This window comes from Pseudophryne corroboree, chromosome 8, assembly GCF_028390025.1.
Source record: "Pseudophryne corroboree isolate aPseCor3 chromosome 8, aPseCor3.hap2, whole genome shotgun sequence".
In the NCBI taxonomy this organism is placed as follows: Eukaryota; Metazoa; Chordata; class Amphibia; order Anura; family Myobatrachidae; genus Pseudophryne; species Pseudophryne corroboree.
In genome coordinates, this window is record NC_086451.1 from 404,441,541 (window position 1) to 404,585,719 (window position 144,179).

Sequence of the window (144,179 nt, forward strand, 5' to 3'; positions counted from 1 at the left end):
AGGAGGAAACTACAGGCTGGCTGTACCCTGTCACCCACTACCTCATTCGCCCACTATCTCCGTGTAACCCTGACCATGTCACCCTCTAACTCCTTGTCACCCTGACCATGTCACCCTCTATGTCCCTGTCACCCTGACCATGATACCCTCTATCACCCTTACCATGTCACCCTCTATCTCCCTGTCACCCTGATCGTGTCACCCTCTATCACCCTGACCATGTCACCCTCTATCTTCCTGTCACCCTGACCATGTCACCTTCTATCTCCATGTCACCCTCTATCACCCTGTCACCCTGACCATGTCACCCTATAGCTCCCTGTCACCCTGACCATGTCACCCTCTACCACCCTGACCATGTCACCCTCATTCTCCCTTTCACACTGACCATGTCACCCTCTATCACCCTGTCACCCTGACCATGTCACCCTCTATCACCCTGTCACCCTGACCAGGATACCCTCTATCTCCCTGTAACTGTGACCATGTCAAAGTGACTATGTCACCCTCTACCTCCCTGTAATTCTTTATCTCCCTGTCACCCTGACCATGTCACCCTCTCTCACCCTGTCACCCTGAACATGTCACCCTCTATCACCCTGTCACCCTGACAATGTCACCCTCTGTCAATCTGACCATGTCACCCTCTATCTCCATGTCACCCTGACCATGTCACACTCTATCACCCTGTCATACTGACCACGCCACCCTCTATCTCCCTATCACCATGACCATGTCATCCTCTACCACCCTGACCATGTCACCCTCCATCTCCCTGTCACACTGACCATGTCACCCTCTATCACCCTGTCACCCTTACCATGTCACCCTCTATCTCCCTGTCACCCTGACCATGTTACCCTCTATCACCTTGTTATCCTGACCATGTCACCCCCATCCCCATATCACCCTGACCAGGAACCCTCTATCTTCCTGTCACCGTGACCCTGTCACCCTCTATCACCCTGTCACCGTGACCATATCATTCTCTATCTCCCTATCTCCCTGAGCACTCATCCATCTCCCTGTCACCATGACCATGTCATCCTCTACCACCCTGACCATGTCACCCTCATTCTCCCTGTCACACTGACCATGTCACCCTCTATCACCCTGTCACCTTGACCATGTCACCCTCTATCACCATGTCACCCTGACCAGGACACCCTCTATCTCCCTGTCACCCTGACCATTTAATTATCGATCTCCCTGTCACCCTGACCATGTCACCCTCTATCACCCTGTCACTCTGATCATGTCAACCTCAATCTCCATGTCACCCTGACCATGTCACCCTCTATCACCCTGTCATCCTGGCCATGTCACCCTCTACCACCCTGACCATGTCACCCTCCATCACCCTGTCACACTGAACATGTCACCCTCTATCACCCAGTCACCCTTATCATGTCACCCTCTATCTCACTGTCACCCTGACCATGTCACCCTCTATCACCCTGTTATCCTGACCATGTCACCCTCTATCCCCCTGTCCCCCTGACCAGGACACCCTCCATCTCCCTGTCACCGTGACCATGTCACCCTCTATCTCCCTGTCACCCTGACCATGTCATTCTCTATCTCCCTGTCACCGTGACCGTGTCATTCTCTATCTCCCTTTCACACTGACCATGTCACCCTCGATCACCCTGTCACCTTGACCATGTCACCCTCTATCACCCTGTCACCCTGACCTTGTCAACATCTAACTCCCTGTCACCCTGACCATGTCACCCTCTATGCCCCTGTCACCCTGACCATGATACCCTCTGTCACCCTTACCATGTCACCCTCTATCTCCCTGTCACCCTGATCGATTCACCCTCTGTCACCCTGACCATGTCACCCTCTATATCCTTGTCACCCCGACCATGTCACCCTCTATCACCCTGATCATGCCACCCTCTATCACCCTGTCACCCTGAACATGTCACCCTCTATCACCCTGACCAAGTCACCCTTTATCTCCCTGTCACCCTGACCATGTCACCCTGACCATGTCACATTCTGTCTCCATGTCACCCTCTATCACCCTGTCACTCTGACCATTTCACCCTATAGCTCCCTGTCACCATGACCATGTCACCCTCTACCACCCTGACCATGTCACCCTCATTCACCCTGTCACCCTGACCATGTCACCCTCTGTCACCCTAACCACCCTCTATCTCCCTGTCACTGTGACCATGTCACTCTCTATCTCCCTGTCACCCTGACCATGTCACCCTCTATCACCCTGTCACTCTGATCATGTCACCCTCTATCACCCTGTCACCCTGACCATGTCACCCTCTATCACCCTGTCACACTGAACATGTCACCCTCTATCCCCCTGTCACCCTGACAATGTCACCCTCTGTCACTCTGACCATGTCACCGTCTATCTCCCTGTCACCCTGATCATGTCACCCTCTATCACCCTGTCAACCTGACCATGTCATCCTCTACCACCCTGACCATGTCACCCTCCATCTCCCTGTCACAATGACCATGTCACCCTCTATCACCCTGTCACCCTTACCATGTCACCCTCTATCTCACTGTCACCCTGACCATGTCACCCTCTATCACCCGGGTATCCTGACCATGTCACCCCCTATCCTCCTGTCACCCTGACCATGTCACCCTCTATCTCCCTGCCACCCTGATCATGTCATTCTCTATCTCCCTGTCACCTTTACCATTTCACCCTCTATCACCCTGTCACCCTGACCATGTCACCTTCTATCTCCCTGTCACCATGACCATGTCACCCTCTATCTCCCTGTCCCACTGACCATGTCACCCTCGATCACCCTGTCACCTTTACCATGTCACCCTCGATCACCCTGTCACCCTGACCATGTCACCCTCTATCCCTCTGTCACCCTGACCAGGACACCCTCTGTCTCCCTGTCACCGTGACCATGTCACCCTCTATCTCCCTGTCATCCTGACCATGTCATTCTCTATCTCCCTGTCACCCTGACCATGTCACCCTCTATCTCCCTGTCACCATGACCATGTCACCCTCTACCACCCTGACCATGTCACCCTCTATCACCCTGTCACCCTGACCATGTCACCCTCTATCTCCCTGTCACCATGACCATGTCACCCTCTATCTCCCTGTCCCACTGACCATGTCACCCTCGATCACCCTGTCACCTTTACCATGTCACCCTCTGTCACCCTGACCATGTCACCCTCTATCCCTCTGTCACCCTGACCAGGACACCCTCTGTCTCCCTGTCACCGTGACCATGTCATTCTCTATCTCCCTGTCACCCTGACCATGTCACCCTCTATCTCCCTGTCACCATGACCATGTCACCCTCTACCACCCTGACCATGTCACCCTCTATCACCCTGTCACCCTGACCAGGACACCCTCTATCTCCCTGTCACTGTGACCATGTCACCCTCTATCACCCTGTCACCCTGACAATGTCACCCTCTGTCACTCTGACCATGTCACCCTTTATCTCCATGTCACCCTGACCATGTCACCCTCTATCACCCTGTCACCCTGACCATGTCACCCTCTATCACCCTGTCACCCTGACAATGTCACCCTCTGTCACTCTGACCATGTCACCCTTTATCTCCATGTCACCCTGACCATGTCACACTCTATCACCCTGTCATCCTGGCCATGTCACCCTCTATCTCCCTGTCACCCTTACCATGTCACCCTCTATCACCCTGTCATCCTGGCCATGTCACCCTCTATCTCCCTGTCACCCTGACCATGTCATCCTCTACCACCCTGACCATGTTACACTCCATCACCCTGTCACACTGACCATGTCACCCTCTATCACCCTGTCACCCTTACCATGTCACCCTCTATCTCCCTGTCACCCTGACCATGTCACCCTCTATCACCCTGTTATCCTGACCATGTCACCCTCTATCCCCCTGTCACCCTGACCAGGACACCCTCTGTCTCCCTGTCACCATGACCATGTCACCCTCCATCTCCCTGTTACAATGACCATGTCACCCTCTATCACCCTGTCACCCTTACCATGTCACCCTCTATCTCACTGTCACCCTGACCATGTCACCCTCTATCACCCGGTTATCCTGACCATGTCACCCCCTATCCTCCTGTCACCCTGACCAGGAACCCTCTATCTCCCTGTCACCGTGACCATGTCACCCTCTATCACCCGGTTATCCTGACCATGTCACCCCCTATCCTCCTGTCACCCTGACCAGGAACCCTCTATCACCCTGTCACCCTGCCCATGTCACGCTCTATCTCCCTGTCACCCTGACCATGTCACCCTCTATCCCCCTGTCACCCTGACCAGGACACCCTCTATCTCCCTGTCACCGTGACAATGTCACCCTCTATCTCCCTGTCACCCTGACCATATCATTCTCTATCTCCCTGTCACCCTGACCATGACACCCTCTATCACCCTGTCACCCTGACCATGTCACGCTCTATCTCCCTGTCACCATGACCATGTCACCCTCTATCTCCCTGTCACCCTGACCATATCATTCTCTATCTCCCTGTCACCCTGACCATGACACCCTCTATCACCCTGTCACCCTGACCATGTCACGCTCTATCTCCCTGTCACCATGACCATGTGATCAGGGTCATTTGGGTAGTTTCTATTGTCATTATGATTTAAAAAGAGTAAACACAGTTGTTTGACAATAAATGGCTTTTCCCAACCACTAACCATGAGTGAAAGAAAAGTTTGTGAGTTATCATTCATATTCTCTGAAAAATGGCCAGAAAATCACAAATCCTGCTACGGTATGTAAACTTATGAACTTATGAGCACAACCGTATATATATATATATATATATATATATATATATACAAGTCTTAAACGGCGGCACTCAGAACAAACTGACACAACACTGCGAGTTGTTGCCAACGTTTCAAAGCAGAAGCTTTTTCGTCAGGGCTTAAACGACGAAAAAGCTTCTGCTTTGAAACGTTGGCAACAACTCGCAGTGTTGTGTCAGTTTGTTCTGAGTGCCGCCGTTTAAGACTTGCATATTTGGGGAGCTGCCTTACTCTCCTAACTACGGAAGGCAACAGAGAAAGTAATCCTGCTTTGCGGAGAGTGCCGGGCCACAAGCGATATATATATATATATATATATATATATATATACTGTATACACAGATAATATGCAGTATAGAAATATACGTATAATATATATATATATATATATATATGTGTGTGTGTATATATATATATGTATATATATATATATGTATATGTGATTGTGTGTATACAGTATATATATATATATATATATATATACACACACACACACACACACACACACACGTACTGTATATTACATTACTGTTGGGAGGCACCACGGCAGAATGCAGAGTGGATAATACCTCAGTCTCCACCCCCCCAAATACTGCGTTTACCCCTGAGATGGAGTTGTCTGAATGTATATTAACCACTTGCCTGGCATGGTCGCATCAGATGCGACCATGCCTGCAAGTACTCTATCTGACCGATAGAGAGTGTTAGCAGCAGCAGGGAAGATAAACTTCCCTCCACTGCTGCTGTCAGAGGGAGCGGAAGGTCCCTCTGCCTCCCTGCACTCTCCCCATGTCTGCCGTGCTGGCGATCACTGATGATCGGTCAGCACGGCAGGATCTGTCCCCTCCAGTGGCTGCAGACAATGGCAGACGTTGGGGAGTGTAAATAAACCCTCCCTAGCTGCCCCCAGACTACTCCTGCATACCTCGAGGCTGTCTCGGCTTCCAAAATGAAAGCCACGATGGTCGCGATGTTCCCAATGTTCCGATGGTCACGATGTTCCTGATCGATGTTTCGATGTTTCGATGTTTGGGAAAATATTTCTAAAACATTTTTTTTTCCTTTCTTTTAACTAAAATCATTTGGAATGGGGTTAAATTCATGTTCTTCACCTAATTCACTCAAAAAAAAACCCGACAATTTCGGAGCGTTTTTTTGAGAAATAAATCGTCAGTTAAGTGGTTAAGAGAAGCTTACATTGTTTCTCTGTCCGCTGATGTATTTGTATCTATTAAGACAATTTTACTTTTGTTTGTCTAGCTGCTCATGTATCTGTGTCTCTATAAGGAGATATATGCATTCAGTTGCTGATATATTTGTGCTTCTATTAAAAAGAGTGTATGATTCTCCATTTTTCTATAACAAACTGTTTTTAAATAACCTTGTAAAGATGTAAGTATAATACTGAAATGATTATTTTTTATGGTATAATACTGAACAAAATAGCATCGCTGTATTTATTTGGACACACATGTATGACAATGGGCTGCATATGCTGAGAGATTGTAACAAGTGCAAGTAATCACTGTATGAGATGTGTTCGGCTCTAATAAGCGGCAATTAGCAGCGTTCAACTATTTAGATGGAGACAGACATCAGATAGACAAAAGTAATATATGAAACGCGTTGAGGTTTGGTCTCCTGATGGTTATCCAGGCGAGTTTCCACTACCCAGCGGCTTATATGAGGTGGCTGGGCATGGTACAGCCTTCGGGGTGAATAATTTGGTACAGGAAGGATATTTATGCTGTTTTAGAGCTTGCCTGTTCAGGCTTTTTTTTAAATAAATCTTTTAATGCACTATGGAGCGCCTCCGCTATTTTTGATTCTGACAGATTTGCTTTGTCAGGAGGATTACGGGAAAATAGAGGAGTGGACGCAGGTCCGAAAATAAGTGCAATACCTTAAGGACTTTGGTGCTTGTTTACTTTGGACTTGGTGAAATGGTGAAATTAACATTCACTGTTATTCTAAGTGTGGACAATTGATGTTATACAAATAAGTGGGTGCAGTGAACACATTTCCAGTGTATATATATATATATATATATATATATATATATAAATCATACATCCATAGACTCCTTAGCAGAATCCACAGACCGCCCCCACATATTCATTGGTAATGAGAATACACAAGTACCCTGCAATACACCAATACACTGCATGACAACAATAACAATCTCCTGTCCCGACAGTCCCACCATGATGGTGACCCTGTGCACTATGCAACATTTTGAAACAAAACAAAAGAAATATACCCACGCTTGGTTTTACACAAATTATACATTGTACTGGATGGCAAAATTATTGCCATAAACTGTATGTATACAAAACAAAAAGACTATCGGTGATAACAATAATATAGTTATATAATATATAATACAGTTGTATGCTCATATTTCTAGCCTCAATACACCATGCAGTGTGAGATTCCTGGTGTGAGTGATCTGCAAGGTTCTGTGCAACTCTACTAATGTCGGGTGTATTTTCTTGCCAGAAATTCACAAAGGAATACAACTAAGACAAACAAGCAGACTGTGTGGATTCATTTAATATATGACACTTGTATATTATGTGTGACTGAGTCTGTATACAGAGCAGACAGACCTTGTATTGGAAAAAGCTATTGCTGCTACATTGTAGCACTTCATATACAGATTAAGAGACTCCGTTGCACAGATCTACAACTGTCATATATCAAAATATTTAGCGTCCTAGTCATATTGTGTTGCGATACATTTTCAACAAAAAAAAAAGAAGGAAAATAGACTCACGATGCTAAAAGATTCTGATGCAACTTTTCATGCCAAGAAGGGCTGTTTGGAGTGTCTGCAGCAAAGATGCATGAGAACTTAGCTGTACTTCCAATTTGGGTGTATTTAGTAAAATCAAATATGGGGATTTTGTTTTTCATTTTATCTGCAATCTTAAATGATTTAATCAAAATATGAACAAAATCCCCCTATGTTAAGGTTTCCTGTTTCCACCCCTTCTGTTTGCTTTATGCAATGAGCCCCAGGTGGCTAGAAATAAAGGCAACAAAAATGATCACAAGTATCGCTCTTAGTTCCTCTTTTTATGAACTACATCTTGCTTACATTGTTGTCTCCCTTCACCTCCTTCCCCAACCTGTATTCAGAGCTTGATGCTTATAGTTCTTTGTTAGGTTCTAAAATGAATGACTCAGTCTGAATCACTTGCCTTGAGAATCCCATGCTCAGACCTCTCTATTCTCAATATAATTGTTTTGTTTGTGATGGCTGTAAATATAGGATAGCAAGATCTGAATTGGTTAAGCCTGTAACAGAGCTTAAAATGATTTTTCCCTATGCTTAACTCACTGAAGATGCTTCTCCCTTCTACTGTCTGATTCTGATTTAAAAACCACTAAATGTGTCAATTAGCAAATTCATCTGATCTAGCAAAAGCCCAGGAATCGTTTATTTAAATTTAGTCAACAAAGATAGTAGGGGTCAAAAATGCTTCTCTATCTGACTTACCTACATACATGGTTTGCCCTATCAGGTAAAGACCTCCCTTTGATCAGCCATCCAATTAACATTGTGCTACAATATTGATTTGTTAGCTATTGGGCAGCCTTCCTGCTGGTTAGCAATAATCCCCCCTCAGTGTGGTGTTCTAATGACTTGTTATTGGACAACTTCCATTCTGGCAGGGACGTGCAGTCAGGGGAGGCAGGGGAGGCAGTGCCTCCCCTGTCATAATGATTAAAATAATGCAAAAAAGATACTAATAAAACAGATTCTACTTTGTGTTATTTTAATCATTTTTAATGTCAAAATGCAGCCATCTCTCTATTATGGGAGGCAGTGAGAACGCTGTCTCCCACTGACAATAATAAAGTGTCTGAAGCGGGGCTGGACAGGGGGCGGGGCCAAGCCGCGGGCTGGAAAAGCCCATTGAAAAATTATTGACAAGCGGCACCAGCACTACTGCCTCATCGACAGGGGGCTGTGCCTTCAGTCCACATGAAGATGTGATTGGACAGTGGCAGGGGGTGGGCTGGAACGGAGTCAGATGCCCCCCCCCCTCCATGGGCCAGATGCAAGTACTCTTTCATGCCCTGGAGCCCGGACATCCCTCCCGCGGAGATCCGCCATACCCAGGCCGCTGACAGACCAGGTTAATCCATTATTACAGGCTCCCGGCAGACTGTCAGCGCACTGATTGTAGTGTGACAGCTGCCGGGTGCCGTCCCGCCTCCCCAGCACAAGCTACTCTGTTCGGCGCACTGTGGTGCGCTGGTGTAACTCTCCTGGCCTGGTCGCAATCGAGGTGCCCACAGCCAGCGCTAATGAGTCCGGCTGACTCATTGTGGTACGCCGCTGCCGGGCCGTCTGTGGGCCTTAACGAACAAGTAAGACGGTGGCCCAGCCTGAAGAGAGGAGTGAGGCCCCTCCTCTCAAAACAACATTGCTGCGACTGTGAGCGGCGCAGAGTGCTGTTGGTGTCACCGCCGGGCAGTACGGTACTGTAAGGTACTATTACTATAAGGTACTGTCTCCTTCACCACCGCAATCCTTCTTTTCTCTGAACTTGTGTAAAAAATTGGGATGCTGTCTGCCGTAATGTGTAATAAGGGGACTGTCTGCAGTAATGTGTAATAAGGGGACTGTCTGCAGTAATGTGTAATAAGGGGACTGTCTGCAGTAATGTGTAATAAGGGAGACGCTGTCTGCCGTAATGTGTAATAAGGGGACGCTGTCTGCCGTAATGTGTAATAAGGGGACGCTGTCTGCCGTAATGTGAAATAAGGGAGACGCTGTCTGCCGTAATGTGTAATAAGGTGACTGTCTGCAGTAATGTGTAATAAGGGGGATGCTGTCTGCCGTAATGAGTAATAAGGGTCACGCTGTCTGCCGTAATGTGTAAAAAGGGGCACGTTATCTGCCGTAATGTGTAAAAAAGAGGATGCTGTCTACCGTAATGTGTAAAAAGGGGCACGTTATCTGCTGTAACGTGTAATAAGGGGACGCTGTCTGCCGTAATGTGAAATAAGGGAGACGCTGTCTGCCGTAATGTGTAATAAGGGGACTGTCTGCAGTAATGTGTAATAAGGGGGACGCTGTCTGCCGTAATGAGTAATAAGGGGCACGCTGTCTGCCGTAATGTGTAAAAAGTAGTGATGTGCACCGAAAAATTTTCGGGTTTTGTGTTTTGGTTTTGGATTTGGTTCCGCTGCCGTGTTTTGGGTTTGAACGCGTTTTGGCAAAACCTCACCAAATTTTTTTTGTCGAATTCGCTTGTGTTTTGGATTCGGGTGTTTTTTTCAAAAAACCCTAAAAAACAGCTTAAATCATAGAATTTGTGGGTCATTTTGATACCAAAGTATTATTAACCTCAATAACCATAATTTCCACTCATTTTCAGTCTATTCTGAACACCTCACACCTCATAATATTATTTTTAGTCCTAAAATTTGCACCGAGGTCGCTGGATGACTAAGCTCAGCGACCCAAGTGGCCGACACAAACACCTGGCCCATCTAGGAGTGGCACTGCAGTGTCACGCAGGATGGCCCTTCCAAAAAACACTCCCCAAACAGCACATGACGCAAAGAAAAAAAGAGGCGCAATGAGGTAGCTGTGTGACTAAGCTCAGCGACCCAAGTGGCCGACACAAACACCTGGCCCATCTAGGAGTAGCACTGCAGTGTCACGCAGGATGGCCCTTCCAAAAAACACTCCCCAAACAGCACATGACGCAAAGAAAAAAAGAGGCGCAATGAGGTAGCTGTGTGACTAAGCTCAGCGACCCAAGTGGCCGACACAAACACCTGGCCCATCTAGGAGTGGCACTGCAGTGTCACGCAGGATGGCCCTTCCAAAAAACACTCTCCAAACAGCACATGACGCAAAGAAAAAAAGAGGCGCAATGAGGTAGCTGTGTGACTAAGCTCAGCGACCCAAGTGGCCGACACAAACACCTGGCCCATCTAGGAGTGGCACTGCAGTGTCACGCAGGATGGCCCTTGCAAAAAATACTCCCCAAACAGCACATGACGCAAAGAAAAATGAAAGAAAAAAGAGGTGCAAGATGGAATTGTCTTTGGGCCCTCCCACCCACCCTTATGTTGTATAAACAGGACATGCACACTTTAACCAACCCATCATTTCAGTGACAGGGTCTGCCACACGACTGTGACTGAAACGACGGGTTGGTTTGGACCCCCACCAAAAAAGAAGCAATTAATCTCTCCTTGCACAAACTGGCTCTACAGAGGCAAGATGTCCACCTCATCACCATCCTCCGATTCATCACCCCTTTCACTGTGTACATCCCCCTCCTCACAGATTATTAATTCGTCCCCACTGGAATCCACCATCTCAGATCCCCGTGTACTTTCTGGAGGCAATTGCTGCTGGTGAATGTCTCCATGGAGTAATTGATTATAATTCATTTTAATGAACATCATTTTTTCCTGCCAGTATACGTACGGACTGTCTGACGTGCCTACTTGGATGCGGTCACTCATATAATCCTCCACCATTCTTTCAATGGTGAGAGAATCATATGCAGTGACAGTAGACGACATGTCCATAATCGTTGGCAGGTCCTTCAGTCCGGACCAGATGTCAGCACTCGCCCCATACTGCACTGCATCACCGCCAGCGGGTGGGCACGGAATTCTGAGCCTTTTCCTCGCACCCCCAGTTGCGGGAGAATGTGAAGGAGGAGCTGTTGACCGATCAAGTTCCACTTGACTAGATACTTTTCTCACCAGCAGGTCTTTGAACCCGTGCAGACTTGTGTCTGCCAGAAAGAGAGATACAACGTAGGTTTTAAATCTAGGATCGAGCACGGTGGCCAAAATGTAGTGCTCTGATTTCAACAGACTGACCACCCGTGAATCCTGGTTAAGCGAATGAAGGGCTCCATCCACAAGTCCCACATGCCTAGCGGAATCGCTCTGTCTGAGCTCCTCCTTCAATGTCTCCAGCTTCTTCTGCAAAAGCCTGATGAGGGGAATGACCTGACTCAGACTGGCAGTGTCTGAACTGACTTCACGTGTGGCAAGTTCAAAAGGTTGCAGAACCTTGCACAACGTTGAAATTATTCTCCACTGCGCTTGAGACAGGTACATTCCACCTCCTTTGCCTATATCGTGGTCAGATGTATAGGCTTGAATGGCCTTTTGCTGCTCCTCCATCCTCTGAAGCATATAGAGGGTTGAATTCCACCTCGTTACCACTTCTTGCTTCAGATGATGGCAGGGCAGGTTCAGGCGTTTTTGGTGTTGCTCCAGTCTTCTGTACGCGGTGCCTGTACGCCGAAAGTGTCCCGCAATTCTTCTGGCCACCGACAGCATCTCTTGCACGCCCCTGTCGTTTTTTAAATAATTCTGCACCACCAAATTCAAGGTATGTGCAAAACATGGGACGTGCTGGAATTTGCCCAGATGTAATGTACGCACAATATTGCTGGCGTTGTCCGATGCCACAAATCCACAGGAGAGTCCAATTGGGGTAAGCCATTCTGCGATGATCTTCCTCAGTTGCCGTAAGAGGTTTTCAGCTGTGTGCGTATTCTGGAAAGCGGTGATACAAAGCGTAGCCTGCCTAGGAAAGAGTTGGCGTTTGCGAGATGCTGCTACTGGTGCCGCCGCTGCTGTTCTTGCGGCGGGAGTCAATACATCTACCCAGTGGGCTGTCACAGTCATATAGTCCTGAGTCTGCCCTGCTCCACTTGTCCACATGTCCGTGGTTAAGTGGACATTGGGTACAACTGCATTTTTTAGGACACTGGTGACTCTTTTTCTGAGGTCTGTGTACATTTTCGGTATCACCTGCCTAGAGAAATGGAACCTAGATGGTATTTGGTACCGGGGACACAGTACCTCAATCAAGTCTATAGTTGGCTCTGAAGTAACGATGGATACCGGAACCACGTTTCTCACCGCCCAGGATGCCAAGGACTCAGTTATCCGCTTTGCAGCAGGATGACTGCTGTGATATTTCACCTTTATGCGTAAATGTTGTCTCAATGTCACTGTATGTCAGTAATTGTTTTACTATAAAGCCTTATTTTTTTAAACTGAAATAAATTCCTTTTTTTATCATTTTCTAAAATGCTATAAATATTATATATCACCATACTGCCCTTTGCCATTGCTCATTGTGTGTTTGACCCAATGTTCATTCTTATACAGACATTTGATAGGTAACATTTGTGGTTAACTGGTTATTGTGTAGAACAGTACTGGAACTAGAAATGTGCATAGACCCCCTTGTGTTTTGGTTTTTATTCTAGATTATCATGTTTTGGTTATGGATTTTTAAATTTTAATTGATAAAAACAGCTAAAATCATCTAACTTGGAACTGTTTTGTTCCTGGAATATTTTAAACAACAGTAACATTAATTTCCAGTCAATTTTGACTAATTTTAGCACCTGAAACTATGAGAGAGGGACTAACTGTACATGCACTCCAAAACATGCTGTTAGGCGCCGTGGTCCGCGATGTCCTCGCGGCCCGGTGCCTAGCAACTAGGGACGCCGAGCGTGCTAGCCGCCGGGTCCCTAGCAACGCTGGGACACCGTGCGCGCTTAGCCGCCAGCTCCCTAGCAATGCAGAGACGCCGGGCGCGCTGAGCCGCCTGGACCCTAGCAACGGGGACGCCACGGGTGGACCGCGCTCCCCGTTGCAGGGTTAATCAAGTCACACACACACACTGGTCTTCTGGGCGTGCAGCAGGGCAGCTGCACGGCATTTAGGGAAATCAGGCTCTGAACATCTGATTGGAGGACGCCTTGCTAAATACCTTGTCAGTGCTTCACACAGACGCCGGTAATAGCTTCCTGCATGCTGCTTAGGTTTGCTGAACGTCTGTTCCAGTCTTGCTGTGTCCGGTCATTCCTGTCCTCAGAGTTCCTGAATCTTGGAGTTGTCATCTCATCCCAAGAAGTCTTCTGGTCCCCAATTGTCCGCAACCGTCGCCAGAGAATTTCGTGTGGTGTTCGTGAGTTGCGGCTCTGCCGTGTGCTGCGGCTCAGCCCACTTTATTTTGTATTCTGTTTCGGAGCATTTGCGGAGGTTTCCGCTTCCACAAGTCCTCTCTGGAACTCGGCGGTGTAGGGTAGGAGAGTGGACAAGTGGGTATTTTGGTTGTCCTTTTCCCTGGTGGTTTTTCCGCACATATTCTAGTTTTAGGTTAGCTCGTAGCCCCTGGCTTTGTTGCTTAGTTAGAGGGCCCTTTGTTATCACCCTGTCTCGGATTTCTCTTTGTCTCCCATTAAGACCTGAGGGGGCATCGGAGTTGGGCAGACGTAATCCGCCCTTCAAACGTGGCTGCCATGGGCTCAAGCAACCATAGTCTCGCAAGAGATTTCTGACAGCACGGACGAGACAACGGAGTTAGGGCGCCAGGGGCTATTTCCGTTCCCGCTCCCTTTCCCAGCATTACGTTCCAGTACTCAGGTCCTTGCTAAAAGATCTCCTCAGAACAGAGTGCTGGAATCATAGCATTATTACCGGCCATACCAAAACTTAAAATTAAACGGGGTTTAATTTTTTCTCATTCTGTTTTTGTGAGGTTTAGGGCCAAATCCCGGTCAGCTCTTAGTCAACCAGATTCAAGAACTTACTCAGATGGTTCAAGATCTTTCTCTTCGGGTGAGATCGCAGGAAGATTTTTAGCGAGCCTCCTCGAAGGTAGTCCCTGAACCAAAGATGCATTCGCCCGACCTTTTTTCCTGGGACAGAAAATGATTTTTTAATTTTAAAGAAGCCTGTAAACTTTATTTTCGTTTAAGACCTACATCCTCTGGTAATGAATCTCAGCGGGTTGGGATTATTATTTCTTTACTCCAGGGGGATCCTCAGACTTGGGCATTTGGTTTAAAAGCTGAGGATCCTGCGTTGATATCTGTAGACGCCTTTTTTACGTCATTGGGGCTCTTGTATGATGACCCAGATAGAGAGGCGTCCGCTGAGAGTCATCTGCGCGCTCTCAAACAAGGTAGAAATCCTGCGGAGGTTTATTGTACCGAGTTTCGCCATTGGTCGAACGACTGTGGCTGGAATGACCCGGCCCTGCGCAGTCAGTTTCGCCTCGGATTATCTGAATTTATTAAAGACAGTCTCCTCCAGTACCCCAGCACCTGAGACTCTCGATAAACTCATGGAGCTTGCTATAAAGATTGATCGTCGTCTCCGAGAGCGGAGGGCTGAAAGAGGAACAACTGTAAGGTCTAGTCCTTGTGTATATACCTTCCCAGAGGACGTCGAGAAGCCCATGCAGATGGGTCTCTCCCGGCTGTCTCCTGAGGAAAAAAACAGAAGACAAAAATCCGGTCTCTGTTTGTACTGTGGGGATAAGGAACATTTTGCTCGTAACTGCCCGAACAAGTCGGGAAACGCTCTGACCAGGTGAATTGTGAGGGGGTTCACTTAGGTCTGCAGCTTATCTCCTCGAACAACTCTCTTTTAGTCCCTGTTAAGGTTTCCTTTGGCAGCCTCAGTTCTTTGGTGTCGGCTTTTGTCGACAGTAGAGCTGCAGGAAACTTTATGGATTTAACTTGGGCTAAGGCCTTAGGCATTCCGCAGTTACCTTTAGATAGATGTATCACCATGCACGGCTTAGATGGTGGTCCGCTTTCCCATGGGGTAATTACTCACCGTACACCTCCAGTAGTACTTACAGTAGGAGCCTTGCATTCCGAAGATATTGAATTCTACCTTACACATTGCACGGCAGTTCCTGTTGTTTTGGGTCACCCTTGGCTTGCCTTTCATAATCCCACCATTGATTGGCGGTCCGGGGAGATTTGCCAATGGGGTACTTTTTGTGCTAAAGAATGTATTTCGTATCCAGTCAGAGTTGCAGCAGTCGTCCCAGAGCTCATTCCTGTGGAATACCAGGAGTTTGCCGATGTCATCTCCAAGGGCAATGCGGACATTCTGCCTCCCCATCGGCCTTATGATTGTGCGATTGAGCTAGTTCCAGGTGCCATTTTGCCTAAGGGGAGATTATATGATTTGTCCGGGCCAGAAACCACGGCCATGAATAATTATATTCAGGAAAGTCTAAAGAAGGGATTTATTAGACCATCAAAATCCCCTTTAAGTGCAGGTTTTTTCTTTGTGGAGAAAAAAGATGGCTCGCTCAGATCATGCATTGATTTTAGGGCCCTGAATAAGATCTCCGTTAAAAACACCTATCCGTTGCCGTTAATTTCTGTGCTTTTTGATCAGTTACGTTCTGCTGTGATTTTTTCTAAAATTTACCTAAGAGGAGCTTACAACCTCATCCGAATTAAATCTGGGGATGAGTGGAAGACGGCTTTCAGCACTCAGTCGGGTCACTACGAATACCTGGTGATGCCGTTCGGCCTGTCTAATGCTCCGGCAGTTTTTCAAGACCTCATTAATGATGTTCTCCGTGACTTCCTAGGGAAATTCGTGGTCGTTTATTTAGACGACATCTTGATTTATTCTGAATCGATGGAACAACATGTTACCCAGGTGCGTCTGGTTCTTCAAAAGTTACGTGAGAATCACTTATATGTCAAGCTGGAGAAGTGTGATTTTCACGTCACAGAAGTATCTTTTTTAGGGTACATTATTTCTCCTCAGGGATTTTCCATGGAACCAAAGAAGTTCCAGGCCATCCTTAATTGGGCGCAACCCACTAATTTAAAAGCAATTCAGCGCTTTTTAGGGTTTGCGAATTATTATAGGAGGTTCATTCATTCTTTTTATGACCTGGTTGCTCCCATAGTAGCTCTGACAAAAAAAGGAGCGGATCCTACCATCTGGTCGCATGAAGCTGAGTTGTCCTTCCAGGCCTTGAAACAAGCCTTTGTCTCAGCTCCAGTTCTCAGACATCCTAATCCGGAATTGCCCTTTATTGTGGAGGTTGATGCCTCAGAGGTTGGAGTGGGGGCTGTCCTTTCTCAAGAAGATCCGGAGTCTCTGGAGTTACATCCTTGTGCCTTTATGTCCAGGAAATTCTCCTCCGCTGAATCCAACTATGACGTTGGTAATCGGGAGTTACTGGCAGTAAAATGGGCTTTCGAGGAGTGGAGGCATTGGCTGGAGGGAGCTAAACATACTATTTCGGTTTTGACTGACCATAAGAACCTGCAATATATTGAATCAGCTAAACGGCTTAATGCTCGGCAGGCACGTTGGGCATTATTTTTTACTCGTTTCAGGTTTATAATCACTTTCAGGCCTGGTTCCAAGAATACGAAAGCTGATGCCCTGTCACGTAGCTTTCTTCCGGTTCACAATAGCAATCCTGTTGTTACCCCCATAGATCCATCTTCGGTCAACCGGGCAGGCCTCACACAGGATTTATTTACCGAGATAAACCAGCTTCAACACCAAGCTCCTAGACTTACTCCTGCTGGTCGTCTTTATGTCCCTGAATTTTTGAGAGCCACTGTTTTAACTGAATTTCATGACAACAAAGTCTCAGGGCATCCGGGAATCACTAAGACATTGGAGTTAGTCTCTCGCTCAGTGTGGTGGCCTAGTCTTTCTAAAGACGTTAAGGAATTTGTCCATTCCTGTCATGTTTGAGCACAGCATAAGGTTCCTCGTTCGTTGCCTATCGGGCAACTCATGCCTTTAACTGTTCCTCTCAGGCCATGGTCTCATATTTCCATGGATTTTGTGGTTGACCTTCCCCTTTCAGCCGGATTCCGAGTCATTTGGGTGGTAGTGTACCGTTTTAGTAAAATGGCTCATTTTATTGCTCTTGCCCGATTGCCTTCTGCTCAAGGGTTGGCAGTTTTGTTCCTCTGCCATGTGTTCAGGCTTCATGGTTTGCCCACTGATATTGTTTCTGACCGGGGTCCACAATTCATCGCACAATTCTGGAAACGTTTTTGTGCCTCATTGAAGATGAAACTGTCTTTAACATCTGGTTACCACCCACAGTCTAACGGGCAAACCGAACAAGTCAACCAGTCATTAAAACAATATTTGCGTTTGTATTCAGCCAAACTCCAGAATGATTGGTCCGAGTTTCTCCCTTTGGCTGAATTTGCTTACAATAACTCTTGTCATTCCTCCACCAAAGAGTCTCCATTCTTTTCAGTTTTTGGTTTTCACCCCAGAGCCAATTCTTTTTTTTATCATTCTCCAGTCTCCTCGCTAACCTTAACCTCCCATCTCAGAGCAATTTGGAAAAAAGTGCACCTTGCTCTCAGAAAAGCGGCCTTCCGAGAGAAGAAATTTTCTGACAGGCTTCGACGTCCCTGCACTTTTAAGGTGGGAGATAAGGTGTGGTTGTCGACTCGTAACATCAGGCTTCAACAATCCTCGGCTAGACTGGGACCCAAATTTATTGGACCATTTCTTATTATTAAGAAGGTCAACCCAGTTGCCTTTCGGCTACGTTTACCAAGATCTCTCAGAATTGGAAATACTTTTCACTGTTCCCTGTTGAAACAATACGTTTCTTCCATTAGATTTCCTCGGAGGATCTCTCAGGGTACATCTCCAATGGATGTGCAGGGACAACAGGAGTTCTTGGTAGAGAAAGTTCTTGATTCTAGATTGTCCCGGGGTCGGCTTTATTTTTTGGTTCATTGGAAAGGCTATGGTCCAGAGGAAAGGTCTTGGGTCCTGGATAAGGATCTTCATGCCCCTAGACTCAAGAGAGCATTTTTTCGGGAATTTCCTCAGAAACCTGGCTTTAGGGGTTCGTTGACCCCTCCTCAAGGGGGGGTACTGTTAGGCGCCGTGGTCCATGATGTCCTCGCGGCCCGGCGCCTAGCTACTAGGGACGCTGAGTGTGCTAGCCGCCGGGTCCCTAGCAACGCTGGGACGCCGTGCACGCTTAGCCGCCGGCTCCCTAGCAACGCAGGGACGCCGAGCGAGCTGAGCCGCCTGGACCCTAGCAACGGGGACGCCACGGGTGGACCGCGCTCCCCGTTGCAGGGTCAATCAAGTCACACACACTGGTCTTCTGGGCGTGCAGCAGGGCAGCTGCACGGCATTTAGGGAAATAAGGCTCTGAACATCTGATTGGAGGACTCCTTTCTAAATACCTTGTCAGTGCTTTACACAGACGCCGGTAATAGCTTCCTGCATGCTGCTTAGGTTTGCTGAACGTCTGTTCCAGTCCTGCTGTGTCCGGTCATTCCTGTCCTCAGAGTTCCTGAATCTTGGAGTCATCTCATCCCAAGAAGTCTTCTGGTCCCCAATTGTCCGCAATCGTCACCAGAGAATTTCGTGTGGTGTTCGTGAGTTGCGGCTCTGCCGTGTGCTGCGGCTCAGCCCGCTTTATTTTGTATTCTGTTTCGGAGCATTTGCGGAGGTTTCCGCTTCCACAAGTCCTCTCCGGAACTCGGCGGTGTAGGGTAGGAGAGTGGACAAGTGGGTATTTTGGTTGTCCTTTTCCCTGGCGGTTTTTCCGCACATATTCTAGTTTTAGGTTAGCTTGTAGCCCCTGGCTTTGTTGCTTAGTTAGAGGGCCCCTTGTTATCACCCTGTCTCGGATTTCTCTTTGTCTCCCATTAAGAACTGAGGGGGCATCGGAGTTGGGCAGACGTAACCCGCCCTTCAAACGCGGCTGCCATGGGCTCAAGCAACCATAGTCTCGCAAGAGATTTCTGACAGCACGGGCGCGACAACGGAGTTAGGGCGCCAGGGGCTATTTCCGTTCCCGCACACTTTGCCAGCATTACGTTCCAGTACTCAGGTCCTTGCTGAAAAATCTCCCCAGACCTGAGTGCTGGAATCATAACACATGCAAGATCCATTTTTGAAATCCAAGATCAGAACTTGGCTGGAAGACTTAATCCAGGACTCATTGTAGCTCTGAACCCCAAAGTTCAGGTTCTTTTTCGGCAAAACCAAACTGCTCATCTCTAAATGTGACCCATAGAAGCCAATCAAACGTAATCAGTCACAATATACATACTGTAAACACCACTTTATCTAAAAGTGCCATTACAAGGCTTGTGATTGTAGCATATACAGTAGATATGTTAAAGGTAGATATCATGGTGACAGCATTCTACTAATGACTACTGTATTTTAGGCTACAGGTAATTTCCTTCTTTATAGCAAATATATAATTTTGTTAAAGTGTACACAGTAGTTTCCTTGGGAACATCAAGCAGAAATTACTTTTAAACACGTACAGTAACTGACGATTTAAAAAAAAAAAAAAACGCTCCAAAATTGTCGGGTTTTTTTTACGAGTGAATTATGTACAGAACATTAATCCTATCCTATCGAAAATCATTTCAGTAAAAAAAAAAATGTTCTCCAAAACATCAAAACATCAATCGGAAACATAGTGACCATCGCAGCTTTCATTGTGAAACCTGGGACAGCCTCCAGGTATACAGGGGTGGTCTGAGGGTGGCTTGGGGGGCTTCATTTACACTTCCCAGTGGCTGCTATTTTCTATTTTCTGAAGCCGCTGGAGGAGGGTTCCAGCCGCGCTGACCGATCAGCAGTGAACAGCAGCAGGGCAATCAGTAGGGAAGAGTGCAGGGAGGTAGAGCGACCTTCCAGTCCCTCTGGCAGCAGCAGCGGAGGGAAGTTCCCCTTCCCTGTCACTGCTAACACTGTTTATCTGACTGGTCGCATCTTGTGCGACCATGTCAGATAAGACACCTGCAGGCATGGTGTTATGATTCCAGTACTCCTGACCGGAGGAGATCTTATGACAATGGCCAGAGTACTGGAAGGGAATGCTGGTTACGGGAGCAGGAAAGACTATTTGCCCCTGGCGCCCTAACTCTATTGTCTCACCCGTGCTATCGGAAATCCCTTTCGAGACTATGGTTTCTTGAGCCCCTGGCAGCCACACTTGAAAGGCGGATTATGTCTGCCCAACTCCGGTGCCCCCCGGTCTTAGTGAGAGACAAAGGGAAATCCGAGGCAGGATGATGACAAGAGGACCTCTGACTAACAACAGGCCAAGGGCAACAAGCTAACTAACCAAACTAGAAGTATGCGCGGAAAAACCGCCAGATAAAAGGACAACCAAAAATCCACTAGTCCATTACTCCTACCCAGCACCGCTGGATACCAGAGTGGATCTGTGGGAGCGGAATACTCCGCAAAAAGCTCCGAAACACAAATAATAAGTAATAAGTAATAAAGCGGCCAAGCCGCAACACACGGCTACGCCGCGACTAACGAACACCACTGGATGTTTAACGGTGTTCAGTCAGGACTCCAGGAACAGATGACGACTTCCGAGTGCAGGACAACTGAGGACAGGAACGACCGGATACAGCAGGACTGGAAACACTCTCAGCAAACAGATACAGCATGCAGGAAGCTATTACCGGCGTCTGTGTGAGGCACTGCAAGAGCATATAAACCGAAGCCCTCCAATCAACTGCTGCCAGTGCTGATTGCATGAATGCCGTGCAGCTGCCTTGCTGCACGGCCAGGAAACAGGTGCCCTTACTAATTTAAATGGACCCAGCAACGGGGAACGCGGTCCACCAGTGGCGTCCCCGTTGCTAGGGTCCGTGCGGCTCCGTGCGCCCGGCGTCTAGCGTTGCCAGGGAGCCGGCGGCTGTACGCGCATGGCGTCCCTGGTTGCTAGGCGCCGGGCTGCACCGACGAGCGGACCCCGGCGCCTAACACATGGTCGCACCTGATGCGACCATGCCATGCAAGTGGTTAAACACATTGGACGGGTGATGCACATTTACAGAAAGCTATAGAACAGTGAAAGCAAAGAAGATATAATACAGTATACAAAAAGGCCAAGTTATCAGAAATATATTCAGCGTAACATGTTTTTGAAAACAAAACAACATCACAATAATCTAATTGTGTTGTATATTTTTTATTTATTAGGTTATTCAGCTTTAAAAGTAATATGTGCTCATACAATTTGGAACAGAAAATGTTGTCGTTATACTATAGTATTAAGAACTTTATTATTCTTGACTAAATACTTCTCCTCCCCTTCCGCTATACATTTGAAGTGGTACAACTGGAGTGAGTACAGGGAAGAGATGGGTCATTCAACATTATACAGTATTCCAGTAGACCTTTCTATCCTACAGTATGTTCTCCTCAATCTGATTCTTGCCATCTTTGTCTAATATCTAATCGTATGGTCAATTTTACATTTCTGTCTGACTCCCTTGTGAAGGGCGTTCATGGGCTTTTGCCTTCTATGTAAACAAAGTACCTGGCTACCCTACTGTTTCCCCTTTTCTTTTTTCTGTATTCCCATTTACTTTTGATAATTTCAATAAAAATGTAATGTTTAAAAAAAAGAACATTATTCTGAAAGTACACTCAGTTATTTGTTTGTGTTGTCCTGGGTATACCCTTTGTGTCACTGGATGAAATATACAGTAAACACTTGTTCAGCGAGGGACAACAAACATCTCATAGGGCCTAGGTCGGGAACCATTGGTCTTTGGTTCTGCCGTTATGCTTATATTATTGTTGTCCACTGTGGTCTTCAATGTAAATTTTTGCAGTATGGTGGTGAGGAAGAGGAAGAGTTCCATCCGAGCCAGACCCTCCCCCAAACATATGCGTTTCCCTAGTAAGACAAAAATATATATATTGGTTGTAAAACAGACTCTGATGAAATAAATGGTGCATACCTTAAATCATTTAAATGTAGAGTTTTAGGATTATTTTATAAAACTGTAAAAAGTCTGTTCTGTACAAATGTCTACACTGTACTCTCTGTATCTCACTTGTATTTATAATGTGGAGTAAAAAGTAAACAATGCATAACAACTGGAGAGCGATATACAATAAGTATAGAATTAGTTTTGCTTTAATAAGCATTAAATCTTTGAAACAGCATCTTTGAGCCCAAGAGCACACAGAGGTAGGGGGTTGTGTACACTATTCAAGCCTTCAAAGGGATAGTCAGCACCCCACACATGATGGTGTGGCCCAGCCCCCTTGTGCAGAACGTACAGAGGTATCATTGTATTAAAAAAGGACGTGGCCAGTCCCCCACATTCTTTGGTACACCCACTAAGTGCCAACACCTGAAATGTCTCCTGGTGGCTCTGCATGAGACATAGGAATGATTGTACTTTATTCCAGCCATTTACAAAGATAGCTTCATAACTGCTGGTAAATATACCTGTGTACCTACCTATAATGCTCATAAATACGCCATTTGTACTGAGGTAACTGTGTTTCTCTTATAGAAATATTTATCATCTGATACCTCTACGCTACATGCACACCCAGGGATGCCTTCAGAATATTACAGTTACAGCTCAGACTGACGTGTGGACCCATTATTAACGATGATCTCAGCCATAAACTGCTTATTCTCAGGCAGACATCTATCTTTAAACAAAAATCAGTTCCCAGATCAGTGGCAAATGCAGGATTTGCATGGGGGGGTTTCCAGAACTGGGTGGAGCCAATCACGGAGGTGGGGATTGAGGTGACCCAGTATATGCTGGGTTCGTAAAACTAGTGTGTGTGTGTGTATATATATATGTGTATATACACGGTATACATATATATATATATATATATATATATATACACACACACACACACACACACACACACACACACACATATATACAAAGGTTTTTCGGCAGCACTCCCAATCTTAAACAACGAATGTCCGGTGCCCTCCTAAACCCATGTGGCTACGGGTAAAATATGTCATCCCGTTGGCGGCACTCCGGTAATACAAATACACAACAGCAGGTCTGCAGCAACAACGTTTCGAAGTTTAATCACTTCGTCCTCAGGTTCACCTGATGACAAAGTGATTAAACTTCGAAACGTTGTTGCTGCAGACCTGCTGTTGTGTATTTGTATTACCGGAGTGCCGCCGACAGGACGACATATATATATATATATATATATATATATATATACCGTGTATATACACACACATATATATATATATATATATATATATATGTATACACATATACATAGCATATTAAACATGTATATATATATATATATATATATATATATATATATACATACAGTACACAAATATATACATCTGTGTGTGTGTGTGTGTGTGTGTTTATATGTACAGTATGTATGTATATACATGTGTATCTATGAATGCACATGGATATACTGTATATGTACTATAATTAAAATAAAGTAAACTTTTATTAAGCACTTGCAAGTGCCACCAGGAAGACATCAGGCTGCAGAGGACGCTAGACAGCCATTAATAATACTCATGCTCCCATTAAAAAAAAAAAAAAAGTGGAGGGGTTTCTGGGTGCTCGGAAACCCCCCTGGGTGCGCCATTGCAGATCAGATCAGATCATTGATGCAGGCTGATTAAGAGCCAGATTAAGGATTCAGGGAGCTTCAGTCTAGCCCACCCCTACTTCCTATTCTCTCTCTGTACCTAACCCCAGCTTTGTTCCACACTCTAGCACCTCCTCTTGCTTCTTTTGGCTGCCCCTCTTACAATACTAATGAAGGTACTAAGAAGTTCCCCAGCTGTATCGGTGCCCCCTTCCCAAACTGTGCCTCTTCCCCCTTTCCCATATTTCCTGCTGCCCTCTTAACATATCTCAAACATGGTGAGCAATGCATTTTGCTCTATTTTTCTTATTAATACCCCTTTCACATCGCAAAAATAACCCGGTATATTGCCGAGTTTGAGCCGTGTCAACCCGGTTTGAGGTGCAGTGTGAAAGCGCCATTATGAATTTACCGTGTCAAACAACCCGGTATTTCAACCCGTGTAAAAAGAAGGATCCTACACGGTTCAGAAACGGTTCATTTGGCAGTGTGAAGCCTCAGACCCGCTATATTCAACCCGGTAATCTTAAAAAGGAGATGATAGGTTGTCTCCCTGCATGATGTCACGTGTCTGAACCCGGAAATAAACAGGCAGCACGCTTTAAACATTGTGTTTTTATTATACTTCTACATTCACGGGTACAGTGCTTGGAAAATATGGCAAACTGGAGTGAGGATGAGGTTAGGGAGCTGTTGCGGATAAGAGGGGAGTCGGAAATCACCCACCAAATGACAGGGACTGTTAAGGATGCAATCACATACAAAAACATAACGAAGATGCTTGCAGCCTCTGGATTCCACCGTACCTCACAGCAGGTAATCAATAAGCTAAAGGCCCTTAAAAGGAATTTCCATAAGGTCCACGACCACAACAGAAACAGAAGTGGTGCTGCCCGTATGGAGTGGCAATATTATGAGCAGTGTGCCACCATATTTGGCCACACACCACTTGCAACACCGGTTAGCTTATCCTCCAGCATAGCAGCAGCAGAAACAAGACAGGCCTCTGCTGCTTCCACCAGCGTACAGGACCCAGACACCCGAGCACAGGACCCAGACACCCGATCACCACCACCACCATCTCCACTACTCGTACTGGATGATACGCAACCGATGGCAACCACTATGCCTGACCCAGTTGTACAGGAGCCCAGCAGAACTGAAACCACTGATGCGCCAGAAGACACAGCGGCTGGGCCAAGTCAAATGGCCATAATTGCACAAACGCAGCCTTTGCGTGGAAACAGTAAGTACAACAATCCTAAAGCATAATAACTAACATGAACAATTAACGTCAACTAAACACAAACTAACAACTCTAAACATTAACGTCATTAAATCATAGAAAAAAATGCATACAATTTAAAATGATAAATGTTGCAGAGTATATGCAGTGTGTAGGTGGAAGGAGGCCACAAAACACGTTTGCAAACACTGCTATTTTATATAAGCTCTTTGCAAATTCCAATAACATATTATTTGATTTGTGTCTGCAGTATATACTGTTCCGCCAAGGAGGCGCCGTCCAAATAAAACGGAGCAAGCTGCAAGAATTATGACCACTGTCCTGGTTGAAAAATTACAGGAGATGGACGCTGCTATGGCTGATCGAGAAGATGCACGTCTCGAGCGATTTCTGCAGGCAGAGCAAGAGATGAACAATACATTTATGACGCAGCTGATGTCTATGCAGGAAACCTATAATAGGGATGCAAGAGAACGTCAGAGAGAAATGCAGGAATTTCAAATGTCCATATTTGACCGAATGTTTCAATGCATTGAAGGGCTGCACACAGTGCCACCAAACTACCCTCAACCATATACCCAATACCCTGCACCCCCCTACTATAATCATACCACACCTCAACCAACGCCACACCATACCCATGCTCGCCATAACCAACCCCAACAAACCCCACCTCCAACAACTCCAACTCACTATACCCATCCTCGACATACACAACCTCAACACACCCAATCACCTTCTGAAACGGAGACAACAACAGAGTCTCCTGTTTATCGTAATTTAACTTAAATATTATTGTTTTTAAAAAAAGGTTGGTTTTAAATTCATAGGAGTGTTTTTACTGCACTATTACTTGTTTGACTTGTTACTGTAACGATTGCACTACTTTATTTTCCAAAGTTTTATACAAATTAAAATTCTACGGTCTCTGACCTTTTGTTAATCTTTGGACTTGTCCTATTTTGACTTACAAACAAACAAAATGCTTGATACATCCATTTCAAATTGGATATTGATGTTGTACATTTGTATCGACACAGTAGCAGAATGTCAACTAAACAGGTTTTTTTTTTGGAACAACAACAATATATACAATATACAAACTGAGAAAAATTAACGGAGTAATGAGGGAAGGTTGGCCATTATAGCAGACCTCATCTGTTCTGCACTACCAGAATGGTCGCCCAAATAGGCCTCACAATCAAGGGCAGGGTACGCAGCAGTGGCCTGCACTGTCCACTCTGGTAGGAATTCCTCCCTCTGAAACTCACATAAGTTATGCAGAATACAACATGCTGCAACAATGTTAGGCATGATATTAATGTCTACATCATTGCGCTTCATAAGACAGCGCCAACGTCCTTTTAATCGTCCAAAGGCATTTTCAACCACCATTCTTGCCGAGCTCAGGGTGTGTGTATATGTAATTTGATTGGGGCTCAGCTGGACATGTTGGGTGAACCCCTTCATGAGCCATCGTCGTAACGGGTAGGCTGCATCACCAATTATGTGTACCGGTATCTCCACTCCGTCCACAAATTTGGATTTCTAGTAGGAATAGAGATGTAAAAAAATGTACGTTAGCAATAAGAAATTGGAATACAAATATGAGCAGACTCCTCCATGATGGGCAGGCTGGCGGGCACATAGGAAGCATGTTTGAAGGTAACGCCAATTGGTCCCAATGAAAATTAATTGCAGTCATCTATTACCTGCTTGATTCATGAACATTTTGTCATTTTAACACATCTTTTCTTGGTCATGTTTTCAAAAGTATTAAAATGTTTAAACAAATAATCACCTCTCTTGGAAAAAGGTAGCCCCCTTGCTTGTCCTCTGCTACCCGGTACAGATCAGAGTTTGCAAGAACTCGAGCGTCATGTGACCGCCCCGGCCAGCCGATGAATACGTCAGTGAAACTATATAAAAATATATAAAAAAATATATTAAGTTGTAAATTAATTATAAACAATTAGCATTAAGAAAACACAATGATAAGAACATTACCAATACTTACCAATACTTATGATCCACCACAGCTTGCAAAACAATGGAATGCCATCCCTTTCTGTTGTAGTAGTCGGCATGATTATCATGAGGTGCGATTATAGGGATGTGGGTACCATCAATTGCACCTGCACACTGCGGATATCCAGACTCCACAAATCCCACAATTGTTTCATCCAAACGCTGGCCTTGCGGAAGAGATATAAATCGGTGGTATAGGTTGTCCACCAATGCTTTGGTCACTTCATGTACAATGGTGCACACGGTAGATATCCCCACACCAAACAGGCAAGCAATTGTGCGATATTCACCGGGAGTGGCATACCACCACAATGCTATAGCTAGCCTCCTGCTTGGCTCTATTGGTGACCTGAAGTTTGTGGTCTGTCTAGAGAGTGCTGGGGACATTAAATCCAAAAGATAGTGGAATGTGTGACGTGACATCCTGAAGTGACACTTCCACTGAACATCCTGAAAGTTCAGTACACTTTGCATAAAAACTTGCCCATGCTGCCGTTCTCTAGACCACAATTTTCGTTGAGTACTGTGGTTAAGGTTGAGTATGGTGGTCACAGAAGCAGATATAAACGATCTCCTCCTGCGCAGGTATTGCCGACGACGAATGGTGGTGTCTCTCAAATACTGCAGCCTCCTCCTCCTCATAACATAGCTGCTGAACAAGCTACAGAATGTGAGAAGCTCAAATATCCTCTCACAGGCTGAATCCAAGAGTAGTACAGCTGAGACTATCACAAACTCTATAGAGACATGTGCTGTGTCGGCCATGATTGCTGCACTACTGAGCACTCCCCAGCCCCTCCTTGTAATACCTTTGCAACCTCATCAATAGGAGACAGAAAAGTCCATTTATAATGACATCACAAATGTTTTCACAGGGCGAACCGGGTTCAGTGTGAAAGGCACCAACCCGGGAATAACCCGGTAATAACACGGCTCCAAACTGCGATGTGAAAGGGGTATAGCGTGTTCAGACCCGGGTCGCAAGCGTGTTCAAAAGCCGGTTCAATACCGGGTTAGCGATGTGAAAGCGGTATAATTGTGACATGATATATTATATATATAATATTATATTTTGTTTATTTGTTATAATATAAATATATATATATATATATATATATATACACACACAGCCATAAAATACTCACATTTTTACTAGTTAGCTCAAATAATATAAAGTACAAGATGTTTGTACCTGCAGAAAATGGCATGAATGCATCATTCTTCTTAAAGCCACCATTCTCATCAAGAAAGTGTCCAGGATCAAACTTGTTTGGGTTCTTAAACTGTTTGGGGTCTTTCAGGACAGAGGTCAGGACTGGAAACACCATTGTTCCCTAAAAGTATTATTTTTCTTATTAGATTAAAAAAAAATACAGAAACCATGAACATAATATAGAGGTTTAGATTTGCATGAAATACAGAAACCATGAATATACTACAAAGATGTTGTAGCCATTTTAGAACATCAGTTAAAAGGAGTATTCCTCCTACCCATGAAGGATCCAAGTGAAGCAGCCATTTTAGGCACACTACATAGGATTGCACAGAACAGGCAATGCCCGCTATTGATGACACAATGGAGGAGGTAAAAATACTATGGGTAGATTTATCAATTTGTTTTCATTACAAAAATAATGTGGAAATGGTTGTTTTGCACACAATTTTCATGTTATTTTAGTATCACTTAAATGTATCAAAGCACTTTTGGAGTTTTCATAAAAATCTTTTCCAGGCCCTTCAAATGACATATTTTTAGTTAGCAGATTGCATTTCCCATGCTTTTAATGGGAAAGGCAATCTGGTTAAATTTGAGTTTAAATAGACCACAGGCTGATCACAAAGTAAGAAAATAGGTGCAGAATAGACAATAAATAGAAATAAATATCAATTCCCAGTGACTACTGATCCGTGAGCTCCTTTTGTGACCTGTTCAGCTGATCTGTGCAGTCAACTGAGGTGCACTAAAAGTGGCTGTCAGGCACTTTCAGTTGACTTCACAGTGCACAGACCAGCTGACCGGATCATAGAGGGAGATCACTGATCACTGGTCCCTGGGTGCAGGTAAGCTTATTTATATTTATTTCTATTCAACACCTATTTTATTTGTGCATGTACCGAGTGTTCTATCAGACACACTGGCAGTATGCACCGTCTGCATACTTGGCACTGCCTATGGGACATGTGCAAGTACAGGCTTTCACTTTGGCACAATCATGATGCGGAGACATAGGATTGGGAAGAAGAGGGAAGGTCATGTAGGGAATCCATGATGCAAAAGTAAGGAGAGTCATGCAAAGCAGTTAGTTTTTTGTACATAGAGGTCCATGGTAAAATTGATCAAAAACACAGATCCTATTTAATTATCCAACCATTCTTCACATTGTCTCTGGCAAAACTACCTTTGGAATATGATATCCCCTGAATGTTGTGTCCTTACTGGTTCCATGAGCCAGTCCCGCAGGGACAATATCAGCAAATCTCTGGATCTCATGTATAACAGCATCTGTGTACGGCATCTTAATCCTGTCCTCCATTGTTGGGCAGCGATCACTGCCTATTACATTGTCTATTTCCTTATGTAACTTCTCTGAAATATATAATATCACATTTATGGAACATTGAAAAGACTTTCATTTACGATTAATATTTGTCTATTTTTAATTTTTGTTATAATGCATCAGGAACAAAACACATATTAATTAAATTGCAAATATTCCAAACTGTCAGTAGCATATAGAGATCTGCAATTACCATTTTGGATTTCAATGACATTGTCAAACAAAATATTGGGTAAACCACATGATCTGATGGACCTTGAACATGGATTGTTGTCACTCGCAGCATCGATGCAAGCATGAGCTACACTGGTGAATTGTTCAAGGGTGACAGTTGTTAACGTCTGCACAGAGTGGACCAGCAGACCCGAATGTTGCATCCCACTACCTGTGTTCTGGACAAGGCCACAACCAAGATCCTAATAGAGTGTATGGACATAGTTGGCCCTGTATTTGCAAAAATAGTTCAGTGCTCTCTGCAGACTGGAATTTTTCCTGAACCCTTAAAGGTAGCAATTGTTAGACCTCATCTTAAAAAATCCTAAATTAGATCCCAACTGCAGGATCAACTACAGACTGGTATCAAACCTTACTTTTCTAGGAAAGGTTGTTGAGAAAGTGATCGACAATCAACTAGAAACCTACAAGAGAACCCATGAAATTTATGATCCATACCAGTCAGAATTCAGGAGAAGAAATAGCACTGAAACACCCCTGGTGTGTGCATTAAATAATCTTCTGATGGCAAGAGACAGAGGTGACAGTTTCATATTAATCTTTCTGGATCTCTCTGAAGCCTTTGCTACCATCTTCCATTTGATTCTGATTAAGCGTCTGAAAAATTGCTGTGGACTGAATGGTACAGTCCTTAAACAGTAGTAAGATCGGTGATTAAGATCTGCGCTTATAGGTATAGAGGCAGCCTGTATGGTACAAAGAGCCTTCACCAAGACCCCAATAGGACAATAGATACAAGAAAAATGACCACACCTGGCGCCACCATACACTAATAACAATAAGAATGGCTTACTTAGATATCAACCGATTGGATTTGATAAACACTGTTCTAGTGGAAATTTGTCAGTGGAATACAAGAGTCCACCCTTCTCAAAGAAATAACAAATCTGTAAAACCAATAAGAAAAAACATAGTGCAACCAGTTTTTTCGGTGAAGTGAAGAATATATTTTTATTGGTTCAACTCACATATGTATGAGTCAGTCATGCATATCATCCACCAGATGGCTATGCTTCTGAGGAAGGTCTGAGGACTGAAAGTGCGCTCAAGCACAAGGCTCAAACCATCTGGATCCCGCACAAGTGACCAACCGCAGCTGGTTCTGTTCTGTGGAGAGGTGTTCCAGTATCCCATTTGGGTGATATGCTTTTAATCCTTATGTTTAATGTAAGTTTGTTTTTGTCAGAATAAATTTTTATATGGTGAAGCAGTATTGCACTATATTTTTCTCCCTCTGAGTTCCTAGTCTCTCAGGACATATGAAGGGATTGAGGATCCACACCATCTGGTGGATGATATGCATGACTGACTCATACATATGTGAGCTGAACCAATAAAAATATCTTCTTCACTTCACCGAAAAAACTGGTTGCACTATGTTTTTTCTTATTGGTTTTACAGATTTGTTATTTCTTTGAGAAGGGTGGACTCTTGTATTCCACTGACAAATTTCCACTAGAAAAGTGTTTATCAAATCCAATCGGTTGATATCTAAGTAAGCCATTCTTATTGTTATTGGTGTATGGTGGCGCCAGGTGTGGTCATTTTTCTTGTATCTATGGTACAGTCCTTAGCTGGTTCAAATAATTTCTCACCGGCAGGTCACAGAGAGTTTCATCTGGAGTCCACTCATCATCACCACTGCCACTGCCATGTCATGTTTCACAAGGTTCTATATGATCCCCCATGCTATTTGTAGCATATATGCTACCACTGAGTGAGATAATCAGACGCCATGGCCTGGTCTACAAATGCTATGCAGATGATACCCAACAGTACTTGTCCTTTGCTCCGGGTACTGAGAGCCCAATAGTAACCATAAATGGTTGTCTAGCTGAGCTCCCGGAGTGGATTTGACTGAGTCCAGTTGGCTGTGACTGAATCCAGATAAAACAGAGGTCATTATGATAGGACCGTAACATCAAAGGACAATCATGCAGCATAGCTAACTAACTGGACTTACGCTCAAGGATTCAGAATTACAAACCACTAATCATGTGTGGAATCTTGGTGTTGTCCTGCATGGTGGCTTGACACTTAAACATCAGATATCAGCCACAATGAAATCCTCACTCTTTCACCTGAGGAACATAGCCAGAATCAAGCAATTGATTCATTCTGAAGATCTGCCAGAAATCATACTAGTGATGAGCGCCGGAAATTTTTCGGGTTTTGTGTTTTGGTTTTGGATTCGGTTCCGCGGCCGTGTTTTGGGTTCGAACGCGTTTTGGCAAAACCTCACCGAATTTTTTTTGTCGGATTCGGGTGTGTTTTGGATTCGGGTGTTTTTTTCAAAAAAACTCTCAAAAACAGCTTAAATCATAGAATTTGGGGGTCATTTTGATCCCAAAGTATTATTAACCTCAATAACCATAATCTCCACTCATTTTCAGTCTATTCTGAACACCTCACACCTCACAATATTTTTTTTGTCCTAAAATTTGCACCGAGGTCGCTGGATGGCTAAGCTAAGCGACCCAAGTTGCCGACACAAACACCTGGCCCATCTAGGAGTGGCACTGCAGTGTCACGCAGGCTGGCCCTTCAAAAAACTACTCCCCAAACAGCACATGACGCAAAGAAAAAAAGAGGCACAATGAGGTAGCTGTGTGAGTAAGCTAAGCGACCCTAGTGGCCGACACAAACACCTGGCCCATCTAGGAGTGGCACTGCAGTGTCACGCAGGCTGGCCCTTCAAAAAACTACTCCCCAAACAGCACATGACGCAAAGAAAAAACGAGGCGCAATGAGGTAGCTGTGTGACTAAGATAAGCGACCCAAGTGGCCGACACAAACACCTGGCCCATCTAGGAGTGGCACTGCAGTGTCACGCAGGCTGGCCCTTCAAAAAACTACTCCCCAAACAGCACATGACGCAAAGAAAAAAAGAGGCGCAATGAGGTAGCTGTGTGACTAAGATAAGCGACCCAAGTGGCCGACACAAACACCTGGCCCATCTAGGAGTGACACTGCAGTGTCACGCAGGCTGGCCCTTCAAAAAACTACTCCCCAAACAGCACATGACGCAAAGAAAAAAAGAGGCGCAATGAGGTAGCTGTGTGACTAAGATAAGCGACCCAAGTGGCCGACACAAACACCTGGCCCATCTAGGAGTGGCACTGCAGTGTCACGCAGGCTGGCCCTTCAAAAAACTACTCCCCAAACAGCACATGACGCAAAGAAAAAAAGAGGCGCAATGAGGTAGCTGTGTGACTAAGATAAGCGACCCAAGTGGCCGACACAAACACCTGGCCCATCTAGGAGTGGCACTGCAGTGTCACGCAGGCTGGCCCTTCAAAAAACTACTCCCCAAACAGCACATGACGCAAAGAAAAAAAGAGGCGCAATGAGGTAGCTGTGTGACTAAGATAAGCGACCCAAGTGGCCGACACAAACACCTGGCCCATCTAGGAGTGGCACTGCAGTGTCACGCAGGCTGGCCCTTCAAAAAACTACTCCCCAAACAGCACATGACGCAAAGAAAAAAAGAGGCGCAATGAGGTAGCTGTGTGAGTAAGCTAAGCGACCCTAGTGGCCGACACAAACACCTGGCCCATCTAGGAGTGGCACTGCAGTGTCACGCAGGCTGGCCCTTCAAAAAACTACTCCCCAAACAGCACATGACGTAAAGAAAAAAAGAGGCGCAATGAGGTAGCTGTGTGACTAAGATAAGCGACCCAAGTGGCCGACACAAACACCTGGCCCATCTAGGAGTGGCACTGCAGTGTCACGCAGGCTGGCCCTTCAAAAAACTACTCCCCAAACAGCACATGACGCAAAGAAAAAAAGAGGCGCAATGAGGTAGCTGTGGGACTAAGATAAGCGACCCAAGTGGCCGACACAAACACATGGCCCATCTAGGAGTGGCACTGCAGTGTCACCCAGGCTGGCCCTTCAAAAAACTACTCCCCAAACAGCACATGACGCAAAGAAAAAAAGAGGTGCAATGAGGTAGCTGTGTGAGTAAGCTAAGCGACCCTAGTGGCCGACACAAACACCTGGCCCATCTAGGAGTGGCACTGCAGTGTCACGCAGGATGGCCCTTCAAAAAACTACTCCCCAAACAGCACATGATGCAAATAAAAAAAGAGGTGCAAGATGGAATTGTCCTTGGGCCCTCCCACCCACCCTTATGTTGTATAAACAGGACATGCACACTTTAACCAACCCATCTTTTCAGTGACAGGGTCTGCCACACGACTGTGACTGAAATGACGGGTTGGTTTGGACCCCCACCAAAAAAGAAGCAATTAATCTCTCCTTGCACAAACTGGCTCTACAGAGGCAAGATGTCCACCTCATCATCATCCTCCGATATATCACCTTGTACATCCCCCTCCTCACAGATTATCAATTTGTCCCCACTGGAATCCACCATCTCAGCTCCCTGTGTACTTTGTGGAGGCAATTGCTGCTGGTCAATGTCTCCACGGAGGAATTGATTATAATTCATTTTAATGAACATCATCTTCTCCACATTTTCTGGATGTAACCTTGTACGCCGATTGCTGACAAGGTGAGCGGCGGCACTAAACACTCTTTCGGAGTACACACTTGTGGGAGGGCAACTTAGGTAGAATAAAGCCAGTTTGTGCAAGGGCCTCCAAATTGCCTCTTTTTCCTGCCAGTATAAGTACGGACTGTCTGACGTGCCTACTTGGATGCGGTCACTCATATAATCCTCCACCATTCTTTCAATGGGGAGAGAATCATATGCAGTGACAGTAGACGACATGTCCGTAATCGTTGTCAGGTCCTTCAGTCTGGACCAGATGTCAGCATCAGCAGTTGCTCCAGACTGCCCTGCATCACCGCCAGCGGGTGGGCTCGGAATTCTGAGCCTTTTCCTCGCACCCCCAGTTGCGGGAGAATGTGAAGGAGGAGATGTTGACAGGTCGCGTTCCGCTTGACTTGACAATTTTCTCACCAGCAGTTCTTTGAACCCCAGCAGACTTGTGTCTGCCGGAAAGAGAGATCCAAGGTAGGTTTTAAATCTAGGATCGAGCACGGTGGCCAAAATGTAGTGCTCTGATTTCAACAGATTGACCACCTGTGAATCCTTGTTAAGCAAATTAAGGGCTCCATCCACAAGTCCCACATGCCTAGCGGAATCGCTCTGTCTTAGCTCCTCCTTCAATGTCTCCAGCTTCTTCTGCAAAAGCCTGATGAGGGGAATGACCTTACTCAGGCTGGCAGTGTCTGAACTGACTTCACGTGTGGCAAATTCAAAGGCAGCAGAACCTTGCACAACGTTGAAATCATTCTCCACTGCGCTTGAGACAGGTACATTCCACCTCCTATATCGTGCTCAATTGTATAGGCTTGAATGGCCTTTTGCTGCTCCTCCAACCTCTGAAGCATATAGAGGGTTGAATTCCACCTCGTTACCACTTCTTGCTTCAGATGATGGCAGGGCAGGTTCAGGCGTTTTTGGTGGTGCTCCAGTGGTCTTCTGTACGTGGTGCCTGTACGCCGAAAGTGTCCCGCAATTCTTCTGGCCACCGACAGCATCTCTTGCATGCCCCTGTCGTTTTTTAAATAATTCTGCACCACCAAATTCAAGGTATGAGCAAAACATGGGACGTGCTGGAATTTGCCCAGATTTAATGCACACACAATATTGCTGGCGTTGTCCGATGCCACAAATCCACAGGAGAGTCCAATTGGGGTAAGCCATTCCGCGATGATCTTCCTCAGTTGCCGTAAGAGGTTTTCAGCTGTGTGCGTATTCTGGAAAGCGGTGATACAAAGCGTAGCCTGCCTAGGAAAGAGTTGGCGTTTGCGAGATGCTGCTACTGGTGCCGCCGCTGCTGTTCTTGCGGCGGGAGTCCATACATCTACCCAGTGGGCTGTCACAGTCATATAGTCCTGAGCCTGCCCTGCTCCACTTGTCCACATGTCCGTGGTTAAGTGGACATTGGGTACAACTACATTTTTTAGGACACTGGTGAGTCTTTTTCTGAGGTCTGTGTACATTTTCGGTATCGCCTGCCTAGAGAAATGGAATCTAGATGGTATTTGGTACCGGGGACACAGTACCTCCAACAAGTCTCTAGTTGGCTCTGCAGTAATGATGGATACCGGAACCACGTTTCTCACCGCCCAGGATGCCAAGGCCTCAGTTATCCGCTTTGCAGCAGGATGACTGCTGTGATATTTCATCTTCCTCGCAAAGGACTGTTGGACAGTCAATTGCTTGGTGGAAGTAGTAAAAGTGGTCTTACGGCTTCCCCTCTGGGATGACCATCGACTCCCAGCAGCAACAACAGCAGCGCCAGCAGCAGTAGGCGTTACACGCAAGGATGCATCGGAGGAATCCCAGGCAGGAGAGGACTCGTCAGAATTGCCAGTGACATGGCCTGCAGGACTATTGGCATTCCTGGGGAAGGAGGAAATTGACACTGAGGGAGTTGGTGGGGTGGTTTGCGTGAGCTTGGTTACAAGAGGAAGGGATTTACTGGTCAGTGGACTGCTTCCGCTGTCGCCCAAAGTTTTTGAACTTGTCACTGACTTATGATGAATGCGCTGCAGGTGACGTATAAGGGAGGATGTTCCGAGGTGGTTAACGTCCTTACCCCTACTTATTACAGCTTGACAAAGGCAACACACGGTTTGACAAATGTTGTCCGCATTTCTGTTGAAATACTTCCACACCGAAGAGCTGATTTTTTTGGTATTTTCACAAGGCATGTCAATGGCCATATTCCTCCCACAGACAACAGGTGTCTCCCCGGGTGCCTGACTTAAACAAACCACCTCACCATCAGAATCCTCCTTGTCAATTTCCTCCCCAGCGCCAGCAACACCCATATCCTCCTCATCCTGGTGTACTTCAACACAGACATCTTCAATCTGACTATCAGGAACTGGACTGCGGGTGCTCCTTCCAGCACTTGCAGGGGGCGTGCAAATGGTGGAAGGCGCATGCTCTTCACGTCCAGTGTTGGGAAGGTCAGGCATCGCAACCGACACAATTGGACTCTCCTTGTGGATTTGGGATTTCGAAGAACGCACAGTTCTTTGCTGTGCTTTTGCCAGCTTGAGTCTTTTCATTTTTCTAGCGAGAGGCTGAGTGCTTCCATCCTCATGTGAAGCTGAACCACTAGCCATGAACATAGGCCAGGGCCTCAGCCGTTCCTTGCCACTCCGTGTGGTAAATGGCATATTGGCAAGTTTACGCTTCTCCTCCGACAATTTTATTTTAGATTTTTGAGTCCTTTTTTTACTGATATTTGGTGTTTTGGATTTTACATGCTCTGTACTATGACATTGGGCATCGGCCTTGGCAGACGACGTTGATGGCATTTCATCGTCTCGGCCATGACTAGTGGCAGCAGCTTCAGCACGAGGTGGAAGTGGATCTTGATCTTTCCCTATTTTTGGAACCTCAACATTTTTGTTCTCCATATTTTAAAAGGCACAACTAAAAGGCACCTCAGGTAAACAATGGAGATGGATGGATACTAGTATACTTATGGATGTCGAGCGACTGCCGACACAGAGGTAGCTACAGCCGTGGACTACCGTACTGCGTCTGCTGCTAATATAGACTGGATGATAATGAGATAAAATTAAAATATATATATATCACTACTGCAGCCGGACAGGTATATATTATATAATGACGGACCTGCTTGACACTGTCAGCTCAGCACTGCAGACTCCTAAAGTAAGCTACTAGTATCAAGAAGATAGAAAAAAAAAACCACGGGTAGGTGGTATACAATTATGGATGGACGAGCGACTGCCGACACAGAGGTAGCTACAGCCGTGGACTACCGTACTGCGTATGCTGCTAATATAGACTGGATGATAATGAGATACAAAATAAATATATATATATATATATATATATATATATCACTACTGCAGCCGGACAGGTATATATTATATAATGACTGACCTGCTGGACACTGTCAGCTCAGCACTGCAGACTCCTAAAGTAAGCTACTAGTGTCAAGAAGATAGAAGAAGAAAAAAAACACGGGTAGGTGGTATACAATTACGGATGGACGAGCGACTGCCGACACAGAGGTAGCTACAGCCGTGGACTACCGTACTGCGTCTGCTGCTAATATAGACTGGATGATAATGAGACTTAAAATATATATATATCACTACTGCAGCCGGACAGGTATATATTATATAATGACGGACCTGCTGGACACTGTCAGCTCAGCACTGCAGACTCCTAAAGTAAGCTACTAGTATCAAGAAGATAGAAAAAAAAAACCCCACGGGTAGGTGGTATACAATTATGGATGGACGAGCGACTGCCGACACAGAGGTAGCTACAGCCGTGGACTACCGTACTGCGTCTGCTGCTAATATAGACTGGATGATAATGAGATATAAAATATATATATATCACTACTGCAGCCGGACAGGTATATATTATATAATGACGGACCTGCTGGACACTGTCAGCTCAGCACTACAGACTCCTAAAGTAAGCTACTAGTGTCAAGAAGATAGAAGAAAAAAAAAACCACGGATAGGTGGTATACAATTATGGATGGATGAGCGACTGCCGACACAGAGGTAGCTACAGCCGTGGACTACCGTACTGCGTCTGCTGCTAATATAGACTGGATGATAATGAGATAAAATTAAAATATATATATATCACTACTGCAGCCGGACAGGTATATATTATATAATGACGGACCTGCTGGACACTGTCAGCTGAGCATTGCAGACTCCTAAAGTAAGCTACTAGTATCAAGAAGATAGAAAAAAAAAAACACGGGTAGGTGGTATACAATTATGGATGGACGAGCGACTGCCGACACAGAGGTAGCTACAGCCGTGGACTACCGTACTGCGTCTGCTGCTAATATAGACTGGATGATAATGAGATAAAATTAAAATATATATATATCACTACTGCAGCCGGACAGGTATATATTATATAATGACGGACCTGCTGGACACTGTCAGCTCAGCACTGCAGACTCCTAAAGTAAGCTACTAGTTTCAAGAAGATAGAAAAAAAAAACACGGGTAGGTGGTATACAATTATGGATGGACGAGCGACTGCCGACACAGAGGTAGCTACAGCTGTGGACTACCGTACTGCGTCTTCTGCTAATATAGACTGGATGATAATGAGACTTAAAATATATATATATCACTACTGCAGCCGGACAGGTATATATTATATAATGACGGACCTGCTGAACACTGTCAGCTCAGCACTGCAGACTCCTAAAGTAAGCTACTAGTATCAAGAAGATAGAAAAAAAAAACACGGGTAGGTGGTATACAATTATGGATGGACGAGCGACTGCCGACACAGAGGTAGCTACAGCCGTGGACTACCGTACTGCGTCTGCTGCTAATATAGACTGGATGATAATGAGATATAAAATATATATATATCACTACTGCAGCCGGACAGGTATATATTATATAGTGACGGACCTGCTGGACACTGTCAGCTCAGCACTACAGACTCCTAAAGTAAGCTACTAGTGTCAAGAAGATAGAAGAAAAAAAAACCACGGATAGGTGGTATACAATTATGGATGGATGAGCGACTGCCGACACAGAGGTAGCTACAGCCGTGGACTACCGTACTGCGTCTGCTGGTAATATAGACTGGATGATAATGAGATAAAATTAAAATATATATATATCACTACTGCAGCCGGACAGGTATATATTATATAATGACGGACCTGCTGGACACTGTCAGCTCAGCACTGCAGACTCCTAAAGTAAGCTACTAGTATCAAGAAGATAGAAAAAAAAAAACCACGGGTAGGTGGTATACAATTATGGATGGACGAGCGACTGCCGACACAGAGGTAGCTACAGCCGTGGACTACCGTACTGCGTCTGCTGCTAATATAGACTGGATGATAATGAGATAAAATTAAAATATATATATATCACTACTGCAGCCGGACAGGTATATATTATATAATGACGGACCTGCTGGACACTGTCAGCTCAGCACTGCAGACTCCTAAAGTAAGCTACTAGTATCAAGAAGATAGAAAAAAAAAACCACGGGTAGGTGGTATACAATTATGGATGGACGAGCGACTGCCGACACAGAGGTAGCTACAGCCGTGTACTACCGTACTGCGTCTGCTGCTAATATAGACTGGATGATAATGAGATATAAAATATATATATATCACTACTGCAGCCGGACAGGTATATATTATATAATGATGGACCTGCTGGACACTGTCAGCTCAGCACTGCAGACTCCTAAAGTAAGCTACTAGTATCAAGAAGATAGAAAAAAAAAAAACACGGGTAGGTGGTATACAATTATGGATGGACGAGCGACTGCCGACACAGAGGTAGCTACAGCCGTGGACTACCGTACTGCGTCTGCTGCTAATATAGACTGGATGATAATGAGATATAAAATATATATATATCACTACTGCAGCCGGACAGGTATATATTACATAATGACGGACCTGCTGGACACTGTCAGCAGAATGCGTTTATAAAAACACCACACGACGAGTGTTCAACTTTTTCAGGCAGACAATCACAATATACTGGTGGTCAGCAGACAATCACAATATACTGGTGGTCAGTGGTCACTGGTCAGTCACACTGGCAGTGGCACTCTGGCAGCAAAAGTGTGCACTGTACTTAAAATATGTACTCCTGCTATAACTGCTCCCCAGTCTCCCCCACAATTAAGCTGTGTGAGCAGTGAGCACTCAGCACAGTCAGATAATGATATACAGTATTACATATGATGCAGCACACTGGGCTGAGCACAGATATGGTATGTGACTGTGTCACACTGTGTATCGTTTTTTTTCAGGCAGAGAACGGATTAATTAAACTGGTGGTCACTGGTCACACTATCAGCAGCAAGTAGAACTCCTCCTAATAATATGCTCCCCAAAATTAGTAAATCAAGTGTCTCTCTCTAGTACTCTAGTCTAAACGGAGAGGATGCCAGCCACGTCCTCTCCCTATCAATCTCAATGCACGTGTGAAAATGGCGGCGACGCGCGGCTCCTTATATAGAATCCGAGTCTCGCGATAGAATCCGAGCCTCGCGAGAATCTGACAGCGGGATGATGACGTTCGGGCGCGCTCGGGTTAACCGAGCAAGGCGGGAGGATCCGAGCCTGCTCGGCCCCGTGTAAAAAAAGCTGAAGTTCGGGGGGGTTTGGTTTCCGAGAAACCGATCCCGCTCATCACTAAATCATACATGCATTTTGTATCATCTCTATCAGACCACTGCAATGCCCTCTACCTTGGTCTCACAGCAAAAGAATTGCAGCGCTTATAGCTGGTACAAAACGCAGCTGCGAGGCTGTTAAATAAATAAATAAAAATTAATTATATGTTTCAGACTCTGCTTCTCTGCTTCATCCTAAGAGACTGACAAAGGCAAAGCTTAGGATGTCCTGAAGAGTAAGGCCCAGTACAGGTATTTCTTTATACAGTAGCAAGAAAGTTTATAATAGTGTATTGCCACGAAGGTTAATGTAATTGGTTATTTTTAAATTTTTGTAGCATACCAGACATTTCTATAGAATTTTCCACTATGAGTGGTATCCAATTAGCTGTGGTGAATAACCACAATTACTGGATTCGCCCAGGGCTATCCTTTTAGCCCCATACCTCAGCATGTATTGGGGATTATGTTTTGTATGTCGCAGAATTCCAGATAAGCAGCCTCAGGAGACATGTTTCTGGCCGATAACACTTGGGATCAGGAACTTATCGGCCAATAATTGGTGATTTACCGCACAGTAAAAACTGTCTGTAATTGGATAACCTAGTAGTATTAGCAGGCTTAAGAGACAATTTTTACCATGAGGTAAATCACAGCATGTAATAGGATACCACACTATGGGGGTCATTCCAAGTTGATCGCTCGCTAGCTACTTTTAGCAGCCATGCAAGTGCATAGTCGCCGCCCACGGGGGAGTGTATTTTTGCTTTGCAAGTGTGCAAATGCGTGTGCAGCCGAGTGGGACGAAAAGGATTTGTGCAGTTTCAGAGTAGCTCTGGACTTACTCAGCCCTTGCGATCAATTCAGTCTTTTTGGTGCCGGAATTGACGTCAGACACCCGCCCTGCAAACGCCTGGACACGCCTGCATTTTCCCAAACACTCCCACAAAATGGTCAGTTTGACACCCATAAATGCCCTCTTTCTGTCAATCACCTTGCGTTCGGCTGTGCGAATGTATCCTTTGCTAAATCCTTCGCCCAGCACCGATACTCTTTGTATCCATATGATGCGCCTGCGCATTGCGGAGCATACGCATGCACAGTCTTGCCATTTTTTTACCTGATCGCTGCGCTGCAAAAATCGGCAATGAGCGATCAACTCGGAATGACCCCCTATGAAACAATGTTACCTTGTATCTCAGGGAATTTGAGCAGAATCAGGAATCCATATCTTAGTGTCAAACTTGTAGTTTCAGTCCCAGCAAAAAACAGGTCAATTACTGTCGCCTTTAAGTTTTCATCATGAAATTCGGTGTTTGGGTTCTTTTTTTCCTAGTAGATATTTTAAGGATTTTGTTAGTAGTTAAACAAAGCATAAAGGGTTTCTACTGTATTCTTTCCACAAGCAGTGATTTATCATACTTTATCTATTTTTATTGCAAGCAATATCCCCAAATTCACCTCTTCCATCCTTATGAGGAAACAGTCTATGTAGTCTCGTGGGCAGTCCATATCCAGTGTGTTTTGGTGAGACCTCACTATGTCCTTTATAAAGTCCTCCAGATTTTTGAAAGTTAGGAAAAGTTTCTGGTGAGGGCCTGGGACATGTTTCAGCAAGGTTGGGAATATACTAAGAAGCTGAAATAAAAAGTAAAATTGAGAAAATAAAATGAATATTTGTCTGAAGTCTCATCTTGATAAAGTCTATAACCAAGGTTCCTGAAAGCTCAATAGTTTGCTAATTCCTAATTAATTAATTATTTACCCAAAATCATAGTTAATTAGTGCTCCCAGACAGAATTGGATATAAGGAGTTTATTTTATGAAAATAATAGATATTTTATTATAATGATACTTATACAGTCGAACCTGGTTAAGTGATATCTCAAAGGACGCCATGTTTAGTCTCACTTGAAGAGGAATTTCACTTATCTGTTTTCTCACTTATCCAGGTTCAAGTGTTTGTCACACTTACAGATGCTCTCACTTATGCAGGTTCAAACAGTACTTGTTTCACTGATCGGAAGTAGAGCCTTGTCAAAACCTGTACTTATCCCAGTTACAGCGGTTCAAAAGGTGGTCTTCTCATTCATAGCGGTTAATAAACTGGACTAATCTCACTTAAAGAAGTCCTAACAGCAATTGTCTCAATTATAGAGGTGATTATTTCTAATAATTGAAAAAATTTGTCTCAGGTTTGACAGTCTCACTAACAGAAGTTCTTTAGTGCAAAAATACCAAGACTTCACAATTAAGACCTCACAATTAGTCCCAGTAATAAAGATTTACCACTTATCCAGATTTTACTGTAATACATTCAGGACCTGATGCTGCATTAAAAAAAAGGGGAAATAATGCCAAAATAGCACATATTTATGCCCATAAGATTTTTCAGATGCACTTCTAGATGGCCATTCTGTCGGAAGGTCTACACCATAGTGCATCATGTCAGCAAACAGTATCATCTGTGTACAGGGCCGGTGCAAGGTTTCTCTGCACCCTAGGCAAAACTTCTGCCTACTGCCCATTCCCCCTACCCGCCCTTCAGGTGAAAGACATGCTGCTGCTCTCCTCCACCCCCATTCTCTTGCATGGCTTCTCTCTTCTCCCCATCTCCCCATTCTGTGTGGGTGCCTGCAGCTCTCACTCCCCCCCCCCCACTCTGTTAAATGTCTGCTGCTCTATCTCCTCCACATCTGTGCTGCTGCTCATTCCCCCCCCCCCAGACTGTGTGCATGTCTGCTGCCCCCCCTCCCCAGACTGCTGATCTGCTGCTCTCACCCTCTTTCCTTATCAAATGCAGAGAGTGCACTGTGCAGCCACCTTACCTGCGGGATGCGATGCAGAGTTGGGACTGAGTAGTCTGTGAAAGAGCCTGCAATGAAGAGCAGCACCACATGTCACCCCCAGCCAGGACTCTAGGAGCTGTCAAAGAAACTTCTTGTGCCAGGTGGAGGTGGAGCTGGAGGCTGCAATACGGGAGCTTGCCAGTTGCGACTACTGTAAGATACGAGTGTCCGGCGGGATTGCAGCAACTGTGAGGTAGGACCATGCTACCTTTTTCAGGCAGCTGTAGCAGGCCGCCCCCTCAGGATCCGGCGCCCCTAGGCAGCTGCCTAAAGCTGTCTAGTGGAAGCTCCGGCCCTGTCACTGTAGATATGCTGACCATTAGTATCCAACCCCCCAAGATGTGCCAGTAGAATATGTGCCAGGTTAATGTCATAGATCACACTTTTCCACTAATTTATTTTATTAGAAATAAGCCCTAATGGCTACTGTATTTTAATACGATGGAAATTAACATGATTTTGCAATGGCAATAACTCTGCCATATGTGATTCGTAAGGCATAACTTTACTTTATTCGGGGGTTTTACTCTTATGTTAAGAGTGAAAACAAATGTATTATACTTTTTAATTGTAAGCTTGCTTGTCTTACCTTTATTTCTCTATATATAGCACCAACTCATACATCTCTTCACTCATCTCAAGATATCTTCCTAACTGACCTCTTCGCACTGCACAAGATTTGCTTCTCTCATCCACACATATTACTTGTTCCCACTCAAAATTACAGGACTTTCTCTTACGCCCTAGAGGATGCTGGGGTCCACATTAGTACCATGAGGTATAGACGGGTCCACCAGGAGCCATTGGCACTTTAAGAGTTTCAGAGTGTGGGCTGGCTCCTCCCTCTATGCCTCTCCTACCAGACTCAGTTTAGAAAATGTGCCCCGAGGAGCCGGTCACAGCTAGGGGAGCTCTACAGAGCTTTTCTAGTAAAGTTTATTCTTAGAGTTTATTTTTTTTACAGGAGGCTGTTGGCAACAGCCTGCCTGCAGCTAGGGTCTAAGGGGGGAAGCAGTGTCCGCCCTGCGGGGTCTGTGCCACTGTCTCTGCTCAGTCCGCTGACTGGACACTGAGCTCCAGAGGGGTCAGATCATTCTCCGCCACAGGGGACCGCTCGCCCCAGCAGCATGCCGCCAACCCCTTACAGAGCTGAAGAGTGGTGAGACACCGACCCCCCTAGCAAGCGGGGGGCCGGTGTGAAGATGGCGGCAACTTGGAGGGAGCGCAGTATTAACTTCGCTCCTGGGAGGCTCAGAGGCACATGGTGCGGCGCTGTGAGGGGCGCCCTGGGCCAGCGCTTACCCCCACACTGGTTTAGAAGTCTGTTGGGGTCCGCAGATCTAAGCTAGCACATTTTACCTCAGGCCAGTATAATCTTTGAAGAGCGGGAAGACAGCGCAATTAAGGAGGCGGAGCTTCTCCTCAGAGCAGACCCAGCAGCGTTCCAGCGCCATTTTCCTGCCTGCACAGTGCTGAGAGGAAGAACAGGCTCCTCCACAGCAACTCCAGCTATTTGTACACGGTACCAGAGGGTAGTAGAAGAGAAGGGAGGCTGTAAAATGACTGTGTATCCTATTAAGGTGCACAGTCAGTGCTGACAAGGGTAATCCTTTTGCTAAAAGCGCTGTGTGTGGGTTGGCTCCAATCTCTGTGTCTCTCTTGCCATTCTTGGGAGGGGGGAATCTGTCTGCCCCCGTGTGTGTGTGTGTGTGTGTGTGTGTGTGTGTGTGTGTGTGTGTGTGTGTGGAGTGTTTGGTGGTCTCCTTTAGCTATGTCCAGGGACACTGTGTCTATTGCTGCAGAGGATTTATCCTCCCAGGATGAGCCCATTCCATGTAATCAGGATAGCACTGGTTTAGCACAGATACCTGCAAGGAAACCAGAGTGGTTTCCTTCTATCAAATCTTGGATTTCTCAGATTTCTGACAGGATTGCAAGTAATGAATCTGCAACCCAGAGTATGTCTGGTTTCTGGTACCTCAGGATGCCCAGCTATGTACCCCCACAAACATGCGCTTGTGCATGTCACACAAGATGACACGGATACCGATTCTGACACCACAGATGGTGATGGGGATGTGTTGCGGGGGTCCGCATCTCTTGCAAAGGGGGTGCAATTGTTGATAGAGGCTATCAGGGATGTGTTGAATGTTAATGATAGCAGGTTGAGGAGGCTTTTTTCACTGAAAATAAGAAAGCCTCGCTAACCTTCCCTGCGTCAAAGGAATTGAATGCTATATTTGAAAAGACAAAAAATTCCCGGTCCCTAAAAGGGTGCTGGTGGTGTTTCCTTTCCCTGAGGAAGATAGGATAAAAAGGGAAAACCCGCCGATTGTTGACGCATCTGTGTCCAGACTCTCAGAGAAGGTGGTTTTGCCTGTTCCGGGATCTACCGCCTTAAAGGAGCTGGCTGATAGAAAAATTGATAACACGCTTAAATAAATGTACACTGCTTCACAGGCCATATTACGTCCCACTATTGCTACTGCATGGATTGCAAAGGCTATAGCAAAGTGGTCAGCTACCTTACTTGAGGATTTGGATACAATGAAAAGGTATGACGTTGCTTTATATTTACGCAACATACATGATTCAGCAGGTACTATGCTAGAATCCATGAAAGACCTGGGTTCCATGGCTGTGGGAATATCTTCCATGTCTGTTTCAGATCGTCAGGGACTGTGGCTGTGCCAGTGGTCGGCCGACGCGGAAATCCAGGAAAAGTGTGGAGTCCCTACCCTATACAGGTCAGGCTCTCTTTGGGGAAGCTCTAGATGTATGGATATCCATGGCTACAGCGGGTAAGTCTCTGTTTATTCCCTCAGCAGAACCTGCTCCGAAGAAGTCCTTCTTTTCACCTGCAACGCAGTCCTTTCAGCCTAACAGGCCTAGAAAGCCCAGAGGGTCCAATACCTTCTTTAGGGGAAATCGAGTTAAGTCCAAGAAACCTGCAGCTGCAGGTTCCCAGGAACAAAAGCCTGCTACAAGTAAGCCAAAGTCCTCCACGTGACGGTGGACCATGCGGCCTGGAGATGGGGCCAGTGGGAGCCAGACTCAGACACTTCAGTCACGTCTGGGTATCGTCCGGCCTGGATCCCTGTGTGATAGATATTGTATCCCAGGGATACAGGTTGGAATTTCAAAGTCTCCATCACCACTTTTTCAAATCAGGCTTGCTGACTCAGCAGCACTGTGCTACAAGATGATGTCCAAAAACTGGTGGAGGCACAGGTCATTGTACCTGTATTACCTCACATGCAGAACAAAGGATATAATTTGAACCTTTTCATGGTACCAAAAACCGGATGGTTTGGTCAGGCCCATTCTGAACCTCAAATCATTGAACCCCTTTCTAAAGGAGTTCACGTTCAAGATGGAGTCTCTCAGGGCAGTGATATCAGGTCTGGAAGAGGGGGAATTCCTGGTATCCCTGGATTTCAAGTATGCGTACCTCCACATTCCGATATGGCTTCCGCATCAGGCTTATCTCCATTTTGCATTGCTGGACTCTTATTTCCAGTTCCAGGCCCTGCCATTTGGCCTTTCCACAGCACCAAGGGTGTTTACCAAGGTGATGACAGAAATTATGATTCTCCTCCGCAAACATGGTGTGAACATCATTTCTTATCTGGACGATCTGCTGATAAAGGCATCCTCCAAGGAAAAGCTGCTGCAATCCATTGTCCTCACAACACACCTCCTCAGGAGTCATGGTTGGATTCTGAACCTTCCAAAGTCACATTTGGAACCAACCCAGGGGTTGTCCTTTCTGGGAATGATCCTGGACACAGAAGTGCAAAGGGTGTTTCTTCCGCAGGAAAAGGCATTGGTGATACAAACTATGGTCCGGGATGTCCTGAAGCCAGCCTGGGTGACGGTTCATCAATGCATTCGCCTATTGGGAAAAATGGTGGCCTCTTATAAGGCTCTCCAGTACGGGAGGTTCCACGTTCGGACCTTCCCACTGGATGTTCTGGACAAGTGGTCGGGATCTCATCTCCACATGCATCAGAGAATTTGTTTGTCGCCAAAGGCAAGGATTTCACTCCTCTGGTGGCTCCAATTGCCTCACCTTCTGGAAGGCCGCAAGTTCGGGATTCAGGACTGGGTTCTTCTAACCATGGATGGGGAGCAGTCACTCAAGGAGTAACCTTCCAAGGATGGTGGTCATGCCTGGAAGCCGGCCTGCCCATCTACATCCTGGAACTAAGATCAGTCTACAACAGGCTTCTTCAAGTTGCCCCTCTTCTAAAAAATTGGGCCATTCAAGTGCAGTCGGACAATGTAACAACAGTGGCTTACATAAACCGACAAGGTGGAGTGAAGAGCAGAGTGGCAATGTCATAGGTGACAAGAATACTCCTCTGGACAGAAAAGCATGCATTGGCACTGTCAGCCATCTTCATTCTGGGAGTGGACAACTGGGAAGCAGACTTCCTCAGCAGATCTCGATCCAGGGGAGTGGGGTATCCATCCGGAGGTGTTCACGAAAATAATAGACCTCTGGGGTTTGCCCCAAATAGACATGATGGCATCTCATCTCAACAAGAAGCCACAGTGTTATTGTTCCAGGTTGAGGGACCCACAGGTAGTGGCAGTGGACGCCCTGGTGTCTCCGTGGGTGTTCCGGTCAGTTTATGTGTTTCCACCACTACCACTCATCCCAAGAATCCTAAAACTCATAAGTAGAACAAGGGTTCAAGTGTTCCTCATTGCCCCAGACTGGCCAAGAAGGGCTTGGTATGCGGACCTTCTGAATCTACTGCAAGAAGAGGCCTCTTCTTCTTCGGGAGGACCTGCTGCAGCAGCGGCCGTTCGCCTATCAAGACTTACCGTGGCTACGTTTGACGACATGGAAGTTGAGAGCATGATACTTGCTCGGAACGGTATTCCGAAGGTTATTCCTACCGTCATACTGGCTAGGAAAGGGGTAATGTCTAAACATTACCATCATATTTGGAAGAAAAATGTCTCTTGGTGTGAATTCAAAAAGTTTCCTACAGTGGAGTTTCAACTGGGATGTTTCCTCCTATTCCTGCAAGCAGGAGTGGATATGGGCTTGAGGTTGGGTTCTGTAAAGGTCCAGATTTTGGCCCTACCCACTTTCTTTCTGAAACAATTGGCTTCCCTCCCTGAGGTTCAGACCTTTTTGAAGGTTCTGCATATCCAACCTCCCTTTACATAGTAACATAGTAATTGAGGTTGAAAAGAGGCAATTTGCCCATCATGTTCAACCATTATTAAGTTGTGATGAATCTACATACCCGCTGAGTAATGTTTAATGACTAGTTAACTACTATTACCCCCAGATTAACCATTTTGATATTTTAAATATTATAACCTTGGATATCATTTTCATTCAGAAATGTATCCATTCCTTTTTTAAATCCATTTACAGAGTCCGCCATTACCACCTTCCCTGGCAGGGAATGCCACATCCTTATTGCCCTAACAGTGAAGAACCCTTTCCTCCATCGCGTTCGGAACTTTCTCTCCTCCAGCGCAGCGAGTGCCCACGTGTCCTAAACTGTGTTCTTTTAATAAATAATTCCTCTGATAACTCTTTGTAATGCCCCTTTACATATTTGAAGATATTAATAATATCCCCTCTTAGACGCCTCTATTCTAGTGTATACATATTCAACCTATTAAGCCTTTCCTCATAATCCAGTCCCTCTAGGCCTTTAATCAATTTAGTAGCTCGTATTTGAACCCTTTCGAGTTCACTGATATCTTTTTTATACAGTGGTGCCCAAAACTGAACACAATATTCCAGGTGCGGACGTACCAATGCTTTATACAGCGACAGGATTACATCCGAGTCCCTTGGCTCAATTCCCTGTTTTATGCACGCTAGCACCTTACTTGCCTTCTTTACTGCGCTTTGACATTGTGTATGGTTGTTAAGCCTATTATCAATGAGTACCCCCAAATCCTTTTCCCAATCTGTTTTACCTAGTCACTCCCCATTTAGTATGTAGGCTGCAAGTTTGTTTTTAGTCCCGAAATGCATAACCTTGCATTTGTCTGTATTGAACCTCACTTTCCATTTAGACGCCCAGAGTTCAAGTTTAAGATAGATCATTCTGTAAGGTCTCCACATCCAATTCCAAGTTGATTACCTTACACAATTTTGTATCATCTGCAAAGATTGACACTGTGCTTTCCAGGCCTATTTCTACTGTAGGTCATTGATAAATATGTTGAACAGTAGTGGACTGAGTACGGAGCCTTGTGGTATACCGCTGACTACTGTGGACCAGGTTAAGTACTTCCCATTGACCACTACTCACTGTACCCTGCTATTCAACCAGTTGCTTATCCATGTGCAAATAGTTTTTCCTAGGCCAAGCTCCTTTAATTTGATGATCAGTCTCCTGTGAGCTACTGTATCGAAGGCTATTGCAAAATATAAGAGACTACATCCACTGCTTTTCCCTGATCAAGATTATTGCTCACTTCCTCATAGAAGCTAATTAAGTTAGTCTGACATGACCTGTCCCTCACAAACCCATGCTGGTTCTTGCTAATAATCCTAGTGGTCTGTAGATTCTCCTGTATGCTGTCCCTTAGAATTCCTTCCAATATTTTCCCCATTATAGACGTCAAACTTTTTAAATAATAGCACTACCTCAGCTATGCGCCAATCCTTCGGTACCATGCCTAATCTAATTGAACTATTGAAAATCAAGTATAGGGGTTGTGCTAGTTGTGAACTAAGCTCCATAAGAACCCTTGGGTGAAGTCCATCGGGACCAGGTGATTTATTAACCTTAATTTTGCTTAGTCTCTCTCGGATTACTTCTTCACTTAAACAAGTTTCTAACCATGGATCTTTACTGTCACAATTGTTATGCTTTACTCCCACCAACAGTTCTTCTCTGGTGAATACTGATGAAAAAAAATTGTTCAGTATTTCCACTTTTATTTCGTCATCATTTATCAATTCTCCAAATTCATCTTTTGATGGACCTATATTCTCCTTTTTTAGCCTTTTAACGTTTATGTATTTAAAAAAAAAATTAGGATTGGTTTTACTCACTATAGCAATTTGCTTTTCATTTTAGATTTTAGCTGCTCTTATTGCTTTTTTGCTTTTCTTATTACATTCCTTGTATTACTTGAAGAACTCTTCCTTTCCATTAGATTTAAATGTTTTGAAAGCCCACTTTTTTATCCATTTCTGCCTTAACCTTCTTGTTAAGCCACATCGGCTTGAGTTTAATACTCCTGCGTTTACTGCCCATGGGATTAAATTTATGAATATTGCTATCCAGCAACCCCTTTAAAACATCCTTCCGAGGTATTCTTGTTATTAAACAAAATCTCCCACTCTATGTCGTTAAGTGCAGATCTCAGCATACTGAAATTAGCCTTCCAAAAGTTAAAAGTTTTGGTGGAACCCCTGTAGCTATGTTTCCTGAAACTGATGTTGAATGTGATCATATAGTGGTCTATTATGATTCCAGCACTCCTGACCGGAGGAGATTTTATGACAAGGACCAGAGCGCTGGAATGGAATGCAGGTAACGGGAGCAGGAAAGACTAGTTGCCCCTGGCGCCCTAACTCTATTGTCTCACCCGTGCTATCGGAAATCCCCTGTGAGACTATGGTTTCTTGAGCCCCTGGCAGCCACGTTTGAAGGGCGGATTATGTCTGCCCAACTCCGGTGCCCCCCGGTCTTAGTGAGAGACAAAGGGAAATCCGAGGCAGGATGATAACAAGAGGACCTCTGACTGAAAGGACAACAAGCTAACTAACAAAACCTGAAGTATGTGCGGAAACCCGCCAGGGAAAAGGACAACCAAAATCCACTTGTCCAATACTCCTACCCAGCACCGCCGGATACCAAAGTGGACCTGTGGAAGCGGAACCCTCCGCGAAATGCTCCAAAACACAAATAATAAATAATAAAGCGGACAAGCCGCAACACACGGCAAAGCCGCGACTCACGAACACCACTGGATGTTATATGGTGATTAGTCAGGACTCCAGGAATAAGATGACAACTTCCGAGTTCAGGACTTCCGAATACTGGAATGACCGGATACAGCAAGACTGGAACAGACTCTCAGCAAACAGAGACAGCATGCAGGAAGCTATTACCGGCGTCTGTGAGAAGCCCTGGGAGTGTATTTAACAAGGAGTCCTCCAATCAGCTGCCAAAAGGCTGATTAGAATAAATGCCATGCAGCTGCCTTGCTGCACGGCCAGAGAGCAGGTGAATACATTAACTCCTTAAGCCTAGCAACGGGGAACGCGGTCCGCCAGTGGCGTCCCCGTTGCTAGGGTCCGTGCGGCTCAGCGCGCCCGGCGTCCAGCGTTGCCAGGGAGCCGGCGGCTGTCCGCGTACGGCGTCCCTGGTTGCTAGGCGCCGGGCCGCACCGACAAGCGGACCCGGGCGCCTAACAGTACCCCCCCTTGAGGAGGGGTCAAGGAACCCCTAAAGCCAGGCTTCCAAGGAAATTCCCGAAAAATGCCCTCTTGAGCCTTGGGGCATGAAGATCCTTATCCAGGACCCAGGACCTTTCCTCTGGACCATAACCTCTCCAGTGAACCAGAAAATAAAGCCGGCCCCTGGACAACTTGGAATCGAGAACCTTCTCCACCAGGAACTCCTGTTGTCCCTGTACATTCACTGGAGATCTTCCCTGAGAGATCTTCCGAGGAAATTTATTGGAAGAAATGTATGGCTTCAACAGGGAGCAATGAAACGTATTACCAATCCGAAGAGATTTTGGTAAACGTACCCGGAAAGCAACTGGGTTAACTTTTTTAATGATATGAAATGGTCCAATAAATTTGGGTCCCAACCTAGCTGAAGATTGTCGAAGTCTAATGTTACGAGTCGACAACCATACCCTATCTCCCACCTTAAAATTGCAAGGACGTCGGAGCCGGTCAGACAAATTTTTCTCTCGAAAGGCCGCTTTTCTGAGAGCAATGTGCACTTTTTCCAAATGGCTCTGAGATGGGAGGTTAAGGTCAGCGAGGAAACTGAGGAATGTTGAAAAAAAAGAATTAGCTCTGGGGTGAAAACCAAAAACTGAAAAGAATGGAGACACGTTGGTGGAGGAATGACAAGAATTATTGTAAGCAAACTCCGCCAATGGAAGAAACTCGGACCAATCATTCTGGAGTTTGGCTGAGTACAAACGCAAATACTGTTTCAATGATTGGTTAACTCGCTCGGTTTGCCCGTTGGACTGTGGGTGGTAACCAGATGTTAATGACAATCTCATCTTTAATGAAGCACAAAAACACTTCCAGAATTGTGCAATGAATTGTGGACCCCGATCAGAAACAATATCAGTGGGCAACCCATGAAGTCTGAAAACATGGCGGAGAAACAACACTGCCAATCCTTGGGCAGATGGCAGTCGGGGAAGGGCAATGAAATGAGCCATCTTGCTAAAACGGTCTACTACCACCCAAATGACTCTGCATCCAGCTGAAAGGGGAAGGTCCACCACAAAATCCATGGAGATATGAGACCATGGCCTGAGAGGGACATTCAAGGTCATAAGTTGCCCAATAGGCAAGGAACGGGGAACCTTATGATGTGCACAAACCTGACATGAAGAAACAAACTCCTTAACGTCTTTAGAAAGACCAGGCCACCACACCGAGCGGGAGACTAACTCCAATGTCTTAGAGATCCCTGGATGCCCGGAAACTTTGTTATCATGGAACTCAGTCAAAACAGTAGCTCTCAAGAACTCAGGGACGTAAAGACGAAAAGCAGGAGTATTTCCAGGAGCTTGGTGTTGAAGCTGTTTTAACTGGGTAAATAAATCTTGTGTGAGGCCTGCCCAAATGACTGAAGATGGAAGTATGGGAGTAACAGGACTGTTATCATGAACCGGAAGAAAACTGCGTGACAGAGCATCTGCCTTGGTATTCTTGGAACCTGGCCTGAAAGTTATAATAAATTTGAAATGAGTAAAGAACAAAGCCCAACGAGCCTGCCAGGCATTCAGCCGCTTAGCTGATTCGATGTATTGCAGATTCTTATGGTCAGTCAATACTGAAATGGTATGTGTTGCTCTCTCCAGCCAATGCCTCCACTCCTCGAAAGCCCATTTTATTGCCAGTAATTCCCGGTTACCAACGTCATAGTTGGATTCAGCGGAAGAGAATTTCCTGGACATAAAGGCACAAGGATGTAGTTCCTGAGACTCTGGATCCTTTTGAGATAGTATAGCCCCTACTCCAACCTCCGAGGCATCAACCTCCACAACGAAGGGCAATCCAGGATTGGGATGTCTGAGGACAGGAGCCGAGACAAAAGCTTGTTTCAAGGCCCGAAAGGACAACTCCGCTTCACGCGACCAGTTGGTAGGATCCGCTCCTTTCTTTGTCAGGGCCACAATGGGAGCAACCAGGTCGGAAAAAGAATGAATGAACCTCCTGTAATAATTCGCAAACCCTAAAAAGCGCTGAATTGCTTTTAAATTGGTGGGTTGCGCCCAACTAAGGATGGCCTGGAGCTTCTTTGGTTCCATGAAAAATCCCAGAGGGGAAATAATGTATCCTAAAAAAGATACCTCCGTGACATGAAACTCGCATTTCTCCAGTTTGGCATATAGATGATTCTCACGTAACTTTTGAAGAACATGACGCACCTGGGTAACGTTGTTCAATAGAGTTAGAATAAATCAGGATGTCGTCTAAGTAAACGACCACGAATTTCACTAGGAAGTCACGGAGCACATCGTTAATGAGGTCCTGGAAAACTGCTGGAGCGTTAGACAAGCCGAACGGCATCACTAGGTACTCGTAGTGACCCGACTGAGTACTGAAGGCTGTCTTCCACTCATCTCCGGACCTGATTCGGATGAGGTTATACGCTCCTCTTAGATCAAATTTGGAGAAAATCACAGCCGAACGCAGCTGATCAAAGAGGACAGAAATCAGCGGCAGAGGATAAGTATTTTTAAGTGAGATTTTATTTAGGGCTCTATAGTCAATGCAAGGTCTGAGCGAGCCATCCTTTTTCTCCACAAAGAAGAAGCCTGCACTTAAAGGAGATTTAGATGGCCTGATAAATCCTTTCCCTAGGCTCTCTTTAACATAGTCATTCATGGCCGCAGTTTCTGGCCCGGATAAAGCATATAACCTTCCCTTTGGCAATGCGGCACCAGGAATTAGCTCAATGGCGCAATCATAAGGCCGATGGGGAGGCAGAATGTTTGCATTGCCCTTGGAGAACACATCAGCAAACTCCTGGTACTCCACGGGAATGAGTTCAGGAATGGCAGCAGCTATTCTGACTGGAAACTAAATACATTCCTTATCACAGAAGGAACCCCATTGAGAAATCTCCCCTGACCGCCAATCAATGGTGGGATTGTGAAAGGCCAGCCAAGGGTGACCCAGAACCACTGGAACTGCTGGGCAATGGGTAAGGAAGAACTCGATTTTTTCAGAATGAAGAGCTCCTACCGTAAGTAGTACAGGGGGTGTACAGAGAGAAATAACCCCATTGGACAGTGGATTCCCATCTAAGCCATGCATGGTGACACACCTACCCAAAGATAACTGAGGAATGCCTAAGGCCTTAGCCCAAGTTAAATCCATAAAGTTTCCTGCGGCTCCACTGTCGACAAAAGCCGACACAGAGGAACTGAGGCTGCAAAAGGAAACCTTAGCTGGGACTAAAAGGGAGTTATTCGAGGAGATAAGCTGCAGACCTAGGTGAACCCCCTCACAATTCACCTGGTCAAGGCGTTTCCCGACTTATTCGGACAATTACGAGCAAAATGTCCCTTACCCCCACAGTACAAACAAAGACCAGAGTTTTGCCTTCTGGCTCTCTCTTCAGGAGACAACTGGGAGAGACCCATCTGCATGGGCTCCTCTATGTCCTCAGGGATGGAATATACACACGGAGATGACCTGACCGATGCTCCTTTTTCAGCCTTCCGCTCTCTAAGACGACGATCAATCTTAATAGAAAGCTCCATGAGTTTATCGAGAGTCTCAGGAGCGGGATACTGGAGGAGACTGTCTTTAATAGATTCTGATAAGCCGAGGCGAAACTGACTGCGCAGGGCTGGGTCATTCCAGCCACAGTCGTTCGACCACCGGCGAAACTCTGTACAATAAACCTCTGCAGGATTCCTACCCTGTCTGAGAGCGCGCAATTGACCTTCAGCGGATGCCTCTCTATCAGGGTCATCATATAACAGTCCTAAAGACCCAAAAAAAGCGTCTACTGACAACAACACCGGATCATCTGCTTTTAAACCAAATGCCCAAGTCTGGGGATCCCCCTGGAGCAAAGAAATAATAATCCCGACCCGCTGAGATTCAGTACCCGAGGAGATCGGTCTTAAACGAAAATAAAGTTTACAGGATTCTTTAAAAATAAAAAACTCTTTTCTATCACCAGAAAAACGGTCAGGCAAATGCATTTTTGGTTCAGGAACTACCCTCGGGGAAGTTCGTAAAAGATCTTCCTGCGACTTCACCCGAAGGGAAAGATCCTGAACCATCTGAGTAAGTTCTTGAATCTGACTGACTAAGAGCTGACCAGGATTTGGTCCTAACCCTGTTGGATTCATGAGGCCGACAATTTCTTACAAAAACTGAATAAGAAAAAATTAAACTCCGTTTAATTTTAAGTTTTGGTATGGCCGGTAATAATGTTATGATTCCAGCACTCCTGACCGGAGGAGATTTTATGACAAGGACCAGAGCGCTGGAATGGAATGCAGGTAACGGGAGCAGGAAAGATTAGTTGCCCCTGGCGCCCTAACTCTATTGTCTTACCCGTGCTATCGGAAATCCCCTGCGAGACTATGGTTTCTTGAGCCCCTGGCAGCCACGTTTGAAGGGCGGATTATGTCTGCCCAACTCCGGTGCCCCCCGGTCTTAGTGAGAGACAAAGGGAAATCCGAGGCAGGATGATAACAAGAGGACCTCTGACTGACAATAGGCCAGGGGCAACAAGCTAACTAACAAAACCTGAAGTATGTGCGGAAACCCGCCAGGGAAAAGGACAACAAAAATCCACTTGTCCAGTACTCCTACCCAGCACCGCCGGATACCAGAGTGGACCTGTGGAAGCGGAACCCTCCGCGAAATGCTCCAAAACACAAATAATAAATAATAAAGTGGACAAGCCGCAACACACGGCAAAGCCGCGACTCACGAACACCACTGGATGTTATATGGTGATTAGTCAGGACTCCAGGAATAAGATGACAACTTCCGAGTTCAGGACTTCCGAATACTGGAATGACCGGATACAGCAAGACTGGAACAGACTCTCAGCAAACAGAGACAGCATGCAGGAAGCTATTACCGGCGTCTGTGAGAAGCCCTGGGAGTGTATTTAACAAGGAGTCCTCCAATCAGCTGCCAAAAGGCTGATTAGAATAAATGCCGTGCAGCTGCCTTGCTGCACGGCCAGAGAGCAGGTGAATACATTAACTCCTTAAGCCTAGCAACGGTGAACGCGGTCCGCCAGTGGCGTCCCCGTTGCTAGGGTCCGTGCGGCTCAGCGCGCACGGCATCCAGCGTTGCCAGGGAGCCGGTGGCTGTCCGCGTACGGCGTCCTTGGTTGCTAGGCGCCGGGCCGCACCGACGAGCGGACCCCGGCGCCTAACAGGTCACTGTTACCCAAGGTCTCCCCAACTTTAGTGTTTGATAAAATATCCACATTATTAGTAATTACTAGATCCAAGGTAGCTTTACCCCTAGTTGGGTCCTTGACTAAATGAAATAAGTGGTGATCCTTTAACATATTTATGTAGATTATCTCAAATCCGGCAATTTACTGGATCCCAAACAGCATGGATTCACTGGGGGGAGATCATGTCAAACAAATCTTATTGACTTTTTTGATTGTGTGACTAAAGTGATGGCTAAAGGTGGAGCCATGGATATAGCTTATCTAGACTTTAGTAAGGCTTTTGACACAGTTCCACATCGCAGACTGCTAAATAAACTTGAAAGTTTGGGATTGGATATTAGGATTATTGAATGGATAAGATCTTGGTTGAAGGATAGAAAACAGAGAGTTGTGGTAAATGGAGTGCATTCACAGGAGGGAAATGTTACCAGTGGAGTACCCCAGGGATCTGTACTTGGACCAGTGCTTTTTAATATCTTTATTGGTGACATTGCAAATGGCATTAAAGGGAAAGTATGCCTTTTTGCAGATGACACAAAGGTATGCAACAGGGTAGACACACCAGGTGGGGTAAAACAAATGATTGAGGATCTAGGTAGACTAGAGGAATGGTCAAGAGTCTGGCAATTACAGTTTAATGCCAAAAAATGCAAAATCATGCACTTGGGTCTCAAAAATCCTAAAGCTAAATACAGTATTAATGGCACTATACTGGAAACTACTGAGGAGGAAAGGGATCTAGGAGTCACTATTTCAGATGACTTAAAAGCAGGTAAGCAATGTAACAAGGCAATGAGGAAGGCTAGTCAGATGCTTGGCTGCATAGGGAGAGGAATCAGCAGCAGAAAGAAAGAAGTAATAATGCCACTGTATAGGTCATTGGTACGGCCTCATCTAGAATACTGTATTCAGTTCTGGAGGCCATATCTTCAAAAGGATATTAATACATTAGAAACTGTACAAAGGAGGGCAACTAAAATGGTGCATGGCCTACATCACAAAACATACCCAGAAAGACTAAGAAATCTCAATATGTATAGTTTGGAGCAGAGAAGGGAAAGGGGGGACATGATAGAAACTTTCAAATATATGAAGGGTTTTAACAAAGTCCAGGAGGGAAACATTCTCCAAATGAAGAGAAGCAATAGGACACGAGGACATGCACTGAGACTGGAGGGGGGGAGGTTCAGGGGAAATTTGCGGAAAAATTATTTCACAGAAAGGGTAGTGGACAAGTGGAATAGCCTGCCATCAGAGGTGGTAGAGGCTAAGACAGTAGAGCAATTTAAACATGCATGGGATAGACATAAGGTTATCCTTACAAAGAAATAAGGATCAAATAAGGTTAGTGATAAAAAATAATATAAAAAAATAAAATAAGGGGCAGACTAGATGGGCCAAGTGGTTCTTATCTGCCGACAAATTCTATGTTTCTATGTTTCTATGTTTCTAACATATTGCCCCTGATTTTAGCACATGAATCGTTACTCCAGTTTATATCCGGGTAATTAAAATCCCCAATCAAAAGGGTGTCCCCCAATCCCACAGCCGTTTGGATTTGTTGCAAGAGTTGTTCTTCCTCATGTATGCTAATATCCGGCTGTTTGTAGCACATGCCTATGACTAGATTTTTTTGCATCAATTCCCCCACTTGAGATTTCTACCCATAGTGACTGCACATTATCACCAGTCTCCTCATAGATAACCTTCTTTAGGTATGGCTTAAGTGATGGTTTAACATAAAGACATACACCTCCTCCTCTTTTGTTAGCCCTGTCACTCCTAGAAAGAGAATACCCCTCCAAGTTAGCAACCCAGTCGTGAGTCGTCCCACCATGTTTCCGTAATACCTATGTCATACTCAGCCTTTGATGCTAACAAGTCCAATTCCCCCATTTTACCTGCTAGACTTCTTGCGTTTGCAAGCATACATTTTAGTTTAGCAGTTCCTTTATATGTTTGTTTTTTTAAAGATATCCTATCCTTTGCTAGTGCATCCCTTGAGTTACTGATACAGACAATCCTTCTCGCTCCCACTCCAACCCCACCGTACTTAGTATTGCCCACCTTACTTTTCTCTTTGTTCAACCCAATATTCCCATCTAAATTTACCGCCCTGACATAAGTATTTTCCCTTATGCCCCATACATCATTTTCTATAGGCTGTAAAGATGACACATAATTGTTATTAGTTAATGCTTTGGCAATACCTTTCTTAATACCCTTATTAGAACCCATGTAAATGCCCTTACTGGCTGAACTTTCCCTCCCACCTTCTCCACCCACGTTTATCTCACTACCATCATCCCTACTATTCTCACTGCATGACCCATAGTCTCTAGCTAACCCCCCCCCCCCCCCCCCGGCTCCTAGTTTAAAAGCTCCGCCAACCTACTAACCATCCATTTCCCCCAGCACCGCAGCCCCTTCCTCATTCAGGTGCAATCCATCATGAGAACAAAGATGGTGCCTTACTGAGAAGTCTGCCCAGTGTTCCAAGAACACAAACCCGTCTTTCCTTCAACAGTCCCTAAGCCACACATTTACCTTCCTAATCTCCCTCTGTCTCCCTGGGCTAGCTCGTGGCACTGGTAATATTTCAGAGAATATTACCTTAGATGTCCTTTTTTTAAGTTTCTGGCCTAAGTCCCTATACTCTTTCTTAAGGACATCCCACCTACCATCAACTTTGTCATTGGTGCCAAGGTGCACCAATTCCGCTGGGTCTTTCCCATCCCCTCCCAATAATCTATCTACCCAGTCCGCGATGTGCTGTACCCGAGCACCCGGGAGACAACAGACCATACAGCGATCACGATCCCGGTAGCAGATTGCCCTATCTGCCTTCCTGATGATAGAGTCCCTTACCACCACCATCTGCCTGGGCACCTCTCTAGCTTTCATCCCATCTGAGCCAGAGGGACCACTCCTCCAGTTGCTAGAGGGAGCAGTCTCCTCCGACTCCATCATTTCGTCGCTATTATCCACCGAATCATCGTCCAATCGGGCAAATTTGTTTGGCTTTGATAGATCCGAGATGTCGTGCCTCCCCCTCTTTTTTCCTTCTAACAGTGACCCAACTGCCTACCTGATTATCCTCGTCTAACAGTGACCCATGCTGCAACTCCTCCACCGTTCTATCTAAACTGCGCTCGAGATTGTGAATGTCCCTCAGTCACGTAACGGTTTGCTCTAGATCAGGGCAACCATTCGCTCACATCTTGTGATTTGTATTCACCCTGGGTCGGCTGCTCCAGGTGCGCATACATCTTGCACGAAATAGAGTGAGACTCTCAATCATAGCCCCTCCCATCTGTTTAAAAAACTAACTCCCTATTACTTTCCGAAAGAACAATAAGAAAATAAAAACTAACTAGCCAATACAATCAATGTACAATAAGTAGAAAGAAAAAAAACCAACACAAAAAAACTCCCTTTTACCTTCTGAAAGAACAACAAGAAAAAAAAAAACCTAATTAGCCAATACAATCAATACACAATAAGTAGGTAATCAATACTTATCTGAGAGGAAACACTGCGACACCTATACTCCTCCTTACAGTTGCTCCAGTCTTCTGCACCTCCTTCTCACTCGGCTTCCGGCTACTGCTTCATCCGCAGACCTCACATATGCAGGCTGTGGCTTCAGTAGCACACACTCACTCCCAGTAGCAGCAGCCCACACACACTTTCAATCCCCTTTGTACTGCCTACGGCACCTTGGGACCTTAACGTGGTTTTGCAGTTCCTCCAGTCGGATTGGTTTGAGCCTCTACAGGAGGTTGAGGTCAAATTTCCAAAATCTGTTAAGGCCCACACTACACGTAAGGTGGGGTCTTCCTGGGCGGCTGCCCAGGGTGTCTCGGCAGTGCAACTTTGCCAATCTGCAACTTGGTCTGGGTCGAACACGTTTGCAAAGTTTTACAAGTTCAATACTTTGGCCTCTGATGATCTGAAGTACAGTCAATCAGTTCTGCAGGAGCCTCCGCGCTCTCCCTCCCATTCAAGGATCTTTGGTACATCCCCATGGTACTAATGTGGACCCCAGGATCCTCTAGGATGTAAGAGAAAATATGATTTTGGTTACCTACCGGTAAATCTTTTTCTCATAGTCCGTAGAGGATGCTGGGAACCCGCCCAGCACTTAGTTTTCCTGCAAATGTTATTTGGTTCAGTACCACTTCCTTTCAGTTGTGTACTGCATTGTTACTTGGTAAGTAATGTTTCAGCAGTTGCTGAATGTTCAATCTACGTTGGCTTGGCGTGCCTTGTATGTGTGAGCTGGTACGAATCTCACCACTATCTGTGTATAATCCTTCTCTCGAAGATGTCCGTCACCTCCAGCACAGTTTCCAGACTGAGTCTGGTAGAAGGGGCATAGAGGGAGGAGCCAGCCCACACTCGCAAACTCTTAAAGTTTCAATGGCTCCTGGTGGACCGGTCTATACCCCATTGTACTAATGTGGACCCCAGCATCCTCTATGGACTACGAGAAAAGGATTTACTGGTAGGTAACCAAAATCCTATTTTATCCAGGCTTCACCCACTCTGTGGAATCCCCTCCCACAATAAGACTCACCTCTAGTATCCAAACCTTAAAAATTCCCTGAAAACTCACCTCTTCAGACAAGCCTATCAAATTCCAGACCTACCCACATAAACCTTCAATGCTTTACTATCTAATTACATCCTCTCTGTACAGTACACATAACCTCACATATTTTGTCTTTCTTTACTCTCACAATCTCCTGACTCTTTTCCAAAATTTCTGGGTGATCATATCATACAAACCATTAAGAACCTAGCAATCTGGTGGACTATTATGTAATAGGTAGCCTCTATCCTTGTGTATCAATGCCTATTTCCCTCTAAATTGTAAGCTTGCGAGCAGGGCCTTCCTACCTCTGTGTCTGTCTATTTGTACCCAGTTTTGTTCTATTACTACTGTTCTAATTGTAAAGTGCAATGGAATATGCTGCACTATATACTGTAAGAAACTGTTAATAAATAAATAAATAAATAAATAAATCTAGAAGGGGGGTAGACAGCACACCCTAACAACTTAAAGTGATGCACTACCATGCTGAGACTTGTACTGCTACACACTTACAAATGGAAAATGCAGGTGCACACTCTAAACATTACTAAACAGAATAATTGTAATAAATTCTGCAGTTTCGCATTGATTAAAACAGGTTCTTTGCATAGTTCTGGCCAAAAGTATGGGCCTACGCACCATGTACAGGTGACCTCATCAGGAAGGTCCCTAACATTCCTAAGGTTCAAGTGACCTCATCTATTTATGTCTGTCATTACTCAGTCTTGTTTTATTAGTGTTTGTTCTCAGTTGTAAAGTGCAACAGAATATGATGCTGCTATATACAAAACTGTTATTAAAACATTTTTTACTTACTCCCAACTAGGTCATAAGCACAAGAAAAGTTTTTTTTAACATTATTTTTGATGGAGAGTAGGCTTCATTATAATTAAAATTTCTCTTTTACACCACACTGTAGGTAAAATATTTCTTCTCATGTATGGTTGAAAGTAGCAAAAATACATATTAAAATATGCCCACAATATCATATAATGTAATATAGAAAATCTAAGATGTACAGAAGGCATTATCAGCTTCAGGTGGTGAATCTGCAATCAGCCAACCACAAATGCCTTCTAGCTCTGATTACTGGCATCATGTGTATTTGTACTAGACCTCAGGTTATGCTCATGATATGTCTATGAACAGGTGGTTCTCCTCTGTCACAATTACACAAACACGCCCTTACTGTATATGGTCTGGGTTTGAGCCCCCCCCCCCCCCCCTTCATGTTCCGCTAATCAAACCATAAAGGGGCACAAGTGGCAGATCTGGATATGGATGTGTGAATATTTATATGGGCATGGACATTACAAATTTAGACAAACTGCGTAAATTACAGTCAGTGTCCTACCCCTAACTGTTATACATTTTATACACTATTTTTTACTACATTATTTGTTGTGAGATAATACTACAGTGATTAAAATTAATATCTGGTGCATTTTCTGTATTATTTACACATTGGCAGTGATTAAGTTTGTGAAACAAAATGTACATTCTATGGAAATAATATTTGGGGATTAGTTGGTAATGTGGCTCCAAAAAATGGATGTCAACATTTTTGTAAATTACTAATCTCTCTTGACTATCATAATGATGACATTTATTTTTTTGAATACAATAGCCTCCAAAGTTACAACAGTGTTTGCTCTCTTTGTACTAGAGTTCAAAATGTATTTCTGTTAATTTTAGGTCATGGTGGAACGCAATTAGTCAGGTCATGCAACTTTGCCTCCATAGTGGTAACCAATAGTTTCACTTTCCAATTCTCTGGATTATGGCACCCGGATTTAGATTGACTACAAATAATACCTTTTGGAAGGAATTCATGAAGTCAGTACAGAAGGCAATGTAATTTATACAGATGAAGCAGTTAGAAATAAATTATTTATTGTGTATATGTTTTGATTGATTATAAATTTGACAGATGTAGATTTATGCTAAAATACTCAAGTTACATATCTCGCAACTGTGACGATTTTCACGTGGCAGTCCCATTTTTGGGACTGTCGTGATGTCCCACCCACAGGCCGTAGTGTTCTGCAGTGGCGGGGGGATGGGGTGGGAGGGGGCGGTGGCAGTTGGAAGGCTCCTGTCATCGCTGCCCTCCTTATCAGAGCAGCAGTCTAGTCAGTGAAGACAGGGAGAGGGGACATGCAGCAGCTCACAGAGCACTTAGTTATGCCCTCCTTAGTGGCGACAAATGGGGGAGTGACTCGTGACCACGGCACTGTTGCAAGGCCATGCCCCCTTTTATTTAGGTCACCCCCTTTTTCAGACACGCGTGCAGGAGTCTCGCTTCTAAATCCTCAAATGTTGGGAGGTATGAAAATATAAAATGTACAATGTTCATGTTCAGCACATTTCCAATAGTTTCTCAATTGTTTCTTAATACTTACCTGAACCGAGGTAGTGTTTAATAGAAGGGCAACGTCTATAATGTATGACAGGAGGGTTATGAATTTCTTGTCCTCATAGTCAAATCTCTCACCAAATACAACGGAGCAAATAACATTGGATACAGCCTGTATCAGTATATATTCAGGGTCAAATGGAGTGCCTGTTGTATGGTAAAGAAGAAAAGTCTTTACTTTTACTATACTAATTAAGAGTAACACTATAAATAGCGTAATGATACAAATTCTTATACTAATATCTTCCACATAGCCTAGTGGTATATTTAGACAACCATCAATTATTAGCTAAGCCCAATGGTTGACCATTAATTGCTTAGTATACTGTACATTATATAAATGTATTGCTTCGGCACTGTGTGTCAATCTTCTTTTACTTATATTCAAACAAAGATTATGCAAAACTAAAAAGAGAAAAAACTTTCAAAAGTGTATTATCTTAAACTTACAGTATATTGAGAGAAAAAAAACTCTGTGTAAAACAAAAATGACTAAAAAACTGAGAAGACCTTTCTTTCTCAACATAAACTGTACAGTATTGTTCTTTAAATGGTGCTTTTCTGGCTGTTTAGGGGTGTATATCTTTAAGGGAGTATTTAGGTTTTGATTTGTTCAGCCTCTTTTAGGTTTGGAAGTACCACCCACCCAAAACCATTGCTATTACATGTTTGTTTGTCATATTCAATATTACAAATAAACTTAGTCATAGCTAACAGGCGGGAAGAAGCAGTGGCGCACGCAGGGGGGTTTCCAAGTACCTGGAAACACATGATGAGCTGAATCTTCTATTTTTGAGACGGAGACACAGCTTCCTCCATCTCAGTTAAAAGCCGTGATCATGACCGCGGAGCTGCTGCACTGATGCAGCATCACAGAGCTAAGTAGAGATTTGCCTGTAGAATGTCCGGAGGGGTGGAGGGGGGAGCTGTTGGCTGTGCATGCTCAGCCACAACAGCTCCCTCCATTCTCACTCTGCTGCCCATCTGCTCCCAGCGCCCGATGGAACCCTATGTACGTATGTATGTATTTGTAATTATGTACGTACGTACGTACGTACGTACGCTTGTGTGTATCAGCTAGTGTATGTATGTATGTATGAATGTGTGTATATATCTATGTATGAATATATGTGTGTGTATGTGTATGTGTATATATATATATATATATATATATATGTGTGTGTGTGTAATGGTTCCCTGGGCGGAGACTGACCCCCCCCACCTTCTATGCAGTAGAAACCCGGCAGCACTCTGCGCCCTTCGTGAGTAGATTACTGTATTAAAGTACAAAAGGCATAGTGTACCGACGTTTCATCGCTGCACAGGGCATTTTTTTCAAGGTGCTATGCTGTAGGCTTGAAAAAAATGCCCTGCTCAGTATTAAAACATCAGTACAATATGCCTTTTGTACTTTTATACATGAATTTACTCACAAAGACCGCTGAGTGCCTCCTGGTGTCTACTGCACGGAATGTGTGTGTGTATATGTGTATATATACAGTATACTCACACCCAAGCACCCACCCTACCATGGAAACACCCCTTACTAAATCCTGCATTTGCCCCTGGGAAGGCGCTACTAGCCAGCGGTCACGTGTGGCATAGGTGGTCATTGTGGGGCACTTAACCATTTGAAGACTGTGATCATGTCCTTCCCCTATGGGAGGACAATGGGCGATTCTCTGCAGGCAGTGCTGGCACTAACTGCTCAGCAAAGCCTGCAAAGCAGGGAGGTGCCAGACTAGGGAGGCGCTCGCCCCGATTTGCTGTTATCCACTCACTGTTGCTGCCGGCTGCCACTGCGCCTGTCAAATCATGTGACAGGTAGCTGTGCTGGCAGTGTGAAGAGCCCTGCTACCTCCTCCCTCTGCCGATCAGAGCTCCCAGATGCAGCACTCCTCCTTCTCCCCACTCACCTGTTTGGCTGACAGCCAAGGCAATATATATCCAGTAGTGCCTGCTGGGGAGCATAGAGAACTACATATCACTCCAGCGTCTCCGTAGCACTGATCACAGGAGGTCTGTCTGGGGAAGGGGTTGTTTTCTGGGGGCAGGACTACAGTGACATGACAGGCAGGCTGGGAGGTGTGCTGTACACAGTACATAGGAAGTGGAAGCTGTGTGTTCCATTTCTACTTCCCCTCATCCTTGCTACATAGTGAGAGCATGCTGGACTCCTTCATCCAGAGACCAGCCTGCTGCCTGTCAGAGGGACAAGCCTACCTGCCTGACAGATACCTGCCACCCAAGTAAGTGGAGTGGCCAGTTTAATCCCTGTGTATCACAGAGCTATTTATATATATTCAGTTCACTCACTATGTCTTCCTTGGGGTCTGTAATGCTTTTTGGGCCCGCAGCTGCCCCTTCACTCAGTCATCTCTAAGGACCATGACTCCACCTTGTGAAGAACGGCTGCAGGTGCCCCCCATCCTCCCAAAAGTAGTGGGTGTGACCTACACTCCCTGCAGCGTCTCCAGCCCATAGCAACCGCCCCCCCCCCCCCCCCACACCACCAAGGCTGAGCTGCAGTAATTTGGCTGCAGAGAGCCATGGGACTGATTCTTGATCTCATCCTCTGCTCCCTGGTAGTACCCTGGAGACTCTGACTCCACAGCTGCTGGTGGTTCACATGAAGAGGCTTTCCACAGAGGAGCTGTGGTGCCCCCTATGCAGGTTGACGAGGGGGTGTACGGGGTGATCCTCATGGGAGTCCTATGCTGCACTATGGAGGTGCAGTATGTAACTGAAGACTCTCTCTGTTCTTACTTCCTGCTGCCCCTCTCTGTCCCTACTGTATGTCCCTGCTGCCCCTCTTTGTCCCTATATCCCTGCTGCCTCTGTCCCTATGCCCCTGCTGCCTCTCTCTCCCCTACTGTATATTGCTGCTGCCTCTCTCACTGTCCCTGCTGCCACACTCTCTGTCCCTACATCCCTGCTGCCTCTCTTTCTACCTATGTCCTTGCTGCCTCTCTCTGTCCCTATATCATTGCTGGCGTTCTCTGTCACTTTGTCCCTGTTGGCTCTCTCTGTCCCTGCATCCCTGATGCCCCTCTCTCGGTCCCTATCTCTTTGCTAGCACTATCTCTCTTTCCCTGCTGCCTCTCTCTGTCCCTACATCCCTGCTGCCTTTCTTTGCCCCTGCTGCCTCTCTCTGTCCATATTACCCTGCTGGCTTTCTGTTATATAGTGCCAGGGCATTGAATGTAGATGTCAGGGGGAGGTGGTGCAAGGCTTTTTCTTGGCATGCTCCTGTATGCATGTGCCTGTGCCAACCACCTCATTTCACACTGCCCCCCCCCCATAATGTGTATGAAGCATTGCTGTGGGCACTACATGTATAAATGGTACTATTGTGGGCATTATGTGTAAGGGGCACTACTACTGTGGGAATTATGTGTATAAGGGGTACTACTGTGTAGCTTAATGTGAATGGGGGTACTACTGTTTATCTTAATGTGAACAAAGGACATTACAGGTTGAGTATCCCTTATCCAAAATGCTTGGGACCAGAGGTATTTTGGATATCAGATTTTTCCGTATTTTGGAATAATTAGATACCATAATGAGATATTATGGTGATGGGACCTAAATCTAAGCACAGAATGCATTTATGTTACATATACACCTTATACACACAGCCTGAAAGTAATTTTAGCTAATATTTTTTATAACTTTGTGCATTAAACAAAGTGTGTCTACATTCACACAATTCATTTATGTTTCATATACACCTTATATACACAGCCTGAAGGTCATTTAATACAATATTATTAATAACTTTGTGTACACAAAGTTTGTGTACATTGAGCCATCAAAAATCAAAGATTTCACTATCTCACTCAAAAAATTATTTCGGAATATTCCGTATTCGAAAGATTTCGATATGGGATACTCAACCTGTACTGTGGCGTAATATGAATCAGGGGCACTACGTGCAGTGGAATGTGAATAAGGTTGTGCTATTGTGTGGCGTAATTGAAATGTGGGTACTGTTGTGTCCATTCCTTGTGAGACCACACCATTTTTTTTGTGTGCAGCGCACGCCTTTGCCGCGCACTGTCTCTTTGTGGAGTATGGGAGGGCACATATTTATAGTTTGGAGGGGGGCACCAAACACCCTACCACCAGCCCTGTCTGCGGGTGAACCTGTACTGTGCCATAGTAAAGGGTGGTGAGTACTTCACAGCACAGGTTATGCTTATATAGAGGGGGAGGGGGGCATTTTAGTTGCCTCCATTTTAAGAAACCTAATTGACTTGAACTAGTTTTTGGTAGCACCTTCCTTGCCACCCTCTATGGATTAACATCAGGCCATCCAACTAATAAATCCTGGGTGCTTAAATCCAATGCAGTGGTGCTTGTGTCAATATTTTTAGTGGATAAATTAGCTTAAGTTGTGTTATCAATGTTTCAATTGATATAAATTAATAGATGCCTTAGAGACTATTCCACTATTAACAGACCTGATGAAGAATTTGACTGAACCCCTTTCATTCTCTCAATTTGTGTCTGTATTTCATGTAGTAAAGCTTTGACCCGTGATTCATCATCTATAGTACTCTTTTTTTCCTCCATCACATCAATTGACCTTTTTGGAAATGTTGTGTTGTTTAAGTAAAGAATAGATAGTGCAGTACATAATGTATAGTGTCACGCCATATACTGTGTAGACCCTGTATTTTAATATACAGTAATACTTGATTGATTTATGTTTCCCAGTGTATTGTGTTTCAGCAGCACCAGTGGCGGAACAAGCAAGCGGTGGGCCCAGGTGCAACAAAATGCTTTGGGCCCCCCCCCCCCCCCCCCATCCCATCTAAGTCCACCCCATGGGCAGTGCGCGCCGTAGGCGCGCGCAAAAATACATAGTGGCGTGGCTTCGTGGGGAAGGGGTGTGTCCACAAAATAATACCAATTCATAAAACGGTGCACAGTAGTCTCCATTCTTCAAATTACGCCGCACAGTAGCACCACTACACCAGGTAGAGACCCTTTTACTCCTTACAGCGAACAGATTCCCCTTTTTACACATAACGGCAGACAGCGTGCACTTTTTACACATAACGGCAGACAGCGTGCCCTCGTTACACATAGCGGCAGACAGCATACACTTTTTACACAATGGCAGACAGCGTGCCCTTGTTACACATAGCGGCAGACAGCGTGCCCTCGTTACACATAGCGGCAGACAGCGTGCACTTTTTACACATTACGGCAGACAGCGTCCCCATTTTACACATTACGGCAGACAGCGTCCCCATTTTACACATTACGGCAGACACCATACACTTTTACACATAACGGCAGATAGCGTGCCCTTTTTACACATTACGGCAGGCAGATTCTACCTTTTTACACATAGCGGCAGGCAGATTCCCCATTTTTATACATAGCGGCAGGCAGTCCCCCCTTTTTACACATTGCGGCAGGCAGTCCCAAGAAAGAAAGAAAGAAAGAAAGAAAGAAAGAAAGAAAGAAAGTGTCAAAGTCAGAAAAATGTCTCTATGCACGTTGCCATATTTGCACCGCACACTGGTCCGTGCTGCGCATGCGTACGCTCTCCCGTGAAGGCGCATACCCGCAATAGCGTGCACTCGCAGGCGCGGTATGCGTATTTACGGTAGAGTTTATGTAGTCGTAGCGTGCGACTCATTCGTTACATATTTGCACAATTAAAGTAGTTTGTAGATCATGATCTCTTTGATAGATTCTGAAAGTTTGGTTAAAATAGAAGGTCCCTGGTTAAAGGAATCCCTCTTTGTATTGTACGAAGGGTCTGACAGGAATCATACAGCAGTGTTTGGTACCCATCGGAAGAGTATTTAATTAGTAATATTCCGGTGTTGGTTTGGAGCGTATTAATCGCTCGTGCGAATAGTTATGGACATAAGAAGTTTATGTCCATTTCTATTATTTACACATACTCAGGTATGCGGCGGGAAACCCAGTTTCCCACCCACCTGAGCTGTTGGAAATCGTCACAGCCCACCTGTATGAATCACCCTATGACCTTTTGTTATGATGCAGGGCCGAATTCCTTCGGCCAATGGACAATGGGATTGTAGGACCATGAGATTGCATTGTGTGTGGGGCATAAATAGGCAGGCCGACCACATCCAGCGCTCACTCTCTCATCAACGGTTATCTGCTGATAGCCGGGAGCTGGATATCGAGGCGCAGGCGATCATACCCTTTGTGCGTAAGTTTCTCTCCGTAATCATTGTCTTTCTGTGAGCCAATTTCTCTCATCTCTCTCTCTCTCTCTCTCTCTCTCTCTCTCTGTTCTGTTCTCTCATATCTCCCCTAGACTAGGCTAGTATTGTATTGTATTAGATAGTATTGTATTGTATTGCATTTAGGTCAGTGTAGTATTGTCTTTTTGTATTTATTGTTTAGTTCTGTGGTTAGGAAGTCTTTGTTATATTGTAGTGTATCATTTGTACTGTTATCCCCTTTTTACAAGTATATTAGATATAATACAGTTAATAGGCTTTGGAACCTAAACCAGTATCTGTGTATTTTCTATAGTGTTAAGTGTTCACTTGAGCGTCGGTGACGCTCAAGCAGCTTTGTAGTTAGTCAGGTTACACAAGGTTGCACTTACACCCTGTACTCACATTAAGGTATTCTGTGTATTTCTTTGGTATAAGGTTTAGACATAAAGGTATAGCATTGTGAGCGTCTGCACCGCTGGTGACCTCCTCGTGGTCTCGAGCGTAAGCTACGCCATAGCGAATCATTACTCTAGTCATAGCCAATAACGTATCCTGTGATCACTGGGCCGTGAGCGAACGTGACGCTTGAGCGTCTCGCCTACGGCTGAGCGATCGTTACGCAACTAGCGTACCATTACGGTACTTCTTAAGTAAACAGCGTACAGTGTTCTTAGCTTCATAAAGGGTTGTTTATACGACAAAGGAATTTAGCATTGTCAATTGGGGACTCGTCCTATCCTTCTCATATCTGCACTAGGTAGATCAGCAGACATTATCCCCCAGCAAAGGGTGGGAGGTTGTCTCCCAGTGCTGACGGGATAAGCGTCTGCTTCGCTTAGATAAAGAGTGCTGAAGGAATCCGGGAACCGGAAGTAAGAACAAAACGCTTGTGTCTTTTAAAAAACTGTTTTATTTCTCTTCTGTCTTGCGTATACACGCACGCATACATTTATCTGCATTTCTTTTTCAATTTCGTATATCACTATTCCTGTTTGCCAATTTTTATAGTTGATAGAAAGTGCTAAAAAGAGATTTGCTGTTATTTCATAATAAAGGTAATAGTTAAAGTATAGAACAACACACGATTTGTCTAGGAGACAAGGCAGTCAGTGTGGATTGCGGTAGATGATCAGGGATCATTTACATTGATAAAAGTATATATTGTGTTACGGTGGATCTTTGCATTGCGTACACGTGTCGCTAACAAAGACTAGCGTACGCAATCCAAAAGGCAGACGCACGCAGCGTACATTACGCAACGTAGCGTCCGGTTACGCTCACGTAGCTCAAGTCACGGAAAAGGTGAATTAGCGCAAAGCGATAATTAGCGCAAAGGCGATAAGTAACGCACAGCGGTAGATAACGCGAAGCGGTAAATAACGCAAATCTATTTTTGGAAAAATCTGAAATCTAGTTTAACAGATCCTACTCCTAATTGGTAACACTGTTGGACTGAAGACAATTTCTGCGCAGAAATAGATATAGAAACAAAAGTGTACATGTGTTGAGTGAGTGTGGTTTTGTATACAAAAGTTTATATAACTTTAAGGTGGAACCAAAAGGAAAGTCGGGTACTCGTCAAGGGACACACGTGTAAGTGACATATACGGTGGCTAGGGAGGCATCCCTGGTTAAATAATATTTGAGCATTAGAGTATAGCGGACCATAAGGTAACAAGACCAGGAGGTCATAAGGTAACAAGACCAGGAGGTCGTAAGGTAAAAGGTCCGCTATAAAAGTCCAGTGGCACAACGCCTGGGGTGTTGGTGCAGAACCCATATAGGCCATACAAGCTCATGCTGAAGGAATCGCGGCCGGAAACATCGATTCCATTAGATCTTTCAGTACATAACAAGTAGTGCTTGTGTACTGAACGATTGGACCGCACGTAATTGTGTGCAGTAGTTAGTAATCTGACCTAATACCATTAGAGTAAAGTGGTCACTAACGCTATTTGTACATTCTGACGTGATTTGTGTAATTTTTTATTTTTGGAAGGGAAGTTCGCTGGTCACTCAGGAACTATCTAACAACCCCACCTTTACTGGAAAGAGTAAGTGTCCTGCGGGTAACCCTCATATGTTCCAGTAAACTGAAGGTTCCATAGGGGCCCTGTATCGAGTACGCCAGCACCACGTCGGTGTGATCAGGTCGTATTGGTCGAGGTGGGCGAGTGAGTGGGGTACTCGGTAAACCGCCACCGCCGGCCTACTGTGGAGTAATTCGGTTGTCTGTAAAGGCTTGCTGAAAACCTTGATACAGAAATCCAAGGAGGACTAAGCAACACCTGCAGACTATGGGGGCCAGTTGCTCAGGTAGGGGGCGATCAACCTTGGTTCAGGTTGATTCTGTGAACCGACCAGTTGGGTCGGCACGATATGTGATGTGTGAAAAATACGGAAGTCACACAGAATCTTTATGTGATGAATGGGAGAGAATGACTGTACAAGACAGGGACAAATTCCCAAGAATAGGTAGCTTCAGTCCAGACGTGTTACAAAATTTAAGGAGGAGGATATGTCTCGTAAAATCAGCAAAGAGACGAATTCAGCATCATGATTATTTACAGTTATGGCACCAGGAAGGTGAGATACAGAGAGGTTTGGCTCTGGCTGCAGGATCTGGGGCAGTCAGGAAGCTGATAGCCACAGCTCCTCCTCCACCATACATTGCAGGAGAGAAGTTGATTGCGGAGAGAAACGCACTGGGTTGTAAAACACAAACTCTTAGTAACCCTGTAAATGTTAATGATGTTAACCAAATAACTCATGCAAGTATTAACCCGTGCAAGATGTACCCTGTTTTGAACCTTCCTCAGGAGTGTGATCAAGAAGACGATTCAGCAACAATTTCAGCTCTCTCTCTTGCAGCCACCATAGCAGAGACCACAGTAGGCACCGCGACACCCACGAGATTAGTGAAAGCCCCTAGCGGAGGGATAGGTGAGGTCGTGTCAACGGGTAAGTACGGCACCATGCACTACACTGAAACAATTGTACCACAACAAGCTGTAGAATCTACACAGGAAGAGGCTGTTAGAATTGCTCCTGTAAGGGTAATAGCAGTTCCCAATGGAAAAACAGATGTGTCTGGAGCCACTCCCATAAGGAACATTGCCATGTACACTCCATTTTCCAGAATGGAATTAAGAACAATAGTGTCCGAATTTCCTGACCCCAGAAAGGACTTAGTTGCTAGCCAAAAATACATCAGGGATCTAGGTAACACTGTAGAACCCAACAACAAGGATTGGCAGATACTGCTAAGAGCTTGTTTACCTTCCAATGTTGACGCAACTCAATTTTTAGCTGACTGTGCATTGGATAAAGATGTACCGCTTACAGACGTGTACAACAAGGATAATGTAAAAAGGATAAATTTACAGCTAAAGGAGTATTTCCCAGCCGTTGTTAAATGGAATAAAATATTTTCCATTAAGCAAAAGGAGTCCGAAACGGCAACAGAATATTTTCACCGGGCACTATTAGAAATGGCAAAGTACACTGGTATAGAAGACATTAAGACCAACCCAAACCATCGAGAAGTAGCAGTATCTGTACTGATGGATGGTTTGAAAGAAACATTAAAAGCTAGGGTACAGACCACACAACCATGTTGGCGAGGTCTGTCAGTGTCCACATTGAGAGAGGCTGCTATTGATCACGACAGAAACATCACTAGGCACAGGGAATCACAAAGTGATAAGTTGATGTCCGTAAGTATACAGGCGCTGACCACAAGGCAGCCTGCGTATGTACCACCGAATCCTGTGGGTAAGGCAAGTGTAATAACATGTTTTTCTTGTAACAGACCGGGACACTTTGCACGAGAATGTAGAACAAAGAATGTACAAAGATCTTTTCAACCCCCTAGACAACAACACAACACACGACAATGGGAGCAGGGTCCACAGAGGCGGAGTTTTGAGCCACATACAGGGGAAACAAAAAGATATCCCCCGAACAGAGATTGGCATGCCTCTGGTAGTTCCCAGCTAACTCCCTCACAAGTAGTCGCTGCCAGCAGGATTCAGGGAGGTCAGCATACCCAATAGGGGTGTGGCCATACCTGTAATCTGCACCCAGTTAGGTTGATTGCTAGTCTTGGAAGCGAACCAGAGATTGCAATCAATGTAGCTGGTAAAACTTTAAACTTTCTTGTAGACACAGGGGCGGCCAAGTCAGTGATAAATTCGACAGTGGGCATGAGAACCACTGGTAGGACAATTCCAGCCATGGGAGTAACAGGAGTAGTCCAGCACTACCCTGTTAGCAAACCAGCCGAGATTACAATAGGGCCTTTGCATACCAAGCATTCCTTTTTGCTGGCTGCATCGGCACCAACTAATCTCCTGGGAAGAGACTTACTATGTAAAATGGGTTGCGTCATTTATTGTACTCCTGAAGGTGTATTCTTGGACATCCCTGAGAATCACGCTCAGGAAGTATGAGACATGTTAGACTCCCCATCAAAATTAATGTCACATTCCATTATGACAAATAGGAACCCATCCCAAGTAGAAGAGATGACATCTCAGATACCAGAGTCACTTTGGACAAAAGATGGACAGGACACTGGATTAATGGCAAACGTAGCTCCAGTAGTTGTACAAGTAAAAGATGGTAGGATAGCTCCAAAAATCCCACAGTATCCTCTGAAGCCAGAGGTGGAGTTAGGAGTTTTCCCAGTAATAGAACGCTTGCTGCAACAGGGCATTCTGGTAAGAACGTCCAGCACAGCCAATAGTCCCATCTTCCCTGTTAAAAAGAGTGGGGGGAGGGGTTACAGGCTAGTGCAGGATCTAAGGGGGATTAACAAAATAGTTGAGAGTCAGTTCCCCGTAGTGCCTAATCCAGCTGTCATCCTAATGCAAATTCCTCCCACTGCCAAATTTTTCACTGTTATTGACCTCTGCTCCGCATTCTTTTCGGTACCTCTGCACCCTGACAGCCAATATTTGTTTGCATTCACATACAGAGGAGTCCAATACACGTGGACTCGGTTACCCCAAGGTTTCATAGATAGTCCAAGTATATTTTCTCAGGCTTTGCATGATTGTTTACAGTCTTTCCAACCAGACAGTGGATCAGTATTGATACAGTATGTGGACGATTTATTACTGTGTTCAGATTCACTGGAAGCATCTCTGAAGGATACGAAACAGCTCCTGTTTCATCTTTCAGACACAGGTCACAAGGTTTCCAAAGACAAGTTGCAATTATGCCAAGCTAAGGTAAAATATTTGGGACACTGTCTAACACAAGGACTGAGACACCTGACCGCTGATAGAATCCAAGCCATTAGAGACATGACACTGCCACAAACCCAGCAACAGATCAGGACGTTTTTAGGAATGTGTGGGTATTGCCGTAATTGGATCCCAGGGTTTTCCATATTGGCGCTACCTTTGCAGGAAATGGTCTCTTCAAACAAACCTGATCGGATTTCGCATACAGACGAATCTGAAACAGCATTTGAGAGACTCAAGCAATGCCTAACGCAGGCACCAGCACTAGGTATGCCAGACTATGGGAAACCCTTTGAACTATACGGAACAGAAAGTGCTGGGTGCGCAGCAGGTGTACTAACACAAAAACACGGTGACGCCAGCAGGCCAATTGCATACTACAGCGCCCAGCTAGACACGGTAGCACGATCCCTCCCCACATGCTTGCGTAGCGTTGCGGCGATAGCATTGCTAGTGACGAAAAGCGAAGATGTTGTGCTAGGCCACAACCTCACAATCCATGCACCGCATGCGGTATCTGCCTTATTGAATTCTGCCCAAACCAGACACGTCTCATCAGCAAGGTTTACGAGATGGGAATTGGCATTAATGGCCCCAGTAAACATCACCATAAGGAGATGCAGTGCATTAAACCCTGCAACATTTCTCCCAGGTGTGCCTGGTCAGACACAAAGGGTGGAAGGTGAGAGTGATGGGGAAGGAGGATTTAATGCAAAGGAAGATACACATGATTGTATGGAATATTTGACCCAAAATTTTACCGCAAGGCCTGACATCAGTGACAATCCACTGGAAGATGCAGAACTCACGTTCTACACGGACGGTAGTTGTCACAGACAGTCAGACTCGGGAGACTTGTGTACTGGATACGCAGTCGTAGATGACCAAGACACCATAGAAGCGGAACCGCTAGGCCCACCTCACTCAGCCCAGGTTGCTGAACTGGTCGCCCTAACCAGAGCATGTGAATTGGCTAAGGGTAAGTCAGCCAATATCTACACCGATTCCAGATACGCGTTCGGGGTAGTCCATGATTTCGGAGCGCTATGGCGGCTCAGAAATTTCATGACGGCGGCTGGTACACCGATAGCGCATGCAGCCCACATAAAAAGGCTTCTAACAGCGATACAGGAACCCGACAGAGTGGCTGTTATCAAATGTAAAACACATACATATAGCCAAGACCCAATATCCCTTGGTAACAGCCGAGCAGACGAAGCCGCAAAGCTTGCAGCTGCTACCCCCATACAGACAGACACCACACAACTGATGGTATTTAATACCATCAACACACAGAAGTTGTGTGAGATGCAGAATTTGTGTTCCACACAGGAAAGAGCAGTCTGGAAGGCAAAGGGATATGGCCAGGAGTCCTCAGGGCTCTGGACGGATGGACATGGTAAACCGGTGGCCCCCAGGGCATACCTTCCATGTCTGGCTGAAGCAGCTCACGGGCTGACTCATCTAGGCAAGGAGGGGATGTGCAAATTGGTAAGAGCATACTGGTGCGCCCCAGGATTCTCCTCTCATGCGAGTAAAAGAGCAATGTCATGCCTTACCTGTCTGAGAAAGAATGTTGGAAAAGCAATACCTACAGAACCATCCCATATCCCACCTGCCGGCGGCCCTTTCCAGGTAATACAAATTGACTTCATTCAATTACCCCCATGTCGAAATTTGAAATATGTACTTGTTTGTATAGATGTTTTCTCGAATTGGGTCGAAGCTTTCCCAGCAGCTACAAATACCGCTATGTTTACAGCTAAGAAAATTGTGCAGGAATTTGTATGTAGATATGGTATCCCTAGAATCATTGAAAGTGATAGGGGTACCCATTTTACAGGTGATGTCTTTCAAGGAATGTGTAAGTTGATGGGAATTGATAGTAAGCTGCACACTCCGTACCGTCCACAGGCGAGTGCGAAGGTCGAAAGAGTGAACAGCACTATTAAAAATAAATTGAGTAAAGTAATGGCAGAGACAGGATTGACGTGGCCAGAAGCTTTACCCATTGTTTTGTATAGCATCAGAACCACTCCCAGGTCCCCTCTTAATCTGTCTCCTTTTGAAATCTTGTTTGGTCGACAACCGCATGTCATGATTAACCCTCAGGATGATTTGAAATGTAACAATGAAGTAACTGTAAAATACTTAATTAACATGAGTAATTGAGGAATCAAAATGATAATCTGAAGTTGGTGATTCCTGATTTACCAGATAGTAATTGTCATGACATTGAACCTGGGAATTATGTAATGATACGAAATTTTCTACGCTCAGGTTGTCTTATTGATAGATGGGAAGGACCATACCAGGTCTTATTGACTAGCACCACAGCATTGAAGGTTGCTGAGAGAGAGACTTGGGTCCATTCATCCCACTGCAAAAAGGTTGCTGATCCAGAGAAGTCCCGTGATAAGGAACAGACGGTAGAGGTTGTATCACTGGAGTGTCTGTTCCAGGAGGACTGAGGCGGCACCTGAGCCTTGAAGACCGAAAGCAGTTGTCGACTCCCTTCTCCCTTTTATTGTTTTTCTCCACTTCCCAGCCCCTCTCCCTTAAGATTTCTTTTTCCCCCTTCTCATTCTTCTCCATTTCCTCCTCAAAGATGGACTTGCCCCAAGAGACTGTGATCCGGATTTTGATGTTAACCATGATGTTGACCAGAGCAGTCTGTTCCGGCGAGAGTACCATAGAGGTCGAAAGAGGTTCTGGAATGGGTTCCGATTATGATGATGGAGGCGTAGTTTTCCAAGATCAACCAAACCAACAAGCAAAGGCGAGTATCAGAAAACGATCCGATAGAAGAAATTGTGATGGATTGTTAGCTGAAGAAAATTGTATCTGTAGGCTCTGTGATAATCTGGTTGAAGATGGATGCATAAAGAAATGCCAATCTAGTTTTAATATCCATATAGACCGGCATCCATTGAGTGACTATCACTCTTTAGTGGGTAATGTGTTAAACCAAACAGATTGTTGGGTATGCTCTCAAGTACCTCAGGGTCATAGCAAATCAGGGCTAGTACCATTTCCTTTAACGTTAGGGGAGGTACTTGAGCTAAGTGGTGGGAGACCGGTGGATCGGAGGTTTAACATCTCCAGCCCCCCTAGTTTGAAGCTCCACCAATACCATGTGGATAGGTCCCTCATATGTTTTAACATCTCCAATCCCAGAAAACCGGGAAATTGGGAAGTGTCATGGAGCAACCTTACCATGACCTTTTCACACAGAGCAGATAGAATGCCTACAGATACAGAGCTCGTACGCCATATAGCCAGTAGAGGAAAATATTTTCGGTATCGATATACCTTAGGAAATAGGATTACTAGAGTTGGAGAGGTATCACCAGGATACTGTGCACATATCGTACAAACTGATACGTGCATTAAGCAGTTGGAAGAATTAGGGTCAGGAGATTTCACCTGGAAGGTTTGTAACATGGTCATGTCCTTCTCCGTCCCTTATGTTCTCCCCGATGACGCATATTTCATATGCGGGAGAAAGGCGTACAAGTGGCTTGCCCCAAACTCTGAAGGATTGTGTTATATTGGAAAGGTATTGCCTGAAGTGATGACTGTAACACATGACAAAATGAAGGACATACACCGTGGTGCCCAAGCTCCTTATACTCACACTCATTACGAGCACCGAGTTAAAAGACAACTGTCAGAAAGGTTGGAGCATCCGGCCTCTGATCTTATCCATGAATCCACCGGGATTCAGGTTCTGGTAGCGTTAGATTTCACTCGCACCGCTCGAGGTGTGATGAATTATAGATACATTTCCGCACTCGCCAATTTGTTAGATAATATCACTGAAATGTATGATGACACGTTTAGATACACTGGAAGAGAACTTCAAGCTTACAAAACAGAACTAGTTCAGCATAGGATGGTTCTTAATTATCTTACAGCAGTAACAGGCGGATATTGTGTTACATTGGCAACACAGTACGGCATAAAGTGTTGCACGTATATCACAAATAGCACAGAGGACCCGGTAGAGGTCATAGACCAAAAGATGGACGATATTCTCCAATTGAAGTGGGAATTTCGTCGAAAACACAATCTCACCCTTGCTGCTGTAGGTAATGAGCTGACTGGTTGGGTGTCATGGTTGAACCCGCGAAATTGGTTCTCCGGTTTAGGAGACTGGGCTCAAGGAGTCATAATGGATGTTGGAAAGTTTCTACTATGTATCTTGGGTGTCGTTATATCGATTGGATTGATATTTAGATGCGGGCAGGCTTTAATGAGGTGCAAACAAAGTACAAGAGTGATGAGCTTGAGGAGCGAGGAAACCGTAATTAACCTGGATTTGATTTATGACCCAATGATAGAAACCAGAATGTGATGAAAATGCGATTATACGGTCCGTTTCTTTCACCTGTTTTTCTGCTTTTCTCCAAAGATACAAAGACCCCCTTGGACGAGGAAGTTGATGAGACGCTATACAGACAACAGACAAGCACCAAAGAAGAAGATTTGACAACTTTAAATATGGACACTTGATGAACTTTGCCATGGATCCCCAGTTTCCCTAGTATTTTTAAACTCACGCTAGCCCAACATTTTTGTAAATCTGATGGCACTGACAAAGCTTGTTGCTCATGCCTAAGGAGCAAAACAGCGCAAAGAAGACGACTCTCAACAGATACCGAACACAACTTCAACAACAGATGTACATTTCCCTGACATAGAATATCATTGCATTTTTCGTAAGTGTTCTTTATCTTCATCTCTACAACCCTCAGGTAACGACACACATAGACGATAGGGAATACAGGCACAGATATCAGCAACCACATACCTCCCCCATTCATGTATCATCAACTAAAATGTGCTCCCCATTTTGTTCAAAATCCGAAAAGAGCTCGGTAAAGTTTGACAGCCCATCCACAGACCTGTACCACAGGATAAGAAGGAATTCAAATGTATACTTCGCAATACCTCGAAGCTTGATTTACAACACGTACGGCACGATGATACATGACCCTCCAAACATGGACTCATACACACATGCTTCTACTTTCTCACTAGGTCATACCCTCTTCACACCTACTCCTCTCTTCTTCCTTACCCCACCATGGAAATCAATTAACCCCTGACTTGCATTTTTCTCCTTAAATGTTTTGTGGCAGTTATTATTGACTGCCAAAGGGTGGACTGTCAAAGTCAGAAAAATGTCTCTATGCACGTTGCCATATTTGCACCGCACACTGGTCCGTGCTGCGCATGCGTACGCTCTCCCGTGAAGGTGCATACCCGCAATAGCGTGCACTCGCAGGCGCGGTATGCGTATTTACGGTAGAGTTTATGTAGTCGTAGCGTGCGACTCATTCGTTACATATTTGCACAATTAAAGTAGTTTGTAGATCATGATCTCTTTGATAGATTCTGAAAGTTTGGTTAAAATAGAAGGTCCCTGGTTAAAGGAATCCCTCTTTGTATTGTACGAAGGGTCTGACAGGAATCATACAGCAGTGTTTGGTACCCATCGGAAGAGTATTTAATTAGTAATATTCCGGTGTTGGTTTGGAGCGTATTAATCGCTCGTGCGAATAGTTATGGACATAAGAAGTTTATGTCCATTTCTATTATTTACACATACTCAGGTATGCGGCGGGAAACCCAGTTTCCCACCCACCTGAGCTGTTGGAAATCGTCACAGCCCACCTGTATGAATCACCCTATGACCTTTTGTTATGATGCAGGGCCGAATTCCTTCGGCCAATGGACAATGGGATTGTAGGACCATGAGATTGCATTGTGTGTGGGGCATAAATAGGCAGGCCGACCACATCCAGCGCTCACTCTCTCATCAACGGTTATCTGCTGATAGCCGGGAGCTGGATATCGAGGCGCAGGCGATCATACCCTTTGTGCGTAAGTTTCTCTCCGTAATCATTGTCTTTCTGTGAGCCAATTTCTCTCATCTCTCTCTCTCTCTCTCTCTCTCTGTTCTGTTCTCTCATATCTCCCCTAGACTAGGCTAGTATTGTATTGTATTAGATAGTATTGTATTGTATTGCATTTAGGTCAGTGTAGTATTGTCTTTTTGTATTTATTGTTTAGTTCTGTGGTTAGGAAGTCTTTGTTATATTGTAGTGTATCATTTGTACTGTTATCCCCTTTTTACAAGTATATTAGATATAATACAGTTAATAGGCTTTGGAACCTAAACCAGTATCTGTGTATTTTCTATAGTGTTAAGTGTTCACTTGAGCGTCGGTGACGCTCAAGCAGCTTTGTAGTTAGTCAGGTTACACAAGGTTGCACTTACACCCTGTACTCACATTAAGGTATTCTGTGTATTTCTTTGGTATAAGGTTTAGACATAAAGGTATAGCATTGTGAGCGTCTGCACCGCTGGTGACCTCCTCGTGGTCTCGAGCGTAAGCTACGCCATAGCGAATCATTACTCTAGTCATAGCCAATAACGTGTCCTGTGATCACTGGGCCGTGAGCGAACGTGACGCTTGAGCGTCTCGCCTACGGCTGAGCGATCGTTACGCAACTAGCGTACCATTACGGTACTTCTTAAGTAAACAGCGTACAGTGTTCTTAGCTTCATAAAGGGTTGTTTATACGACAAAGGAATTTAGCATTGTCAAAAGGAAGAAAGAAAGAAAGAAAGAAAGAAAGAAAGAAAGAAAGAAAGAAAGAAAGAAAGAAAGAAAGAAAGAAAGAAAGAATGAATTATACTTACCCTCTCTGTTGGCTCAGGCTCCTCGGTGCAGCTTCCTGGGCAGTAGAGAAGAAGGAGGAGGGAGGTGAAGGAGGGAGCCGCAGCAGCGCTGTGTTACTGGTGGAGGCGCTGCTGCTGCCCCTCTGCTTCCCTATAGGCTGTTCTCAGAGACAGCCTATAGTGAAGCAGAGGAGCAGCAGCAGCGCCTCCACCAGTAACAAAGCGCTGCTGCGGATCTCTCCTTCACTGAGAGACTGTGACCTGTTTGTATATGAGGGAGGGAGGGACGGACCCACCTCCCTCCTTCGTGTGCGGGTGGCCAGAATCGTTCCTTATGACGGGCGGGTCACGGGAGCGCTGGTGTGCGGCTGCGGCATGACATACAATGAGTCATTGTGACCAGTGGCGTAACTAGAAATTTTTCTCCCCCAAGCCAAAAAATCCTTCGGCGCCCCCCCCCCCATACACCCCGTAATTGGCACTAGCAAAGGTAGAAAAATGCGTGCGCCGCATTGCCCGTTATACATTATGCTACACACTGCAATGCCCCTGATACATTATAGCACATACAATGTCTGTGACACGGTATGACACACACCACAATGATCCTGAGACATTATACCACATACCACAATGCCCGTGATATAGTATACAACACACCGTAATGCCTGAAACATTATGACACACACCGCAATGTCCGTGATACATTATGCCACACACCGTAATGCCCATTACACATTAAGTTCTACAGTAAGGCTTCCAATTACTTTTAAATTACCTGCTTGTTGCCAGGGGTTTCATGCACTTGGTTCCATGCACGGTGCCAGGATGTCATGCTCGTTGCCAGGGGTTTCATGCACTGGGTGTCATGCTCGTTGCTAGTGGGTAGTGCTTGTTGCTAGGGCCTTGCTCCCAGTGCCACATATGCTCCCAGTGCCAGATATTCCCCCACAGTGCCAGGTATATGCACCCAGTGCCAGATATTCTCCCACAGTGCCAGATATTCCCCCCCAGTGCCAGGTATATGCCCACAGTGCTAGGTATATGCCCCCAGTGCCAGGTACATGCCCCCCCAGTGCCAGTTATATGCCCCCAGTGCCAGGTATATGCCCCCAGTGCCAGATATTCCACCCCAGTGCCTGCTTCCCCCCCAGTGCCAGGTATATGCCCCCAGTGCCGGGTATATGCCCCCAGTGCCGGGTATATGCCCCCCCAGTGCCAGATATTCTCCCACAGTGCCAGATATTCCCCCCCAGTGCCAGGTATATGCCCCCAGTGCCAGGTATATGCCCCCAGTGCCAGGTATATGCCCCCAGTGCCAGGTACATGCCCCCCCAGTGCCAATTATATGCTCCCAGTGCCAGGTATATGCCCCCAGTGCCAGATATTCCCCCCCAGTGCCTGCTTCCCCCCCAGTGCCAGGTATATGCCCCCAGTGCCGGGTATATGCCCCCAGTGCCGGGTATATGCCCCCCCAATGCCGGGTATATGCCCCCAGTGCCAGATATTCCCCCCCAGTGCCTGCTTCCCCCCCAGTGCCAGGTATATGCCTCCAGTGCTGGGTATATGCCCCCCCCCCCAGTGCCAGGTATATGCCCCCCCCAGTGCCGGGTATATGCCCCCCCAGTGCCAGGTACATGCCCTCAGTGCCGGGTATATGCCCCCCCAGGGCAAGGTATATGTCCCCAGTGCCAGATCTGTCCCCCCAGTGCCAGGTATATGCCGCAGTGCCTGCTCCCCCGGCCCCCCCTCTATGTGTTGGAGGGACACGAGCGCATCGCGCGTCTCTCCTGTGTCCCTCCTGGCTCTCCCCCCGGCCGGTCTAATGAAGGAAGTGCCGTTCGTGAGCCAATCAGAGCTCACGAACTGCACATGCTTCCTTAGACCGGCCGGGGGAGAGCCAGGAGGGACACAGGAGAGACGCGCGATGCGCTCGTGTCCCTCCAACACATAGGGGGGGGGCCGGGGGAGCAGGCACCGCAGCAAGGAGGGAGAGGAGACCGCAGATTGACATGCGGACGCTCGTCCGCATGTCAATCTGTTCTAAATGCCGGCCGGCGGCTGTGGGCCCTTGAGTGCGGCGGGGCCCCAGTGCAATGCACTGCCTGCCCCGCCAGTAGTTCCGCCCCTGAGCAGCACTATGAGTCAGTACACTTAAATTCAATGTCGTAAGTCTGTTTTTTGTATACCTTGTGCAAACAAATGATGTTTTGTTTTTTTAAATATTCAATAAAAAAATTGTTAACACTAGATTTAGCTGAAAAATTTGTATGGAACCAGTTCAGTCAATCCATAACTAATTTTCATCTGTATGATATAAATTAGATAATAAAGGCAAGCATCTGACTCGTTGCTTTAGTTTAGAGCACATTTAGCCCTAATTTCATTTTTAGTAAGTAAGACCTAACTGGTACTGTATAGTATTTTGATAAACTGGAATTAAAGATGTTAATGCACTGACCAAAAGTCCTCCAACTGTGACTCACCAGGTTTAATTTACTCTATCCGGAGTTTTTAATCTTACGTTAAAAGTGAGACAAATTTATTATAAATACAGATTGTAAGCTGGACCCTCTTACGTCTATGTCGGTCTGTCATTGCAGAATCATATTTTATTACTGTTTATTCACAATTTAAAGTACAACGAAATATGTTGCACTATATAAATAACTGGTAATACTTATAAAATTATAATTATAAATTAATTATATTATAAACTATTATTCACTGGGAGAAATTCAATTGTTTGAAAAGTCAGTTGGGTGTCTGTTTTTTCCTATCTAATAGACAGGAAAAAACAGACACCCCACTGACTTTTCAAACATTTGAATTCCCCCCACTGAGTGCTTTGGTAAATGCAAAGTGGTGTACCCATTGTAAAAGAAATGTGAATATGCCTTTCACCATGCTGATACTGTTTTTCATTAAATGTTCAGGTGGAGATATGGCTCTGGACTCCTCCAATAGGAGCTATGGGGGTCATTCCAAGTTGATCGTTTGTTGCCATTTTTCGCAGTGCAGCGAACAAGTTATTACTGCACATGCATATGCACCACACTGCGCACGCGCGTTGTACGGGTACAAAGTGGATCGTTGCTGGGTGATGGATTAAATGAAGAATCCATTCGCACAGCCGATTCCAAGGAGATTGACAGGAAGAAGGCGCCTGTGGGTGTCAACTGACCATTTTCTGGGAGTGGTAGAAAAAACGCAGGCATGTCCAAGCGTTTGCAGGGTGGGTGTCTGATGTCAATTTTGGGACCGGACAGGCTGAAGTGATCGCAAGGGCTGAGTAAGTCCAGAGCTACTCAGAAACTGCTCAAGCATTCGCACACTTGCAAAGCAAAAATACACTCCCCTAGAGGCAGCGACTATCTGATCGCTGCTCTGCAAAAAATAGCTAGCAAGCGATCAACTGAATAAGGGTCTATATCTAGTGTCTGCTCCCTTCTCCAGTAACTGAACAATTCCTAATAACCTGTTTGCTGACTCTATCACCATTCCCTGATTTCTCTTCTTAACCCTTATACTTAAGCTTACCATACCATCCCAGGTTCTGTGGCTGATTAAAACCAGGTGAAATGCAGGATTGATGTCAGCTATCTACAGAGCCTGTGTAATTCATGAGTGTTCCGATCTAAAGGGAGAGTATGGTAAGCCTACTTACAGTATACTGTGTATAGAACTGGCCCATCTACTTTGAGATAGAATTAAGTATAATGATTACAATGATTTCCATAGAACGAAAAATCCAGTTGAGGTGTGGCTAGCCAAGTACTGAATATGCATGGTCAAATAATTTAGGGGGGTGGAATTGTTTAATATACTGTAATATTCTAAAAAGTAATAATCTCATACAGCTGAGGGTGTACCATATTTTACATATAAGATGTATTACTTTTTGAGTTCCATTGGCTGCAATAATACTTCATATATCACAAAATAACATAATATCATCATAGTGTATATCACAAAATAAGATAGCAATGCATAATAAATGCTATCTAAGCAGTTGACAATTATGGCTGCAATTAAAACGGAAATCCTGATTGTAGCAAAAAGTAACATTTGCTATAACTTTTCTTATATGGACCTATAGCTTTTATATAAGTTTAATAATAGTGACTTTTCATTCACCTTACAGGAGAAAAAAATGCAGACGCACACTCTATGCACCAAGAATACTGATAGTCAAAATAATTTTGATAAACTCTTACTATAAACATGGAATATAAGTGAAGTTCTTAGCACAAATTTGGTGAAATTAGTAGGCCCATCCACAGCAGATTCCTCCATTGCTGAGTACATATTCACATGAGCTCTGTTTAACAGTAAGTCCTTAATTTATTTATATCATGTGTTAGTATTAGAAATGTTAGGGACCATCTAATAAATTTCACCTGGACATGGTGGATGGACCAACATTTTTGGCCAATTTTCACTTATACTGCGTGATAATTGTAAGAGTTTATCAACAGCATTTTGACTATCAGTATTCTTAGTACTTAGTCTTAGAGTGTTCACCTGCGTATTTCTTTCTCCTGTATGGTACTAGAAACCTCATTATAGCACATCTTATTATGTTTAAAAATAGGATGTGCAGTCCATTCGCCCCCACCCTTTTCATTCACATTGTGAACATTGGAGAATATATAGTTATTATTAGTGATGAGCGGATTCAGTTTTACTCGGTTTTACTCAGTTCTCAAATTGCATTTTATTGGCTCACGGATGTCACGTGTTTTGGATAGCCAATAAGATGCTGTTTTGAGGACCGAGTAAAACCGAGTAAAACTGAATCCGCTCATCACTAGTTATTGTAGAGATAAACTGCAGACCACATGTTGTTTAGGAATACACTTGTAAATTATTGAAATACTGTAATATATGAATTAATTCCCTAAGTGGATTTTTTGTATCATCTCACAAAATAATGCCAACGAGTGTGGCTTGACAGAGGTAAGAACTTATAAAACCGCTATCGTTTAAAAATTATTTTCGCCAAATCAAAATTCTTTATCTCTACCCACCTTTATTCTTCATTAATGTCTCTGCAAGACACTGGGCCTCCTCCTGGATCCTCTCCTCAATGCTTCTCTTTCCCATTCCAAAATATCTCATAGTCATGAGAGAGAAGCGACGCATTGTCTTCCACCTTTCCCCATTGCTCATGATGATCCCTAAAAATTTTATAAATGTGTTCTATTATGTCCAATGAAAGTATTTGCCAAGATTAATTACATACAGTATGATAAAATAATCAGAAAGAGTAGAGCATATCTCTAGAAGGTAAATGAAAAGTAGTGTGTTCCTGGCTGCAGAGTTCATTTCCCTCCATCAGGATTTTACAGGCCTTTTGTGTAAAAGTGACCTGCAGTTCTGGAGGCTGTTTAGTCAGGTGTCAGGTAATTGTCTAATCATCACTACTATGAATTACACCTGACACCTGGCTATGTAAGATTGCCTTATCTCAGCACCCATTGCTGGGTTATAAATGATTGCTGTCTTATGAACTCCTGTGTTTCTTGTGGCTATCAGCAAATGAACGCCTGACCACTCATCAGGTTATCATCCTTTGTTTATTATTCAGTTGTCCACAACTTCTGCCGTGATAATTGCTTTTTTCTAGGACTTCATTTGCCTCTACCATTGGAACTACGTGGAACTCAAAGTGTACGTGCCTTTCTATGTATGCCTGCATCTCAACCTGTACCTGCATCTCCAAATGTACCTGCATTCCCCTGCCACTGTTTCTTCCATAAATATTATCTTGAAAAAAATGACCGTGCTCTGTGACTTTTGTGCAAATGTAGTCAGAGGGTTCATGTCTCAGTCCTGAGTATCTATTTGTCTTTATATATACTGATATCTATTTAAAGGTAAAAAATCCCTTTATAAAGCCATGTCCAGTGATGAACACATGAGATTACTACTACTCTAAAGGGTGTGCTGGTGGAAAACTTTTTTATTTTTGTTGTTTAGAATAAATCCTCCCTTTCATGCACCTGAAAAGAATTACTACATTGGTTGAGCAGCTACCAATTTAAATTGCTGTTCAGGGATAAGGAGATGGGACCAGCATTTGGAGGGCATGCTGGTTCTTGTAGTGCTATTTGGAAGATCTAGGGGTGCATCCAGGTGAGTTGACTCTCAATTTAGATATATTTTTTTGTATTTGCTTTTATCATGTAGTATAACAATAAGCAATTATATGACCCAGAGTGGGTGCTATTATCATGTAGCATTGAGGACCACCAGTATCAGAGAAGCCTTGCTGAGGCCACATCTACAAAGACAGTATATGAAATCAAGATCTCTGAATTTCTATTATCATTTAGTGCTCAAGTGTTATTGTTGATAGCTTTAGGAGTGTTGTGGGAAAACTTTTTTCTTTTTATTGTTTAGAATAAACCAGCCTTTTCATGCATCTGAAAGGTATTACCAAATTGATTGAGCAGCTACTATTTTAGACTAAATCACAATTTTGTAAAAGCTACAAGTTTATAATCATGGCTGAGCGATAGAGGAAGCTCAATTTTTACCATGATAAAGGAATATGATTATGTCAACCAGCACACCACTGGATAGCAATGCCTATCATTGCAGGAACCCTGCTTAATCAAGGATTGTTCAATAAAATCAAGATGGCCTATATTATGTGGATAAACTCCAATTATGTGATGGATACACTTGGACTCTAGACTTTGGCCTTGCTAATCCAGTGTGCACATCTATCAGAATGTAAATTCCCACTTAACTTGAATCATTTGTGCTATATCTGGTATTCGGAGCCTAATACTTTTGGACTAATACCACTGTCTGTTAATGTTTAATTATTTTTTATTAATGCATTATGCTATAAACATATTATGTTCACATGGTACCTTTTTTTAACCTGAAACCATATATTAGTATATTAAAACATATACAGACACCCAATGTGGCTTTTAATATAGGTTTTTTTTTTGTTTATTTTTAGGGGGGACTGACAACCCACTTAGCAAATATAGAGTGCCTATATACTACATTAAACTCTTCTGTACCTATAACAGTTTGCTGAATCATTTTCTTACACTGTTTTCTGGTAAACTACTCATCTTACATTGCTCATCAGTAACATAGTAACACAGTTTCTGAGGTTGAAAAAGACAATTTGTCCATCGAGGTCAACCTATTTGTGGTCTCCTATGCTGCATTATTTTTAGGACTAATTTTAACTGTTGCTAATGTCAGCTGTTGTGTTTATTCCTTATTCCTCTTTTTTTATAACTATACTGCGTGACTATGCACCATAACCCTGTATATCCTTATCCATTAGGAATTTGTGCAGCCCATTCTTAAAAGTGTTGAACGAGTCCACCATTACTATTCTCTCAGGCAGGGTATTCCAAACACATATTGTCCTTACTGTGCAAAAAACCTTTTCACCTCTGTGTGTGAAATCTCCTCTCCTCCAACCTAAGCGGGTGTCCATGTGTCCTCTGTGCTGATCTTACCAAAAACAGATCCCCGCAAGCTCTGTTTATTGTCCCCTTATATATTTGTAACTGTTAGTCTTCTTTGATGCAATCCTACTTTGGGTACTGCTGCTTAGTTTGCAATCTGTGTGAACACCTAAGTCTTTTTCCAGTACAGAATCCCCTAATTTTACCCCATTTAGTATGTACAGTAGGTGTTATTTTTGTTCTTGCTACCAAAGTGAATTACCTTTGACTTGTCTATATTGAAGCTCATTATCCATTTTGCTGCCCATGCTTCTAGTTTAACTAAGTCATTCTGAAGAGACTCAGCATCTCCCTCCGTATTTATAACCTTATACAGTTTGGTATCATCTGCAAAAATTTACACCATGCTCTCTAGATCTACTGCTAGATTGTTAATGAAAATGTTGAACAATAGTGGTCCAAGTACAGACCCTTGTGGCAAACCACTCAGTACTTCAGTCTACTTTGAAAAAGTTCCATTAACCACAACTTGCTGCTCCCTATTGTCTAACCAATTTCTAACCCAAGTGCATATTGTGCTCCCTAGCCCTAGTTCTTGTAATTTATAGATAAGTCTCATGTCAGGTACTGTGTCAAAATCTTTAGCAAAGTCTAAAAAGATTACATCCACCTCCTTATCCTGATCAAGGTTCACACCAACTGTTTCATAAAAGCCTAGTAAGTTTGTTTGACATGATCTATCCTTTACAAATCCATGTTGGTTCCTATTAATAACCTTATTGGCATCAAGGAATTTTTGTATACTATCCCTTAAAATACCTTCCAGTACTGTCCCCACTATAGATGTAAGACTAACTGGTTTAATTTACCTGGTTCAGCTTTACTTCCCTTTTTGAATATCGGCACTACTTCCATTATACGCCAGTCTTTGGGAACCACGCCTGATGAAAGTGAGTAATCGAAGATCAAAAATAGCGGTCTTGCTAGTTCAGAGTGAAGCTCCATGAGAACCCTTTGGTGAATTCTGTTGGTACCAGGTGATTTATTGATCTTATTTTTTTTATTGGTCACAGACTACCTCCTCACTTAAATAAACACTTAGCAATGGGACATCATCTTTGTTGAGATTGTGTGATAATCCCTGCATTTGGTCCTCTCTTGTGAAGACCGATGAGAAAAACTAATTTAATTTGTCCACTATGTCATTATCGTTTTTGATTAAGACTCCCAGCTTGTCTTTTAAAGGGCCTATACTCTCCTTATTTAATCTTTTGCTGTTGATAAATAAATAAAAAATGGGGTTTGATTTGCTTTCCTTTGCTACTAACTTTTCAGTTTCTAATTTAGCTGCTCTTATTTCTTTTTTTTTGTGCTTATTTTGTTACAATCCTTATAGTGCTGGAATGACTCCGCATTCCCATCTAATCTGTATTTTTTGAATGCTTGCCTTTTGTTGCCCATTAGTTCCTTATCTTTTTGTTAAGCCACATTGGTTTGGAATTTTTAGTCCTTTGATTGCTGCCGGTGGGAATAAATTTGCGAGTATTCTTAACGAACAGTCATTTTAATATTTCCCATTTCTCCATAGTATTTTTTCCTTGAAACGAAATTTCCCATTAAATGTCCCTTAAAGCTTCCCTCATCATGTCAAAGTTGGCTTTGCTAAAGTTTAGAGTTCTAGTTTGGTCAATATAGGACTGCTTATGAATACTGATATTGAATGTGACCATATTGTGGTGGCTGTTCCCATGGCTGTTTCCCCAGCAGCCTCCTGCTCATTCCCAGCACCAGGATGGAAGCGCTCCAGGCTCCTTTCATTGTCAATCAGCTTCTGTTACTGGCTCCAAGGGCAAGGGTAAGAGGCACAACTACTGTGGGTGTGTGTGTGTGTGTGTGTGTGTGTGTGTGTGTGTGTGTGTGTGTGTGTGTGTGTGTGTGTGTGTGTGTGTGTGTAAGGGGCATAACTAAAGTGGGCATTATGTGTATAAGTGGCAACACTACAGTGGGCATTATATGTGTAAGTGGCACAACTACAGTGGGCATTGTGTGTGTAAGGGGTATAACTACTGTACATTTTGTGCATAAGCAGCACACCAACAGTGGCCTTAATGTGTGTAAAGGGCATAACTACTGTGGGCATTATCATTATTTGTATAGTGGCACAACTACTGTGGGCATTGTGTGTAAGGGGCATAACTACAGTGGGCAATTTGTGTAGAAGTGGCACAACTACAGTGGGCATTATGTGAATAAGTGGCACAATCACAGCGGGAATTGTTTGCGTAAGCGGCACAACTACAGTGGGCATTGTGTGTGTGAGGGTCCCAACTACTATGGGCATGTAAGCGGCACAACTACTGATTGGGTACATACACTGACTGACTGGGGGGGATTGTTTGAGGAAGAGGGGGAACCAAATATGTGCCTTGCTTAGGATCTCATGAGGTCTAAATCCGCCTCTGCTCTGGACCCGGTGTGCCAAGAAGGGCTGTTTTGTGCAACTGCAGAAATGATGTATGAGGACACATCTTTACTTCTTGATGCATCTATCTACTGTATCTACAGTATCTTGGTGCATCTATGTACTTTTGTTATCGTATTAAATACCATACCGTAATCCTTAAAGATCAAATCCATAAATTCCATTGCCCCTCTGTCACTAAATGCATCACTGCGGTCAACAAGCGCCTCCTTCACAGCATCGTAGCCAATCAGCATGACTGCAGGACTGTTGCCGAAGTAGAGGTTGTATACAGGTCCGTACTTCTCACTTAGCTTTAGAGAGATATATACATTGCTTTATAGCGGTTTACTGCATGTTGCTTAGATACTCTTTTATAGCCAAACATTTAGAATACATGTGTACATTATATATCATACAATTTTTTTAATGCTTATTACAGTTCTTTTTATTTAACTAAATATGTTGTGTATAGTTATTGTGTTTTCCAAAGAGTAGCAATAGTGAATATCTATCTACCGATGATGTTTGTTTGTTAAAGATAAACGACACAGTCCAGCTCCTTTGTAATTGACATAAATGGAATTATAGGGAATGCTAATCGCATGGGATAATATCTATATCAAAATTTCAGAGAAAAAGGAACACAGGGGGGTAAATTTACTAAGGTGGGAGGTTTTTTTTTAGAACTAGTGATGTTGCCCACAGCAACCAATCAGCTTCTACTTAACATTTATCAAGCTGCTTCTAGAAGATAATAGATAGAATCTGATTGGTTGCTATAGGCAACATCACCAGTTCTAAAAAACTCCCATCTTAGTAAATTTACCCCAGGGTGTACTGCCACTTGACAAATATTAGTGAACATATAACAAGGAAGAAGGAAAGCATTTGTCTTGGTGTGGGGCTCTTAAAGATAAGAGTTAACTTTTATGATTTATAAAAATTATTTAAAATCTGTCAAATACTGAAAAGAGAAGAGAAGAGAAGTGGAAAAAGTAGGAAAATTGTGATAAAATTAGAAAAACTGTTTTGTCAATACAGGCTCATTAGATTACTACATACATTCCTTACCAATGAGAGTGACGTATAATCTAAGGGGAATCACATTACACACTGATTGGCAAACTAGTACCATAATCCCACCGGGACACTAGGATGATATACCGCTTGGCCGGTCCCGTGCCCTCAATGCGGACTGGCCTGCTGCATGGTAGTACGTTTTCTGTAAAGGGGGCATGGCCATGGGTCCATGATTAGGCCACGCACCCAACTTGAGACAACTTGTCTGGGCTGTGGCACCAGCTGTGTGGTCTGCCGGGTGGGCTGAACCAGTCCAACCAATCACGCTGGAGTTGGGTCTGACTCTGCCTGTGGCAGCAAAGTTCTTCTCACCAGCCAGCTGCATCCCATTAAGCTCACCATGCTGCAGCTAACTTTTCAGTCTGTAAGTGTCATAGGCAGAACTTAGACTCCAATTATTAGCAATGAAGACTAGTTGTGCTGTGCTGTGTCTGCAGCTGAGAAGACTTGGAAGGAAGAAGTTGCTTTCCCTGTTTGTGATAAGATAGTACAGTAGTACTGCAGTCGTGTCAGAGCTTAGATTCAGCAAATGTGGTACAGTAGCTGGTGTCAGAGTTTATCCAGACATTAAGGAAACATAGGTAAAAACTAGTGATGTGCACCAGACATTTTTCGGGTTTTGTGTTTTGGTTTTGGATTCGGTTCCGCGGCCGTGTTTTGGATTCGGACGCATTTTGGCAAAACCTCCCTGAACCTCCCGGAGTCAGGTGTGTTTTGGATTCGGGTGGTTTTTTACAAAAAACCCTCAAAAACAGCTTAAATCATAGAATTTGGGGGTAATTTTGATCCCATATTATTATTAACCACAATAACCATAATTTCCACTCATTTCCAGTCTATTCTGAACACCTAACACCTCACAATATTATTTTTAGTCCTAAAATTTGCACCAAGATCGCTGGATGACTAAGCTAAGCGACCCAATTGGCCGACACAAACACCTGGCCCATCTAGGAGTGGCACTGCAGTGTCAGACAGGATGGCACTTAAAAAAAATAGTCCCCAAACAGCACAAGATGCAAAAAAAAAAAGAGGTGCACCAAGGTCGCTGGATGGCTAAGCTAAGCGACCCAAGTAGCCAACACAAACACCTGGCCCATCTAGGAGTGGCACTGCAGTGTCAGACAGGATGGCACTTCAAAAAATAGTCCTCAAACAGCACAAGATGCAAAGAAAAAAAGAGGTGCACCAAGGTCGCTGGATGGCTAAGCTAAGCGACACAAGTGGCCAACAAAAACACCTGGCCCATCTAGGAGTGGCACTGCAGTGTCAGACAGGATGGCACTTCAAAAAATAGTCCCCAAACAGCACATGATGCAAAGAAAAAAAGAGGTGCACCAAGGTCGCTGGATGGCTAAGTTACGCGACACAAGTGGCCGACACAAACACCTGGCCCATCTAGGAGTGGCACTGCAATTTTCTAGTGAGAGGATGAGTGCTTCCATTCTCATGTGAATCTGAACCACTAGCCATGAACATAGGCCAGGGCCTCAGCCGTTCCTTGTCACTCCGTGTCGTAAATGGCATATTGGCAAGTTTACGCTTCTCATCAGACGCTTTTAATTTTTGGGTAATTTTACTGAACTTTTGTTTTTTGGATTTTACATGCTCTCTACTATGACTTAGGGTATCGGCCTTGGAAGACAACGTTGATGGCATTTCATCATCTCGGCCATGACTTGTGGCAGCAGCTTCAGCAAGAGGTGGAAGTGGATCTTGATCTTTCCCTATTTTACCCTCCACATTTTTGTTCTCCATTTTTAATGTGTGGAATTATATGCCAGTAATATATCAATAGCAACGGCCTACTACTATATATACTGTGCAGAACTTAAATGCACCACAGGTATGGATGGGATAGTATACTTGACGACACAGAGGTAGGTAAAGCAGTGGCCTACTGTACCGTACTGCTATATATTATATACTGGTGGTCAGAAAAATTATGCACTGTCCTACTACTATATATATACTGCGCACAAAAACTTAAATGCATCACAGGTATGGATGGATAGTATACTTGACGACACAGAGGTAGGTAGAGCAGTGACCTACTGTACCGTACTGCTATATATTATATACTGGTGGTCAGCAAAATTATGCACTGTCCTACTACTATATATATACTGCGCGCAAAAACTTAAATGCACCACAGGTATGGATGGATAGTATGCTTGATGACACAGAGGTAGGTAGAGCAGTGGACTACTGTACCGTACTGATATAATTCTGGTGGTCACTGGTCAGCATAATTCTGCACTGTCCTCCTACTATATACTACAATGCAGCACAGATATGGAACGTTTTTCAGGCAGAGAATGTATAATACTGGTGGTCACTGGTCAGCAAAACTCTACACTGTCCTCCTACTATAAAATACTGGTGGTTCCCAGTCCCTACAATAAAGCACACTGAGCACAGATATTTGCAGCACACTGAACACAGAAACTGAGAAAACGCTGCACATGTCCTCTCCCTATCATCTCCAATGCACGAGTGAAAAATGGCGGCGACGCGTGGCTCCTTATATAGAATACGAATCTCGCGAGAATCCGACAGCGGGATGATGACGTTCGGGCGCGCTCGGGTTAACCGAGCAAGGCGGGAGGATCCGAGTCTGCCTCAGAACCGTGTAAAATGGGTGAAGTTGCGGGGGGGTTCGGATTCCAAGGAACCGCTCATCACTAGTAAAAACAAGATTTCACCAAGGGAGCGTATGAATATAATTTTATTCAAATACACTGTTTAAAATTACAATTTATCAAGCAACATAATTTTTTTTACATCTATATGTATAATACAGCTTTGTTCATTTTGCTAAGTGTTCATAAGGCGCATACTGTATGTCTTTAAAAATTCCACTTTCTATATTGGAATACTGGACAGACTCCTTACACAGTGAATCACAGTTAATGGAGTGTAAAGGTGGGTACACACCAGTAGATATATCTGCAGATCAATTGATCTGCAGATATATCTATGTACGGATCGAGCAGTGTGCTGTGCATACACACTGCCCGATCCGTCGGGGGACTGACGTCATGAACTGGGCGGGCGCCCGCCCAGTTCACCTGTCTATCACCGCCGGCTGCCGCAGCATGTGTACGGGCGGTTGGACAACCGCCCCGTACACACACAGCAATGCGCCAATATATCGTTAGATATATTGGCCATCGGCTGTGCTGCGCAGCCGACGCGATATGTCTGTGAACGACGGAGTTCACAGACGTATCGCCCGTACACACTGGCCGACGCTCCCGCGATATATCGGTCCTTCAAGAGAATGGCCAATATGTCGACCAGTGTGTACGGGCCTTAAGGCTGGTTACACACTTGCCGATGTGCACCTGATATAGTGTCTGAAACGGCGGATCGGACGATATATCGTATACTACGGCCAGTGTGTATACTCTATATCATTAATGATGCGCACTCCTGCATGTCATTAACGAGGTACAAAATCTTTAGTTTTCAACTTAAATTCTAAAGATATTGTAGGAGACGGCATGCACCTGGATGCGGGTGCATGCAATCACTGACGAGACGTAAAAAATATCATTCAGTGTGTATGAAGCATTCTGTTTGCAGGGGGATCTTGCTGATGTCACTGAAATCGGCAAGTGTGTACCCATCTAGGTACATCTGTTTTTAGAACGGAGCCACTCATAATATGGAACGGAGGATGCCCAAGCCCGCTGGATCAATCTCTAAGCCTTATTGTGCCTACTTGAATCATGGAGCGGAGTGCAGGGGGAGAACACCGGACCACCCATGTAGTGGTTACGGCACTATACTCGACCCCTTATAATCTATGATATACACTTTGAATAGTATTATGAGTGAAGGGGACATCAGGTCCTCTTACCCTCTTCCTTGGTAGAAATTTGTCCCTCAGTATCCAGCGGCGCTTTTTTGTCCAAATTAGTATGGATCTGGGCAGCACTTGTTCATCTAGTCAGTTCAGGGCAGAGTACGGATGTTAGAGGTAACATTCTGATGCATTCCTCTGCCGATTTACGTGTGGCACTTTCATCAGAGAAACTTCCACCAGCCAATCCTATGCAGATTAAATCAGTACATACAGCTGTGTTGTTAACTCATTAGTTGCTTTGGTTAATTCACATGACATATACATTATATATATATATATATGTATATATATATATATATAGTATATATTATGTCTGGATGCCCGGGACTCTCTGCAGACGTAAGTAGATTGTGGTGCCCTCCATAGAAGAGAATAGCACAAATGAGGAAGTAAAACAGCGGACCTCATGGATTTGGTAAAAGTGTATCAATCAGATGTAATGAAAAATCATCACAAGAAACCAATGTTTCGGGGCTCACAGCCCCTTTGTCAAGGCGTGTACAGTGTGGAAAGTAGCCCACTTAACCTTTAAAGCTTGTATCCCCCACACGTGCAGAAGAGCAGCGCTGGATCAGACGGCGCGCGAGGGTGGGGGTGATCGTGGTTTACTCCTCCTTAAATCAGAGGCACAATAGATATTTATTTTTGTCACTTTGACCCCTAAGGGGTTAAATGAACAGTCTAGGTTGTCCTGTTTCCTTTAACTTGTTTAATTCTTTAACAGATTTGATACTGTTTCTTTGGCCTTTTAGTATTGTCTCCTTTTGAGACAGCTCTATTATTTGTCATCATGTTGTAGTAACTGTAATACGTTTCTTATACAGTATTATGCGGAATTATGTGAGTTCATTTAGATATATGTATTTACATATCTATACTTTATTTATTGTCACAGCGAAAATTCCAATGCCACTAATAGTGTAAAATCAGACATAAGAATAAATTGAGACTAGATCAAAGGCGCCACAAATTCAAAAATAACTGATAGCTGAAAAAAAACAAATAAAATGTGTACATCACATAAGTCCATGTAGAATCTTCAATTCTTTCTGTCCATGGAAAATCACAGAAATTGCTCCAAATTCACATAAAAAATACAAATTATGTAAAGAACAATGGGTAATATTGTTTTTATGAGTTTAAATAGTCCCGTGTTGTAATTGGAATGGAAATCCTGAAGTGATGTTCTCCTTGACAGAAAGATAGGGATAGTTGCTCGCCACCAATTTGATAGAAGCTATAAACGTACCAAGACTTTTTATGTGAATTTGGAGCAATTTCTGCGATTTTCCATGGACAGAAAGAATTGAGGATTCAACACGGACTTATGTGATGTATACATTTTATTAGTTTTTTTCAGCTATCAGTTCTTTTTGAATTTGTGGCGCCTTTGAACTAGTCTCAATTTATTCTTATCTTATTGTTTTCAAATATCTGAATTTCGGAAGATACTCTGAGGCTTTAGATTGGGCAGACATTTAATTGCGCCAGAATATACACTATTTTGTTATATTGTTAAAATCAGACATATTGTGCTATATGTGTTTTTGTGAATCCATTGTCATATTTCCTTCTCTTTGTATTTTACTATTGTACCACAGGTGTGTCCTTTGCCCTCCGTGATGCCTCGACTGGCGCTGCACAATGACATTATTTGTCAGTGACTGAGAGACGCTGGACGGCAGGCACCATGGACAGCGGGGACATGGTATAAAGGTATGTAGTGTTTGTCTTCACTTTTGTCCTGATGAAAATATTATACAGGTTGAGTATCCCATATCCATATATTCCGAAATACGGAATATTCCGAAATACGGACTTTTTTGAGTGAGAGTGAGATAGTGAAACCTTTGTTTTTTGATGTCTCAATGTACACAAACTTTGTTTAATACACAAAGTTATTAAAAATATTGTATTAAATGACCTTCAGGCTGTGTGTATAAGCTGTATATGAAACATAAATGAATTGTGTAAATGTAGACACACTTTGTTTAATGCGCAAAGTTATAAAAAATATTGGCTAAAATTACCTTCAGGCTGTGTGTATAAGGTGTATATGTATCATAAATGCATTCTGTGCTTAGATTTAGGTCCCATCACCATGATATCTCACTATGGTATGCAATTATTCCAAAATACGGAAAAATCCCATATCCAAAATACGTCTGGTCCCAAGCATTTTGGATAAGGGAGACTCAACCTGTACAACTAACATTGAAATGTTGACCCTATCAGACATCATCTGTGTATTATTCCCTGCAGAGAGCTTTAAGTGCCGCCCACCGCTGCTATATACTCACGGTTCACAACGCTGTTTGGAACTTGGGAAGGACCCGGCTGTGTATTGATTACCCTGATGGTGAATGAGGTGCTACTGACTGGTATATGCTATTTGTGACATGCTACAGTGGCTGGAAAACACAGTGCTGTAACTAGGCATTTTAACGCTGTGTGCAAGAAACGGCAATGGCACCCTCCCCCACCTTATGTAAAATATGGGCAGTAGGCGCGCACAAAAAATTAGGAGCGTGGCTTCATGGGGAAAGGGTGTGGCCGCAAAATAATACCAACTCATACTACGGTGCACAGTAGTTTCCATTATTCAAATTACACCGCACAGTAGTGCCACTACACCAGGTAGAGCCCCTTTTACACATTACGGCAGTCAGCGTCCCCCTTTTACACATTACAGCAGACAGTCCCCCTATTTACACATTTCGACAGACAACGTCCCCCTTTTTACACATTATGACAGACAGCGTCCCCTTTTTACACATTATGGAGGACAGCGTGCCCTTTTTACACTTTACGGCAGACAGCGTCCCCCTTTTTACACATTACAGAAGACAGCATCCCCTTTTTACACCTTACGGCTGACAGCTTCCCCTTTTTACACATTATGGAAGACAGCATCCCCCTTTTTACACATTATGAAAGACAGCATCCCCTCCCCTTTTTACACATTACGGAAGACAGCATCCCCTTTTTACAAATTACGGAAGACAGCGTCCCCCTTTTTGGCAGACAGCATCGATAGAGAGAGAGACAGACACTTACCATCTCTCCCGCTGTCCTCTGTGACACTGGCTGGTGCTGTGCTGTGCTGGGGCAGGTTGCGGCTGGGCCATGGAGCTGAGACGGCCTGTAGCAGGGAAATGCTGGTGCCTGGCGGGTCCTCCACGCTCCAATGCTCCGTACCGTGGAGCTGAAGTGCCTTGCGGCTGGGGCATGTTGGCAGGTCCTCCCGCTCTGAAGCTCTGTACAGTGGAGCTGAGGCTTGCGGCTGGGGCATGTTGGCGGGTCCTCCCTGCTCCCATGCTCCATAGTACGGAGTATGGGAGTGGGGAGGACCTGCCAACATGCCCCAGCCACAAGCCGCCTCAGCTCCACTGTACGGAGTCCTTACAGTGGAGCTGAGGCGGCTTTCTGTGCTGGGGCGGGCTGTGGCTTGGCAATGGAGCTGTACAGAGCTCTGATTCTCCATACAGTGTTAAACAGGGCCGTGACTGTGCGCTCCCGAGGGCTCTGCACTGTGTTCGAGGCCCCTCTCGCACACACCTAGTTATGGCCCTGGGAAAGCATGTTATTTTTGCGAGCATCCACCCTTCAATATTGAATTTTTCATAATGATACCTTTTATTGGACTGTGGTTGTTCTCTTGTTCACGTGGTGATCTTCTGTGTGATTTTCTCCTGTTGCTGCATTGGAGAACCTTTTACAGTATTTGGGGATGTCTATCCCAGCTGATGTGGATATTGAAGAACTAACAGCTGTCATTGGGCTGTCTCAGGGAGAGACTTTTAGCTATTCTGACACTGATGCAGCTAACATTCTGTTTGAATAGAACTTAACTGTTGCTGGAGACAGTCCAGAGAATGTCCAGCTATTTTATGAACTAATGAAATTAAAATGAAAGGATCAGGATTACTACTATCATGACGTCACGTTTTCTGACTACCATAGAGAGGGTAAAATCCCTCGGGGCTTTCGCATTAAAAATGTCCCCAGCATCGGACGATTCAATGCACCGTTTTGTAAAAAATGTATTTCTATATTGAACAAATGTTCCTATGATCTTATCCTCTTAGTTATTGAGGAAGTCACCCGTGAATTAGCCACCATTTGTTCAAAGATTGAATTGTTTGAAACTACAGTACCTACAAGGCTACCCTTGAAGCAGATACATCTAATGATTGGTATGCTAAAATATCATCCAAAACTGTATCGGAAAGACCTCATTCTGTATAAAAGAAATAAATTGGAAAAAGTCAACAATGATTTTTTAAAGTGACAGATGTACCCTTGGGTTTCGGGAACACAGCAAGATAGAAGGTTTACACAGCGACGACCATTTAATCGCCATAGAATCACACAGCTTGATACGGAAACTTCTACAGATGGCTCAGTTTCAGCCAGTGAGGGGGATGCATAAGATCATGCCACTGGTCATCCCCCTTTAGGGGTACATACTAGGGCACAATTGGCTGACCCCGGAGACACCACACAAGGCAGAGGGGGCAAAGGCAAAAGCAGAGGCCCGGGACGTCCTGCGTACCCATGATGGAAATAATTGAGATTTTGTTACTAGCGGGCAGCCGGCTTCTTCCCCTCAGCAGCAGCCGGAGGTAGGAGCTCACTCCTGAGCTCCAGCTCTGGCAGTGTGCATGTGTGCTGTGCAGTGCTATGGGAGAGATCTCATGAAATCTCTCCCATAGTTCTAAGGAGTGGGCATCCAGGCAGAGGGCAAGGGAATGGAAGCAGGAGCGGGGCTGGTGAGTATTGTGATTTTTCTTTCTTTTAATGTGTGTGTGTGTGTGTGTGTGTGTGTGTGTGTGTGTAAGCGGCACTACTAGGGGTCCTACTGTATCTAATGGTGGCAGGCTAATTTTTAAGTTAATAATTTTTGTATGGCACCCGAAGGATTTTATAAATATCCAAATGGCCCTTGGTAGGAAAAATGTTCCCCATCCGTGCTGTAGAGCATACAACAGCAATATGTTTAAATCAGTATGGGGTTCTGTTTGTCATAACGCTACGTTACCATGGTGACACGGGGTTCTTTTTATTGTTTCAGATGCCTGGTTACCTACACGATGTGCGCCGCGTCTGTACGCGGTGACGTCATCTGTGCACGTCTGAGGCTCAGGCCGGGATTCCCGCGCCCAGGAGTGCTTTCAGTCACGGGGCAGGAAGGTTTTGTTTTGAGGGGATATAAGGTGAGTTATTGTGATGGTTTGTATGTTTACCTGATAAAAAAACTCAATTAGAGTTTGAAACGTCGTATAGCTAACGTGCTTCTTGTCATTATTTTGGCTGCCAAGTGGTTGTGAGTGCCGTACTTTTGCTCTCCTGTATGCTTCACCTGTAAGGGCACCAAACCTAGCATTACATATCTCGTGGAGTGCCGGGCCTGCTGTATTTTATATATATATATATATATATATATATATAAACAAAGAACCCAGCACTCACCAAAGTAAACTCACTTATCCTCAACAATTCAATAAATAAATGATGGGGGTTTAGTTGGTGGATTGGCCAATGCACGGAAGCCTGCATACCGATTTTCAAGGTACCCCACCTTCATGCAGGTCCTACACTATCACAGAGTCTTAAAACCTGACTACTTCACTGCTGTTACACATTTCATCTGCCTGCTAGATTTAATGTGTACCTGCCACAGACTTTATGGCTTTTAAAGGCACACTAGTCACCTATTGCACTGGCTCAAAGATGATTACTAAGGAACAGCTGAGACAGGTTCAGGATAATAAAGTCCACACAGGGGTGCATGAGAAAGCTAGTGGCCACGGTTAATAAGAGCTAACCATAGATTAACCCCATCGTATACACACAGAGAAAAAACCACAGCACTCACCACACCAGAAGCGGGGCACAGCTATGCACTTACCGCTCACAGGGTGGGGTGCATGTAACACAGCACTCTCCACCACAAAAGCGGGGTACACAGCTGTACTTACCACTCACAGGGCGGGGTGCATGTAGCCCATGACCACATCGCTCTAATAAATACAAACAAAGAACCCAGCACTCACCAAAGTAAACTCACTTATCCTCAACAATTCAATAAATAAATGAATGAATTGTTGAGGATAAGTGAGTTTACTTTGGTGAGTGCTGGGTTCTTTGTTTGTATTTATTAGAGCGATGTGGTCATGGGCTACATGCACCCCGCCCTGTGAGTGGTAAGTACAGCTGTGTACCCCGCTTTTGTGGTGGAGAGTGCTGTGTTACATGCACCCCACCCTGTGAGCGGTAAGTGCATAGCTGTGCCCCGCTTCTGGTGTGGTGAGTGCTGTGGTTTTTTCTCTGTGTGTATACGATGGGGTTAATCTATGGTTAGCTCTTATTAACCGTGGCCACTAGCTTTCTCATGCACCCCTGTGTGGACTTTATTATCCTGAACCTGTCTCAGCTGTTCCTTAGTAATCATCTTTGAGCCAGTGCAATAGGTGACTAGTGTGCCTTTAAAAGCCATAAAGTCTGTGGCAGGTACACATTAAATCTAGCAGGCAGATGAAATGTGTAACAGCAGTGAAGTAGTCAGGTTTTAAGACTCTGTGATAGTGTAGGACCTGCATGAAGGTGGGGTACCTTGAAAATCGGTATGCAGGCTTCCGTGCATTGGCCAATCCACCAACTAAACCCCCATCATTTATTTATTGAATTGTTGAGGATAAGTGAGTTTACTTTGGTGAGTGCTGGGTTCTTTGTTTGTATTTATTAGAGCGATGTGGTCATGGGCTACATGCACCCCGCCCTGTGAGTGGTAAGTACAGCTGTGTACCCCGCTTTTGTGGTGGAGAGTGCTGTGTTACATGCACCCCACCCTGTGAGCGGTAAGTGCATAGCTGTGCCCCGCTTCTGGTGTGGTGAGTGCTGTGGTTTTTTCTCTGTGTGTATATATATATATATATATATATTAGGGTTAATCCCTGGTTAACTCATTAACTGTGGCCACAAACTTTGTTCATGCACCCCAATTACCCTAAACCTGTGTCAGCTGCCCTTTAGTAATTTATCAGCCAGTGTCAGGTGACTAGTGTACCTTTTAAAAGCCATGCAGTTCATGGCAGGTACACCTTACACCAAGTGGGCATATTTGCAGTTATATTATGTGATACAGTTGCCAGGTTTTAATTTAGATGATTTGGTGATAATGTAGGACCTGCATGAAGGTGGGGTACCTTGGAGCGGTATGCAAGCTTCCGTGCATTGGCCAATTCACTAACTAAACCCCCATCATTTATTCATTTATCCATAGATGTTGTGAGGATAAGTGAGCTCATTTTGGTGAGTGCTGTACTCTTTGTTTCTATATATATATATATATATATATATATATATTTTACACTAGTTACCGGCCTGTCAAAATGACAGAACATCGTAATGTCAGTGTGCAACCGAACGGAGCAACACTTGAACTACTTGATCGGGCACCATTAAGTCACCACCAGCACGCAAAACACTTTTATTTCCCCTGTACAGGTGAGGAGCAGCATTAGTATTTTATTACATATATATTGGTCGAAGTGGGCCGGTATGCGGCTGTGTGGCATACCGGCAATTCTCCACAGACAGGGAAGTTTTCTTTTTTTTTTTTTATCACACTCCTGCTATGGCCGAGCATGCTCATGTTCCCCCCACCACTGCTCCCAGTCGCGGCGGTTGGTGCTGCATAGACACTGGCACTCGGATCCTCCTGCTGCCGGCCTCCTATTTGGGCTGTGCCTGGGTCCATGCCACAGGACTCCCTTGTTGACAGTGACACCCTGCAGCTCAAGATAAGGTTGACTGGACATGGCGGCGGTGAGTGATTGCTGGAGAGCCCTGTGCCCTCCTGACCCCCCCCCCCCCCCATTTCCCATGTGTATGGACCCTGCCTCTGTGTGTGTGACACCTTGTGCCCCCTTGCCCCCCTCTGCTGCCTTTGTATGTGTGTCACCAAGTGCACCCCTACCCCTGTTGCCCTGTGTAATGACACCTTGTGCCCTTATGGTGCTCTGTACACCCCTTGCATGTGTGACACCCTGTCCCCCATTTTTTGGCTCATACCGTGTGCTATAATGTGAATTTCAGCACATTCAGCGTGCTATAATGTGAATTTCGGCTCATATTGTGTGCTATAATGTGAATTTCGGCTCATACTGTGTGCTATAATGTGAATTTCGGCTCATACTGTGTGCTATAATGTGAATTTCAGCACATTCAGCGTGCTATAATGTGAATTTCGGCTCATACTGTGTGCTATAAAGTAAAAGGGCCAACAGTACTTGATAGTATAAGGGGCCCTACTACACTGAAGGAAACCCCCTCCTTTGAGTGGCCACTCCCCCTTTTCCTGGAGCGCGCACACCTCAGGCATGCGCATAATTGCAACCTTTACTTTTCCATACACCCACTTCAAAATTTCCACTTCGACCACTGTATGTGTGTATATATATATATATATATATATATAGCCCCTGTCTAAGGTGCCCTGGGCCTCCTGAAGACTTAATCCATCCCTGGTCTAGCAGTTCTTATGCACCCTGGGTAGAACGCCTGTAGCATTACAGCAGCAATCTGTCCTGAAGTTCCCATTAAGAGTCAGCTGGATGGGATGTCCTAACAGTAACATGCGATAAAACCTGTTTCCTGGGATTTATCGCATTTCCTGTATGTATTAAGATTCGGTGTGTGGTTTGGGGGGAAGGAGGGAGGCTGAAATTTTGCCTAGGATGCCGAGAAACCTTGCTCCGGCCCTGACAATGGATATTTATTTTTGAAACTTTGTCCCCTATGGGGTTACATGAACAGTCTGGGTTGTCCTGTTTCCTTTAATTAGTTTAATTCGTTAACTGATTTGATACTGTTTCTTTGTCCTTTTAGCATTGTCTCCTTTTGAGCAGCTCTGTTATTTGTCATCATGTTGTAGTGACTGTAATATGTTTCTTATACAGCATGATGCTGAATTATGTGAGTTCATTACATATATGTATTTACATATCTATACTTTATTTATTGTTACAGCGAAAATTCCAATGCCACTAATAGTGTAAAATCAGACATATTGTGCTATATGTGTTTTTGTGAATCCATTGTCATATTTCCTTCTTTTTGTATTTTACTATTATACCACAGGTGTGTCCTTTGCCCTCTGTGATGCCGCGGCCGGTGCTGCACGATGATGTCATTTGTCAGTGACTGAGAGATGCTGGATGGCGGGCGCCATGGACAGCGGGGACATTGTATAAAGGTATATAGTGTTTGTCTTCACTTTTGTCCTAATGAAAATGTTATACAACTTACATTGAAATGTTCACCCTATCAGACATCGTCTGTGTATTATTCCCTGCGGAGAGCTTTGAGTGCCGCCCACCGTTGCTATATACGCACGGTTCCCAATGCTCTTTGGAACTTGAGAAGGCACCGGCTGTGTTTTGATTACCCTGATGGTGAATGGAGTGGTGCTGACTGGTATATGCTATATATATATATATATATATATATATATATATATATATAAAGTCGTGGAGGCGCGGCACTCAGCTTCCCAATAGAAAAAATGCACGGACCAAAATTGTCATATGTCAACGTTTCAATGTATTGCTCACATTTTCGTCAGGACAAAATACATATCACAAACACATACCTTTTATAATCAACACCACGTGCCCTACGAGCATGGGGAACGGGACCAAACACCCGCCTCCGTGTCGCTCGATATTGACGTCATCCACAGACGACCGTTCAGACATCATTAACGTGTCACCATCACCACGGTAACTAAAAACAAAGCACATACACATTAAACGAACTGTGAAAATACCACGGCAACCAGAGGTTACGAGCTATTAACACTGTTGACACTATTAAAGAGAAATGCTAAATAAAAAGTCAATGACCTATATAAAAATACAGGTGCGAATTAGACATATATCTTCCCGGCACCGTTCAAATTATCTTAAAGCCGCATATGCTAAATTTTCATTTAAACCTCTAGGACTAATGACATCCAAGCGGTGGATCCACTCTGCTTCTTTTCTCAATAATTTTAACCCCCGTCTCCTCCACGAATATCAGCAGGAACCATATCTATCATCCTATAGCGCAGCGTATTTAACTGATGTTTACACTCCAAAAAGTGCCTCGCGACCGGTTGGTCGCTTTTACCCAAATTAAGGGCCGCTCTGATGGCTGCCCGATGCTGTCCCATTCGAACTTTAAACTTACAAATAGTTTTGCCTATGTAACATAAGCCGCAGGGGCATAATATCTGATAGACTACATAGGTAGAATTGCAATTAAGATAATACCTGATTTTATAGATCTTGCCTGTATGAGGATGGGAAAACGAGTCGCCTCTTAACATAAATTGACAGGTGACACACGTACACCTAAAACATCCAACTCTGGTTGGTGTTATCCAAAAAGGTGGAGGATACACTTAGTTTTGGAAAATTAGTATTTGTTTTAACAAGAATATCTTTCAAATTGCGACTTCTTTTGTAACACGGCATAAGCTTGCGCTGACTGATGTTTACTGCTTCATCACTCTGGACCAATGGCCATAATTTCTTGGCTGTTTTATTGACCATTACCGAAGAAGAATGGTATTTATTAACCCAGGGAAATCTGGTATCCATTCTATCAGATTTTACTGATGGATGAATAAATAACTGGTTCCTATCTAAGGACATTACTGCTTTCTTAGCCTCCTGAAGTTTGTCATTTTTATAGCCTCTAGCTAAAAATGTATTAATAAGGATGTCAATCTCATGTTCAGCTGTGATTCTATCGCTATTAATGCGGTATATACGAATCATCTGAGAGTACAGAAGCCTGTTGATGAGAGGTCGTGGGTGACAGCTCTGAGCTTGCAGCAATGTATTCCTGTCAGTGGCCTTTATGAATAAATTGGTAACCAATTTATCATCAACTATAGTTAAATTGACGTCTAGAAAATTAATGTTCGTCTGACTAGACGTGTAAGTAAATTTTATAGGACCCTCGTTGGCATTATGTTGAATCAAAAGGTTCTGCAAGTAAGAGATATCACCCTGCCAGAGTCAGTATAGGTGAATCTCTCACCAATTGGATACTGAAACTGACCACAAATATCTTCCGTGCCTGCTGTTGCCTGTGACATGTTGCGGTACAGTGTTAATAGCTCGTAACCTCTGGTTGCAAATATTTTTATGTTTGCTATTGAACATGCTTTATTCTTTGCAGATTCAAATTTGTCTTCTCAAATAACATTATACACTAGATTTATCGATGATATTTTTATTCTATGGCAGGGTGATATCTCTTACTTGCAGAACCTTTTGATTCAACATAATGCCAACGAGGGTCCTATAAAATTTACTTACACGTCTAGTCAGACGAACATTAATATTCTATTTAACTATAGTTGATGATAAATTGGTTACCAATTTATTCATAAAAGCCACTGACAGGAATACATTGCTGCAAGCTCAGAGCTGTCACCCACGACCTCTCATCAACAGGCTTCCGTACTCTCAGATGATTCGTATATATTTCCCGCATTAATAGCGATAGAATCACAGCTGAACATGAGATTGACATCCTTATTAATACATTTTTAGCTAGAGGCTATAAAAATGACAAACTTCAGGAGGCTAAGAAAGCAGTAATGTCCTTAGATAGGAACCAGTTATTGATTCATCCCTCAGTAAAATCTGATAGAATGGATACCAGATTTCCCTGGGTTAATAAATACCATTCTTCTTCGGTAATGGTCAATAAAACAGCCAAGAAATTATGGCCATTGGTCCAGAGTGATGAAGCAGTAAACATCAGTCAGCGCAAGCTTATGCCGTGTTACAAAAGAAGTCGCAATTTGAAAGATATTCTTATTAAAACAAATACTAATTTTCCAAAACTAAGTGTATCCTCCACCTTTTTGGATAACACCAGAGTTGGATGTTTAGGTGTACGTGTGTCACCTGTCAATTTATGTTAACAGGCGACTCGTTTTCCCATCCTCATACAGGCAAGATCTATAAAATCAGGTATTATCTTAATTGCAATTCTACCTATGTAGTCTATCAGATATTATGCCCCTGCGGCTTATGTTACATAGGCAAAACTATTTGTAAGTTTAAAGTTCGAATGGGACAGCATCGGGCAGCCATCAGAGCGGCCCTTAATTTGGGTAAAAGCGACCAACCGGTCGCGAGGCACTTTTTGGAGTGTAAACATCAGTTAAATATGCTGCGCTATAGGATGATAGATATGGTTCCTGCTGATATTCGTGGAGGAGACGGGGGTTAAAATTATTGAGAAAAGAAGCAGAGTGGATCCACCGCTTGGATGTCATTAGTCCTAGAGGTTTCAATGAAAATTTAGCATATGCGGCTTTAAGATAATTTGAACGGTGCTGGGAAGATATATGTCTAATTCGCACCTGTATTTTTATATAGGTCATTGACTTTTCATTTAGCATTTCTCTTTAATAGTGTCAACAGTGTTAATAGCTTGTAACCTCTGGTTGCCGTGGTATTTTCACAGTTCGTTTAATGTGTATGTGCTTTGTTTTTAGTTACCGTGGTGATGGTGACACGTTAATGACGTCTGAACGGTCATCTGTGGATGACGTCAATATCGAGCGACACGGAGGCGGGTGTTTGGTCCCGCTCCCCATGCTCGTAGTGCATGTGGTGTTGATTATAAAAGGTATGTGTTTGTGATATGTATTTTGTCCTGACGAAAATGTGAGCAATACATTGAAACGTTGACATATGACAATTTTGGTCCGTGCATTTTTTCTATTGGGAAGCTGAGTGCCGCGCCTCCACGACTTTATCTATTTTCTCTTTGCGAGGGCACCAGCGCTGTTTATATTATATTACTATGGAGTGCCAGACCCCGGAGCAGACTATATATATATATATATATATATATATATACCGCTCTGTTGGGTCTGGCACTCCTCGTCCCTGCTGGGAATATGCTCCGGTGCCCTCCCTGAGCAAAGTGGCTCTATGTAGAATGCATGGAAGGCGGCACTCAGGAGACTTTCAAAGATGTGAAAAAACTTGCTTTAATATCAAAGCACGTTTTTTCACATCTTTGAAAGTCTCCTGAGTGCCGCCTTCCATGCATTCTATATATATATATATATATATATATATATATAAAATCACCATGCAATTATGCAACAAATTATATATATATATTTATAAAACAACAATAATAAAATATACATCATAAATCAGTAGGTGGCTTAGCCTGTAGCTATTATATTTTCGATTGGGAAAATCTTGTATTTACCTATTTTTGCTTAGTGTTACCTTTGGCATGAGTCCAGTGGTGCCAAATTGGGAGCAGCATTTGTTGAATTAATTAACATATTTGGACATATAATCTAGTGGTTTAGGTTGTGCTAGGGACCATTTTTTACTTGTTTTTTATCCAGACATTTTCTGCATTACAGTGAAGTTGCAGCTGTGGAGGGGGATGCAGGGAGGGATGTGGTTGCATCTGGCTCGGGAGGGGTGGGCGCCCCTTGGCAGGCCCCACCCTCTCAGAAGAACCCATCTCCATTGTGGCTGCTTAATTAGGCTTCCTGGGCTGGTTTACCATCCCAATCCGCCCTGCACCTAGGAGTGGAATTCAAATATTTTGCTCTAGAACGGCGACTGCAAAAATAAAATCACCATAAGACGCAATAACAGCTGAGTTTATCGATACAATTTATATTTAAGAATGATTACATGTGCATTTGCTTCTCACACACAGAACATTTTAATTTCACAATTTTCCTACTTTTTCACCATTCTACTCTTTTCAGTATTTAGCAGTTTTTAAATAATTTGAACAAATCAATATAAGTTAATACTTGTACTTAAGTAAACCACAGCAAGAAAAATGTTTTCCTTCTTCCTTGTTATAAATTTGCATAAATGCACTGATGGTTCAGGCATTTCTTGCTGTCTATCATTGTATTTAAATCACATAGCACATACTTATAGAACATATAGGAATGTTGTGAGACATAACCACTTATAGCACTCTAGTTATCTTTTGTAACTGTTGTTATAGTAATGAAGCTATAAATGCCCCAGCTTACCTTAACCAAAGACTGTGGGAATTCTGTGGTGCTGATCTGCATGATATTCCCCAGCAGGGGCAGAGGCGTTGGCCCCGGGGGCAGGTTCTTCTGCGATATCTTATTCCACCATTTAACAAGGTAAATCAGGAGAGTGACCCCAGTAGCCAGGAGAAGGGTCCATGCTATACTTAGTGCCATTATGGGCACAGCTCAATTACGGCAGGTTCTCTGAGCTATGTCCCTCTGTGTTCCTGATAAGGAAAAGCTTTGACACTGAACTATATTCCAAACAGCATGTGATCATTAATGACAGGTTATGTGAGGTAGAGATTGGTGTAGAGTTACATTTATAGTGTGTAAATAATTATAAATGTTGAGTAATCATAATAAGGTTGTAAAATGCCTTTTGAAGTACACAGTACATTTTAGTTTTACAAAATAAACAATTACAAGAAGAAAGGTGTGGATCACTGGGTTGACCAGAAATAGGTCGACAGGCAATAGGTTGACCTCATAGGGTCAAATGATTTAGGTCCACTGGATCAAAAGTTAACAGGGTCAACAGGTCGACATGAAAAAGGTAGACACCACAAAAGGTTGATAGGTACAAAATGTCGACAGAAGCAAGAGGTCAACATGGAAATGGTCAACACAAAATGTCGACTGTTTTTTTAAAATAATTTTGTATGTTTAACCACATGTAATGCAAAAAAAAAAAAATTGTGTTAACCATATGTGTTGACCCCTGTCATGTCTACTAGTTGAACCTGTCGACCTTTTGAACCTATTGACCTTAGGGGTCTGTTTACTTTTTACATGTTAACCTATTGATTATGGTGATCTTTTATACCTATCGACCTAATGCTTGTCAATCATATGGGATCGACCTACTGATTGTTTAACCTAATTACTGTCATTCATTATCCAGAACCCCATGTAGAATTAGAGATGTGCAGCTTGCACTTTTCATGTTTTGTGTTTTGGTTTTGGTTCTAATTCAACTTTAGTGTGTTGGTTTTTTCATGGTTTTGCCAAAACCACCCTTGCGTGTTTTGGTTTTGGTTTTGGACCTGAATGATTTTTGAAAAAAACATAAAAACAGTTAAAATCACAGCATTTGGGGGTAATTTTGCTCCTACGGTATTATTGACATCAATAACATTAATTTCCACTCATTTCCTGTCTATTCTGAACACCTCACACCTCACAATATTGTTTTTAGGCCTCAAATTTGCACCGAGGTGGCTGTATGACTAAGCTAAGCAACACAAGTGTGCGCTACAAACACCTGGCCCATCTAGGAGTGGCACTGCAGTGACAGACAGGATGGCAGATTTAAAAAATAGGCCCCAAACAGCACATGATGCAAAGAAGAAAAAGAGGTGCAATGAGGTAGCTGTATGACTAAGCTAAGCGACACAAGTGTGTGGCACAAACACCTGGCCCATCTAGGAGTGGCACTGCAGTGGCAGACAGGATGGCACATTTAAAAAAATAGGCCCCAAACAGCACATGATGCAAAGAAGAAAAATAGGTGCAATGAGGTAGCTGGATGGCCAACCTAAGCAACACAACTGTGCGGCACAAACACCTGGCCCATCTAGGAGTGACACTGTAGTTACATACAGGATGGCACTTAAAAAAACTAGTCCCCAAACAGCACATGATGCAAAGAAGAAAACGTGGTGAAAGATGGAATTGTCCTTGGGCCCTCCCACCCACCCTTATGTTGTATAAACAGGACATGCACACTTTAACAAACAAATCATTTCAGCAACAGAGTCTGCCACACGACTGTGGCTGAAATGACTGGTTTGTTTGGGCCCCCACCAAAAAAGAAGCAATCAATCTCTCCTTTCACAAACTGGCTCTACAGAGGCAAGATGTCGACTTCATCCTCATCCTCTGATTCCTCACCCCTTTCACTGTGTACATCCCCCTCCTCACAGAGTACTAATTCGTCCCCATTGGAATCCACCATCACAGGTCCCTGTGTATTTTCTGGAGGCAATTGCTGGTAAAGGTATTCCCGAAGGAATTTATAATTCATTTTGATGAACATCATCTTCTCCACATTTAGTGGAAGTAACCTCCTACGCCGATCGCTGACAAGGTGAGCAGCTGCACTAATCACTCTTTCGGAGTACATAAAGCCAGTTTGTGCAAGGGCATCCAAATTGCCCCTTTTTCCTGCCAGTATACATACGGACTGTCTGGCATGCCTACTTGAATGCTGTCACTCATATAATCCTCCACTATTCTTTCAATGGTGACAGAATCATATGCAGTGACAGTAGACATGTCAGTAATCGTTGGCAGGTCCTTCAGTCTGGACCAGATGTCAGTTTTCGCTCCTGACTGCCCTGCGTGACCGCCAGCGGGTGGGCTAGGAAATTTTATCCTTTTCCTTGCAGCCCCAGTGGTGGGAGAAATTGAAGGATGAGCTGTTGATGGGTCACATTCCGCTTGAATTGACAGTTTACTAACCAGCAGGTCTTTGAACCTCTGCACACTTGTGTCTGCTGGAAAGAGAGATACAATGTAGGCTTTAAACCTAGGATCAAGCAGGGTGGCCAAAATGTAGTGCTCTGATTTCAACAGATTGACCCTTGAATCCTGGTTAAGCGAATGAAGGGCTCCATCCACAAGTCCCACATACTTTGCGGAATCACTCTGTCTTAGCTCCTCCTTCAATTTATCCTGCTGCTTCTACAAAAGCCTGATGAGGGGAATGACCTGACTCAGGCTGGCAGTGTCTGAACTGACTTCACGTGTGGCAAGTTGAAGGGTTGGAGAACCTTGCACAAGACGGAAATCATTCTCCACTGCGCTTGAGTCAGGTGCATTACCCCTCCTTTGCCTATATCGTAGGTGGATGTATAGGCTTGAATGGACTTTTGCTGCTCCTCCATCCTCTGAAGCATGTTGAGTATAGTGTTGAATTCCACCTCGTTACCACCTCTTGCTTCAGTTAATGGCGTTGCAGGTTCAGGAGTGTTTGCTGGTGCTCCAGTCTTTGGCACACAGTGGCAGAATGCCTAAAGTGGCCTGCAATTTTTTTGGCCACCGACAGCATGTCCTGCACAACCCTGTCATTTTTCAAAAAATTCTACACCACCAAATTAATTGTATGTTCAAAATTTGGGATGTGCTGGAATTTGCCCAGATGTAATGCATGCACAATATTGGTGGCGTTGTCCGATATCACAAATCCCCAGGAGAGTCCAATTGGGGTAATCTGTTCTGCAATGATGTTCCTCAGTTTCTGTAAGAGGTTGTCAGCTGTGTGCCTCTTACGGAAAGTGGTGATACATAGCGTAGCCCGCCTAGGAACGAGTTGGTGTTTGCGAGATGCTGCTACTGGTGCCACTGCTGTTGTTGCTGCCGGTGGCCATACATCTACCCAGTGGGCTGTTACAGTCATATAGTCCTTAGTCTGCCCTGTTCCACTTCTCCACATGTCTGTGGTTAAGTTGACGCTGGATGCAACCGCATTTTGTAGGACACTAGTGACTCTTTTTCTGTCATCTGTGTACATTCTCGGTATCGCCTGCCTAAAGAAGTGGAACCTAGATGGGATTTGATACTGGGGACATTGTACCTCAAACAAATCTCTAAGTCCCACTGAACTAATGGTGGATTCCGGACACATGTTTAACACCAACATAGCTGTCAAGGCCTCAGTTATCCTCTTTGCAAAAGGATGACTGCTGTCATATTTCATCTTCCTCACAAAGGACTGTTGGACAGTCAATTGCTTAGTTGAAGTAGTACAAGTGGTCTTCAAACCTCTGGGATGACAATCAACTCCCAGCAGCAGCAACAAAGGCAGTGGCGGCGGCAGCAATAGCAGGCGGACCACTCAAGGACCCTCCATAGGTTAGGAGAGGACTCCTCAGTCTTGACAGTGACATGGCCTGCAGGACTACTGACGTTCCTGACTGAGGAGGAAGTTGACATTGAGGGAGGTGGTGTGGCTTGCAGGAGCTTGGGTACAGGAGGAAGAAGGGATTTAGGTGCCAGTGGACTGCTTACGCTCTTAACCAAAGTTTCACAACTTGACGCTGACTTATGATGAATGCGCTGCAGGTGATGTATAAGGTTGGATGTTCCTAGGTGGTTAACATCCTTACCCCTACAGATGGCTTGACACCTGTTGTCTGGATTTGTAGAGAAATAATTCCACACTGAAGAGGTGGCTTTTTTGGTAATTTGCCCAGGCATGACAATGTCTGCCCAAGTGCCTGACTTAAACAAACCACATCACCATCAGAACAGTATGATATTATAGGCATTACTGAAACTTGGTGGGACGAATCTCATGACTGGACAGTCAACCTAGAAGGCTATTCGCTTTTTAGGAGAGACATACTAAATAAAAGGTGTGGAGGGGTGTGCCTTTACGTAAAACCATTTTTAAATCCTGATATACGGGAGGATTTGCAGGAGGAGACTGTAGATACGGTCGAGACGCTATGGGTAGAAATTGCATGTGGCGAAAAGGGAATACAAAAGTTAGTATTGGGTGTACGCTACAGGCCGCCTGGTATTAATATATCTGATGAGGAATTGTTACTTAAGCAAATTGAAAGAGCAGCAGGAGTAGGTGACATAGTAGTGATGGGAGATTTTAAATATCCAGAGATAAACTGGAAAAATTATTCATGTGATACTTCTAGGGGTAATGGGTTCTTAAACACACTTAATGATAACTACTTAGTTCACCTAATTGAGAAACCCACCAGGTACAATGCAATGCCTGTCAGGCTGCTTGTCATTGCACTCTGATGGGACACAGCCGGCCAGGCAGGATCGGTCCACGGGCCGCATCCGGCCTGCGGGCTGCATGTTGCCCACCCCTACTTTAAGGGATATTGATTGGGAAGGTTTGTTTCTAGGAAAAAATACTACAGAGAAATTGGATGTATTAAAATCACTACTAGCTAAAAAATACCCTCAAATGTATTCCTACACGCAGCAAAAAAGGATTCAAAATAATAAACCAATGTGGCTTAATGAAAAAATAAAGGAACTTATGGGCAAGAAAAAGCAATTAAAAAATACAAATCTGATAGGAATGCGGAATCATTTCAGCACTATAAGGACTGTAACAAAATATGCAAAAAAGAAATAAAAGCGGATAAAGTAGAAACAGAAAAACTAGTAGCTAAGGAGAGCAAATCAAATCCCAAAAAATTATTTAAATACATTAATAGCAAGAGATTAATGAAGGAGAGTATAGGCCCTGTAAAAGACAAGTCGGAAGACTTAATCAAAAATGATAATGACATAGCAGATATACTTAATGAATTTTTTTCAACAGTATTTACTAGAGAGGACCCAATTCAGGGACTAACATACAATCTCAATAATGAGAATATCCCACTGATAGGTACTTATTTAAATGAGGAGGTAGTCTGTGACCGATTAAAACATTTAAAGATTAATAAATCACCGTGGCCCGATGGAATTCACCCAAGGGTTCTTATGGAGCTCACTCTGAACTGGCAAAACCGCTATTTTTGATCTTTAAGGATTCAGTTATATCAGGTATGGTTCCCAAAGACTGGCGTATAGCAGAAGTAGGGCCGATATTCAAAAAGGGAAGGAAAAGCTGAACCGGGTAACTATAGACCAGTTAGTCTTACATCTATAGTGGGGAAAGTACTGGAAGGTATTCTTAGGGATAGTATTCAGAAATTCCTTGAACCCAATAAAATCATTAAAAGAAATCAACATGGATTCGTGAAGGACAGATCCTGTCAAACCAACTTACTTGGTTTTTATGAAACAGTAAGTGCAAATCTCGATCAGGGTAAAGATGTGGATGTAATCTTTTTAGACTTTGCCAAAGCTTTCGACACAGTACCCCCACATGCGACTTATCAACAAGCTACAAGAAATAGTGTTATGAAGCACTATATGCACTTGGGTCAAGAATTGGTTATATTATAGAGAACAGCACGTTGTGGTTAATGAATCTCTTTCAAATTGGACTGAAGTGTTAAGTGGTCTGCCACAAGGCTCGGTATTAGGACTGCTATTGTTCAACATTTTCATTAACGACCTAACAGAAGGTCTAGAGAGCATGGTGTCAATTTTTGCAGATGATACCAAATTGTGTAAGGATATAAATATGAAGGGGGGTGCTGAGTCTCTTCAGAATAACTTAGTTAAATTAGAAGCATGGGCAGCCAAATGGAGAATGCGCTTCAACACAGACAAGTGTAAGGTAATGCACTGTGATAGCAAGAACAAAAATATCACCTACATACTAAATGGGGTAAAATTAGGGGATACTGTACTGGAAAAAGACTTAGGTGTTCTCATATAGAACAAACTAAGCAGCAGTTCCCAAAGTAGGATGGCAGCAAGGAAGGCTAATAAGATACTAGCATGCATAAAACGGGGAATTGATGTAAGGGACGAGGGTATTATACTCCTGTTATATAAAACTCTAGTGAGAACACACCTTGAATACTGTGTACAGTTCTGGGCACCGTACTACAAAAAGGATATCCTAGAGCTAGAAAAGGTTCAGAGGAGGGTGACCAAACGAATTAAGTACATGGAGACGCAGGGGGCGTGCAAATGGTGGAAGAAGCCACCTCTTCGTGTCCAGTGTTGGGAAGGTCAGGCATTGCAACTGCCGACACACTTGGACTCTCCTTGGGGATTTGTTATACCATCTCAGAATGCACGGTTCCTTTCTGTGCTTTTTCCAGTTTAACTCTTTTAATTTTTCTAGCGGGAGGATGAGGGCTTCCATTGTCATGTGAAGCTGAACCACTAGCCATGAACATAGGCCAGGGCCTCAGCCATTCCTTGCCACTCTGTGTCGTAAATGGCATATTGGCAAGTTTACGTTTCTCCTCAGATGATTTAAATTTCTTTTTTTGGTTCTTTTTACTGAACTTTGGCTTTTTTGATTTACATGCCCTCTACTATCACATTGGGCATCAGCCATGGCAGACGACGTTGATGGCATTTCATCATCTATGTCATGGTTAGTAGCAGAAGCTTCAGCACTAGGAGAAAGTGGTTCTTGATCTTTCCCTATTTTATCCTCCAAATTTTTGTTCTCCATTATTTTTTGGGAGTTATATACAGAGGCGTAACTAGGGTTTTTGGAGCCCAGGGCAAGATCAATACTGGTGCCCCTCCCCCCCCCCCAAAAAAAAAAAACAGAGCAAAAAAAAAAAAAAAAAAAGAAAAGTATGTGCACATGCCACCGGTGTCACTGTATACAAAGATGTGAAGGTGTGTATGTATAGATGTAGGTGCAGTGGTTGAAGGGAATTTTTGAAAGGGGAACGAAAAAGTGTAGATAGGAATTATGCGTGCGCCGAAGGTGAGCGCGCTCCGTAAAAGGGGGCGTGGTCACTCAAAAGGGGCGTGTACTTCAGTGTAGTAGGACCCCTTATACTATCTAGTACTGGTGCCCCTTTCACATTATAGCACACGGTATGAGCAAAAATTCACATTATAGCACACGGTATGAGCCGAAATTCACATTACCCCACATGGTATGAGCCAAAATTCACATTACCCCACATGGTATGAGCCAAAATTCACATTACCCCACACGGAATGAGCCGAAATTCACATTACACCACATGGTATGAGCCGAAATTCACATTACCCCACATAGGGGTATAATTACTAAGGTCCCGATTTTGACCGAGATGGTGTTTTTTCTTCAAAGTGTCATCTCGGAAATTTACTAAACTCAAATCACGGCAGTGATGAGGGCATTCGTATTTTTTTTGAAGTCTAAGAAAAAATATACGAATGAATACACCATAGGTCAAATATGCCTGTTATTTGCTAGAACTCGGGAATTTGCTAAAAAGTGTAATTCACAAACACTGCCAACAATAGGCAAACACTGCCGTGAAAAAATACATAGGGGTATATTTACTAAGCTCCCGATTTTGACCGAGATGCCGTTTTTTCTTCAAAGTGTCATCTCGGTTAATCTCGGTCATTTACTAAACACTAATCACGGCAGTGATGAGGGCATTCGTAATTTTTTGCAAGTTCAGGTAAAAAATTACGAATGAATACACCATCGGTCAAAACGCGGCTGTTTAAGTATGAATCTCGGTCATTTACTAAGAAGTGCAAAGCCAAAAAAGAACAAACACTGCCGTGAAAAATTACAACTCGTAAAAAAGTGCTAAAAAAAACCAGACCTTTTTTTTTTATTCGTGATTGGATAGGCATGCACGGATCCATGAGATCCGTGCATGTATATCAGTGGGAAGGGGTGGGAAAGTGCTTATTTTTTCAAAAAATATTGCGTGGGGTCCCCCCTCCTAAGCATAACCAGCCTCGGGCTCTTTGAGCCGATCCTGGTTGCAGAAATATGGTGAAAAAAATGACAGGGGTTCCCCCATATTTAAGCAACCAGCATCGGGCTCTGCGCCTGGTCCTGGTCCCAAAAATACGGGGGGAAAAAAGAGTAGGGGTCCCCCGTATTTTTAAAACCAGCACCGGGCTCCACTAGCTGGACAGATAATGCCACAGCCGGGGGTCACTTTTATACAGCGCCCTGCGGCCGTGGCATCAAAAATCCAACTAGTCACCCCTGGCCGGGGTACCCTGGGGGAGTGGGAACCCCTTCAATCAAGGGGTCCCCCCCCCCCAGCCACCCAAGGGCCAGGGGTGAAGCCCGAGGCTGTCCCCCCCCATCCAATGGGCTGCGGATGGGAGGGCTGATAGCCTTTGTTGTAAAATAAAAGATATTGTTTTTAGTAGCAGTACTACAAGTCCCAGCAAGCCTCCCCCGCATGCTGGTACTTGGAGAACCACAAGTACCAGCATGCGGCGGAAAAACGGGCCCGCTGGTACCTGTAGTACTACCACTAAAAAAATACCCAAAAAAACACAAGACACACACACACCGTGAAAGTATAATTTTATTACATACATACACACATACATACATACATACTTACCTTATGTTCCCACGCAGGTCGGTCCTCTTCTCCAGTAGAATCCAAGGGGTACCTGTTGAATAAATTCTACTCACGAGATCCAGGGGTCCAGGCTCCTCGGCAAATCCAGGGATAATCCACGTACTTGAATAAAACAAAAAAACGGTTGCCCGACCACGAACTGAAAGGTGACCCATGTTTGCACATGGGTCACCTTCCCACGAATGCCAGAAACCCACTTTGCCTTCTGGCTAAGTGGGTTTCTTCAGCCAATCAGGGAGTGCCACGTTGTAGCACTCTCCTGATCAGCTGTGTGCTGCTGTCCTCACTGACAGGCAGCACACGGCAGTGTTACAATGTAGCGCCTATGCGCTACATTGTAACCAATGATGGGAACTTTCTGCCCTGCGGTTGACCTAAAGTGACGTCACCGCTGAGCAGAAAGTTCCCATCATTGGTTACAATGTAGCGCATAGGCGCTACATTGTAACACTGCCGCGTGCTGCCTGTCACTCAGTACAGGAGCACACAGCTGATCAGGAGAGTGCTACAACGTGGCACTCCCTGATTGGCTGAAGAAACCCACTTAGCCAGAAGGCAAAGTGGGTTTCTGGCATTCGTGGGAAGGTGACCCATGTGCAAACATGGGTCACCTTTCAGTTCGTGGTCGGGCAACCGTTTTTTTTGTTTTATTCAAGTACGTGGATTATCCCTGGATTTGCCGAGGAGCCTGGACCCCTGGATCTCGTGAGTAGAATTTCTTCAACAGGTACCCCTTGGATTCTACTGGAGAAGAGGACCGACCTGCGTGAGAACATAAGGTAAGTATGTATGTATGTGTGTATGTATGTAATAAAATTATACTTTCACGGTGTGTGTGTCTTGTGTTTTTTTGGGTATTTTTTTAGTGGTAGTACTACAGGTACCAGCGGGCCCGTTTTTCCGCCGCATGCTGGTACTTGTGGTTCTCCAAGTACCAGCATGCGGGGGAGGCTTGCTGGGACTTGTAGTACTGCTACTAAAAACAATATCTTTTATTTTACAACAAAGGCTATCAGCCCTCCCATCCGCAGCCCATTGGATGGGGGGGGACAGCCTCGGGCTTCACCCCTGGCCCTTGGGTGGCTGGGGGGGGGGGACCCCTTGATTGAAGGGGTCCCCACTCCCCCATGGTACCCCGGCCAGGGGTGACTAGTTGGATTTTTGATGCCACGGCCGCAGGGCACTATATAAAAGTGACCCCCGGCTGTGGCATTATCTGTCCAGCTAGTGGAGCCCGGTGCTGGTTTTAAAAATACGGGGGACCCCTACTCTTTTTGTCCCCCGTATTTTTGGGACCAGGACCAGGCGCAGAGCCCGATGCTGGTTGCTTAAATATGGGGGAACCCCTGTCATTTTTTTCCCATATTTCTGCAACCAGGATCGGCTCAAAGAGCCCGAGGCTGGTTATGCTTAGGAGGGGGGACCCCACGCATTTTTTGGGGGGATTTTACATTGTTTAATTAAAAATAAAAAATAAAAAGAACCCCAGCACGGATCACACAGATCCGGCCGAGATTGATTGTAAAAAAAAACGGCAGTGTTTTGCTAATCACTGCCGTAAAATTAGGAAAAAAAAAACGAATGACATCGACATCGGAAGAAAAGAAAAACACGAATACGACAGCTTAGTAAATCCATCGTAATAAATTCAAAAAGTTGCAGTTTTACACTCTCGATGTCATTCGTGATTGAACTTTGACCTATTTTCGGAAATTACGAATGTTAGTAAATATACCCCAAAGTGTAAAAAAAGCTAAAAAAAAACAGACCTGCATTTTTTTACCGTGTTCTGATAGGCATGCACGGATCCATGAGATCCATGCATGTTTATCAGAGGGAAGGGGTGGGAAAGTGTTAAATATTTTGAAAAAAAAAATGCGTGGGTTCCCTCTTCCCTAAGCAAAACCAGCCTCGGGCACTTTGAGCCGGTCATGGTTCACAAAATATGTGGAAAAAATTGACCGGGGTTCCCCCATATTTCATAAACCAGCACTGGGCTCTGTGCCTGGTCCTGGTTCCAAAAAATAAGGGGGACAAAAAGCGTAGGGGCCCCCTGTATTTTTGAAACCAGCACCGGGCTCCACTAGCCAGGTACATAATGTCACAGCTGGGGGACACTTTTATATTGGTCCCTGCGGCCCTGGCATTACATACCCAACTAGTCACCACTGGCCGGGGTACCCTAGAGGAGTGGGAACCCCTTAAATCAAGGGGTCTCCCCCTCTAGCCACCCAAGGGCCAGGGGTGAAGCCCGAGGCTGTCCCCCCCATCCAAGGGCAGCGGATGGGGGGCTGATAGCCTTTTGAAAAATTTAGAATATTGTTTTTAGTAGCAGTACTACAAGTCCCAGCAAGCCTCCCCCGCAAGCTGGTACTTGGAGAACCAGAAGTACCAGCATGCGGAGGAAAACCGGGCCCGCTGGTACCTGTAGTACTACTACTAAAAAAATACCCCCCAAAAAACAGGACACACACCATGAAAGTACGATTTTATTACATACATGCACACCACCATACTTTCCTATGTTCACACAAGGGTCAGTCCTCTTCTCCATGTAGAATCCATGGGGTATCTGTTGAAAAAATGATACTCACATTATCCAGTGTAGATCGGTCCTCTTCTGTTCGTTGTATTATCCACGTACTTGGCAAAAAAATAAAACGGACACCCGACCACGCACTGAAAGGGGACCCATGTTTTCACATGGGACCCCTTTCCCTGTCTGCAGGGACCCCCCCTGACTCCTGTCTAAGAGGGTCCCTTCAGCCAATCAGGGAGTGCCACGTCGTGGCACCCTCCTTATTTGGCTGTGTGCTCCTGTAGTGTGTGTCAGGCAGCACACGGCAGTGATACAATGTAGCGCCTATGCGCTCCATTGTAACCAATGGTGGGAACTTTGCGGTCAGCGGATGACCGAAAGTAACCTCACCACTGAGCGCACAGTTCCCACCATTGGTTACAATGGAGCGCATAGGCGCTACATTGTATCACTGCCATGTGCTGCCTGACAGACACTACAGGAGCACACAGCCAATCAGGAGGGTGCCAGGACGTGGTGCTACCTGATTGGCTGAAGGGACCCTTTTAGACAGGAGTCAGGGGGGGGGTCCCTGCAGACGGGGAAAGGGGTCCCATGTGAAAACATGAGTGAAAACATGGGTCCCCTTTCAGTGCGTTGTCGGGTGTCCATTTTATTTTTTTGACAAGTACGTGGATTATATAACGAACAGAAGAGGACCGATCTACACTGGATTATGTGAGTATAATTTTTTCAACAGGTATCCCATGGATTCTACATGGAGAAGAGGACCGACCCTCGTGTGAACATAGGTAAGTATGTATGTATGGTGGTGTGCATGTATGTAATAAAATTGTACTTTCACGGTGTGTGTGTGTCCTGTTTTTTTGGGGGTATATTTTTAGTAGTAGTACTACAGGTACCAGTGGGCCCGGTTTTCCTCCGCATGCTGGTACTTGTGGTTCTCCACTAAAAACAATATTCTAAATCTTTCAAAAGGCTATCAGGCCCCCATCCGCCGCCCTTGGATGGGGGGGACAGCCTCGGGCTTCACCCCTGGCCCTTGGGTGGCTGGAGGGGGGGACCACTTTGTTTTAAGGGGTTCCCACTCCTCCAGGGAACCCCAGCCAGGGGTGACTAGTTGGGTATGTAATGCCAGGGCCACAGGGACCAATATAAAAGTGTCCCCCGGCTGTGGCATTATGTACCTGGCTAGTGGAGCCCGGTGCTGGTTTGAAAAATACGGGGGACCCCTACGCTTTTTGTCCCCCATATTTTTGGAACCAGGACCAGGTGCAGAGCCCGGTGCTGGTTTATGAAATATGTGGGAACCCCTGTCATTTTTCCCCCCATATTTTGTGAACCAGGACTGGCTCAAAGAGCCCGAGGCTGGTTTTGCTTAGGGGGGGGGACCCCACGCATTAAAAAATTTTTTTTTTTACAATGTCCTTTTTTTTACGAAAAGTGCACAATGAAGCCCAGCACGGATCTCACAGATCCGGCCGAGATTCAATGTGTTAATGTCGGCAGTGTTTTACAATTCACTCCCGTAAAACACTGCCAAAAAATACAAATGACATCGACTTCGGAAAACACGAAAATGCAGAATACGACAGCTTAGTAAATTAGTCGTAATAAATTCAAAAAGTTGCAAATTTACACTTGCAATGTCATTTGTGTTTGAACTTTAATCTCATTCGGAAAAATACGAATTTTAGTAAATATACCCCCTGGTATGAGCCGAAATTCACATTACCCCACACGCTATGAGCCGAAATTCACATTATAGCACACGGTATGAGCGAAATTCACAGTACCGCACATGGTATGAGCCAAAATTCACATTACCCCACATGGTATGAGCCAAAATTCACATTACCCCACACGGTATGAGCTGAAATTCACATTGCAGCACACGGTATGAGCCGAAATTCACATTATAGTACACAGAATTAGCCGAAATTCACATTATAGCACACAGAATGAGCCGAAATTCAGATTATAGCAAATAGAATGAACTGAAAATTCAAAGGGAAAGTGACAGCAGGGACATAGGGACAGGGAGAGTGACAGAGAGAAGAGTGGGGAGGAAGGCAGGGGGGTGTATTGTGTGGGGAGAGAGGCAGGGGGGGTGTAATGTGTGGGGAGAGAGGCAGGGGCGGTGTAATGTGTGGGGAGAGAGGTGGGGGGCGTAGTGGGGGGGTGTAATGTGTGGGGAGAGAGGCAGGGGGGTGTAATGTGTGGGGAGAGAGGCAGGGGCGGTGTAATGTGTGGGGAGAGAGGCGGGGGGGTGTAATGTGCGGGGAGGGAGGCAGGGGGGGTGTAATGTGTGTGGAGAGGGGCAGGGGGGTGTAATGTGTGGGGAGAGGGGCAGGAGGGTGTAATGTGTGGGGAGGGAGGCAAGGGGGGTGTAATGTGTGGGTAGAGAGGCAGGGGGGGTGTAATGTGTGGTGAGGGAGGCAGGGGGGGTGTAATGTGTGGGGAGGGAGGCAGGGGGGGTGTAATGTGTGGGGGGGGAGGCAAGGGGTTGTAATGTGTGGGGAGGGACGCAGGGGTTAAAATGTGTGGGGAGGGACGCAGGGGGGTGTAATGTGTGGGGAGGACAGAGATGTTGGGGCAGGGGATACAACAAGCTGGAATAGTCTAATAGACACAAAGTTCTGTTACCATGTGAATGAAGCTCTTTTCCTTTAAGAAATGCCACAAGCTTCCTTCCGCCACTGACTGACTCGAGTCTCGCCTCCTTGCCGTACCTAGTGGGAGCTGACGGGCTGAGGCGGCAGGCAGCAGAGTGGAACTCCGGTGGCGGTGGGCGCATGGGCGAGCGGGCCGTGCAGGTGCCTGTGGCGCCCCCCTCTGCTGGGGTTGCCACGGCGCCCAGGGCACACACCCTGCTCGCCCCGTGCTAGTTACGCCTCTGGTTATATAAGACAATATGCGGCACAGGAATGACTGGAATGACTGATGGCCAGTACACTACCACTGGTATTATGCAGAACAACACAACAACACTGTAAGGGACTTGTTGTTATTATTATTATACGGCAGCAGTGGACATATAGTAGCAGCGTATACCACTGTGACTGCCTCGTCATTGGAATGACTGATGGCCAGGACACTACCACTGGTCTGATGCAGCACAGCACAACAACACTGTAAGGGACTTGTTGTTATTATTATTATTATTATTATTATTATACGGCAGCAGTGGACATATAGCAGCAGCGTATACCACTGTAACTGCCTCGTCACTGGAATGACTGATGGCCAGGACACTACCACTGGTCTTGTGCAGCACAACACAACAACACTGTAAGGGACTTGTTGTTGTTGTTATTATTATTATTATTATTATTATTATTATTATTATTATAGTGTTTTTTTTATACTGTAATAATGTGTCTCCATTATTCATATGCCTGATTTCAAATTCTATGGGCATTACATAATCAAATATATCTAGGAGGCTCAAAATTTGAGTAGCTCTTGTCCATGATTATTGTACTACAAATGTCAGGTAGTAGATTAATTTTAATCAAACTCAGTGGGCTGATTGCTGGCTGCTCATGTGCAAGATAGTGTTTAAAACAAAATAAAAATATACTTGTTGGTAGTGTTAGGAAACTCCAGCATTATTGTGTGAGACCCCTATAGCTGATGAGATGGTGTTCTGCTTATAACAGTCCCCTATTGTTACCTTAGTGTATTATGTACATACCGGCACTCAGGTTGCCACCAGCACCTAAACATCTAGTAGTAGAGGCTTATATAATAGGCTGAAAACCACAAGATAATTGGCTGGAGAAGAAGACTAGGAACAACTAACGGACAGGACTAGAACACAGTGTTAAGGTCAGGACTGTTTGAGGATCTCAGTGAGGGCCCCACAAACAGGCGTGGGCTTGGTAAAAGTACCCATTCCCCCACTTGGCACCATTGGGTATGATTATTAAAATTTGCATGTCATCTGCACAAAGTGGTAATAACCATTTTGTTATAATGGCAATGATAGGAATTAGCATTGTTTACTGAAGCTTGTGGTGCAAAGGGATAAACTGTAAATTATCTCTAGTAAACCAATCATTACCACACGTCTCAGTAATGTCATTGGTACCTAGTAGGCTGACATACTGCATTATCATTATTATTAGCTATTGTTGGCTGTTGGGTCACTCATTTAATTGCATAGGATTATAGGCAGAGGAACATGACTGTGTAGGTCAATAGCTTCCTATTTGTCCATGGTTCCTAGGGTGCACACATAGAGCTAACAGTGGTGGCGTCTACAATGCACAGGTTTGTAACTCATCTCAGCATCTATCGCAACCCTAAGTATTCAGAAACACTGTATTAACTATCCTAAATAAATGAAATAGTAAATTATGTTTATTAGCATCTTTCAACACCTGTGCAGTTCCCCTTTCCTGTCCACTCTGCTGTGGTGATTCTAGCACAGTCTGGTATGTATCTCAGTGCTAAGATACACAGCAGAATGTGCTAGAAAATCAAAGGCAGAGAGTGACACCCCAGGCAGGAAAGGGGAACTGCATGGGATTTGAACGGTGTAGGGTTCTAGAATGAACACTAGATAATATGATGAGTAGACTCTGGCCAATATTCAACACAATGAAATCACTGCTTGAGGGATCATGCCAAGAAGCTTGTGGGGTTTTTAAGAGGGCAGCACATAGATTGCTATGGATCTAAACTTGTCATCAAATAAACAATTGATATAACAACTATTACATTTAAAAAAAAACCTGAAAAATTAAGATTTGATTTTAAAATTTGAAATGAATAAAAATCAGGAAACAAAGCTGTAATCTGACTACAGAGTAACCAAAGATTATTACCAGTTACATTCAAGTGAATGGAGCGCATCTTCATGCTCTCTGTGATAGGCGCGCCTGGGTGGGCGTCTCTAGTCACAGATGGAGCCACAACTAGCGTTGCTCCATCTGTACCAGTTATTTATATAGTGTCAGATGGGCCCACAGGTGTACTGGGGAAACCACTATTATATCCCACTGCCTGAAAACCCATTCCCTCCTCTTGGGAACAGGTTCCAGACTGTGTAGTTGACTTCTACAATGTATATATCTTAGGTTATACTACACAGGACTATGGTATTGCTACCTTTAATCTGTTTTTTTTTTCTACAGTGTATTGCTGTTATTAATCCTATCAGTACAGTATTTGCTATATATATATATATATATATATATATATATATATATACAGTATATATATATATATAGGTGGGGTACCTTGGCGAACGGTTTGCAGGCTTCCGTGTATTGGCCAATTTACTAACTAAACCCCCATCATTTATTTATTGATGTTGTGAAGATAGGTGAGCTTACTTTGGTGAGTGCTGAATTTTCTGTTTGTATGTATATATATATATATATATATATATATATATATATACATACTGTATGTATATATATATATATATATCTATCTATCGGGGAGCAGACAATGCACTCTCCAATGCAGGGACATTAGTGCTCCATACACATAATGGTCACAGTAATAGCTGCTTACACATACTGCCCCCAGTAATGCCTACAGTAGTAACAGTTACACTTAATGTCCCCTGTAGTATCAGATACACATAATGCCTTCATATAGTGCCAGTTACACATAATGTCCCAAGTAATGGCAGATTCACATATTGCCTCAGTAAAGTGCCAGTTACACATAATGTCCCAGTATAGTGCCAGTTACACATAATGTCCCTGGTAGTGCCTGATACACATAATGCCCCAGTAAAGTACCAGTTACACATAATAATCCAAATATAGTACCAGCAGGGCACTCACGACTGCAGGACAAGTCCCATCCAGACTACTATACACCACTGGTCCAGGTCCTGGGTTCACTCTGCACCACAGCACAGCATTCCTCCCTCTTACTCGCAGGCAGCAGAGCATACCTCCACTGAGATCTCTCTCCAAAGCTGCCTCACATCACCGCACAGAGCCATCTGACACACATTGCTTCATGTGAGACAGTGTAGACAGGGGGTAATTTCAAGTTGATCGCAGCAGGAATTTAGTTAGCAGTTGGGCAAAACCATGTGCACTGCAGGGGAGGCAGATTTAACATGTGCAGAGAGAGTTAGATTTGAGTGTGGTGTGTTCAATCTGCAATTTAATTTGCAGTGTAAAAATAAAGCAGCCAGTATTTACCCTGCACAGAAACAATATAACCCACCCAAATCAAACTCTCTCTGCAAATGTTATATCTGCCCCCCCTGCAGTGCACATGGTTTTGCCCAACTGCTACAAAATTTCCTGCTGCGATCAACTTGGAATTACCCCCACAGTGCACAGCATGAGAAAATTATATCTCCCATGATGCCATGTGCAGTGGACGGCTTGGCAGGGCCCCAGGTTGAGCCAAATGCGTTTTCAGGTTTTATAAGGCTTGTGGGCAGGAGGTTCCCCACCCCTGCTTTAATGTTTAACCAAGCCCCTATGTTGGCTGGCTACACCTCCTAAGAATGGGCCTTTACCACTGTTGTCCCCCTTTATGCCCCAGTCTGATACTGAGTGCACACATTCTGCAGCACTTTACAGAGAATATTTGCCCATTCACATCTGTCCCTGCCCCAATGGAGTTTACAATCTATATTCCCTATCACATCTCTGTGGCAAACGCAGGATTTTGAAAGGGGGGTTTCCAAACAATTGGTTACAGGCCAATTAAATAATGGTCTGTAACCAATTAAAGGGTATTCTTAAAATTATCATTTAACTTGTATACTATGGAACCATGTAGTAATTAAAATGAATTCTCTAGCTGCTAGTGCCTAATCTTAACCTCCCCCTTAGTGCCTAACCCCCCACCCCCAGTGGTGCCTAAACCTAACCCCCCTCCCTGCATCCTCTCCTCCCTCCCCGCAGCCTAACCCTAACAACCCCCACTGCCTGCAGCCTAAGCCTAACCACCCCCATCCTGCAGCCTAACCCTAACCTCCCCAGTGTAGCCTACACCTAACATTCCCCCACCAGCAACCCCCTCCCCAGTCCCAGACAGACACAGCACCAACATCCCCTGCCCCATAGACAGACAGCGTAGCACCATTATTCTCCCACCTCTGTAGACAGACAGCGTAGCACCATTATCCCCCCCCGTAGACAGACAGTGTAGCACCATTATTCTCACCCCCCCATAGACAGCATAGCACCATTATTCTCCCACCCATAGATAGACAGTGTAGCACCATTATTCTCACACCCCACATAGACAGCGTAGCGCCATTATTCTCCCCACCCATAGATAGACAGCGTAGCACCATTATTCTCACACCCCACATAGACAGCGTAGCACCATTATTCTCCCTACCCATAGATAGACAGCGTAGCACCATTATTCTCACACCCCACATAGACAGCGTAGCACCATTATTCTCCCCACCCATAGATAGACAGCGTAGCACCATTATTCCTTCCCCCTGCCCCCATGGACAGACAGCGTAGCACCATTATTAACCCCACACACAGACAGACAGTGTGGCTCCATTATTCTCCCCACCCATAGATAGACAGCATAGCACCATTATTCTCACCCCACCCATAGACAGCGTATGGGGGACAGCACCATTATTCTCCCCCTTCCATAGACAGACAGCGTAGCACCATTATTCTCTCCCCCCCCATAGGCAGAAAGCGTAGCACCATTATTCCCCTCACACACAGACAGACAGTGTGGCACCATTACTCTCACCCCCCCCCCCCCATAGACAGACAGCGTACTAGCGTAGCACCAATTTTCTCCCCCACCAATAGTTAGGACAGCACCATAATTTCCCCCCCACATAGACAAAAATAACAGTACCAGTGCTGTCCCTGCCGTATGTCTCACCTGGCTGCTCCACGGTGCCACAGAGAGACCATCGTTGCCTGGCTGCTGGCCGGGACGGTGAAGCAGCACTGCCAGCTTCAGCGCCTCTATCGTTTCACAGCAGCACGTGAGAGGAGCTGCAGTGCTCCTCCTACTTGCCAGGCCAGCCTCACGAAGGGCAGTAAGTGACTGTCTGTGAGACACTGCGGGTGGTTATAGAAAGAAAAAAAACTCAGCTCATCCGTAATAGATCAGTGACCATGGGGGTTTCTAGGTACTTGGAAACCCCCCCTGCATGCGTGTGTGCATCTACATTCACACACATTCATGCTAGGGTTACATTTGTTAGGAGCCAATTAACACACCAGTATATTTTTGGATTGTTATAGGAAACCGAAGTACCCAGAGGATACTAATGCAAGCATTGTCATGACTGTGAGTTTATGTGAACCTGGTGTATATGTGAAGACCATACGGGTAACTGGAGGACTATGTGTATATTTTGCTGATCTGTGGGAATCAGTGAGATGAAGAAGTAAGAAGCAATGCCTGACTAGGAGTCATACCCTGGCCTCGGCAGAGGGAGCCATATCCTGACCAGTGGATCACCAGGGACTTGGTGTTGGTAGCAGGATGGTGAATGTTTTTGTGAGAACGAACTGGAGTCTATGATGGACGGGGTACAGCTGGATACACCGCTGGACAGGACTGTCACAGTACTAGGTCTTTGTGTACCCAAGGTTATTATGAAATAGGTTCTCTGAAGTTATGCAGATCTGGCAGGAGAGCAGAAGACATTGAACCGGACTGGTTACCAGTGAGACTGGAACCAGGCTTTTTACCAGCGTGCCTGAGACGGCTGCTTACCAGAGTACTATGGACTGGGCTGGTTACGATTAGACTGAGAACCAGGCTGGTTACCAGTGAGACTGGGAACCACACTGTGAAATAGGCTGGTACTGGATATAACTGGTAACACAACTGTAATCCGGGCTGGTACCGGATATAACTAGAAACGCAACTGTAATCCGTGCTGGTACCAGATATAACTGGTAATGCAGCTATAATCCGGACTGGTTCTGGATAAATCTGGTAATGCAACTGTAATCTGGCCTGGTACTTGATATAACTGGAAATGCAACTGTAATCCAGGCTGGTACCGAATATAACTAGGAACGCAACTGTAATCTGGGCTGGTACCGGATATTATTGGTAACGCAACTGTAATCTGGGCTGGTTCTGTATAAAACTGGTAACACAACTGTAATCTGGACTGGGTAGCAAAAGAGCAGAGGTTTACCGGAACTAAGATAATTAAGTTTACCTCTTAGGGAGCTCAGCTACTAAGCTCACACTGAGCTGTGTGACTCAAGGAACTGGCAGCTTCTGTAACACAGGTCTCTCTACTTATACCTCTTGTCCTTGGTGATTGGTGATTGGAGTCAGGTGATTCAGGAAGTCACAGGCTTTCATAGGACTGAATAGCTCATGGTCAGGTGATCAGACCCTATCACGTCAGTGCTCCTGGTTAGGCTCTGATGTGGAGTGAGGCCTAGCAGGCTGAAAAGACACTTAAGGCTGAACTTCATAAAATAAACAGAGGATGCTGACTTTTAGGCCTAAACTCCAGATTGCTGAACACAGTGAAGAATCAAATACTGCTCACAATGATTACTGATTACTCAGAAGAATTCTTACTCAGGTGGCTAATCAAGGGTAAGCAACACATATTTGCAGACTTTATGCTGAGCTGAAGCAATTGCAAGTTACAGGATATGCTGAGGTAAACCACAGAATATGAGAAACACATTTAGGTTCATGACAAGCATGGGGAGAATATAAAAACTCCACACTGTTAGGGCCATTGTGGGAATTGAACCCGGTGCTGTGAGGCATTAATGCTAACCATTACAGCATCCAAATATTTTAATATTCTCTCAAATTCTTTCCACTGGCTTAAGAAACAGTGTTCTCAAAGATTATTTACGTGCTCGGACCTGCGCTTATTTTGCTTAACCATGTATTAACATATACCAAAACCGTGCTTAAGAAAAAAAAAGAGACCAAAAACACACATGCAATAATAGTGTATACACGCAAAGCACCACCTCCAAATGACATGAATTACTGAGCTTTTATAGAAGATGAAGGGATCACAAGCTTCTATGCGTAACTCCTTAGTATATAGCGAAGGTGGTACCATCCAATTGTTTCTGAAATTGAAATAAACCGTGCTTCCCTCATATGGTATCAACCATTGCAGGGGGGAGTCAGCACAGAAAGAAATGATAGTGCAGTAGTTTGTATAAAATGGAGATTTCTTTTTAATACAAATTGCACTTACAACAGATAAAATTTAAAAACACATGTAAACATCCTTTTATGGCAGTGGCACTGGAACACTACAAGCATATCACCAAAATCCTGCAGATGTAGTTCAGGAGGGCATCAGCGGCCACAGTTCCGGAACCTGTAGGTGCTTCTCTAAAGTGGTAATGCAGAGTGAGTAAGTGTCCGACCAGCAGGAGTTATCGAGACCACACTTAACGCGTTTCGGACCTCGCCGGGTCCTCCGTCAGAAGTGTGGTTACGGTCTCAGAACAAAACTTTTAAAGGTTTACTAATTGCTCAAAGTGTCAGCAGCGGTGCGGGATGTTCATTTCCCCTTTCACACCCGGAAATGATGTCATCCGTTTACGGCGCTGCGTTCCACAGTTATCCATTGAGTGTATTAACCGGAAACAGGAAGTATTCATCTCCTCGCGTCAGCGCTGCGTTCCACTGCGGTTCATGAAATCCTCACATACGTTGCGGAACGAGTTCATTCAAGTCCCATACTTTAATGCGCTACCCATATAGATGGCAAAAGTTGATAACAAAATGTGTCCATATTAATATTCAGACAGACCCTGCCAAAGATATGGGATATATGGTGATAAATATATTCAAAAATTGGATAATTTCTTATCATTAGCCATCACCATAACAACATCCATAAAGTGACAGTGCATGTTAAACAATACATGTTAAAAAATCTATTTTATAACGTTTATTTAAAAAGGGGGTCTACTACATTCGTTATGTTAAAAAACACCCCAATTCATTTTGGCAGGATTAGTTCTATGCCACAAAAGAATTTTAAGTGACAGTCCTTTTTATCATGACATTTTTTAAAATGTGCCGACACAGTATGTGTGTCCAAACCTTTTCTAATGTTGTATACGTGCTCGGCCAGCCTGGACTGTCACTTAAAATTCTTTTGTGGCATAGAACTAATCCTGCCAAAATTAAGAACTAGGGATGTGGAAAAAAGGCTGTCTAGGGCAGAGATGAGGTGGATATTCCTATTGAAAACCCTGATTCCTACTGGTTTGAATAATGAATTTGAATTGGGGTGTTTTTTAACATAACGAATGTAGGAGACCCCCTTTTTAAATAAACGTTTTAAAATAGATTTTTTAACATGTATTGTTTAACATGCACTGTCACTTTATGGATGTTGTTATGGTGATGGCTAATGATAAGAAATTATCCAATTTTTGAATATATTTATCACCATATATCCCATATCTTTGGCAGGGTCTGTCTGAATATTAATATGGACCAGGGCCGGATTAACAATGGGGCGGGTGGAGCTGCAGCTCCAGGCCCTCCCATAAAAACAGGCCCACACCATAAAGCAGGATCCGCTGGAGACAGGAAAAAATATTTTCCTGTGACCACCAGCAGCCGCCCGAGGCTCTGGCCATGCAATCCCCACCACCACATTTCACCCGGAGAACCTCTGAGTCAGAGAGCCGGTGGCTTGACATACAAAGTGCGGTGCCGTGGAAGGCCTCACAAGCCCTCCCTGCGCCGCATAATACGCCTCAGCCCCGCCCCCTTCTCAGCACCATGTGACATCACGCCGCGTGATGTCACATAGGCGCCACCGTGCAGGGCTCTGCGTGGATGCCGGCGATGATCACGGGGACGGACGTGGGATGGTGGACTGAGGGTGGGAGGCGCTGCTGGATCTCCCTGATTGTTGGAGTGATGCCTGTTGCTGCTGTACCGCTGGCAGCGCCGTTCATTGGAGAGATGAATACCCATGGACAGTGTGAGCCAGGAGGAGGAGCCGGGTCAGAGGAACATAGAACAGAGAAGGTAAATGAACTTAAGGGTAAAGAGACTAAACATTAAACATACAAAGGGGGAGGGGAGAGACACCATAATGGACACATGGGGGGTGGGATAATAGAGGGAAGACATTAATAATGGGCACATGTGGGGGGGGGTCTACAAATGGACACAGAGTGGGGAGACATAATAAACATAGAGGTGTGCATAATAATGGACACAGGGGCGAGGGGGGTGCGATGGGACATACTGTAATAATGGACAAGGGGGCACAGTAATACCCCTTTCACATCGCACAAATAACCCGGTATCGACACGGCATATTGCCGTGTCGACCCGGGTCAGTGTGCGATGTGAAAGCACACTGGGCGATTTAGCGGGTCGCCTGACCCGGTAAATCAACCCGGTAAAAAAGAAGGGTTTTACCCGGGTTGATTACCGGGTCAGGTGCGGTGTGAATGGGAGCCGTGTCGATGCGACACTGTTCCCATTCACAAGATAGGGAGAGGCGGCGCAGGAGATGAGCTCATCCCCCGACGCCGCCTCCACCCCCGCCCTGCTGCTGCTGCTGCGCTCCGTTGTTATGGCAACCGACTCTGTATATTGCCGGGTCGGAAAGCCAGCAGTGGAGCGCAAATGCCGGATCCCACCCGGTAAGGACACGTTTCCCTTACCGGGTAGGATCCGGCATTTGCGATCTAAATGCAGCATAATAGGCACAGAGGGGGAATGGACACAATGCAGAAATCAAGAGCAAACAGTTATTGCTCACTAGTAGCATCTATTCCTGGTGGTATAGAATATAACTATCTTAAATGATAGAATTGTTTTATAATGAGTTACACTGCAGTTAGCCTAGACTGCATCTTACCTAGTTGCTTGCCTGGCTCTAAACAAAACACAATAAAAAGGGAGACGGGGGGGGGGGGGGGGGAATGCACAAAATATTGTTGGTATATATCTGCTTATTGTTAGCAGGCTTCTTTTATATCAATTTAAATACTTATTATCCTAAACACGCGTAAAAACACACAAAAAAGTCACACATATATAAAAACACAAAAATATCTGACCTTTTTAGCAAAATTAGTTTATTGATATAGGCTGTAAATTGTTTCACCTGTTGTAGTTAAAATATAATAATTAACACTCTTAAAAAATTATATATATTGCAGTTGAATAATATCGGATTAGTTACCAGACCATGGAGGTAATTCCAAGTTGATCGCAGCAGGAATTTAGTTAGCAATTGGGCAAAACCATGTGCACTGCAGGGGAGGCAGATTTAACATGTGCAGAGAGAGTTAGATTTGGGTGGGTTATTTTATTTCTGTGCAGGGTAAATACTGGCTGCTTTATTTTTACACTGCAAATTAGATTGCAGATTGAACACACCACACCCAAATCTAACTCTCTCTGCACATGTTAAATCTGCCTCCCCTGCAGTGCACACGGTTTTGCCCATTTGCTATCTAAATTCCTGCTGCAAACAACTTGGAATTACCCCCCATGTTCAGTTCTTTAATATGAGACTCCTAGATGGAAATCATCTCTTAAAGTTCTCAAGTTCAGGTACCCGGCTAGCCACATTAGCACCCAACACACTTGTGGAATATTGCCCTGTCGAGCAACTACGTTAATGAGCCAGAGAGTCCAGGATGAATATACCCCCACCAGAGTATCTGTTGGAGATCACTATATCTTCCTAAGCTTCCCGAGTGCTACCCAACCTGCTTGAAGTGGGGCGCTACTATGGCTGGAGCTGTGTACAAGACAACAATACAATAATGACATCATTATCCTGGACTCTCCGGCTCATTAACTGATTTGCTCAGCGGAGGAACAATCCATCAGCGTGTTGGGTGCTATTGCTGCCGGACGGAACCTAAACTTGCTATCTTAAGAGACGCAAGAGTCTCCTACTGATGAACTAAACATAGTCTGGTAACTTATCCTATATTATTCATCTGCAGTATATATAAGTGGATTTTTTGTTAATTTACACCTTATAGATGATATGGCTAAAAAGAGCTATGATATATATATATATATACATATATATATATATATATATATATTCTAAAATATGAATAAGAAAGGGTGCCTCATAGTGCATAAACCAGTTTCAAGCAAAGATTTATTTTCATTTCTTTACACACACTCGGTTTAAAAGTGACGTACCAGATGCGGCGGTCTCAACCACCATAAGTATAAACGTATAGTAACAAATTAGTGGATATACCACGAGCAGTATCGATCAGCAGGCTCACCACCGCCGTCTGCTCCTTCACGCCAGGCCACACCCCTACGCGTATGAAAATAAATCTTTGCTTGAAACTGGTTTATGCACTATGAGGCGCCCTTTCTTATTCATATTTTAGAAATCATTGCTGCTGGTAGTGGATACTGGTTTAAAGGAGACGCCGATCTCAAGGATCAAATGTGCAACGGAGACCTATATATACCATAGGACACACCTGGTTGGTCTGGGTAATTGCATTCCGGAAGCTGGGACTTGTGGTTCCACGGATTGTAGAATAGACTTGCGCACGGACTTTTGTATATTTTGTACACACACACACACACACACACACACACACACACACACACACACACACACACACACATATATATATATATATATACTGGAAGATAGGTCGGCACTCCACACAAACTGTTATCTTGCTCTGGTGCCCTCTGTAATGCTGATGACACTATTGAAGAAAGGAACAGCAGCACTCGGGAGTCTTTGTACAGAGTCAGGTGTATTAAAGAAACATCAAATAGTTACCAGCGTTTCGGGGACCCACACGCCCCTTTGTCAAGGTGAGTAGATCTACTCACCTTGACAAAGGGGCGTGTGGGTCCCCGAAACGCTGGTAACTATTTGATGTTTCTTTAATACACCTGACTGTACAAAGACTCCCGAGTGCTGCTGTTCCTTTCTTCAATGAGATATATATATATATATATATATGTATATGTATATGTGTGTGTGCGTGCGCGCATTTTGTGTAGGATATTGTTTTAGTTCTACAAAGAGAAGCCTCCTATCACTTTTATCAATAGGCAGATAACTACCAACAATATTTTGCACCGTCCGTTTTTTCCCCTTTTTATTGGGGACACAATGCACAACATAAAGATGAAGGGGTAGCACAATACAGAACACACAGATGAGGAGGGGAACACAATACAGAACACACAGATGAGGAGGGGAACACAATACAGAACACACAGATGAGGAGGGGAACACAATACAGAACACACAGATGAGGAGGGGAACACAATACAGAACACACAGATGAGGAGGGGAACACAATACAGAACACACAGATGAGGAGGGGAACACAATGCAGAACATACAGATGAGGTGGGGAACACAATACAGAACACACAGATGAGGAGGGGAACACAATACAGAACACACAGATGAGGAGGGGAACACAATACAGAACATACAGATGAGGTGGGGAACACTGTTATGATTCCTGTACTCCAGACCGGAGGAGATCTTATGGCAGGGATCTGAGTACAGGAAAATAAGCTGGGTGTGGGAGCTGGATAGCCTAGTAACCCCTGGCGCCCTAACTCCGTTGTCTCGCCCGTGTTATCAGAAATCCCCTGCGAGACTATGGTTGCTTGAGCCCATGGCAGCCGCGTTCGAAGGGCGGATTATGTCTGCCCAACCCCGATGCCCCCGCAGGTCTTAATGGGAGACAAGGGGAAGTCCGAGACAGGGTGATAACAAGGGGCCCTCTGACTAAGCAACCAGGCCAGGGGTTACAAGCTAACTAACTAAATCAAAAGGTATGTGCGGACTAGCCGCCAGGAAAAAGGACAACCAAGGATCCACTGATCCGACACTCCTATCCGGCTCCGCCGGACACCAGAGTGGATCTGTGGAAGCGGAATCCTCCGCAAAGCTCCAGAACACAATTAAACAAAATAATAAACAGAAGCGGACAAGCCGCAACACACGGCTGCGCCGCGACTCACGAACACCACCAGATGTTAAAGATGCTCGGTCAGACTCCAGGAACAGATGGTAACTTCCGAGTACAGGATCTCTGAGGACAGGAACAACCGAAAAGACCGGGACTGGGAACTCTCTGCAGCAGACACAGGCAAACAGGAAGCTATCACCGGCGTCTGTAAGAAGTCCTGAGGGTGCCTTTATTCAGGCACCCTCCAATCAAGATCCAGACAGGACAATCAAATAGAAATGCTGTGCAGCTTGCATGCTGCACGGCCAGCACATAATCAGGGTAATGAGAATAGACCCAGCAACGGGGAACGCGGCTGAACGTGGCGTCCCCGTTGCTAAGGTCAGAGCGGCTCCGTGCACCCGGCGTCTTAGCGTTGCCAGGGAGCCGGCGGCTGAATGCGCACGGCGTCCCTGGTTGCTAGGCGCCGGGCCGCACGGCCGAGCGGACCCTGGCGCCTAACAGTACCCCCCCCTTGAGGAGGGGTCAAGGAACCCCTAAAGCCAGGTTTCCGAGGAAATTCACGAAAAAATGCCCTTTTGAGCTTTGGGGCATGAAGGTCTTCATCCAGGACCCACGACCTTTCCTCTGGCCCATAACCTCTCCAATGCACCAAAAAATAAAGCCGACCCCGGGACAACTTGGAATCGAGAACCTTCTCAACCAAGAACTCTTGCTGACCCTGTACATTAACTGGTGATCTCCCCTGAGATTTTTTACGAGGAAATCTGCTGGACGAAACATATGGTTTAAGCAATGAGCAATGGAAGGTATTTCCGATCCGTAAAGTTTTTGGTAAACGTAACCGGAAAGCAACTGGATTGACTTTTTTGATAATGAGAAATGGTCCAATATATCTAGGACCCAATCTGGCTGAGGTTTGTCGAAGTTTGATGTTGCGAGTCGACAACCACACCCTGTCTCCTACTTTAAAAGTGCACGGCCGCCGGAGCCTGTCAGAAAAATTTTTTTCCCGGAAAGCTGCTTTTCTGAGAGCCAGATGCACTTTTTTCCAAATAAGTTTAAGATGAGAGGTCAGGGCCAGAGAGGAGACAGAGGAATGTTGAAAAAATGAATTAGCTCTGGGGTGGAAACCAAAAACTGCAAAAAATGGAGACACATTGGTGGAGGAATGACAGGCATTATTATAAGCAAACTCCGCCAATGGAAGAAACTCAGACCAGTCATTTTGGAGTTTGGCCGAGTACAAACGCAAATATTGTTTTAGAGATTGGTTAACTCGCTCAGTCTGTCCATTGGATTGTGGATGATAGCCGGAGGTTAATGATAATTTCATCTTTAACGAAGCACAAAAAGACTTCCAAAATTGCGCAATGAATTGTGGACCCCTGTCAGAAACAATATCAGTGGGTAACCCATGGAGTCTGAAAACATGACGGAGGAACAAGACTGCCAATCCCTGGGCAGATGGCAATCGGGGAAGAGCAATAAAATGGGCCATCTTGCTAAAACGGTCCACTACCACCCATATGACTCGGCATCCGGCTGACAGAGGGAGATCCACCACAAAATCCATGGAGATATGCGACCATGGCCTAAGAGGAACTTTCAAGGGCATAAGTTGACCAATAGGCAAAGAACGGGGAACTTTATGCTGTGCACAGACCTGACATGAAAAAACAAACTCTTTAATGTCTTTGGAAAGACCAGGCCACCATACTGAGCGGGATACTAATTCCAAAGTCTTAGCGATTCCCGGATGCCCTGCAACTTTGCTATCATGAAATTCCGCCAAAACAGTTGCTCTCAAAAACTCAGGAACAAAAAGACGACTAGCAGGAGTATTTCCCGGAGCTTGATGTTGAAGCAGCTTTAATTGGGAAAATACATCCTGTGTGAGACCTGCCTGAATGACTGAAGGCGGAAATATGGGAGTAACAGGACTGTTGTCTTGAACCGGAAGGAAACTGCGTGACAGGGCATCTGCCTTGGTATTCTTGGAACCTGGTCTGAAGGTGATAATGAATTTGAAACGAGTAAAAAATAAAGCCCAACGAGCCTGTCGGGCATTCAGTCGTTTAGCCGATTCAATGTATTGAAGATTTTTGTGATCAGTCAAAACTGAAATGGTGTGGGTAGCTCCTTCAAGCCAATGTCTCCACTCCTCGAAAGCCCATTTAATAGCCAGCAATTCCCGGTTACCAACATCGTAGTTGGATTCTGCAGATGAGAATTTCCTGGACATAAAGGCACAAGGATGTAACTCAAGGGAATCTGGATCCTTCTGAGAAAGGATAGCCCCTACTCCAACCTCCGAGGCATCCACCTCAACAATGAAAGGTAATTCTGGGTTGGGATGTCTAAGGACAGGGGCTGAGACAAAGGCTTTTTTTAAGGCCTGAAAAGATAACTCCGCTTCACATGACCAATTGGTAGGATCTGCTCCCTTCTTAGTAAGTGCCACAATGGGAGCAACTAGGTCAGAGAAAGAGTGAATAAATCTTCTATAGTAGTTTGCAAACCCTAAAAAGCGCTGAATTGCTTTTAAATTGGTGGGTTGCGCCCAACTAAGGATGGCTTGGAGCTTTTTTGGTTCCATTCGGAATCCCCGAGGGGAAATAATGTACCCTAAAAAGGATACTTCCGCGACATGAAATTCACACTTCTCCAGCTTGGCATATAAGTGATTTTCACGTAATCTCTTTAGCACCTGACGCACCTGGGTAACATGTTGTTCCACGGAGTCAGAATATATCAAAATATCATCTAAATAGACCACGACGAATCTTCCCAGAAACTCACGGAGCACATCATTAATGAGATCCTGGAAAACTGCCGGAGCGTTAGATAGGCCGAATGGCATGACCAGATACTCATAGTGGCCCGACTGAGTACTAAATGCCGTTTTCCACTCATCCCCTGACCTGATTCTGATGAGGTTATATGCTCCTCTAAGATCAATCTTAGAAAAAATAACAGCCGAACGTAGCTGATCAAAGAGGACAGAGATCAGCGGCAGAGGGTAAGTATTCTTTACTGAGATTTTATTCAAAGCTCTAAAGTCAATGCAGGGTCTGAGTGAACCATCCTTCTTCTCTACGAAGAAGAAACCTGCACTTAAAGGGGATTTAGATGGCCTGATAAACCCTTTCCCAAGGCTTTCTTTCACATACTCATTCATGGCCACAGTTTCAGGACCAGACAATGCATATAACCTTCCTTTAGGCAACGTGGCACCAGGAATTAACTCAATGGCACAATCATAAAGCCTATGGGGAGGCAAAATATCCGCATTGCCCTTGGAAAACACATCAACAAAATCCTGGTATTCCCCAGGAATATGTGCGGAACTGGCGGCAGCTACTCGGATAGGAAGCGTAATACATTCTTTATCACAGATGGTACCCCATTGTAGGATCTCCCCAGACTGCCAATCAATGACGGGATTATGAAAGGCCAGCCAAGGATGACCCAGAACCACAGGAACTGCTGGACAATGGGTAAGGAAAAACTCAATTTTTTCAGAATGCAGAGCTCCCACCGAGAGCAAAACAGGAGGTGTACATAGAGAAATAACCCCATTGGATAAAGGACTCCCATCTAAACCATGCATGGTGATACACCTACCTAAGGTTAGCTGAGGAATACCTAAGGCCTTGGCCCATGTTAAATCCATAAAGTTTCCTGCAGCTCCACTGTCCACAAAAGCAGAGACCGAGGAACAGAGGCTGCCATAGGAAACTTTAGCAGGAACCAACAGTGAATTATTTGAGGAGATGAGCTGCAGACCAAAGTGAACCCCCTCACAATTCACTTGGTCAGGAAGTTTCCCAACTTGTTTGGACAACTACGGGCATAATGTCCCTTACCTCCGCAGTATAAACACAGACCATAATTTTGCCTCCTGGTTCTTTCTTCCGGAGACAATTTGGAGAGACCAATCTGCATAGGCTCCTCTATGTCTACAGGAATGGAAGGAACCCAGGGAGAGGACCCGACAGATGCCCCTTTTTCAGCCCTCCGCTCTCTGAGCCGACGATCTATTTTAATAGATAGCTCCATGAGGTTATCGAGGGTCTCAGGAGCGGGATACTGGAGGAGACTGTCTTTTATAGATTCAGATAAGCCGAGGCGAAACTGACTGCGCAGGGCTGGGTCATTCCAGCCACAGTCGTTCGACCAACGGCGAAACTCCGTACAATAATTCTCTGCGGGATTCCTACCCTGTCTAAGAGCACGCAACTGACTTTCTGCGGACGCCTCTCTATCAGGGTCGTCATACAATAGCCCTAAAGATTTTAAAAAGGCATCTACAGACGATAAGGCCGGATCGTCTGTCTTTAAACCAAAAGCCCAGGTCTGAGGATCCCCCTGAAGTAGAGAAATAATAATCCCAACCCGCTGAGCCTCTGTACCTGAGGTAACTGGTCTTAAACGAAAATACAGTTTGCAAGATTCTTTAAAATTAAAAAACTGTTTTCTATCCCCAGAAAAACGGTCAGGCAGATGCATTTTTGGTTCAGGGATGACCCTCGGGGAAGTCCGTAACAGATCTTCCTGTGACCTCACCCGGAGGGACAGATCCTGAACCATCTGAGTAAGTTCCTGAATCTGACTAACAAGAAGCTGGCCAGGGTTTGGCCCAACACCGGTGGGATTCATAAGGCCGACAAAAATCTCCCAACTAAAAAGTGAAAAAATTTACTGTAAGTTAAATCTTTTCTTTTGTGGCCGGTGATAATGTTATGATCCCTGTACTCCAGACCGGAGGAGATCTTATGGCAGGGATCTGAGTACAGGAAAATAAGCTGGTTGTGGGAGCTGGATAGCCTAGTAACCCCTGGCGCCCTAACTCCGTTGTCTCGCCCGTGTTATCAGAAATCCCCTGCGAGACTATGGTTGCTTGAGCC

General features: G+C 44.5%; 2 protein-coding genes across 2 annotated transcripts; both read right to left on the reverse strand.

Moving 5' to 3' along the window:
• Window positions 1–21,585: 21,585 nt before the first annotated feature.
• Window positions 21,586–112,127, reverse strand: LOC134949320 (cytochrome P450 2C23-like). Its single transcript, XM_063937816.1, has 9 exons — window positions 111,872–112,127; window positions 92,971–93,133; window positions 87,944–88,093; window positions 64,745–64,905; window positions 42,718–42,894; window positions 42,447–42,588; window positions 29,700–29,887; window positions 28,493–28,634; window positions 21,586–22,305 (listed from the first exon to the last, which is right to left on the reverse strand). Exons 1-9 carry the CDS (start codon window positions 112,049–112,051, stop codon window positions 22,124–22,126), a joined length of 1,485 nt encoding a protein of 494 aa, XP_063793886.1. The 5' UTR covers window positions 112,052–112,127; the 3' UTR covers window positions 21,586–22,123.
• LOC134949321 (uncharacterized) lies at window positions 24,626–28,243 on the reverse strand. The gene is made up of 3 exons (XM_063937817.1): window positions 27,290–28,243; window positions 27,074–27,191; window positions 24,626–26,820 (listed from the first exon to the last, which is right to left on the reverse strand). Exons 1-3 carry the CDS (start codon window positions 28,063–28,065, stop codon window positions 26,386–26,388), a joined length of 1,329 nt encoding a protein of 442 aa, XP_063793887.1. The 5' UTR covers window positions 28,066–28,243; the 3' UTR covers window positions 24,626–26,385.
• Window positions 112,128–144,179: the final 32,052 nt, after the last annotated feature.

Excerpts from the sequence above, each read along its gene's own strand:
- LOC134949321 (XM_063937817.1), bottom strand. The coding sequence starts at position 28,065 with ATGGCCGACACAGCACATGTCTCTATAGAGTTTGTGATAGTCTCAGCT. Across the intron at positions 27,192-27,289 it reads GTGGTGGATCATAAGTATTG|TTTCACTGACGTATTCATCG; the intron begins GTAAGTATTGGT and ends ATTTTTATATAG. Across the intron at positions 26,821-27,073 it reads GCTACCTTTTTCCAAGAGAG|AAATCCAAATTTGTGGACGG; the intron begins GTGATTATTTGT and ends TATTCCTACTAG.
- LOC134949320 (XM_063937816.1), bottom strand. The coding sequence starts at position 112,051 with ATGGCACTAAGTATAGCATGGACCCTTCTCCTGGCTACTGGGGTCACT. Across the intron at positions 29,888-42,446 it reads CAAATTCCCTGAGATACAAG|AGAAGTTACATAAGGAAATA; the intron begins GTAACATTGTTT and ends TATATATTTCAG. Across the intron at positions 22,306-28,492 it reads ATTCATGCCATTTTCTGCAG|GGAAACGCATATGTTTGGGG; the intron begins GTACAAACATCT and ends TTGTCTTACTAG.